This window comes from Dermacentor variabilis, chromosome 4 (assembly GCF_050947875.1).
Source record: "Dermacentor variabilis isolate Ectoservices chromosome 4, ASM5094787v1, whole genome shotgun sequence".
NCBI classification, from domain to species: domain Eukaryota; kingdom Metazoa; phylum Arthropoda; class Arachnida; order Ixodida; family Ixodidae; genus Dermacentor; species Dermacentor variabilis.
The window spans coordinates 33,966,327-34,105,878 of NC_134571.1; the positions used below are offsets into that span (position 1 = coordinate 33,966,327).

Sequence of the window (139,552 nt, forward strand, 5' to 3'; positions counted from 1 at the left end):
ATTCAAATAATAATAATAATAATAATAATAATAATAATAATAATAATAGCAAAGAAGGCTTAGAAGCACACTGCCTTTCATTTCTTCAAACAGAAAGCTGCAAAAAAAAGCCCGATCAAGTTACAAGCCACGGCGAAGAGGTTCACAGAAAGCAGAATGTTTGACAGAGAGCGATGAAGATGATCAAGGTGACCTCTATACCACCCCACTTCCTGGCTTCAGGTCCAAGAGGCATAACAGAAGGGCTGCAGAGAATCGTTACATGCCTCTGGATATTCAAGTCACTAGACATGCTCAAGCTCTTCCAGAGGAAAACAAAAAACCAACATCATCTGAGAACAATGGCGAGGAACAAGAACATGCAGAAAAGCTGGAAGAGGAATCTTCGTTAACAGGTTACGAAACAACCGAAACGAACAAAAGTGGTGCACCAGAACACTGCACATCTGATGATACCACAGGCTACCATGAGGAGGTAGGCAACCAGAGGGTCCTGTCCACATCTAAGCATCTTACAACAACACATGAACCTTCATTCTACACAGCCAACACAACTGAGGACAAACAGAACAGCGTGACCTGTAAGAATGCACAGAAGACTGCAGCTGCCACTAAGTTCAAAGGGCCAGATATGGCTGGCATAGCAACAGTGGCGCACTCAGGCCTATCAACAACACATGATGTCACAGTTGGTGTAAAGACAATTGTTAGTGGCCTGGAATGTTCAAGGCGACAAATGGGTAATGCTGAGCAACTGCAACTTGACACAATCATCAAGGAGAAAAAAATTGATACAGACTTGGTGGCATATGTGGACAAAGGGGCTGCCCAACTGCACTTCCACTTGCACAAAGACAAAGGAGATGACAGTGATGTTCCTGACCACTTTGCTACACAGACAACGGTGACAATCTCCAGAAGTGTGAGTCATGAGGAAGGGAGTGCTGGTGCTGCATTTGAGGACAGTGATGGCAGTAAGGAAGGAACTCCGACACAGTCAAACAAACTGAGACAACTTGAGACAACTTTGCCAGAAAATGCTGTGCAAAGTAAACCCATAACCAGCCACTCAGAAGAAGGCTGCAGATACTTGACAAGTCACATTAATGAAGGTGTCACCGCTGAACTGTCCTGTACTCAATGGTTCAAGTTACAAGAATGTGAGAAGTTTGAAGGAAAGCAGCTACAAGATGCGAAAAGCAAACCAATACAGGATATGATCAAACAGCTCAAAGAAAGTGGCATTCCAGTACTCATAACAAGACCACATGATGCTGTCACACCAAAAAGGCCAGTAACAACTACGCCAGAACACGACAACTATGAGGCAACTGGATTTAGCAGGTTACAGAAAACAAGAAAATCATCAGCAGAGGTCATCAATGAAAAACCACAGAATGAGTGCGTAAGCATAAGTCACGACAGATGCAAAACTGCTTCAAAATCACCACCACTCAAGTCGACAGAAAATATAAAACCTGGAAAGTCACATCACAACATCACTAAGACCAAGAAGCAAGAGGAGCCCAAGTCGTTCTCTAATGATGCACCTACAGGGCACAAACAAGGCAGACATACTGGAGGCAGAGTTGTTAAGAAGACAAAGTTGTCACTCAGCTATCTAACTCGGTCAGCTAAAAACAAGGAAAAACATCCAGCAGATGTTAAACATAAGGGCAAAAAATTGGAGAGTAAGCAAGGACATGTTTCAGTTTTGCAACATACTGCAATGTCAACCGCAAACAAAAGCGACGACAAAAGTGGGAATGATGTTCAGAGGAATCATGTAGTGGTCTCCAGTGCTGATGAAGGGTGCAAGATATGCAAAAAGCCCCTCAATGACAAATTCCCTGCAGGTGCTGGCACCAAGAGTGACAAACTAGACATTAGGCCTGCTTCAGTTTTGCAAACTACCACAATGCCAGTGTCACACAAAAGTAAAGATGAAAGTGGGAATGATGCTGCAGTGACCTCCAGACTTTATGAAGGGCACAAGAAATGCAAAAAGCCGCTCACTGACGAATGCCCTGCAGATGTTGGCAACAAGAGTGGCAAACTAGACAATAGGCAACAACCTGCTTCGGTTCTGCGACATACTGCAGCATCAACAGCAAACAAAAGTGACGACAGTCAGAATGATGGGACTGATTCTCAGAAGAATGTCACAGTGGTCTCCAGTGATCCCGAAGGACACAAGATGTGCAAAAAGCCACTCACTGACAAATGCCCTGCAGATGTTGGCAACAAGAGTGATGTACCAGACAACAGCCAGAGACCTGCTTCAGTTTTGCAACATACCGCAACATCAGTGTTAAATAAAAGTGATGACAAAAGCGGGAATGAAGTTCAAAGAAATGCTGCAGTTGTCTCCAGACCTCACGAAGGACACAAGATAAGCAAAAAGCTACTCACTGACAAATGCCCAACAGATGTTGACAACAGGAGTCAAAAACTGAAAAATGGGCAAAGAAATGCTTCGGTGTTACAACAAACCACAATGTCAACATCAAGGAAAGGGTATGACAAAAGTGGGAATGACGTTCAGGAGAATGCCACAACACTCCCTGAAGCTCACAAAGGCCACAACCTACATAAAAAGCCACCAAAGCAGTCTGCAGACGTTAACAAGAAAGATAGCAATACAAAATTAACAGAAGTGGTGACTAAAAGGATTATTCAAAGAGATAATACACAAAATGCTGCCATGACAAGACACGAAATGCAAAAAGAACAAAAGGGAATACGTGAAAAGACATGTGGTATGCCAATTGACAGCAAGAAGGAATCAGGACGAGTTATAACAAGCAAAAGATGCATGGAAAGCATGAGCAATGCAAAAATGGACATCACGGCTGATTCCACAGCATGTGAACAGCAGCAAGAGAACAATGAAACAGCAGCAAAGGAAAAAGTAGGCCACAATACGAAGCTGGTACCGGTGGCTGACAATGTTCACATGGAAACAAAAGCTGCAAAGGATAGGGGCATGGCAGACCACAGGGCTATTGTATACGCTAGACAACATACCAGAAAGGGTGCAGTGGCCAATCCAGTAGCGCTTGAAAAGTTCAGCAACACTTGTAAAGAGTTACAAGAGGACAAGACAAGCAGTGATACCAATGCGAAGATCGTGGTGAGCAAGAATTTTGCTAAAGGTAGCAAGGTAACTACAAAAAATGCTACAGCCACTTCCTTGGAAAGACAATGCCAAACGAAACAATGTGATAGGACAGTGACAAGCTGTCTAATGCCCAAGACAAAAGTCTCATCTGCAAAGGCCACACAAGAGGCAGCAGCTATGATGTGCTGTGATGATGCTGATGCCATTCCTAATGAAGAAAATAGCAAGCATCCTAGTAGTCCTGCCAGAGAAGCTGTAACATCTACAGAGTCGAGGGATAATGTGCTGGCTAAATATAGCTTCAAAACTCCAAAGTCTGTAAAATCAGTTGAACTCCCATGCCCACAAACACCGCTCAAGCGCAGAAGTCTCAGGCAAAAGAATCTGAGGACGCCAGCTCTTGAAAATGGAGAAACTGGAGCTGCTCTTGTGGATGACATACAGGGTGATCCAGAAACTCCCTTAGGTTCCAGAGCCAAGTACACAAAACATGAGGCAGAAAAGGCCAATGAGAAAAGGCTTGAGAGCTGGGCACAAGGTATGTACAATGAACATAACCAACAAATTCAAGAAACGAGTAAGGCATGGACAGAAAATGAAGGACAACAGAGTGACCCAAGAAGCATGAAACAGCGGGAACTCACTTGGAGCTCCAACCCCTGCTCTGACCATCCTAGCACCGAAGAGCCTGTAATATCTACATGCACTCGTGACAATGATGTGTGGGATAAATGTCAACAACCTGCAGTAAAATTATTCAGCCAAGACAAAGGCAACAGTGTGTACCTAGCACATCTTTCACAGTCAATGAAAGGAGATGTCGCAAATGATAAGCAGCAGCAAAGTGACACAAATGGGGACATCGAAATGTCTCAGGTGAGAAGCTCGGAGGATCTTCGCGGCTTGACACAGTACCCTACCCAAAATTTAGAAAGACTTAAGGCAGCTCAGAATCTGTCCCCGACCACAGATATGCAAGAGGACAGTACAAATGAAATGGAACTAGACGAGGATGATGATCTACCTTGCTTGACACGAACATTACATAAAATGCAAGCCTGCAGTCTTTACTCACGAAATGAAGCCAGAGCAGCTATCATTACAACAAATGCTACAGGAGATGCCCTTGGGAGAGAACCAAATGCTGAATCAGCTCTAAAAGGTGAAAAACAAGTAGAAAAAAGATCAAATCGGGAGATAGCTGAAGATGGAGAACAGATAAGGAAACATGATATGACAAAGGAAGTAAGGAACACAGGAAAAATATTAAATGACCCGAACGTAGGAACAGACCTTGAAGCCAGCGATGACGAAGATGACTCGTCCATTTTGTTCAGTATTGACGATGACGATGAAGCAGCTGCATGTGATAGATCGCACAGCTTTTTCCAAATGAAGGTCACTCCAACTCCACTTAACTTTCTAAAGAGCTCTCAGGACAGAAATGATTCAGAGTCTGAAGAAGAACTTTTCCCCTGGCTCACAGACAAGGTGGAGCCCGAAACAAACAAGAGAAAAGGCAAACCATTGTCTCAGAACGCCTCTCATGAAAGTGGCATGAACAGACCAGATTTTAAACGGCTGCGTTTTCAGGAGGATTCTGGGAGACAGCCCAGCAATGCCACGCAGATAAGGCCTGCCAAAAGAGTGACAATAGTTGATGCAGCTAAACAGCAAACTCACAAGATGTATGGGAAACGACAGCACACTTTTCCCATTCCCTCCTACAAACGAGAGCACGTAAGGTCTTTCTAGTCTATTGCACTGGCATGCTCACCAGGCTGTGCAAGCATGCCTGTTTGCCAGCTCAATCTTTGGTCGCAAATTGAACAAAAGCTTGCACGACCTCATTCGTCTTTCTTACTGGCACGATCATCACTCTATGCACGTGAGTTTGCATGCCAACATTTTGGTAGCAATATTTGTGAGCGCAAGCATGGCCTCTCTCATTCTTTACATCAGCATGCCCTTTTAGATGGCATACATAAAGAAAGTACCAGCAGGCATTATGCAGCAGTTCAATCAACAGACAAGATAATGAAGCATTTCTTGTACATATTCCAACTGAAATAGTGAGGCATGGAGTTGTTTTTCACAATGTGACTATGCTTCAGAGTCACTAAACAACATCAGTGACATAAGCAGTCTGTCGTAAAAGCTTGGCACAAAGCTAGCACAGCATGGTCTACTCTTAAGGGCAACAGCCAATCAGTATTTTGTCATCAATAATAATCGAGATGCCTGCAGACAATTATTTATGCAAAAATTACAACCTAATACATCACACAGCAGGCATTTTTCCAATGAGGTCAAATAATTTTTTTAGTTATATTGGGTTTATTAACAGTTACATGTTCTACTAGGAGTGGACCATACTATGCTCAAAGCAGCATCAGCAAAGCAGCCCTTATAAGTGACAAACTCTGTCATGGTGAACAATTCAGGGAACTTTATTCAGTTCCTACAAATTCAGGGCAGTTCTGTGAAGTGGGACTTATAAGGCACAGACAGTAATGGTACTTTTATATGTTGTTATCTTAAAAACAAAGCAGTTACAACTGCTGAAAGGTAACGGTAACAGCCACTGTTAACTGCCTAAATACCACTACAGGCTTTCCTAATAGCCATACATGCTATTCACTCTTCACGTCAATTCAACACATCGCTGTCAACACTGCCTGTGAGACTTGTTATAACTAAGAGTGGCCCAACGAGACAGTTCGAAAGGAAATGGTTTTAGTGTGAAGCAGCAATGAGATAGTAAAGAAATGGCAGCTACAGTGAATTGCATGATCAATTGCTTATTTCAGGATGGCTGTGACCACTCATCGGTCTGCACTGACCCCCCCCCACTCCTGTCTCGTCAAGAAGCTGAGTTCTTCGAGCCTGACAATGATGAAGACTTGTGCCATGATGCCGACGACTACGAAGTTTAATAGTATTAACAGCTGGTTGCTCCACGGATTTGCCTTTGTTGTGCCAATGCTGACACAAGATTTCTTAGTGTTCTCGAGAATGAAGAACAAGAAGCCAGGGAAGTTAGCACATGTATAAAAGCCGATGGGACTACCGCTCCTTTATTGTTAGAGTCTTCTTGGGGTAAAGCTTGAGTTGTTCCAGAGTCTGTTTTGGGTTTACGGTTGCAAGCTGCAAAGTGAAATAAAGTTCCGTTAAGGTTTCAGCCTATGTAAGCACATTTTTCTTACTGAAGTATCGTATAGACTCGTGCAAGGGCCGCACCCCAGCTTGGCAGCCCAAAATTTGGAAAAAAATTTCCAACGAAGAAGCAATCCTGCTTCGTGCGCTGATGTCCCGTGCGGGCATCGGTGAATTTTCGCGTGCTGTGTACTTCCGCCTGCTACAACCAGATGGCGAGAGTTGCGCATTGACCTCTGATGCAATAGTACATCTGGGAATCTGGGGTGCGCACAAGGAAGACTGCACCGGCATCATTTTGACCAAAAGGTTCAGTCCCGTGTAAGAGCTGCACCTCGTCAAAATTGAGGGAAAAAAAAATGCAGCCCTGACACAAGTCTATATGATAATAGACATCAAATACAAGCAACATCATACAGCCCTTTTAAAGCAGCCAAGTTGAACCACATTTTCTACAAACTATACAAGCCTTTATGCTGAGATGCTTATGCATTATGCATTTCATAGGGAGGGATCTTGGAGAAGCGACAACCTGCTATGGAAGCTACATAAATATAGCTGACAACTCAGATGAAGTCATAGCAACACAGGTTCATCTTGGACCTCAGTCAAATAAACATTCTGTGTTGTGATAATAAAAGGTAACTTGAACAAAGTTACACACCTCACAGTTGTCAGTTCTGGTATACGCACATTCTGGGTGTTCAAATAAATTAAAAATTGTGACACTCTTTGTTAAATGATTAGCTGAGGGTTAATAATGCTCATGTTACGACAAAATAAGATAGCTTAATAGCAAGGGAAATGAAGACAATCTAAATTGTGCACCCATATTGCGCACCTACAGGTGTGTCATATGTTGTGACAAAAGGAACTAACACATCTGCCACACTATAGAAATTGAGGAGCATTGGAACATAAGGGTGCAGAAAGGAGGATGTACACATCTACTCGGGTGCCTGGCCCATGGATTCCTGGAACCCCCATGTAGGGAGACATGACAGTGACGTCAGAACTTCTCTTCAAGTTGCACAGATTTTAATGACAACAACAAATTCCCTACAGAAATTAAGTACTTACTTCTTGCCTACGCCAGTTCTTGAGTATCTTGAACCTGGTGAGTGGGTAGCCCAGAGAATCCAGATAGACTAGCAGTACACCAAGCTCTGCTGATGCTAGGAAGCGTCGAGTCAGCGTTCGACTGTTTGGCAACTTTAGACGAATTTGGACAACACGGTCAGAGGAGTCGGCTGGAGGCTCAGGAGGAACTGTAGGCTGCAGAGGAGGCTGTGGATATCACAACATGTTAAGTTCTCTGGTTATGAATGGAAAGTTCAGGTGGGGAACAATGGCTGACATAGACACCTGTACATATATGTACAGCCTTTGTAAAAAATATATGGGCTACTCCACGTCTTCACCATATATGTCGTTTAGCTGTGTTGTATGATTGCTGTGGTGTGCATGAAACTCTAGAACTCTGGATGATGATTGCAAAAATTCTTTTAATTCTGCAGGGCATTGGAACTTGTGGCATACCACAGCAACTCTCTTAATCTGTAGTCATCCTGGTGTTTTTTGACAAAGACTGTCAATGCATAAAGTGCACTGCACCAACTGTTGAGGGTGATGTAAAGAGGAAGCTTTATGTCGAAGCCAACTCAAGTTTTGCCAGAAATGCTTTCCTTTAGGCAGACACTGAGCCAATTTGAATGAAATTTGTTTCACTTAAATGAGAAAGACACATTCTACTGACAGATGGAAGCTGAATTTTCATTTACACTATTAGTGATGTTTCATAGAAGTGTGTAGGTAATATTTTGTTTTTGTAATATATTATTCCTTGCTTTGCACATTCCAATCAATGCAGTTCGCAGTAATGTGTCAGTTTTCCTTGCAGAGTTATGAACTTGATGCTATTTATCGTTTCTTTTTTGCAATTTTTGGCAGCTCTGGAGAAATCATTCAAAGGCTTAACTCAAATGTTTGCTTTTAAACAAAACAAAGCACATCAAAATCAGTTCAGTAGATGCCAATCAAAATGATTTTTTTTTTCATTTTTGTATATTTAGATAGAAGCTCCCCCTTAAACATAGTTACAACAGCCTTACTTTTCAACAGCCTTACACTGCTCCACTTTTCAATATATATTTATTTGACACAGCAACTATTTGGTCTTGTGCCATCAGGGAAATGGTTGAAATTGAAAGGGTCATATTATGACATTTTCTTGCTATTTGATATCACAGATGATACTAGAATATCACAATGTTACTTTGGGTTTGTGGTAGTGAAGTTTGTGAAGTGCAGTGTAAAGCGATTACATCTAGCTAAGATTTCTGGTACATTTACACTATTGATTGTGCATGGAATAAAAACAATGCAGTTTGAGAACATCTCAAAGTCCCAGGCTTTCTCTGATTACACAATTCTGAAAGACGAAACAGCCACTACACCACAAAAGCAATAGTTCAAAATGAATCCATTAAGTAAATACAGCAACCTACAATTAAAGAGTGCCAGCATGAAACATGCAAAGTAATCATCTCATAAGTCAAGCTGAAATGGTTATATAAAGGAAACATCTTGCTAACATTTGAGAGAACTCGGGACATTGCAGAGCAAAATTTTTAAACTGCAATCTTCAAATATGATTGCCAGGGTGTATATGGGCACATAAATATGCAACTACAAGTGCACTTGCAGGCGAAAGCTTACCATAAAGCACAAGACATTGTTAAAAACTTACATTGATGTGCACAATGGATGGTATTGCTGAACAGCAGTAGCCATGGGAAACTATGACCAAATAACAATTCTTGCACCATAACAAAATGGAATAATGCTAACTACAGCTGTTAGTGAATAGGATTCAGGAGGTACAGGAACACCATAACAATAAAAAAAAAGGGCTCCTTCTCACTATCCTCTGAGAACATGAACAAAGGTGCACTGCTACCAACCCTCTCTCTGACAGTGTAATGTGCGTGCAAGTCACGCGGGTCCAACAAAAAGTCCAGCACCTTTTTTGTTATCCTCATAGCAACCACCCATTGATCTCACTCATACCACATCTACAGGCTTAATGTCTATGAAGGCAGTTAGGCAAGGAATGCTACTTGAGCTCCCATTGCAATTCATAATTGATGGGGACGCCACAGACGGAGGCTGAAATAACTAAAACACAATTCTTTGCTCTGTTACAAGTACTGCTCACAGCAAAGAAAAAAAATCAAGTCACCTTGTCTTTCTGTTCTCCCTCCCTGTTGCAAGTATCTTTATGCACACTATCACAAACAGGTCCTTTCGCAGGTTCAGGAGGACTGTCTTCAACAGCATTAATTTGTGCATCATTGCCAGCACATGACATTGCAAAGGCTGGCATCTCCTTCTCAGGCACCATCATCGGCTGCTTGCCAAGATGTGGCTGTGGCAAATTTAAAGCTATGCTTTGCACACTTGAAAGGCCAAGCATGATTACTTCCTTTAGCAACTTGCCATCATCATCATCATCATCATTATCATCGTCGTCGTGGATTAAACAATTGCTAACATCTGGCATTGCACAAGGAGATGTCAGGTATTGACCAGGAGGTGGCATTTCATTGGCAGCAGGCTGTACTGTCACACATGCAGTGCCTGCTACAAGCACTGGAGAACTTTTGTTTTGATTTTCAGAGACATTGTCCCGGAGACATTTAGTGTCAGGGTCCGTGCTATTGCCTCCAGAGTGTTGCTGTTTGCCCACAGCGGCACGACCAAGACTGATCACTTCAAGCAATATCTTGCTGTCCTGCTCCTCATCACTGCTTTCAGACAGATGCTCATTTTCACTCTGAAGAGTACTACTTTCAGGTTTGGAGCAAATATGACTAGAGGACAACAGTGGCAGTTCTGCTGGGTTTTCTGTGATGCTTGTGGAACTCGAAACAGCATCATGCCTGCTGCTTTGAGCATACTGGTGTGGTCTCAAAGGGCTTGCCACTGAAACAGAAGATGTGCTTGAAGGCAGGGACTGCAAATACAATTCCGGCTGAGAAGGCACCTTCAGTGCTGGAGTGGAGTGTACCTTGGATGTGCTTGGAGATGTCACGCTTGCAGACAATTCTGGGTTTCCAGCCAGTGCCCTGCCCATCATCACAACTTCCTGCAACAAGCGGACATCATCCTCTTCATCACTACTATCTTGACATACTGTTTCCATTTGATCCATGCTGCCACGCATGCTACTGCTCTTGTTTGTGCAAATGGTTGAACTAAAGTTTTGTGTGCATGAGGGCTGGCTGATATCTGAAAAGCTCTGCCCAGCCACTGAACAGCCTCTCGGGCAATTGTTTAGTTCACTTACATTCCCAAAGCTATTGCTCTTCCAGGTGAGCTCTGGAGAGGTTCTTTCAACAAGACTGCTGACACTTGAGCTCTGCCTGGTGCTTACCACACTGAATTTGTGTGATGGAATTTTGTTTGGCAATGTATTATCCTCACTGGTATGCTGTTGACTTTGACAGGTTGTGTGACTAGATGGCAAAGGTGAGGATGAGCTGCTCTGAAGTGTGACAGATGCAGTTTTCCCCGGCGTTTCTGATGATCCACTCCAGCTCCTGGTCTTTGGATTACAGTTTGATGACTGTGATACCTGCCAACCCAGTTGGATGCACTGCACTATGAGATCGGCACTGCCTTCCTCCTCATCGGAAACATCAATAAGGGCTTCCGATTTAGCGAAAGACGGTTTTGGAGAATGCTCAGTCAGCTCCCAATTCTTCCCGTCATCATGACTTATGCTGAGATCAGTGAATGATGCAGAATGGGAGAGTAATGATGGCGTGTCCTCTGTGCAGTACACGCGCAAACAGTCTTCTTCAAAAGATGGTGATGCTGTTTCGTGTGGAGAGTGAAGATGACAGTCATCACTGATTGACACATGTTTATGGCACCGTGGTGACTTGGGATTAGCCTGGTTACTTTGGGATGAAGGTCTTTGACAACCATTAGGTGAAGCTTCAAGCATATGTTCACCTGAACCCTGTGGATTAGGCCAGGCTTTGGCACTGCCCAGGTCATTCAGGGAAGGTGCATGGGAAAGAACAGATGGTGTACCTTCCGTGCAGTACACACGAACACAATCCTCAGCAAAGTAAGGCACAGCAGCATCTTCATGAGATGTGCGCATGACGCAGTTATCATTAAATGAGACATGCTTGTGTGTGGCATGAGATTTCTGAACTCGTTCACCACTCCATCTATGACTGCGACTATTATCAAAGGGCACAGGCTGCTTCTTTTGGTGGGGCCTCATTTGGTAGTCATCATCCCAGTCAGGGACAATGCCGCTTTGTGGACAGGTGTTCTCATTAGCTAATGAATAAGGGCTCTCAGGCCTTGAGTAGCCTCGTGGTGTGCCTTCTTGGGCATATCGCCGTGTTGTGTCTGCAAACACTTCAACTGCACCTTCATCAATGCCAGTGATGCTGTGAGGTGGCAGATGCGACTGGCCTTGCATGTGCTTCCGCCCATAATATGTGCCATCTACATAACGTGCCTGTCCGTTACGCTCTTCTTCAAAACTGTTCTCCTGAAAGGCCCCATGCTCATCATCATGCCTCAGCAGTTTTTCAATGTTGCTAGTGTCGTCATCTTGAGTGAGAGAACTGAGGCTGGTAGCCTGTGACATGCGACAAGGAGTTCCTTCTTCTGCAAAACTTCGTGGGCAGTCTTGGAACACACCGCCAATTGGCTGTGGAATGGGCTTTCTGCAGGGGGGAAGTCGGAAAGCAGGTTCAGGAGATCTATGGCGTGGGCTTGGTGGCATTGTTTGGCTTGGAGAGTCTGGCAGATCACTGGGAGAGACAGCCCCACTTGTATGCTGGCTGCGAAAAAAAAAAGAGAAGAAAGAAAAGCTGCCTAAAGTTTAATATACAATATTATAGGCATAATCCAAAGTCTATCAAGTGAACTTACTAATGAGCGTCAACAACCAAAATGTCAAATGGTCACTCTGAATTTGAGGCTTACTGAAAGTGTGCTCCGTCAGAAATCTAGAGACTGAAACAACAACAAAGGGCTGCCACGACACAGGCTTACAAATACCTTAAACTCAGACCGCACATATATACAGCTATAAATTACGAGATGGCGTGAAACAAGATACACTTACTGCCTCAAGCAAAAGTGTTTACATCTAATAATAGCAAGGATTTTCCTGTTCTTTGCAAAATTTGTATGAAGATGAAGACTATGTAAGCAACTAGTTGGTCCCTTACGCTACCACTGAGAAGTTGCTTCAGATAGCAGGAACAGTTTTCTTTCACACTTACACTTCAATCAAATTACCACATATAAATTTTACACCACTTCAATGAACAAAATTGTAAAACTTATTCAGTATTCATGTCATCAACCCCTCAGGTGCTACGGACACGCCTAATTCTTCAACGTGATATTGGTAACGTTTGCTTGGGATGAGCTATGCCGACGTCCCTCGTCCATGGCAATATTCCCGTTTTCAAAGCAATTTGGATGATTGAAGCGCGTCCACTTAGTTTTTCTTCTACCACACAGATGGCTGCGCAGTGTCAGTGTGTAAAAGTTGCTTTTAATCTATCTTTGTGTTCTCCTACATAGATGGCAGCACTTTGTCAGCGCTCAAATAATGCGTTTTAGAAACCGCACTCTTTGGGCGCCTTTTCGCAGCAGGTCCTGAAAGAAAACCAGGACCTGGTGTGAGCCCTGTGGCATAGTTCCGTGCAATGTTCCATACTTCATGAAATTTCACGCACTTCGTGACCTGCCTCAGCAGTGGAAGAATGGGTGAAAAACTTTCTTTGGTGCTGAACTTTGCTTTGCAGAATAGTTGAGTTTAAAGCACCATAATATAAAGCATTTTCCTTGTTTATGACCGTGTTCTTTGTGGCAATGACAAATAAATATATATATTGTTTAGCAAAGAGGTGAAATTTGGCTTGAACACGTAAAGTATGAAGTATATTGGTTGAAAATGCGTTAAATCGTTTTGGGAAGTTTGAAGATGTGTCATAGAATTAAAAGCAAAATAAGGTCACCAATGGTCTGAATAATAAAATGCATAAGAGGTTAACATTGAATTATCTAGCATTAACAGAATCGCACTGTCATTTATGAAAGGACGTTGGTGACAGACATTCGCCATCACTCTTTAGCAGGAGAAGTTTCTAACGTAGCACTGGCTTCACAAAACACGTAAGTTCTCTGCTGGAAGTTTAGGAATATCAAAGAGCCAACGTACACCGCATCTTACGAGCTCGAAGTAGCGAAAAACACAAACGCAGTTGTAAATCTTCAGAGGAAACACGGGGAATACGGGAGATGGAAATTCAAGACGATGAGCAAAACGAGAACAAGGTTCTCATTTTCCTCACTGTAAATCTTCAGTAGCACCAAACAATATGCAGTGGTCTGCTCCAAGGTGTCAGGCGATAATCCGCTGCAATTAAGCAATCTTTAACAAAGCATCAAGAATATAATCACGACTTCTAATTAGGACAGATGAAGAAGAAAGCGACTTCAAATAATATAACGAAAAACACGTCCAATAACAGTCAAGTTCTAAACAAACAAACCAGTGCTAGCAGGACAAAATGGAAGTGAACGGAGGCATACCTCTGATTGACAGCGAGGTTGTGGGCATTGAGTGCGGCTTGCCGATCCAGACTGCTGAGTGAACCGAGGGAGCTACTTCGCGAGAACATCAGCGGTGTCTCGTTCGCAACGTTGACCTCATTGAAAGCCGTTGCCATCGTGACGGCTGCAAAAAAAGTCGGTAGGTTTGTGCTTTAACACTCATTAAAGTTCAAGTGTTGCGTGCTCGAGTCACGTATGTACTAAACAGTGAGGAACGAGTTAACGACAGGGGCGCAGCACTAGAGTATGCACAGCTCACAGATCACAAACATTATATTTACCGGTAAAGGAACCACTTGGTCAGCGAAACCTGATCACGAAGTCACCCCACTTCTCCATCGCTCACGAAGCATTTCGCCGCTTTCAGTTGGCACTGGTTCGTAAAACCTGATCGCTTCTACCAGTCGGTTACTCATAAAGTAGCGTACAAACAAGAAAAACTTCTATCAAAACAACGATAAAAACAACAAAAAGTGACAACACGATGCCCATGGCGACAGCGCTGAAGTGTTGATAGCAACAAATTTCATGCAAAAATTAACACTGTATAAATAACCTCCATAAAATAAAACATTCATTAATGCATTTGAGGTAAGTGAGTTAAATGTTGGTAAGCTTTGATAATGTTAACAAATTGTTGAACATTTTGGGACTACACTAGTCCATGCTAGTCTAGTCAGGCCAACGAAAGCCAAGAACCGTTCACGATTTTGTTGACAGCCGCTGGATACGACACGTGTTTCGTGTAGTTGGAACGACTGAAACTAAGTTTTGTGAAAGCCATGAAGCAACGAGCGGGAAATAAGCTCCCCAACAATCTGCCGCAGTTGCAAAATTTGATAAAACGTGACCCCTTATCCTACAAAGATGAGGTAGGTTTGCTTACGTTCGTGTCGGTCAGATGTGTGTCGGTGCTCCCTTGTCATGCCGTGGCAGTTGTTTTTCTTGTTTCTTCATTGTGTATTGCCGCTTTCTGTTCTAGTTCAATTTGCAACGCCACTACTATGAATCGTTGCTTCAAGCTTTCCGACTCCGTCCAGCGGAGCACAATAAGGAGTTGGACGATCTGGTGATGTTTTTGGCACAAGTCAGCCACTGTTATGAAGAAGAGATGAAACAGTTCCCACAGGAGATGATCGATCTTCTCAAAAATTACAATACCCAGCTCGATCCGGAAATGCGGATGGTACGTAAGCTTCAACACTTTCACATAGTTTGCTCTTACATTATCTACAAGACCAATAATCGAGATGCCGTCGTTTTGTTTCTGAAGTTTTAGTTTTCGTGCAAGGCATTTGCTAATACTTTCGACTCTGCTCAGTCTGGTGACATATTTAAGTTGCATCAGGCTTTGGAACGCTGCTGGTTTAGATTATAAGAACTTTCAGCATTTGGAACAAGTACAGGAAGTGTATGAGCCTGGAGAACAGTCTATTGAAATTGATTTATTCATTATATATTACAGGCTATAAAAAAGAATAATATACAGAAGGAGGACCCATAGTGAAAGACTGTATCAGGACCTCGTGTTATTTATAAATATGCGTTTTCTAAAGCAACGAGGAGAACTACATTAAAATTCGTAAGATGTGAAAAACTCAGTCGCAAATTAAAGGTGGAAGGCGATGAAGTGAAAGACAATGCTGGCGTTAACATTAACATGTTTGGAGGCTGTTCTGGAGCCCTTTGGACGAGCCGGGCACTGGAAAGTAAAATATGTTCGAGCAGTACTCGACTCAAGTCTCACTTAAGCCCGGCTCAACGGAGTGCGCCTTATGCTGTCTCGTAATTTGTTGCCATTAGCCAGACGCAACTGCAAATTTAATGTGAAGTAAGGTATAGTTGAGACAGAGGAAAGTATAAGATGCACCAAGAACAAGCAGCAGTAGCCTGTATGAACCTGTGCTGCCACTTGCTATGGACTCGGATAAAATGACACACATGACTGCACTAGTTCATAGTTCAGGCCAGAATACGTCACCAAGTCAAAGATTTGCACCATCAGTGTAGCAGGCAGTGTGTCTCACTTTCCTTTCTTGTTGGCTTATTGGTGACAGGTTGTTGTTGGCGAGAGCATTTCGGAAACTGGGTATAATATATTTAAAACAAACACCTCTGACTACAGTAGCTAATACAAATGCAACATAGAGTCAATGGTGCTTGTGAGCCAACATAGTAGAGTCTATGGTACTTAACTGGCTCCTTGTTACTTGGAATTTGATGCTGCCGGAGCCTATGGTGCATTACGAAAGTTTCATTTCTGTATCTAGAAGCAGGTGTTGTGGACTGGCTTGTTTCTCACTGCTTCAGCTAAATTCAGCTGCAAAAGTTATTTTGTTTCTTATCCTTGGCTCTTGTGCACAAGGAATGCTCAGCTTGAACATTGTTCTAGTGTGCTGTGCTTGCTTTGTTGTTTTTATTTTTGTTTGCTGTAGGTCAAGACACTTGTAACCCAAAAATCTTCCCATAACATTATCCTTCACAATATTATCTCAGCATTGCCCATCTGATGTTGCTTGTGCCTTTTCATCATTGCCTTTTGCCACCTCTGTGTCCATATGTGGACAAATGCTCATAACATTAGTGCTCTTCATTTTGAAGACAGAGACTACTGGGTAATATTGTGACATTTATAACCAATATGCTCCAGTTAACTTGTGCTGCATTACCCTTACTATTACCACAATTGCTTTTGTGCAGACATTCTGCAAAGCCCTAATCCTGCTTCGCAACAAGGGTTTGCTGCAACCAACAGATCTGCTGGAACTCTTCTTCAGCCTGCTGAGGTGCCAGGACAAGTCCTTGAGGATCTTCCTCAAGAACCACATTATCCAGGATATCAAAAATACCAATGCCAAACGAAAAGATGCCAAGCTAAACTCGGTATTTTTTTTTCATATTTTTGAAATAGTTATCAAAAGCACCCTGTGTGTGAGAAAGGTTCTCAGCCAGTATATTCAACCAACAATATTGGGTGCTTATATATTTTTTTTCCCAACTGTTTGATGCATTTAGTCTCATGTCAAATGTAGTAAGTGCAGTGTGTAGAAGTAATCGGAAATTGTTTCTTCAGTTAGTTCCTTACTAGGTCATAAATATGGAGAGAACTATTAAGCATCGCCATAAAATGAGCGTTCCACACTGTCTCAGGAACCTATTTTTTTTTATTCATTTATTCCTAAAACTACCAATGAATGGAATCATCTGCCGGCCTCAATTGTTAACATAACCGATACATCTGCTTTTAGAATTACTATTGAAGAATACTTTTGTTAATCTACACTTTCTAATTCTTTTTTTATTGTTATTATACCCTGTTATCTGCACATGCTCTGTATTTCGTTCCACTCCCCTCTGTAATGCCTTCGGGCCTTTAAGGTACTATAAATAAATAACTAAATTGTAATGGGTGCACTGAACAGTTCCGAGGGTAACGTCTCTTCGTAACCGAGGAGGCAGGTGACGCAGAGCAGGAACAGCTGGTTGCCCGAACGGCTCACACTCGTGCCAAGCACTGGCGATCCGGCTGGCCCACTGGTTCCACAGCAGGCATGGAAGAGACGATCTGGCTGGCCTTGTTCTTGTGCTCTTCTTCTTCATTACAATTACCCCCGGAGCAAAAGCGGAGCCATCCTGGCAACTTACGACGTGGAGACGAGCGGGTCATAGAATTGTTTCAGGCGGTGCACGTGAACATCCCGTCCACGGCGGTGCTTGTCGGATGTCGATGTAAGCGGCTCTATGACATAGTTGACCGGAGAGGTCCGTTCGACGATGCGGTATGGTCCATCATACTGCGAGAGAAGTTTTGTCGAAAGTCCAGGCGTGGTAGAAGGCACGGACAACAAGACAAGGGTGCCGGGAGCGAAGTTCGGATTCGTAGCGTCGCCATCACGATTGGGTTTTTGTCGTTGTTGGTCAGCGGAGGTGAACTTTCGGTCTAATTGACGGCATTCCTCGGCGTATTGGGCGACGGCTGAAATGGGAGCACATTCTGACGCGTCTGGTGTATAAGGCAAAACCGTATCGATGGTATGGGAAGGATCGCAACCGTAGAGAAGAAAGTATGGAGAAAATCCTGTGGTACTTTGTGTAGCCGTATTATATGCGTACGTGACAAATGGGAGGATGATGTCCCAGTTTGTATGCTCCGATGAAATGTACATGGCGAGAATATCACCAAGGGTGCAATTGAAACGCTCTGTAAGTCCGTTAGTTTGAGGATGGTACGCCATGGTGGTCCGGTGAACTATGCGGCATTGAGCAAGCAGAGCTTTAACCACCTGCGACAGAAACACACGGCCTCTATCACTCAGCAGCTCCCGAGGTGGGCCATGACGGAAGAATGAAATGATGGAGCAGAAAGGATGCAACATCACTGGCGGTCACTGCAGGTAGAGCAGCGGTTTCGGCATAGCGTGTAAGGTGATCAACTGCGACAATAATCCATCGTTTTCCAGCGGGTGTTAGTGGTAGCGGCCCGTACAGGTCAATTCCCACACGGTCGAAGGCACGAGCAGGGCACGGAAGTGGCTGTAATAATCCGTGGGCCGGATGAGGCGGAGATTTGCGGCGTTGGCATTGCGGGCATAAGCGGACAAACTTTTAGACAAAAGTAAACATTCCTCGCCAGTAGTAATGTTGCCGCAGGCACTCATACGTCTTCAAAACGCCTGCGTATGCACATTGTGGGTCAGTATGGAATGACGCGCACATGTCGGAACGCAAAGTCCTAGGGATAACCAGGAGCCGCTTGCGACCATCGGGCTGGTAGTTCTGTCGATACAAGAGTTTATCCTGGACAGCAAAATGGACAGCCTGGCGACGCAAGTAGCGGGAGATGGGAGATGCAGGCGAGCCAGAAAGGAGATCCAAAAGAGAGGTCACCCAAGAATCCTTGCGCTGTTCTGATGCGAAGGTGTTGATGTCGACCGAGAATACCGCCTTAATGGTGGAGAGGGAGGCCGTGTTGGCTGGCAGCGGAGAGTGGGACAGAGCGTCAGCGTCAGTGTGCTTGCGACCTGAGCGGTATATGACGTGTATGTCGTATTCTTGAATGCGCAGAGCCCAGCGGGCAAGGTGTCCAGACGGGTCTTTTAAAGAGGATAACCAACAAAGGGCGTGATGGTCAGTAACCACATTGAAAGGCCTGCCGTATAAATAGGGGCGAAACTTCCCGAGTGCCCAAACGATGGCCGGGCATTCTTTTTCTGTGACGCTGTAATTGCGTTCCGCTTTGGTCAGCGCACGACTGGCGTAAGCAACGACGTACTCGGAGTAGCCAGACTTGCGCTGCGCAAGGACAGCGCCAAGGCCAATACCACTGGCATCGGTATGCACTTCAGTTGGGGCGGTGGGGTCGTAGTGTCGCAGTATAGGCGGAGACGTCAGGAGACGGCGTAAGGTCACGAACGCGGTGTCGCATGCAGGAGACCAGGAGGACAGGTTGTTGGCGCCACTTAAGAGTTGTGTCAGAGGTGATATTATCGAGGCAAAATTGCGAACAAAGCGTCGGAAGTAAGAAAAAAGGCCGATAAAGGCGCGGAGTTCTTTGAGTGTCTTAGGTTTCGGAAATTCTGCCACGGCGCGAAGTTTTGATGGGTCGGGGCAAATGCCGTCTTGTGATATGATGTGACCTAGAATCATGAGCTTGCGCGCGGCGAACTGGCACTTTTTCAGGTTCAGTTGCACGCCGTGCGTTGGTCAGGGACGTCAACACTTGCCTAAGGCGAAGAAGATGCGTGCTGAAATCAGGGGCGAACACAACGATGTCGTCGAGATAGCACAAACACGTGCTCCATTTTAGGCGTTGCAAGATATTGTTCATCATTCATTAAAAGGTAGCAGGCGCATTGCATAGGCCAAATGGCATCACATTAAATTCCTATAAACCATCTGGCGTAATGAATGCAGTTTTAGGGCGATCAACTGCTGACATCGGGACCTACCAGTAGCCCGAGCGTAAATCCAACAAAGAGAAGAATTTAGCGCCTTGCAAGCTGTCCAGAGCGTCGTCAATCTGCGGTAGAGGGTAGACGTCTTTGCGCGTCATCTTATTGAGACGGTGATAATCGACGCAGAACCGAATGGAACCATCTTTTTTTGTGACGAGAACCACCGGTGATGCCCACGGGCTATTGGAAGGTCAAATGATGCCACGCTGAAGCATGTCGTCCACGTGCTCGCTGATCACCTGACGCTCCTTGGCGGATACGCTGTACGGGTGCTGCCACAATGGCGCGTTGGAGCCAGTGTCGATGTGGTGGCTAACGGTTGACGAGCGACCCAGAGTAGGCTGAGCGACATCAAAAGAAGAGCGGAACTGGGCAAGCAGGTGAAGAAGCTGGGAGTGCTGCTCGGAAGTAAGGTCATCGGCAATGAAAGGTGTGAATAAGTCAGGTGATGGCGGAGCAGAAGTGGAAAGTGCACAGAAGTTGGTGAGCTCTGCATACGAAGCATCCGGCACGTCGGTTATAAACATGTCATCAATAGGCTGAACATGGCCAAGTGCTTCGCCTCGAAGAGCCATCAGGGCTGTAGGAAGCGGATTGCAGACAACGATGGTGCTGAAACCGGCTGAAATGTCAAGCGCAGCGAAAGGCAGGGGAACGTCTTTGCGGGTCATGAAGAGTTCTGAAGGAGTGAAGAGGACAGCGCCTTCAGAGACAGTGCCACAGAAGACGGGAACAACGGCAGACGAGTACGGCGGCATGGCGATGTCTTCTCAAAGAACCAGCTTAGCGGGAAGAGAAGTGGCGCCGACGAGGGGCACGTCACACAGAGGCGATAATTCGACTTCAGCATGGGCACAATTGATGACGGCGTTACTTCGCGAAAGAAAGTCCCACCCAAGTATCACGTCGTGAGAACAGGACTGGAGAACCACAAGCTCCACAATATAGAGAACGCCCTGAATAACAACTCTAGCTGTGCATGCTGCTGAAGGCTGAACTGGCTGGGTGCTTGCTGTGTGAAGAGAAAACCCAGAAAGTGGCGTCGTAACTTTTCGTAAAGCGCGAGAGAGGCGTTCGTTTAGGACAGACACGGCTGCTCCAGTATCAATTAGCGCAAAGGTAGGGATGCCGTCAACAGTAAGATCGACAACGTTCGAAGGCGACAATGGAGGATTTGTACAGATCGAAGGTGATGCAGTTCTTGCCTCCTGAACTGCGGCGCTTAGTTTTCCTCTTGCGTGGGTGAAGGGCGCCGATGCATGGGGGACAATGAGCGGCGACGCGGGGAAGGTGAACGACGTGTAAGGACCGGGCGCTCGGCTGGTGGCCTGTTCGACTGCCAACTAAAATAAGTGTCATGGAAAGGCTGCACGTTGGCATCGGGAGGCGACTGCACAAACAAACAAATAAATAAATATGTCATATATGTCATATTTCAGCATTAAAATTGGCTATGACACTGCCAATCCGCTGCACATGTACCATGAAAGGTGACTTTAACGATGGATGCAAGTCTTTCACAGACTAGACAGGCAAGCTCACGATGAGATTAGTGGGAAAGTTTGTTTTTCTTTCTTGGAAACTCCTTTCAAGCCTGTGGCATGTATGCAAACAAGCTGTTTCTTTCTCCTTTGCTTTCAGACATTGCAGAACTTCATGTTTACCATGTTGAAGGACAGCAACCTAGTTGCTGCTAAGACATCTCTTGTAAGTAGCAATGATTTTGTGAAGTAGTTTAGAGGCAAACCACCACTGACTGACTCAGTACTTCTCGGCACTTTTGTAGAGTGATAAAAGCAGCACAGCTGTATTTCATATGGCCAGGGATTGCTCACACCCCTGCTCATGTTGCTCCAAACAACACAGTTTCGGCACGCCACAGTCATTTAACAAAGATGTCTCCCTTAGTTTACTGTGGCTCAGAGGGTAGGATCTCTGGTTCCCCCAATTTTTTTTTCTTCCTTTCACACCAAGGCTTTCAAAATATCAGGTACACTTGCTATGTTGTGTGCCTCACTTTCTTCTGCATTTCTGTTATGGTGGTCAGCAATCCAGCAAAATTTGATTTCTCTTTCCCTTTACGCAGTAGCAAAGATTTGCTTGAATGTTGGCCGCACCATTTCAGCTCTTGATGTAAATCTCACCCACACTTGATGAGAGGCCTCTTGCAGAAGTGCTTCCATCATGCACACTCGGTGTCTTGTGACAGCTCAGAGCTGCTGATCTGCTCACAATGGTGGCGAGGTACAAAACAAGTTGCTCAAGTGTAGGAGTTTAAGATGTTGGTTGCAAGCTAGTAACATGTGCAGCAGCAGCGTCAACTTATTTGAAGTCTAGTGCAACACCTCTCCCATAGGTCTCTAGCTACCCTTCTTTCATGTCAGTTGGACCCATCCTTTGCCAACATATTTCCTAATCTCCTTGCTTCATCTAATCTGGCTTTCAGCGGCGCTTTACTTCCCTCAGTGCCCATTCATCAGCTGTAACAGGCTACCAGTCATCTGTTTGTTCGCAAGGCTCCTTAGCTTAAAGGGACACTAAAGGTTACTATTAAGTCAACGTGGACTGTTGAAATACCATCCCAGAAACCTCGAAACGCTTGTTTCGTGCCAAGGAGAGACTTATTTTAAGAGAAAATGCGTTCTGAAGCGTCCGCGTACCTCTAGCGCAGTTCAAATCGCCCGCCCTCCGATCGAGGAGAACTGACATCATGGTCTCATAGTGACGTTGCGCCATCGGTGAGTAGAACGGCGTCCGCAGACGGCGCTACGGCTTTTCTGCGCAAAACGCGAACGCGCGGCCAGAAACAGAGCCAAGACAGAGCCGACAGCAGAGCGAAAGCGGGAGTATGGTGGCTAGCGGAAGGAGAAACGAATTACGTCCCACGTTACGTCCCACGGCACACGGAGAGTCCGTTTTCGTTAAACTATAGGCTGCAGCGAGCTCGCAGCGTGGTCGGCGTGGTCTATGAGAAGCGACGAGCCTTTTCGCACTCGCAACAGGGCATAAAAATGTGCGAATCGACGCAAAACTCGGCCTAGAAACGTGCTTCGCCACAGCCAGGGCTCAATACGACCCAAGCTGGCACGACCCAGATGTCGTTTCCCGCACCGCCACCAGGCGCCGCTACTATACCTCACACTCCAGCGCAAGACGCCCATAAGCTGGTACTTCATTCTATGACGCTAACTTCGACGCTCGTCGCAATGGACCCTGACACCGACAGATTGGCTCGCGATGGTGGGCTCAACTTCAGCGATTTGAGCACCGACGAGCGCGACCTGCTTCTGAGGGCTCGCACTGCCGGCGTCGTTGCGTACTACGACGGCGGCCTCGACACCGGCTCTCCGGAGCGGGAAAGCAACGAGGGCTTCCCACGACATCACATGGACGTGGCATTCTCGCTGCTTGTTCCAAATGAAAGTTTCGCGAGCAGAACCCTCACAGCACGACGCGATAACGAAACTACTGAAACTCCAAAGCGTGCGCGGCGCAGAGTCGAGCGAAAACGAAACCTTTCGAACACCCATATTACTGAAGGGTAACGTCAAAATGTTATTTTTTCCTAGAATCGAATAGACGTAGACAAGTAGCATTTTTTCCGGCTTATAATCGAATGAAATGATATTTTTAATACGAGTAGTTGAGTATTAGTAACACAAATTATGAGGAGACCTTTCGTCATCGGGCTAGTACCGGAATGTCGCTGGGGGGTCTCAAATCGTGTCATGCATTTACCTCAATTTCTCGGTTACTAAAGCTCTGTTCGCGATTATATTGACGCCTTAGACGTTCTAGAACATTGCTCTACCACTTTAACTTGAGTTTCTGGTAACCTTTAGTGTCCCTTTAAACTAACTCCAGTAAACTTTCCAGTGAACTGGAAAGAGAAATAAGCGAAGCTTCCACACCAAAAAGTTGGATGCACATATATGTGTGAGTGGACATTCAGTCCATCTCACTGATAAAGAACTTCAATTTAAATATTTTTCACATTAGTCCAAGTGTTGTTGCCCTTGTCTGGAGAGGGTGTGGCTAGGCTTCTTTCTTTATAATTTTTTTTTATAAATTTTGTTATTGTTCTTGGTTTTCTACGCATGCGTGGCGGAGATTTATGGAATGTATTCGCAATAAACTTAATTTGCAAGTCCAGCATTGTCCTGTCTATTCCTTTTACTTGTGCTTGTGTCTATACTTGCTGGAAGCCCCTATACATTTTAAAGCTAACTACATGAGCTTATTATGAAACTGTTAGTGAGGGAGCTGGCACTGTTTCTTGATGTAGAGCAGAAGGCTTTTACTAAGGCATATATTTTTTTTTTTTGCAGTTCTGTTTGGTTTAGACAACTGTAATCAGGTGCCCTGTGCTTAAATATGTCGTAACATCTTTAGAAATTCTTTAATGTGTGTCAACATGGGGTTCTCTTGTTTTTCCTCTTTTCTGTTCAATCTGTTCACAGGATGTCATGGTGACTCTATACAAAAAGAACGTATGGAATGATGCCAAAACAGTCAATGCCATAGCCACAGCTTGCTTCCACAAGGCAACGAAGGTGAGTGAAGAAGCATAGGCTTTTGCCAGTTTTATATTGACTTACGTTTTTCGTAGGTGCTGGCAACTGCTCTCACCTTTTTCCTCGGTAGCGATGAAGAGGAAAAAAAGGAAGATTCAAGCAGTGAGTCTGAGGTAGGGTGTTTAGTGTCCTCTTTGCTAAGCCGTGCTTTAGAAAGGGTGCAGCTCGTAAATGCCCTTTTATTTGCATCGTGTGCAGCCTGAAGGACCAAGCATACAGGAAATCATCATGGCTCATCGTGTGAACAAGAAGTCGCGGAAGAGGAAGCGTATACTTGACAAGAGCAAGCAAGCCCGGAAGGTGAAAGGGCATATGTAATCAACCATGGTTTCAGTTTGTTTCAGTTTATTGAGCATTCTTTTTCACACAATGATAGTGGTTACGCATAAAAAAATAAAAATAAAATGAAACAGTGAAAATGATGCAAGGAAAGGAATTAAAAGCCACTGAATATAGCAGCTTCACGGTATTCCTGACCCCTTGCTCTTATCTGTCACTCTCAAGATGCCCGCGAAATGCAAAAAGATACCTTGTGACATGCTCGCTTGTGCACCATGATTGCAGCGCTCTTAAACATTCCGCACACAAACGAACATAGCACTTAGCTGGATTGACTGAACCGCCGCGAGGGAAGCACATCACTGGCGTAAATCGCATGGCCAATGCCTGCGTCACTGCCCTGTCGCCTTTTAAGCGGCAGCACACCTTGCTAGATGCTATGTTTGTTTGCATGTGGAATGTTTTGGAGCAGTGCAATCACAGCGTGCAAGCTGGCATGTCGCATGGTATTTCTTGTGTTTCCCGAGCATCTGCAGTAAACGGAAAAGCACTAATACATAATAGATAGAAAGTTAAAAACTGTTTAATCGGACGTTTCACAAACCGTTCTACAACTTTCTAATTGTAATTTTTTGCCTAACTTCATTGCTTCAGAAGTTGGTTAATTAATCTTGAATAATTATGCAATTAAGCAGAATATGAAAAATAGGGTGACTTACTTCATGCAGTAGTCATCAACATGCATTTGGTTGCATCGTCTTATAGACCTTTTCATCACACGAGGAGGAAAGGGTGTGCAGCGAGCCTTTCCTCCTCTCTGGCTTGTGTGATCTGGTGGCGGCGGTGCTTGAAAGTATTGCTGTTGCATGCTGCGGATCAATTTGGAGATGTTTTAGCTCGTACTTTCTGAAATTTACGCAATGTCCGTTCATACAAGGTCATCGGGGAACCAGTCTATAGCCTTTCGGTGCATTGGTAACTGCAATAAGCAGAAATATATCTCTTGAATGCGGGAACATGTGATGTGCATCATCAGCCGCGGCGTGTGTACATGTGAACTATTTTGGATGTATCGGTTTTAATTCAACAAAAAGAACCAGCATCTTTGTATTGCCAGGAAATGGAAAATCTGCTCAATATCTGATTGCTTGGTGTAGGAACTAAAACATAAGAGCGCATGCTTGTGTACGGCCAACCTAAGGCAACCCCAAAACGTCTAAGCGCCAGGCGCTATCAAATATTTGTGATACACCGGCATCATTCTCGCGCATTTCAAGTCTAGTAAACTTGAAATCACTATGACATGTCTGTCTACGCAAGCCTCCTGTATGAGGCCGATAAACTGCTCAATGCATCAATCACTACAGTTGGTGAACCAGCATGATACATATATAAGCTGTGTGCTTCGGCATTGCCTTTTTTGCCCTGTAAAGCCATAATATCCGAGAGTGTCACGGCTGGTCACCTGTTCGCCGTCGGCGCGAAGTCGTTGATGGGATATACAAGCCAGTTGGTCATTCTGTACTCAAGTGAACACAGCGAAGGAGTCAGGACCGGGAGAAAGAGAAAAAAAATATTTATAGACTGACAACGACACAGAATTTAAATGAAACACAAAAAAAACCACACACACAAGAACACCAACACACATGCACTTAATCAGTGATGAAGACAAAGGAAATACAACGAACAGTTAACAGTAAATATAGAAATTAACACTACACAAAACACTCTTAACGGTGGTCAACTAAACAGAGTTCAAAAGAAAACAAATGATGGCATACGCATGGCCGGGCAGCAGCAGCAAGTCCATAAAGCATGGAGTCGACGGCAAAGCTTTCCCAAAGAATGCTGGCAAGTCGATCTCATTGCGGTTGATGCGATTGCTGGGCTGGGTTTCCTGGGAGTCTAGGTCTGACATCTTCCCTCGAGCAGGTTGAGCTAGCTTGAGGGGAACTACCGTGAGCTTCATTGCAGACATTGGGTTGTCGTCTCTTATGTCAACTAGTAACTCGCCGTTCAAATGCGGCTAGGCGGCCCAGGCGATACTGGATGGCACTAGCTCATTGACACTTTTCAGCAGATTGTAGGCTCAGCTTCTACACTGCTTAGCTCGGTCTAAAACCTGCATTAAAAACTTCTCCTTTCCCTAGTTCCCTGTGTTGGGGAACGGCAGCTATTAGTGATGATCCAATCAAGTTCACCCAATTGTATCCCGGCTCCTCCCAAGGTCTTGGCCAAGCCCCTTTAGTTAGGGGCAAGGGAACGGGTGATTCCCCCCTGTTGTTGGAGGTCGCACACTTGTATTAAATCACACACACACACCCCCCCTTGAGTCCGTGGCAGGCCTCTATTGTTCATTCGCAAACACAGGAGAAACAACGGTAGCCGGCCATAAGGCACTGTTGGCACGCACATACACTGTCAGCAATTTGTGCACAAAGGATTGCACAGAGACACCACATATTTTGGAGTATTCGCATCCCTGCCTTCTGAGCAAGCTTCTCAATGCACGCGAGGGGCAGAGAATACACAGGGGTTCCTACAAAAAGCCATCAGGGCGCCACGGTCGCGCCGACGACAAAAAGACAATAATCTCTAAACCTGCCTTCCACTTCTTTCAGCCGCAGTCTAAGTGGCATGCAATAACTGTCTTCCTCGTCGGTTCGTATTCCTACAACCTTTTGGCACCCGTTGATCGGTGCTTCACTGAATCGAATAATGCCACACCGTGACAGAGAGGGATCACATAAAAAGAATGCGACTACTATTTGTGAGGACGAAATTTCTGTAATACCAATGAGTGCATCATAAAGAACGGGACGAACAAACTTGAAAAAGAAAAGGAAAAATTGTTATCTCATTTCTCGAAAAAAAAGAAAGGAAACGGGCCAGCGCCACAATAAGACCTCGCGTGGTTATGCCGCACAACATTTATATATCTATAAACATTGATGTTGCATGGTTGGACCATGCGCTATATAGAGCAAAGATATCTGTAATCCAGCATCTACCTCTGCTTCGAACGCTCCTACAGTTCGTAAATGGTTGCTTTGCTGGACCAGTGTAATTCACACTGTAAGGTAGGCTGTTCTTACTAACTGAAACTATTTTCTTCATGGGTGGAAACCATGTCCACTGAACCAAGTAGTCGCACAATGTAATCTACAGCTAACAGTTTGAGCGCTTCTCAAAGTATAACAGCGCAACTTCTACCGTAGCAGAATAGTACCCATGCTATTACAGTCGTCACATATGTTTCGCTGCTCCTGAACTGCAGCTTGGAACTAAAGGACAATACTGATATAAGGTCACATTAAGGAATAGAATGGAATTTTCAGAATCACGCACTTGATCTCCGAGGATGATTGTAGGCTCAAACACTCGCGCTCACATCGTGCTGCATGCCTCGTATGCCTCAACGCCAGCAGAAAGTCTAGCCATGCCGACTTAAGTCACTTCAGTACATCTCGCAGAACTGTTTTCCACGTAAAAGATGCGTCACACTAAGCAGGCCAAGCGAGTGCAAAAACAAATGCCAAATTCAAGCGCCAAGCATATGCCTGACGTACAAGACAGAGCGCACACCCAAGCCAGCATGCCGACTGCCTGTAGATGGCGCCACTGCATACACAATATGGTGGCACCCATGAAAAAACATTCTATAGTGCGTCAACATGTTTTTAACTCTGGCTAAAGTTAGCTGGGACACCCTGTAAATAGCTTAAGTTTGTAAGAGTAATGTTTCTATGAAACTATCTCTTGCCTTGTGGAGGTGGGCACCGTGCTTTATCGGTGCAGCTTCTGCATTCTTTATTCGTCATTGACTACAGGAAGAGAACCTCTGCAGCAGCAATTAGTGGATTAATTTTTTCACTGGCACAACATTCAATCTCAAGAAGAGTGAAGAGCATTAGAAAGATTGGGGTACTAACCACAGTTAGTGTATAAAATAATCTTCTCTAACATATTTTAGGCACAGACATCCCTGAGACTGTGACAGTAGTTTTATAGATATATAAAAGGTTGCACTGGTTTTGGCATTGTCTTATTTAAGTGCCATGAGCACCAGAAGCACTGAATGACTCATGATGAAAAGTGCAACTGAGGGAGCACTCTTGGCAAACATTTAGCTCAGCCACATGTGTTTTACTTAAGATCTAAAGCAGCATATTTAGCAATTCCACCACAGCAGATCTTTTACAAAGCTTTAGACAGTGGATCCAAGGTTAGCAGATGCTACCTCTCCCGTGTGTAGAAGAATTGAAGTAGAATTTTGGTATGCACATTGCTGCTTACCTGACTTCTTGTGTACGCCAAGTGACCTTCCCCCAATATTCCTACAATGTTTCATTAAATGTTCAGTGTTCTCCTAAGAGGTAACAATAAAATTCAAACAGCGCTAAACGAACGGGACCAGAATGAGGAGGAGACAAACACGGCGCTGAACTTACAACTGATTTATTTGAAGTAAGAAGTGTTTGTGTTTGTCTCCTCCTCATTCTGGTCCCGTTCGTTTAGCGCTGTTTGAATTTTATTGTTACCATGCAACACCAACTCGCCCAATCCGCTGCCCTTCTGCAGTTCTCCTAAGAGCCCTAATATGATAGGAAATGTTCATGAGAACATGTCAATTACTGTGCCTTTTCTTTTTCTCTCTATTTTCTTCATGCTTTTCTAATTTTTCCATCCTAGAAACAAAAGAAGGACAAGGCACAGGTTTTCAACTTTTCTGCACTTCACCTCATACACGACCCACAATGTAAGCAGTGGGCAATATTTTCATCACAATGTTGTTTCCATAGATGTCTCCTGTAGTAGTAATCAGTGCTGTGTGCTTACTTTATAATTAAATATCTTACAGCCATGGCTGAGAAGCTGCTGAAGTCTCTGCAAGACATGAACGAGAAGTTTGAAGTGAAGCTTCTTGTCATGAACCTGATTTCACGCCTTATTGGCATTCATGAGGTAATACTTTTTTCACAAAGTATTGTTGAAGATACACAGAAGGAAGATCAGTAGTGTACACTTCTGAATTTTCAATCACCTAAGTTTCACAGGGCACAGAGGTTTTATGCCACGAAGTGATGAAAATGTGAAAGATAAGTGTCTCTGCCACCATCAAGCTCTGGAAACAGCTCCTCCTAACATCAGATATTCTGAGGCTTGGTTGCCGGTGTTGGTCTATTGTTTAATAAGACTTACAGCATGTGAGAAAACAAAGATTGTCTAACCCAGCCCCTTCCATAGTTTTTTGTTCCTGCATAAAAAAAGGCCTCAGCTCACAAAACACAACAAAATCTAGGATGGCAAATAATGATGTCAGAGTGACACATATTCTGAAAGAAAAAAAAAAAAAAACTACCTGCCTAACTTTATATGTTGTTTCCTTTTATTGAGTCATTAAACTTGCCCATACCTTCAAAATGATAGGTAACTTCAACATATTTCTTTTTCTTATTGTTTTACCAGCTCTTTGTGTTCAACTTTTACCCCCTGGCCCAGCGATACCTCCAGCCTCATCAAAGAGGTGAGTCTAAGCATATGTGCTCTGGCCAAGCTCATGCTTGCCAATGTGCACAAGTGTTTTGAGTTTCTCGTGAAACATTCCCAAAATTTGCCTGTTTCATAACATCTTGTGTATGACTCATAATTTCAACACTCTTCCTCCAGAGGTCACAAAGATACTTCAGTATACTGCACAGGCTTCCCATGAGCTCGTTCCACCAGATGCAAGTCCCACATCTTTGTTCGTTTGGTCCAGCAGCACTCGATGCACAGTTTTGTTTTTCTTCTGTTCTATTTCTGTTTGTAACTGCATTTATTCCGCTCTTTCCAGGTTTTAGAGCCAGTGTTGATGGCGATCGTCAACAATTTTGTTACGGAGCGCAACTCAGCTGAAGCGATGACTGTTGGGTGTGTAGACCATAAAACCATGTTGAAGACACACAAACGTGTTTTCTCTGTTTCTCATTGTTTGTCTACATCAAGATTTTTGATACTGTACACCAGCTAGGCCTTAGCGGAACTTTTCAGATCTGTGTATCAGTCATGCATTTGTTTAAAAAACTTGCTTGAACTGAGCGCAGCTCATGCTGATGCTGTCCTTGCTTCATTCATCCTTTCAGGTTGAACGCAATTCGAGAAGTCTGTGCACGGTGTCCCTTGGTCATGAATGGAGATTTATTGCATGACTTGGCTCAATACAAGTCATACAGAGACAAAAGTGAACTTTTATTTTCCTTTTATCTTTTTGTTGTGTTTCACAGTTATTTAATTATTCAGCAATTCTCATACAGATTCATGCTGTTGTAGGAGTTGGTATTTTGTGTGTATTCGTCCTTTGCAGCACTGCGACCATGTGTGCCCTTCTTATCATGAAATACAGTCAAACATCTGTATGACGAAGTCGGTAAAATTGGCAGTTTGTGTCGTTATATTGAAATTTCGTTGTACTGAAATTCGCCCGTTTATGCAAATAAGTACAGTCACTGACCAATTTTTCTTCCATGGAAAGGGGCCGCAGAATTTTCCGAATTATCGGGCAATTGAAAAAAGCAAATTTGAATGACAAAACGATTCATTTTGTTAAATTTGAGAGTCAGTGACGAATGATACGGTTTCATGCCACATACATTGGTGTGATGCCCAAATATGGGGACAACGGTTCGTGTACTCAAAGGTTTTAACGGTTCTCGGAGGCTCTGCCTACGAGAACCCAATTGAGGACAAAGCCGTTGGTTTCGAACACACAAAGACTTTTAATCAAACTAGAAGCGTAAAATAAATTATAGAAAGAAATAGAAAGAATAAAATAAACACTCAAATAGACATCACGGCGGTAAGACACATTTGGGGCTAGTGTGAAGCTAACTAGTGCGCGAGTCGGGGCTCGCCACGACGGCAGGGACACATAGCAGTCTCAATGCGGAGACGCGGCGACTAGTTGGCACAAGGAGTTGCGCCGGTCTCACCAAAGGTCGTGGTGTAAGTTGACTGACCGGGCGACCGGAGCGCGCCAGCTCTGGTGTGGCGAGGTAAAGCAGGCGGCTTGGCGGCACGAGCAGACGGCGGCAGCGTTCTGGCCGGGCAGCTGGGTGCAGAGCTCGGGCTTGTAGCCCGACTGCTCTTGTACTGCCCACGTGCACAGAAGCTCGAACGCCAGCCTCGGGCAGCAGGCGGCACGACAGATGGGGGCGGCGTTCTGGCCGGGCAGCTGGCGTAGAACTCGCGCCCGTAGCCCCACTGGTCTCGTCCTGCCCACGGGCGCAGAAGCTCACCGGCCTTGAGGAGCTGACGGCACGCTCGGGTAGACGGGCGACGCACAGGAACGGGCTGGCAGGAGGCCTCGGTCGGGTGAAGTCCTGGTGGCTCGGGTCCGGAACCCGACCGCCTGTCTTCAACTCCCGGTGGTTGACCTCCTCCTGGCGTCGCTTCCTGGAACTCTCCCGGCGTCTCCCCGGCGTCTCCTTTGCGTCTCCTCTGCGTCTCTCCTGACCGTCCCGATCACCGCACCATGTTGCGCACCACACATCACAATTGGCTATATCATCTCGGCACTATGAATTAAGCGAAGCCAGCCACGCTTTTGCATGCACTTGGACGACGGTATTGGGAAAAGCGCCGGCAGTGGGGAGCGAATGCTTCGTCTGCCTCTCGCCCCAATGGGTCACCGAAACTCGAGATTACGCAACCTCCAATACCAAACTCGTGGAAAGACAGCCTACATGGTGCCATGCCGCCTCGGCACGCCGACTCTTTGCACACATGGCAGATTACCTCTAAAGCAGGGTGCACGGCTGTGTATGCGCTCAGCCGTGCTTACAGCCATGCACAACCACGGCCGAGATGCGCGCCAACTTACCCCCTACTCCCCCCACCCCTGACCCCTCGCGCGTGCTTGATCACATCTGCAAGCTCCTTCCTCTTTCCCTTTGCTCGCGTGGGAAGACAGCACTCGCGAAGCCACCATCTTTCTTGCCTCGCCTTTGCACACTTTCACTCGCACCTAAAGCACACACTGTGCGGGGCACGATAGGATCTTATCGCACTTGTACTCTGTATGAAGCATGATGCGGCTCCACTTCGGTGGTCGCTCTTGTCGCGTGGTGCGCGATTTGAACCGCGCAATTTGAGAGGTGCATTTTCAAGCAGCCGCTTGTGATGCAATCATTTGACCATCTGTGTCTGCAGAAGTTTCTATTTATTGCTTCGGCATTCCTTTGTGGTGGTAGTGAAATTTCGTGATATTGAAATCGCAGCAAACACACTTCGTAATATTGAGGTTCTAAATGCAAGGTGTTCTATGCACAAGAGGTTATGAAAAGTTAAATACTCTGTTATATCAAGAATTTCATTATATTGAAGTTCATCATATCGAAGTTCGTTACATCGAGGTTCAACTGTACATGCAGGGTGTTAAAACCAAACCGACTGGTTCTGTTTTCAAGTGGACTGTTTGTGTCATTTATTGTATACTTCTACTCCCAAGACTGCTAGTATACTGAGCTAATCCCAAGAAAACATGTCATGTATTTAATTTGCTGACCATACCCATAAAGTGCTTACTTTTGTCTGCTAAAATTTATGGAAATGTGTGAAGGGTTTTAAGATTTACAAGTGCAACTAAAGAACTATATTTCTGTATTGGTCCTGTGGTAACTAGCCCCTTGAGTATGGTCATTGCTTCTTTTAGTACTGCCTAGTAATTAACAATTGCATAAGTAAATTGGCATCTTGTATAGTTACCTTCAAATGCAATCTAATATCTTGTTATGCCTGTTTTATAGATGTCTCAACGGCCGCCAAATCACTGATCCATCTCTACAGGACCATCAACCCAGAGATGCTTGCAAGAAAGTTTAGAGTAAGCTGTAGCTCCTTTATGTTAGTAAAACTTATTATACTGCCCTGAAATAAGTGCAAAGCACAGACTGGCTGTCGCATTGCATTGTTTTGACGAAATGTTCTAGGTAAATGTTCTAGATAAAGGTAAACAACCAATGCTTGTTTCTTAAATGTAGATGAGTGGTAAAAGCGATAATCCCATCCTATAATGACTGTTTTCCTCTGAATATATTTTTTATCTTCCGTCAGCTAATGAACTAGTCGAAGCAAACACAAGGTTCATATTTCCAGTTCAGCTTCTGTGTGCTCTGAGCCATGTCCAGCTTTAATGTTAAAATGCTGTTTATTGATTATTTAAATCCACTTTAGTCTATTGCTTATTGAAACCTTTCTATTTTTTACCCTAAAATATTGTTCTATAGCAGTGGTTTTCAACCCTACATACCCATAACGCATGCAGCCATAATGCCTTGCTGCCATCAGGAGTCATTGAGGGATTCTTTTCATTATTTAGTTTTACTCGGCAACACAGAGCCAGCCAGCTGGAACGTCTTAAGCTGACTCAAACAGGCAGTGCAGTAGTACGCAAACTCGCATACAGCGAAAACTTCATAGCAGACTCAGACGCGAAAGCCCGATTGCTGCCATTTCTTCGTGACTCGTATCTCAGTCGCTCCAATACCTCGCAACATGCATGCAACATTCTACAAAGACAGAAGACAAGTAAGAGTTAGAGCGCTCAGCAAGAAATACTCAAAGAACCCCAACACGAGATATACAGATGCGGCAAAATACCCAGGTAGAAGAGCATACGCAATTACCGTGACCAACAACCAAGGGAAGGAGCTAATCGCTGCCACCATACCGGCCAGAAATCCAGAAATGGCGGAGGAAGTGGCCATCATCCTCGGCATTGCCACATACAAAGACACAGCAATCATCTTGAGCAACTCACAAACAGCATGTAGAAACTTACGAAAAGGCCGAATTTCTGCCGCAGCAGTGAAGATTCTAAAAGAAATAACAAGACGCCAAGAACTACCCAAAACCTACGTCGCATGGACCCCAGGCCACGAACACCTGGCAGGAAACGAAGCAGCACATGCTGTTGCCCGAGAGCATACCAGCCGGGATTTCCTGCCGCACGGTCTCTGGAAAGCGACAAGGGTGGAGGGCATTCCCATCAACTATGCCGTAATATTGCAACATTACCGACTGGAAAGAAGACAATATCCTCTACCTCATCCAAAATTAAGCAAGGAAGAAGCCACCGCCCTCCGCAGACTACAAACGAACACATATGTACATGGAATTATCATGCACCGAATGCACCCCACCAAATTCTCATACCTATGCCGGTATTGTGACGTACCAGACACGCTCCTACACATGGTGTTAGTGTGCCCACACCGCGAGAAAAACAGTCAAGGTGATGCCTGAGAACCGCTACAAGCAATCGAAGAAACGTGGGAGTGAATGTTAAAGGCACAGAGCCTGGAAGATCAGCGAAGTCTGGTGGACCGGGCCCGGGCTGCGGCATTAGCCAACGGCTTTCTGGACTAAGAGAGCCGCCCACCTAGGGCGAAGAAAGAACAATTTCTCGCTGTTTCTTACAATAAACGGTCATTCCTCTTCCTCCTCGGCAACACATGCACAAAATCATCTGCCAACCAAGAGCCACAATGACTAGAAGCTGCCATTTTTGCTGCTGATAGATTTATTTCAGGTGAACTTGCTCTTGGTCTAGTTGGTATACTAGTTGGCCTAGTTGCTTCATGGGTTTGAATCTGTGTTTTTGTGTGCATCCCTTTAGTGGCAGTGATGGATTTGTATTCTAGGTGCTTCATACATATCTCAGTAACAGCCTTTGAGTGGTCGGGAAAGTAACATTGCATCTGTACTCTCACATTCAGGCATCAGCCAGTCTGTCCCACATACCTTAGTCTACAGGAGAAGGAAGGGACTGTCTGCTCCGCGTAAAATTTCTCAGTTGTGCACCAGAATCTGTTCCATGGATAAGGAATCGTGCAAAGCAAAGCGCAGAAATAAGTTCATTGATTGCTTATTGTGCGTGATGTATGACATTCCCCTCTCCTATGAACTATGGTACGTGGGGCAGACTGGCAGATGCCGGAATGTGAGATTACAGGAACATAATCTCAAAGTGTCAAGAAAGAGAGAGGGGTTTTTGACTTTACAATGCAATCAATGTGGCTGCACTCCATTGTTTTAAATGACCTCAATAATAGCTAGACACAGAAGTGATAATACCAGGATGATCACTGTAGCCGTGGCTATTGCTAAAAGAAATTGCATCAGTAAACTTTTGGCCGCCTTGTCCAAAAATGAGCTTTCTTACCTAGAATGTGCAATTAGTGGTGCACCTTAATGTACGTTGTGGCTTCCCAAACATTTGAGATATCTTTTAGTTTTGGCATCATGCATCAGCAGTTTAGGTTATGTTCAAGTGTGCTAGGGTTATATACTATGTATGTTTATGATAAAAAAAGTTCATTTGGAAGTCAGAACTTGTCTCCGTCGTTCCTTTTCGTCCTTTGTTCGCTGTTGCACTGCATACACCATCAGCCTGTATTGCAGAAATCAGTGCATTCTTTTGCGTTTCAGGTGTCGTGTTAAATAATAATAATAATAATAATAAAAAGTATGTCAGTAATCTTTCAGTAGGTCATGCTTGTCAGTGGTTACAATAAGCACACATTCCAGTGGGACAAGGAAAAAGAAAGTTCTCTGTACCAAGGTTTTAGAGCATATTATAAAACTGCAGGTAGACAGAAAATCCATAGCCCTTGTCAAAACAACATTCATTTGGGCTAGATGGTGCCCACTTGAACAAGGAAAGAACAGCGCCAACTAAGAGGATCACGAGCGGGAGAACGACACAGGACAAGCTGTCATTCTCCCGCTCATGCTTGTCTTAGTTGGCGCTGTTCTTTCCTAGTGGTGCTTGTCCTGTGTTGTTCTCCCGCTAGTGATCGTCTTAGTTGGTGCTGTTCTTTCCTTGCCAAAACCTTCCTTTATCGCACCAGATATCGAGGCTTTGAAGCACTGTGTGTGTAACCGTATAGTTCAGTTGTAGCTTCAAGATGTTGAAACCATTTAGTCAATCAAGTTTTCAGTAACATGCATACAGGGCACTATTTCATGTATAGACAATAAGGGCCAACTTAATTCCATGAGAAAAATAGACACATCTAAGCTGCATTCTGGCTTTCTAGGGCAAGCCCACAGAGGAAACACAAGAACTGAAGGTTCTCAAGTATGGTGAGCTTAAAGCTCCAAGCTTCGTGCCTGGTGCTGAAGTGTTGGATGTGTATGATGGAGAGGAAAATAATGGTGAGTCTGTATGTTTCGTTGAATCACATTGCTGATGCATCAGGAACTAATTATTTAAAATTACAAGTGGATGTACAAAGCTCTGGCAAGTGAAGCCAGTCTACAGAGGAAACAACCCGCCGTGGTTGCTCAGTGGCTGTGGTGTTGGGCTGCTAAGCACGAGGTCGCGGGATAGAATCCCGGCCACGGCGGCCGTATTTCGATGGGGGCGAAATGCGAAAACACCCGTGTGCTTAGATTTATGTGCACATTAAAGAAGCCCAGGTGGTCAAAATTTCCGGAGTCCTCCACTACAGCGTGCCTCATAATCAGGAAGTGGTTTTGGCACGTAAAACCCCATAATTTCATTTTTTAATTTTTCAGAGGAAACACCCATGGGCTTATAAAAAAGAAAGGTGTGTTCTTGAAAGAAAAAAAAAAATTGTGGGCTTCTTGGACAAAGCATTCATCTTTCCATGGCAAGATGAATGCTTTGTCAGCCATGAGGGTTTATAAGACATTTCTTTTTCTCTTCTTTTTTTGCTTTATTTTTCAGCATTAAGCTGAAGTAAGATTGATGATAACTTTTACTATCTCAGTCAAATGCTCCTCTACTGGAAGCTCTCTGCACATCACTCTGTACCGAGTTGGATATGACTTGGATGGGATTAAAAAAATCCGGATACAGATTCCAACCTTTTGTTCAGCGCATTTTTTTATTGCTCATAAAATTGCAGGTTGTACTGCATAAGGTGAAAAAATCTAAGCAGTTAATAGAAGCAAGCTGTGAAATAATGTTGTAATGAATTCAAGTTGTCATTTTGTCTGCATTGTGTGCTTTGGTGCAAAGCAGCTTCATCACTTTGCTACTAAAAGCTGTTTTCTTTTGCTGTATAGATGAAGAAAGTGACAGCGATGATGAGGATGATGACTCGGACGGCTGGGTTGATGTCCACCATTCAGATGACGAAGCACCTGACCCTGAACATAGCCATGAGGGTAAAACAGAACAAGAGGCAGATGCTGCCAAGGTGTGTATTGTGGTGTTACATGTTCTTGTCAATGAAGATGCACAGCAGTGCAAACATACTAGAAGGGCGTTTATTGCTTCTTCCATGCAACAAGCCATCTAGCCAATTAACATACAAAGAATAGTTCCTTGATGAGACATGCGGAGGAATCAAGACGTTTGACTCACCATGCAGGGCTACATCATCAGGTGGTGCTCACGTCGGAACATTCGCGCCATCTCTCATCACAGCAGCATAAGTATGACACTTACTACCACCATTGCATATGTGTCATGCAGAGAAGCCCAACGTTGGAAGATTCGAGCGTGTCAAGCGTTCCCACAGTATCTTTCAGAATCTTGACCATAACTTGTTCTTTTACTTTGCCAGATCTAGTGATGGAAAAGAGCTTTAGAAGCTGTGTGGTGGTGGGCATCCACAAATAGCCAACAGCTTTGTGCTGACAGGGCCTCAGTATTGTTACGTGGAGTTTGTGCATGATTTGCTGACAATGCATTAGTATCTTGCAGTACTTGGAAGACAAGAGAGAAGTCAACAGTGCTCGAGCTGTTGGTTGACATATTGTTTTGACAACCTTGTATATATTATTATAAAATACACTCCCTTATTCTTTCGACATACATGTAACTTCCGTGTCATTTTGGTGGAAATGTGGGTTTACGATACACGCTGTGCAACAGAGCTCCGCAGCGGTCGTCACTTCAGTGTTTCCACATTGCCAGATGAGCCCACGACTACAACAGCAACATAAACAATTGTCCTTTTGTATCTGTGAGGCCCAGGGACGCCGTGCGGTATAGAATATAGATCATGTGCGCATTAAAGATTGGCTTGCCTATTTTGAACGTATGAGTTAGCACCATTGTTGGGATCCGACACTAATGCTGGCAGACATGCTGATTTACTTAAGGGGGTATGCGGCTTTCGTATAACGAAAAATGACGAAAAAATTGATTTCTTGAAAAGTACATATTCTGTTTCTATAACTCTTTTTTTTATATGATTCCGAAAGATGAACGTTGAAAACCGCGTAGAAGTGCTCAAATAATTTTTTGTAGCAGCCAACGTGACGAAAAAATTCCGCAGAAATCACAAAAAAACACTGTTTTTCAAGCCACGATATCTCTGCAACGGCGCAACCGAGTGCCACCATTTTGCCCGGGTTGGAAAACGCGTTTCTCCGGCGACCACTGAAGTACAAGACGGCTCATGCTTAAGGCACTCGTAAAAGACGGCTCATGCTTAAGGCACTCGTAAGCGAAAATCGCAAATGGTGAAAAAGACTGCTTCAAGGTCGTGTGGCAGTACTGTGCAGCATAGCCCAGAAGTCACAGATGCGCAGCCGAGGACTCCACATGTGGACAGGATGCGTACACATGCCGATGATGCCGTTCAGGAGCCGCCGCCGAGCAGTTCACTTGTGGGTGGAATACCTACTTGTTTCGACGATGTGAGGAGTCGCTCTCTGGCACTTCTTATGCGGGCGAAACATCTCGTGCAAGCAGCAGTGGCACCGTTAAGCTTGTTGTGCCACGTTCCACATCGTCGGATGCATCCAGCGATAGCATCTCGGATGTGTCCAATTATAATCTTGGCACTTCGCATGATGTTTCTATGCCATCTACAAGTACGGGCGGCACCACTCAGGCGCGCCTGGAGCTGCGTTTTGTATCGGCCGAAGCATCCCGGTAAGTCGCCGCGAAAGTGCAAGCAAAACTAAGTTCGGTGTTGGCAACTGTGCCGAAAATGGAACTTACGGGTGAAGGCGAGGTGCTTGCCAGTACGGAACAAGCGGAGGAGTTTCTCATCGTTCAAATGACTGCCCTGAATGCACTTCTCGGCAAATCAAAGTGCCAGCAGTGCTCCTGACCAGGACTTTCAGTTCATCTGGGAACAAGACATGGATTAGCAGCGCAAATGATACTGACATGCGCGTTTTGCGGCGCTGTCGCAAAGGGGTGGTCATCGCCACGCAAGGAAGGTCGCAGAATTTTTATGCGAATATGAGAGCTGTACAGGCTGTTAAAAGTATTGTCAAAGGGGCAACAGCTTTGACCAATTTCTGGTCAATAATGAATGTCTCCCATAGAGGGTTGCATCGTAAGACATTTCAGAAACATCTCAAGGCTGAGTTCAGACCTGCCAGTGAGACAGCTGCTGCCAATATTTTTTCTGATGCTGTGGTGGCAGTGCGCAATGTTTACAGGGAGATGGATCCTACCTTCAATAGCATAACAGTGGTTTATGATGGGACATGGTTAATACGTGGTCATACATCCCACATAAGTGTCGGCACTGTAATAGAATTTCTCACAGGACTGTTGCTTGACTGTGTGGTCCTATCAAACCGATGCCACGGTTGCACGCTTGGCCCTAAAGAAGGGGGTGAAGGCTGTGATGGTTGGAAAGCATCACACGGCTGCCAAAAAGCACAGATGTGAACTCTGGCAGAATGGAGGTTGAAGCAGCATTGACTCTTTTCAGGAGGTCCCTTAGCAAACATGGTTTGCGATATACAAACATTGTTTGTGATGGTGACAGTAGAACCTTTGTAGCACTCTGTCAGGACAAGACTTATGGATTTATTTCATTTACAAAGGAGGACTGCATTAATCATGTCAAGAAGAGGATGGGGACGACTCTGCATGCTCTGATCCCAAAAGGCAAGAAAGGGCAACCTCTTGGAGGGAAAGGTGGCCTCACTCAAGATTTAATCAAGAAACTGACAAATTACTGTGGCATGGCTCTGCATGACAACGACATTGTTCAAGACATGCAAAAGGCCGTGATGGCAACATATTATCATATAACATCTACCGATGAAGACCCCCATCATGACCTTTGCCCGCAGGGGCCCCAAAGTTGGTGCCAACATCAGAATGCAGAAGCAAAGAAGAAGCCTCCACCTCCTCACAAGTACCGGCTTGGAAAGCATGTTGCCGATGCATTGCTGCCCGTGTACCAACACCTTTCTGACATGCAGCTCCTCAGCCGTTGCCTAGGGAAAAAAACCCAAAACACTGCCGAAAGCCTTCATTCGGTCATATGGTTGCTGCTGCCAAAAGATAATAAAGCATCATTGGTTCCGACAGAGACAGCTGTCCATGAGGCAGTCTGCAAATACAATGCTGGGGCCCGCCGTGCGTATCCTGAGATTGTGCAACACTTAGACTGCAACCGGGACAACATGCTCTTCGCAGAGCAGCGGAAAAGGATGTCTTGTGGAAAAAAAAATCAAGCAAGGCACATGAAACTAAAGGCAAGGCACTCAAGGAGCCGCACACTGAAAAGGACACAAAAGACCCCGGTGTCTTTTGATGATGTAAAATCTAAGGTACAACTCTGAAAGCATTTTTCTCAAAATGACTTTTCTTGCTTCCTGCTTTGCTTGTACCATTGATTTCGTCGCGATTACTAGGTCTAGTTCAGTTCCGTTTTTTTCCCTGTATTCCTGGATGTACTGTCCAGTGCATGACACTCTTGCTTTTGCAGTTTGACTTTACTACAATTGACGATTCGGCTACTTGCTCACAGCCTAAATGCCTGTGGTACAGTCACCTCTTAAAAAATGAGAACTAAAAAAAATTGCATTGAAAATAAAAAAATTTAAGAATGTCACGACCTCAACCATTCATCTTAGAATGCACAGTGCTTTGCACAAGTGTTCTATCATATTTTTTAAGTGGTTCAGGCTTGGAACAAGGCCAGAAGGAGAAAAATATTATACATAAAAAAGTTATAAAGATATCTTTATTAAATTTATACAGTAGTATCACAGAAATGTTGTTGATAAGTCTGCCAATTTTCATAAAGATCCACAAAGAAATAATAAAGTTGTTATCGAATGCCACGTTCCCCCCTTAAAAGACATGGCAAAGGTTTGGTTCGAGACTCGCAAGGTGAAACCTGGAAGTTGAGGCACTGGCAATGAAAAACTGCCCGACTTGTTTAGGAAAGTCGTGGGTGGAAAGGTAGCGGCAAAGAAAGAGCTGGCCACTTGTGCTCATTTACGAAACCGTACAGGTCCTACATTCAGGATGTGTTGGCACCGTGTCAGAAAGTTAACCGGCCTCAGCGATTTTTCGATGTCTTTAGTTTGAATTGAATTGAGTTCAATTCAAACTGAACAGAAACTTGGCAATTTAGGTTTTGCTGTTCTCATTGTCGCTGATTTTTTCAGACAACTGAACTGTGCCAAAGATTTGCACCCCAGGACCAACGGTTCCTGGCTGAATGGAGGATTCGATATGAATAGCTAATTGTTTCAATTGTCGCCGTATCAGTTACGTCACCCACTGTTGTAACAGCTGTCGCTCTTCACCGTTGTAAACCCTGTACGCCACTTCTAGCCATACCGACCCCAGCTACTACAGCTTCCAGCCTTTCTTTTGAGGTGTACAACCTCAACACCACCACTATGCCATACTACAGTCCCTCACCATTGCCGCAAGGTTGCCAGTGTCGCTTGTCTCCATCCCCTGAATGACAATGCCCCACCTCGCCACCCATCCTTGGGAAGGAAGATGATGCAGCAGTATCAGCATAGGTGGTGCTGGAATAGCATCCCCAGCGACAACTCCCTCGAAGTGATGGAAGCCAATCTACAATGCTATCCTTTTTTGTACTGCTGGTGTTTTAATTGATTGCAGGAGCCGGAAACATGCTTTTCACATCACTTTTTTGCCTGTTGTGGTTGACATCGTGTCATCTGTACTTTCTCTTCCTTGGCACTTATTTGGAATGTTACGATGTGGAGTTTGTCTGTATTTGTTCATGCTTATATGTTTCTACTACCTTGTGGCCGAAAACATAGACACTGCAGATGGTTGCAGTACTTGCACTTGTGGCCAACGTATCCCGATGTGGCTGCACTTATTAGGCGATAAAAGTTTCACTAGATGCACAGCAGCCAGGCAGCTTTATTTGTGTTAAGGTGCACTTGCACATAAACATTTTCTGTTAGACTACCTAATGTTGCGTAAATAAAAAAGCCTGTCTAAATGTCCCTGCTGGCTGAACTGCTGGCTCATTAGTTCTGAAATTTCATGGTGAATTTTATAAAGTATTACCATGTTTGGATGCAGTACTTGCCTGCTTTGACCAGGAAAAATAAGTACAAGCAGGTACAGCATCCAGACATGGAATTAAACAAAATGCACTGTGAAATGCCACCTACATGTGAAATTTTTGTGTATAAGAGTCTGCTGTTTACATAGAGGAGGCATTTGTACATGTCTTCCTTGTTCACAGTACATGCTGTACATTTAGTGCATGCAGCCATGAGTGTGAACACCTTAAGCCCTGCGGTTGTACTCTCAGTCTCTCCCTCTCTCCCCTCCCTCTCCCCAACTTTGTTTTAGAAGAAAGGCAGGCCTTTGCTGAACCTCGAAGAACGTGCTCAAAAGGCAGCACTGGTTTCGGAGACTCGGATCCTGAGCCAGCAGGAGTTTGCCAAGGTTCGTGCTGCTCAGCTCTCAAAAAAGATGAAGGCTGCAATACCACAGAGGTTCACAAAGAAGGGTGCTGCTGCAGCCAAGGCTGCTGCTGCTGTTCCCACTACTGAAGTTACAGACACCACCATCGGCGAAAGGTGAGCAAGCTTCTATGTCACGGCAGCCTGTGTCATCCTAAACGTGACACAGCAAATAGTGTGTATGGCATTCGACATCAGTAACATGCCAATGCTCAGCAGGCACTTTGCTCTTGGAGTTTACGAGTTTGAGTCTCATACTGCTGTGTCCTGCTAGGGCTTGTCCCAAACACGTACATCAGAATGCCTCCACTCTGGCTCATCTCACCTCTGACATGGCACCGACCCCTTCTTCTGACCTGTTTTGAGGAATTTCCTCCCCAGCAGTTGACTCCTGCCTTCTGCGAAGAACAGAGAACTCGTTTTCCCTTCGTATGGCTGGTTTGGCTCCCACTTCTGATGGTGCCTGATGCACTAACAAAGCTTTTAACCCATTCTAGGCTGGTTATGTCTTTTAAACTACTGTGAGTTACATGTACATGTACAACTCACACGGACATTACATAAGCTTTAGAATTAGCCAGCAGCAGTCAGAATAGTTATCCATAAGAAGTGAAAAGATAGCCAACTTATGCCTGAAATGAGAGAAGTCGAAGACTGGTGAAGCTGTAGTCAAGGGACCCATTACTGCTTGAGCAACTGCAAGCAGGGAAAGTATGTATTGTGCAACATATTAGTGGCATGTTCTTGCCTGTATTTGTCATAGTGTCCCTGTTTCACTTGCATGTTTTCCTAAATGAATTTGTTGCTCTTTGCTAGACTTAATGTGTGCAAATAGTTATGCATACCTCCTTGGTACAGAGCAAAACATTGCTATTACAGGTTGTCTACTATCTGGGAAAACCGGGAATTCTCAGGGACATTGAATAGTCCAGAAATACTCGGGGAAAACTCGGGGAATTTTTGCTTCTATCAGCAAAATGAGCTGTAATTTTATTGAAAGGGAACAAAAGTCGCGCTAATGCTGGCTCGAGTAATAAGGAATCGTAACAAATCGTCTTTCGACACCGTGTCATCGGCTGGAGGAGTTGCCAGTGTAGTCAGCGACCGATTTTCCGGACGGCCGATTTTTCGGACATGCCTGATAATTCGGACGGCTTCGCGACACCACCACGTACCCCATATAGTAAATGTGTAAGATCGTCTGAAATTTCGGACGCAAGAACCCTTCGCCTTCTGATTTTCCAGACTTTTGCCGCGACCGCAGGTTTGAAACCGCAATAATCAAAGCCAACACCGCCGTTTTGATTACCTCGCCACCTCGAACCGGTGCTCTCGCAGGCAGATGCGCTGGCAGCCACTACTGCGGCTACACGAGGCCTAGCTGCTTCGATGTTCGATGTGAAGGTTCTTGCCGTTCGATGCCGTGTTTTTCATTGAAAGAATTTTCCACTGTCAGCAATGACATACCTGCATGATACCTTGTTGGTGCAGGCTGGGCATCCTCTTTAAGCCCTTCTCACATGTCAGAAATGGCACCGACTCCGCCTCTGTAATCCTCGCGATTGGCCTAGAAACTCGGAAAGCACGGCGCGTTGCATAACACTGGTTCCCGAAGGTCAGCTTCACCTTCACACAGCAATGTTAAGCGGTAAAGGATACGCAAAGTGTTGCGGTGAAGCTTAACAAGCGTAGGAAGGGACAATTGTCACGGGACACAGTATGTATTCCTTAATTATGCATGCATACACCCGCCGTCTATTGTAACAGTACTAGCACCAATACGCCTAATAAGTATACAGGCGGGCCTTCACAGCTTTTTCGGACGTGCCTGTGGCGATTTGAGCCCATAAAGGCACAAAACACTTGTATTCATTTTTTTTTTCGGACGCTTTCGCGGCCCCTAGGGAGTCCGAAAAATAGGTCGTTGACTTTTAAACTGACCAATAGGATTCTTCAAATGGTCCATGGGGCGAACATGCGGTGGGAGGAGGATGAGAGCAGAAAGCACAGACACATTGAGAAATTAATGGGAAAGGAAGCGTGCCACCGCTTCTTTGAAGGAGCTTGAGCTCAAAACGAGAAGTGTTGGCTGACGCAAGATGCAGGTGTCCCTCAGCCAAACCAAAATAAACTCTTTGAAGCAGTGAAACACTACACTGGGGTGTTGTGCGCAGAACAGTTGATGTTGACTTTCCATCTTCTATGAGAGAATCTCACTTGTGACAAAAGTTCGGGCCTCATACCAATGAGCTTGCTATCAGTTGATAGAAATAGCTCATATTTGAAAATATTTGCTTCTGTATGCATCTTCTTTTTATTTGTAATTGAAAATGTTCAACTCGATTTTCAATGGGTTTTACCATTTCTTTAGAAAGTATTTTATTCGCTGTGCATTTTACTAACCAGTCCTTTCTGTTCTCTTTTTGAATAACACAGACACTGCGTCTTACTATTCAAACTGGATTAAGTAGTTTTTTAAAATATTTTTTAACGTGCTTACTAGAGAGTGAAAGCATTGGATGACATCGTGTTAGCCTGTTCGAATATAAAACAAGGTTCTGTGTCACTCAGGAAATATTGCAAAGGCACTCAGGGAAAACCTGGAAAACTCAGGAAATTTGGAAACGTCAATTTGGTAGGCACCCTGTATTATAATTTTGTCACTTCCTCTTTCTTTATCGGAACCCTCTTATGAAGAGAAAAAAATTAATTTGACTCACTGCGGAGATCTTATAAGTAGTTAAATGCTGCATTTTGATGATATTGTGGTTCTGTTGATTTGTTGGTTGCAGTGTTATTGTACTCATCTGCTGTATTTGACCTTCTTTCTCAACAGGAAGGAGCTTGTCTCACTTAGGGATATTGAGAAACTGGTCAAAAACCCAAGAAGTACCAAGGAGTCTCGACTGGCTTCAATCAAGGCAATTTTTGGCATCCTTTAAAACATTTCTGTACTTTATTTTTTTTTTATCTTATGGGCACATTTGTATTTCTTCATTGTTGGCATTGCATGTCATTAGCTAACAGTGTAATTGAAGTGCCTTGGTCTGTTGATGTAGGGATACCGGCACAGAGGTGGCTATCAGTCTTCAGTACCTTTTCCAATGGCTCGTGTTGTGATAGACATTCATATAAGTATGTGCATTGCTGAAATTGCATTGCAACATTTAGGCCTCACTTCTTTTCCTTACTCCTTTTTGTTGTTGCCTGTATGTGCATGCGTGCAGGGGTCTAGCAAATTTTATTTAGAGCATATAGAGCACCCACTGCATTTTCAGTGTGCACATGGCAAGTTTTCAGCAAGCACATGGCACATACAATGCATTTCAGCTAATTTGTGCCATCCATTAGAAAGCGGGTGCATGCTATGCAGATGCAGCCCACTGTTCTCTTGAGCAAGTTGAAGTTGTCAAAAATTTTTTTTTACTATCAGAATAATTCATTTATCAACAATAAATAATAAGCAATTTTTAAAATATATACTTAAATGCAAAACCTCCAGTGTGAAACATTCAGTTGGCTTATTTGCGTGAAAATAGCTGTTGGGGGTTTACTTTATTATGAGGCTCCAAAGAAAGCTCATGAGATCTGAAAATGACCACTTGATTAAGTGCTCATATAGTGCAACATATGCACCCTCATACAAGTTTCAAATAATGTACAATCTGCATGTTTTGCATGCAGGTCATATGTATGAATGTGTCATGCTAAAAATGGTTCTGAGATGGCCTGCATAATGGTCATCTTGGATGCGCTGCCATAGCCTCCTTGTGCTTTATGCAGTCTGTCAGTAGCAGAAATGGTACTCTGCCCACAGATGGGTTTTAAGAGATGTCTGGATAGATCTTTGGGTATTCTGGGATGATTAAAAGTTGAGAGAGACGTAGAATTTTAGTGTGAGAAAGGCAGAGTGGTCAACTGTAGGAGAACTGCTGCTTGAAGTCCTTGTACTGATCTGATAAAGTTTTTGATGATACATGATGACCATTAGCCATAAACATTTCAGCTGATTTTTTGTTTCCTATATGAAGCAACCCAGCTTGTGTACTGCAATATGCTTTGTCATGCAGGGTGTCTACCAACCGGGAAAACCGGGAATTCTCAGGGATTTTGAATAGTCTGGAATTACTCAGGGAATTTGTGCTTCTGTCGGGGAAAATTGGGAGTAATTTTGTTGAAAGGGAACGAAAGTTGCAGTATGCTGGCTTGAGTAACATAGAGGAATCGTAACGAATCCTCTTTGATGCCATGTCCTCCGCTGGAGGAGCCTCCAGTGTACCATCACCGACTGACTTTCTGGATGCCTGATAATTCAAACGGTTTCATGGCGCCACCACGTCCACCATAGAGTCAATGTATAAGAACGTCTGAAATTTCAGACGTGAGAACCCTTCGCTGTCCGTGTTTTTGAACTTTTTGCCGTGACCGCTGATCTGAAACAGCATAAATCAAAGCCACCACCATCGCTGCCATTTTGATTACTTGCCGCCTCGAACCGGCACTCTCGCACGCATATCTGCTGGCAGCCGTGGCCACCGCTGTGGAAACACTAGGCCTAGCTGCTGCGACATTCGCTATTAAGCTTCTTGCCGATCTGTGCCATGTTCTTCATTGAAATAATTCGCTGCTGTCAGAAACAGCACCCACTCCGCCTTAGTGGTCCTTGCGATTTTGTTTAGAAGCTCGGAAAGCATGGTGCGTTGCACAATTCCGGTTCTCGAAAGTCAGCTTCGCCTCAGTATAGCAGTGTTACGTGGTGAACCATACGCGAACGTATTGCCTCGAGCATAACAAGCGTGGTAATGGGGCGATTGTCACGGGGCACAGTATGTATTACATAATTATACACGCATGCACCCGCCATTTCCTGTCACAGTACAAGCACCGATATACCTAATTCGTGTACTGGCAGGCCTTCCGAGCTTTTTCGTATGTGCCTGCAGCAATTTGAGCCCTTAAAGGGCCCCTCACCAGGTATGGCCATTTTGAGCTGACAAGCGCCGTGCATACTATGCGGGCTAACGATCGTGTCTGCTAAGCATTACACCGCTACGGGGCGTGGAAATAGCTGAAATTTCAGGCCGAATGCCGTCTGCCCTTCTCCTCATGGGCGCTGTGCTCCCATTCGGAGAGCAGATGTAATCGTACAAGTACGCCTATGTACATTGCACTGCTGCGACGTTGCTAGTAGTGACACGCGACTTCGAGAATTATTCAAGGCAACATCCATTTTTGTGTAATCTGTTGCTCCACTCTACGAATTAACGCTTAGAGAAATAATAAAACACACAAACCAAATGTCTATGTGTTCTTGTTTTACTTAGAACTGCTGCAAGAGAGATGTACATTCCCATATTGTGCAGTTGCGTGCGCAGACAACAAAAGTAGGTTATTTTCTGCAGTGCTCGAGTGCGCGATCATGCTCTATAATCCTCGTGTGTCTTCCTCCGCTAGTCAGGTGTTCTCGTGTGCTGCGCGAAAGGAGACAAGCGCAACAGCTCGCACGTGATGCCATCAGAAGTGCGCTGCACAGCAAAAAGGCGAGGGAAAAAAATGAAAGCGTGCCCATGATGTATGCATCACGCGATCCTCGAGCTCTGGTACGGGAGAATGCAGGGAAAGAATTTTGCTTGTGGAGGCTAGCCGGGGCAAGTAGAAAGAGTGTCTCACTTGGCACTGGCCCACGCCTCCTGCAAGGATGGGTTCGCGGCACTGAAATATCTCTATCTCGACTATTCATGAACCAATTCGAAAAATTCTTGCAGCAGAATACTCCCTAGAGGGCACGTAACAACTTTCAATGTATAACCGAAATTTGCCATGCGGCCTGGTGAGGGGCACTTTAAGGGCAGTAAAAAACATTCCTTCATTTTTTCTAACTCTCCGATTTTTCTGATGTTTGTGCAGCCTCTTGGGAGTCTGAAAAATCGGTCGTTGACTGTACAACAGACCAAAAGGATGCTTCAAATGCTCCATGGGGTGAATGCGTGGCGGAAGGAGGATGAGAACAGAAATGACCTATGCATTGAGGAATGAACAAGAAAGGAAGCATGCCACTGCTTTGCAAGGAGCTTGAGATCAAAAAACAGTGTTAGCTGACGCCGAGATGCAGGTGTAAACGAAAATAAACTCTTTCAAGGCAGTGAAACGCAACACTGAGGCGTTGTACACGGGCTGAGAGTATGTCAGGATAGTTGAGGTTTACTTGCCAACTGTTGAGAGAGAATCTCACTTGTGACAAAGTTGAGGCCTCATACCAATGGGCTTGTTGTCAGTTTATAGAAATTGCTCATATTCAAAAATATTTGCTTCTGTATGCATCTCCTTTTTATTCATATTTGAGAATGATTTTTTAACATGGTTACTAGAGAGGCAGCATCAGGTGACGTGGTGTCAACCCGTCTTGACATGAAACGAAGTTCTGTGTCACTCAGGGAATTTTACAAAGGCCCTCAGGGAAAACCTGGAAAACTCAGAGAATTTGGAAGTGTCAACTTGGTAGACACCCTGTCTGTGCTTTCAAGGTTACCATTCTTCAAGAGTGTACTGGCTAACTTGCGGCGCAATGTGCTGTGCTTGTAGGAAGGACGGGAGGATAGAGAGAAGTTTGGTGGCCGCAGAAAGAAGAAGGGCGAATTTGCAAGTCAGAGCAACAAGGAAAAACGCAAGACCAAGGTCTTCAGCATGGTCAAGCACAAACTGAAGCGCAAGCAAAAACGCTCATTTCGTGATAAACAGGCAAGTACTACATCTTCTGAAAAATTGGCCATCCTAACAAATTTAATGCATTGGTAATAGAGTTTTAGCATAGCAAAGACATGCCTGCCAAGATTTATAGTACTACTGGTATAAGTGTCAACATCTTGCAGCACTGTGATAATGCAAGTGTAGTGCAGTTGCTGTCAAGGCCTCACAAAGTCAGTTTCTGTGTACAGTTGAACTTCAATATAACAAACACTTGTATAACAAATTATTTGGCAAAGCAAAGTAAATACAAAATGTTCATCGCCAATATCAAAGTGTAACAAAATATGCCTATAACAAATATTGAATATAATGAAAGTATTTTCGTGCCGCACACGACTTCGTTATAACAAAGTTCGACCTTTATAAGACTAGACATGATAGTTTGTTTCAAAAACTAGCTCTCGAACATTCTCTACTGTACCAGTTCAGAGCGTACACTAGGGATGCTTGATTTCCATCATGATTGCACTGTCATAGCACATATTCATTGTCCAAATTTGTGGAGGTAGTTGTGCTGTTTAAAGCAGTAGCTCCCTTAGACACATTTGCATGGTGCAATATCGCTGAATAGGTGTATAGGTGAGGGTGCAGCTTCCTACTTGTTTGAGGGCGCATAATATATATTATTTAGTATGGTCTAACTACTGTACAATCTATAGCTTGATAGTCTGACAGTACCAGCTATAAGTGAGACTGCGAGCTGTCTTCTGTGCAGTTGGCCCATGAAAGCAGGACGTTTGTTTTGTGACATGTGGCTCTCCTGCCTTAGCGAAAAAAGCTCCGAACACAGAAATAATTTGTGCAACGGCATGAGGATGTTTAAATCAGAGGCACACCGACCTGCAACTGATAGTGTGCTGTATTGGCCCATTATTTTAAGAATGCACCTTTTAATGCTAAATGAAAGCAATGTTTGTTTGGACTTTAAAGTTGTCCTGCCTTGCTGACCCTTTGTGTGCCAGTGCAACAAATTCAATTTCTATCCGAGTAGCTGGCTTTAAATTCAAATGCTATTCATTTGTGATGTGTTAGTGAACATTGAACACATTGAAGTTTTTAAATCTGAAAATTCAAGACAATTACAAATTATTCTAATTACATTAGCTAAAATTTGTGTTTGTCATGCAACATGGTCTCTTTGTTGCTGTCATTGTCCCTTGAAGTCACCTTGTAATTGACACCAATGCCTTCTAATCAGAATTCATGAGTTCTTTAATTCCTAGATCATTCCAAAAATGCGTACACTTGAGCTAGTGCGCAATGTCAGAAAATGAAAGATGAAAGCAACATCAATAGTCAATAAGGTTTTCTAATAAGTAAAAAAAAAAACTCAGAATAATAAAAACTAATAAAAACAAGCCTATCATAAAATTTTAGTTTGACGAACTGGTTAAGGCATAACCAATCTACAGGTGTTTCACATTCGCGAATCTCAGATGTGGTGAGGAATGTGCATTGGTGGCCAGACAAGTATACTTGGGCGCAGCACTTGAGGGTTAAGAAGCACATTTCGTATTTCATTCATAGCAGTGAACTAACAAAGTTTATGCATTCTTTTGTTTTTGAACTATAACAGTTCTGCATGACCATACTAACATGTTTTCATTACCTATGAACAAAACATTTCATTTACACACTAGAATGTATGTACTAAATTGTTTCTCTTTTCTTTCCATTTCAGATTGCCTTAAGGGATGCATTGTTGAAGCAGAAGAGAAGAAAATAATAGGCACACAATTGTACTATTTGTTTTAATTTCTGTCCTTTTATTGAGAGCAACACCCAGCGCACAAGAAATGAACAGACATAATACGGGCAAAACATTTTGCAAGCACAAGTCCCATGAGGAAGCAGAACGAACTGTCTTGCTTTGCGACAAGGTTAAGCTTCACAAACTGTACTGGGGTACCTGCACTAAGGTGTCTCATAAAAATTCGGAAAGAAAATGGCCAGTGATGTGCCCCATTACAAGAGGCCTAATCTCAAAAGAGTGCATGCTCACAACTCTAGAGTGAAAGGCTCATTAAAACGTGAGGAGTGTTGAAGAACGTCAAGCCACAACAGCTTATATAACACTGTGCCATCGAGCGTTATATTACGACTGACCAACAGGCTGCTAGTGCAGCCATATGTATTAGTTTCTCTGAATGCAGCCCACATTCCAAAAAGAAAGAAAAAGGGGATAAGGCTTGTGTTGTAGACACACACGGTCGTACGTACAGCCGGCACACACCTCTTCTACGGGCTCCATGCATAGACACGTTAACATGAAAACTGTGCCTGCAAATATACTCGATAGGCAGTGCGAAGCCGACGATACTGTGCATTCTTGGTGCTACTGGAGGACACCAGAAAGGCTGTTTAAAAGGACACTAAAGAGAAAAATTACTTGAGCTGCGTTGGTAAACTACCCTTTCACAATACCTTACTATGACGCAATACCTCTTACTGTGACAAGACACTTGGTAATCCAGAAAAGACAAAAACGAAAGATGGGCAGTGATGCTGCCTTGAAACTGTCATACCAATTCTATGTGACGTCATGAATTTTGATGCCGTCTGGTAGGACCTAGTTAAATTATCAGTAAAAGTGTACTTGTATTCGATAAGAGCAAAGGACTGAACCACAATGTACGAAAAGCAAAAAAGACTTTGCGATCAGTCATGTCTGACCGACGTACTGGCACTTTGGTTCCAGCGCAAAATTCAAAAAGGAAACTTTGACCTTAATTGTCTCTCCTAATAATCAACCTATTACTACGAAATCAACAAAAGCTCAAGGATACTTTGTCAATCTAAATTGATTCAATATTTCTCTTTAGTGTCCGTTTGATGGTTGTGAAGTTGCTGTAGCAAATTCACTTGCAAGCAGCATGTATGTGTTTTAAACCACCTTTAACCCAGGTAAATTGGCTATCTTCCCTGCAAGCGGAATGCCGACACTTGCTTAATATGTCATAGTGGGGCTTACTACTGTGAATGATGACTTAAGCACTCGGAAATAGAAGCTGACCTAATACATCTGTCTGCATTTGCAAACATAGTTTTCATGTGCCATTATTTTGTTTGTAAACATGAAAACAGAAGGGGAAGAACAGGCTAGCAACTTCTATTGGAAGGTGCATGATGCCAACCTGCTCCTCCAGGAGAAGGGGATGAAAGTGGAAGATAGGAAGAAAAGAAAGAACAAGGTGGTACATCATGAAGGCTAAAGTAAAAGTGCCACAGAGAACAGAGCCTGGTGGTTGAGCCTTGCAAGAAAACTATTTATCAGTGTTCAAACTTTTTAGCCCTGAAGGATCATGCCACACTGAACCGGTCTTGAATGCAAGAGCTGTGCTCATCAACTTAGTGCACCGAATAAGCTGCCACTATGGTGGTTTCTGAGCATGACAGCATGTAGCTCACGAGTAGAAACTTCCCTGCATTTGGTAAGATATATTCTTTATACTAGTAGTAACGAATCGACTGCACATAAGCCACATGCCCAGGCGGAGAGTTTTAAAATATTAGTAGACTATTCCCAAAGCATCGTTGGGTACAACTCTTGAATATGCAGCAACGACAGAGCTTGGGAATAGTCAATCAGCGCATCTCATATCTGAGGCTTGCAACAATGGCAACATAATTAAAAAGGCACAAGAAAGAGAAAGCTGTTCTATTGCAGCTATTAAAGGACTGCTATAGTAGGGGATTTGTATAGCAGGGCACAATAAAATAGTTCCACCCATGTCCTTGTTTACTGGGAAATCTTGATAAACACAAACGGCATACATAAAAGCATCTGGACTGAAGGTCACTGGTACAGGTTCAAACAACATAAAACGTCCAGGTTTCAATATTTACTGTGGTTTTTACTTGTGTTGCCCTGGATAGCTTTACACAAAAGCTGTTTTACAACATTTATTTACACTGTGGTAGCACCAGTGCTGGTGATGACCAAAATCCCCTGAGCACTAGTGAGGAGAACAAAGACAGACAATCTCTGGTTTCTCTACCTTGTGCATTAGTAATTTTCACTACAACACACATAAGCACGCAGGTAGCTGGAGCTACTTCCAACAGATTCATATGTACATGCAGAAGCAATACATTCACAAGAAAGTGTTGATGTCATGGCCAACAAACACTTTAACACTCGTTAGAACTCTTTAACACATTTGGCACGCAGAAGTCCGATCAGCAACACTACCTCTGTGGAAGTGTTCACGCCAACAGTAGCTTTGACGTACCAACCAGCTATGCAAGCATTCAGTGAACAAAACCAGCAGCTTGAAATAGCCAGCACAAGTGTACTGTGCAGTATCTGTACTGGCTAACAGCAAGCAAGCATGTTGGCTAGGACACGGCATGACATGCCTTTCCATGATTATATATATATATATATATATATATATATATATTACTGCAAGATTAATGCTCCTTTTAGCCTCTCAAAACACACGTAGAAAGCTCACACCACCTCTGTTGCCATGCTTTTGAACATGTGTGTAGGCAGGCTCACAATAGATGGCTTTCCACCAACACGGAATTGCCACACTTGACACAGTGTACAGAAAGTAAAATTTGTGATGCTTGCAGTGCTATCAGCATAGCTTATTTTACATTTGAACATGCTAAACACACACAAAAAAAATAAACTCTTTAGTGCTAGATTGAGCTCAAGGTGGATGCAGTGAAAGTCTCGAGATACAGCTTGCTGCTTTGCCTGATACATTAGAAAAAGTGCACCTAAAAGCTTGCGCTAGCAATGCTCAGCATTATAAAGGCGTTTCTATAATGGTATGCATGATCTTAGCTGATGATTACAACAGGCTTTGAGCACCAAAGGTGCACCCCCAAGGCAGCAGACTGTAGCTCCAGACAGCAAGCTTGCCACAGGGTTACATGCATATGCAACTGCAGTGAAGCATCTGTGCTAACAGTTAACACAGGAGTTCAACAAGCATGGTAAAGGCAGGAAGCACAAGATTTGAAATACACTTTACTGCATGTCATTGTGGCTTTATGTAATAATTACTTAAAAGCTAACTTGGAATTGCAAATTCATTACATGCAATTGGATAGACTCTCAGTAGTACTACTTTCAAGGCATCGCGTTGAATAAATTTACAATTCCAAATATAGCTTGCCTGTGATATTCAAGTATTACTCACATGTAGTGATGCGAATGCACTAGGCAGTTGTCATTTACACGGCATAATATGTACTGCGACTTGATGGTGCGAAAGTTCCTGAAGTTAAAACATTTAGTTGTCATAATCAAACACGGTGATCTAAACTGGTAACATAGCTGTCAGTGGAAATTATTGAAGAAGTCTCTAAATTCTCAGTTTCCTTGACTAAGGCTGATGCATTTGCCATCAGTCTCATGGTGGTCAAACACTTCCAATGTCAGGCCACATTTGACATTTGTGTGACACTAGGAGTTTGATAGCAGTGCCAACACATTCAACAGCTGCATTCAACACATGCATTCAGAACCCTGTGCAGTGGTCTTTCAGGAGTCGCAGCTAAACCACTGGGTACAAGTTGGCATCAGAATTCTGAAGCAGCCACTCAGCCAAGTTTTTGCTGCACAGCAAGTAGTTGTAGTATGGGCACTAGGAGCTGGAAGCCATCTTGGATGTAGGTGTTGCTATTCGAGGCCTGCAACAGAATGATTTCTCATAAAGTTCACAGTGGTTGCTTACAATATATGGCCAAACAAGGAATGAGATTGTCCTTCTAAATTGTGAATTAGCGTACAATAGACTCCCTTTTGGATGGATTATCTGGTGAGTTGAACAAATCGGGTAACTTTGCTCCATTTTGCATACATTAAGTAGACTTCTGTTAAGAGGAATCCTTAGCTCGGGCCGAACTCCGATGCCGCCTATTAATACATGTAAAATGCAGAAACGCTTTTCTAAGAAAACCACAGGGCCTATTTTCAGGAAATCTGTTACATTTGAGAGAGAATGTTAAATTCTAGCGACTATTGGAAGCGGAATTTTCACTTAGGGCACAAATTTTTCAAAGGAAACTTTCAAAAAGTGATGAAACACTTTTAATGTCAGGCTACATTTAGGTGACATCTGTGTGACATTACGAGTTCGATAGCAGTGCCAACACATTCAACAGCTGCATGGAAGCGTGAAGTTTACAAATTCGTAGCTCTGCGCTGAGAACAAATATTGCAGTTCTGTAAACTGCACCGATTTGAGCATCCAAAGAGGACAAATTTGATTTATCAATTTGCATCTTACGTGAATTTGCTGCATTGTTTATGAGAGTTTCTCAAAAGTCCTACTCACATATTAATGGTTTATTTGAGTCATATATATCAATTTTATCCGCTTTAGATGTACTATTATATGCAATTGACAGAATTGTGATACCCTTTTTCCTTTCCCGAGTTAGAGTTGTTAACCTTGTGGGGATGCGCGACTCTCACGCGTCCCGATATGTTGTTTTACCGCACGGCGCGTCTCTTTTAATCCGGCTTCGCCGCTTGGCCTGGCGCCCGCGGCGGTCGGAGTGGTTGAGGCGCAGTACGAGAGAGGGCGCGAGTGTTGCGCTGCTAACGCCGCCGACAAGCGGGGTTACTTGGGCGCCCAAAGACATGGCGCTTCCTCTTTGGTTCGGGACAGCAAGCAGTGCGGACGTGCCGTGCCGCGCGTGCGCCCATCCATGCTTCTGCGAGACCGTCTCGCGTGGCCGCCTTGGAACGCGCCACCGTTCGCGTGACCGTACGCGCGAACGACCAGGCGTTGGGATCCAGCATGGGGCGAACATACTCGCTCGCTATCCGGTAGCGGTGAGTCGGACTTCTAGATTTGTCGCGCGCCCATCGGCATGTTTTGTCGATAGCAACTCGGCTAGCAGGCATTGATCTATGAAAGGTGCAATAAATGCCCTTGTGATTGTTTGCACTACTGTGTTGTCGTTCCTTTGGCCCAAGAGCATGGGTGCGAGAATCCCACAACCTCAGTTTCGTTTTCTGAAAATTTATTATTTTCAACAATTTTTATTTAACAATTCATGGCCTAAATAATAAATTTGCTGCTTATTGTCATTACATATTAACTTTTTTTAATGCAACAAACCATCAAATTTGGTACAGTGGTTGCAAAAAAAAAAAAAAGATTTTTCCTTTCCCATGTATTTTAGATAGGAGCCCCTAAGCTAAAGCTTCCTCAACAGATGAACAGACTTTTTAAGCAGTAGACACAGAGAACATGCATCTATTCATATTTTTGGTGAATTTCCCAGCTTCAATGCATCCATGTCCTCCCCCACAAAAATGGCAGTTTTCTCAGCTTAAATGCATACCATGGTGCATTTGCTTTTCATGGCAAATGCAAGGAACACATTTTAGCTGTAGTTATGATGAAGTCATTATGCAGAGTAAACTGGACACACAAGTTCCTAAGATGCTACATTGGAAATATGTTGGAAAGAAATCCCATGCAACTCCTCCTTAAGAGTCCTTTGTATTCATCTTTAGAGGATGTCCACATTATAGTATATGCTCAAATGGGAGTGAGCTTTCTAGCAGTCTTCCAATAAAAAAAAAAATCAAGTTGGAGAGATACACGAGAGAAAGTTTAATGGTAAGAAGGACAGGCAAGTTGGCAAGCCCCAAATTTCGTTAATGAGCTACACGAGAGAAAGTTTAATGGTAAGAAGGACAGGCAAGTTGGCAAGTCCCAAATTTCGTTAATGAGCTATTACACAAAAATTATGGCTTGGGCTCACAGATTGATTTTTTAAAACTTATTAACAAATTCTGCACATAAAATGCACTGATATGTCTTGTTTATGACAAAGAATGATGGTCCCTTGCAAACTGCAAGGTTAAGACTGGTGTTTCGCCATCCAGTGCTGCATACTACTGGAGCATTAGTCTTTTTAAGTAAAGAACACATATTGTGAAAATCAGGGTTACAGACCGCTTACATGGTTTCTAAAGAGTGCAGCGAAAGTTCTGCGTGAAAGTATGTCTTGGCAGCTGACCACCAGACTTGATAAACTTGGCGAAACCAAACTAAACCTTGGCAAAAAAGCAACATCTTGTCTTGCAGTTTAATGCTGTCTCTAGCCTCCCGTCTATGAAGCAATAAGCTGTGCGAATATTTATTTATGCATCCTCAGTCATCATGGTCATCCCTTTTGAAATAAAGATGGGCTTCACTACTCCTACATCTCACCTCCAAATAGATATTTGTAATCAATGGTGTAACTGAGTCCGGGTCTTCCGAGTCATCCTGCAAAGACAGAACATTTTTTATGTTTTTGTTGTGCGTACATTATTTTATTAGAGTAATGGCAAAGACACGCAGGTTGGCTTACGGCAGCTGTGTTGAGGCAGCGCCCGCACTGGGCGGACAGGATGGCCACTTCAGTACAAAGGACGGCAGTCAGGCTGAAAGAATAGAGAGAGAGATAAGTGTACTTTACGGAAGTGCAAGTAACTTAACACAACTCATTCTTGTTGTAATCACATGTTCTCACACACACTTCCGATTTAAAGTGGCTCTGTACATTTAATGAAAGAAGTGCAATAGTTGTGGGGCCGTGAAACATTCTTCTTGTTTGCTTGTTTGTGTGAACAGAAGATACTGTAGCCCCAAAATAAGCTCATGGGATGCAGGTTTCATGACGAACGTGAATTTCTGCTCCGTTTAGGCATGACGATTCTGCTTTAATGGATCCCTGTGTAGGTTGTAGGTACTGCTACAGAATGAAACAGAATTTGAGGCTATGTGTCCAGCCTTCGCCGAAATTCAGCTTATTCTCAAATCCAGTGTCCTGTAAACTTTTGTGGCAGCCTGTACATCTGCTGCTCATGTGGCTGACCTTAAAGCACAGATCTGCCTCTCATTTTTATACATGTGCAAAAGATTACTTTTGTGCGAGAACACAGCAACATTTGTTTAATTGCTCAGTCATTGGCAATGCCTATTACTTGGTGCTGTTGGGACCTATCATCCTGTAGTGCAAAGGACTCCAAAGAATGCAGTAAGTGCGTATGATGTCAGGGGACAAACCCTGTCAGTTGAGTAGCATAGTGCATAGGCGTCCTGTCAGGTGAAGTCTTCACAAGTAGAAGTTCGGCAACCTTGTGGTACAGCTCCATGGTTTTGGCTGTCATTTCGGCCATGGTCTCAATGCCTCGCCTGTAAACCTCCTATAAAGAAATGAAACGAAGCCAAGTCAGATCCCTGATTACGGTGGCTATAATGTGTCCAGCAAGCAAGCAAACTCGGTTATGGAAACGAGTTCTGTGTATATTGCAGACAAAAATTTAAGCAAGCGACACATCAACATCAACCAATATTTATGCTTGGCAAATGCGTTTTGTTGTCTTCCCTCTAAATTACAAGGGGGGAAAAATTACCCCAAAACATCCACGCTTATACAGTCAACACACAATAATTCAACGTTGACAGGACTGGTGAAATTGATAAATTATCTGGCGGGTCAAATTAAACAATATGCAGAAAAAAATGTCAAATTGGACACTTCAGTTAGCTGGACCACACACGCAAATGACCCAAGACTCTGAGCCCAGCATCGGCAAACATTCATTTGGGTATCCTTGCATGGTAAGTCGAACTTCCTCAATCTCTCAGCTTGTCTCCAGTGAAGAAAACCTTTCCTTGCATTTCTACTAGCTCGCATTGTTGTACAAAAGGAGCAATAAATGCCCCTATTTCACACTCTCCTTTTGTACATTTGTGCTACAGTGTCGTCATTTCCTTTGCTGCAAGAAGCTGCTCAATGCCACAATGTAAATTAGATGTGCCCTTACCTTAGCATCCACCTTTTCTCCTTTTTCTTGGCGTGCCATGCAGTCTTGAAGCCATTCTCTGACTTCAAGGTCAGTCTGCACAAAAGTGAGCAATGTTTATGGCACTGAAATATATATATATATATATATATATGCGAAGGTTGTGGGATCGGTTCCCACCTGCAAGCCAAGTTGTTTTTTCATCCACTTTAATTTCCATTAATTTATCGTTTCTTTATTTCATTTATTAAGCACAAGTAATTTCCCCTGTCCTTGGTGTCAGTGTTTGTTGGCTGCTCATGATATCACTAATAAAAATCGGTCCCTCCGTTAACCCCCTTTCTTCTCGTTCATTACATAACGAGGGTCTCGAATCCGGCTACATTGATGCCTTCAGGTAGCATATGTGGGTTTATTGACCAGTTGCCTTCACCCAAAAAGATCACGTTCTCGTGACGCCGGCGGCCAAGAGGACGTTCCACGTCCGCCGCCAAGGTCTGTGAGTGGTGGCGCTGGCTAACACTCCCGGGTTCTACTAGGACACAAATACCCAAGAAAATGGATGGGGAAACAGCGCCGCGGTAGCTCAATTGGTAGAGCATCGCACGCGAAATGCGAAGGTTGTGGGTTCGGTTCCCACCTGCGGCAAGTTGTTTTTTCATCCACCTTAATTTTCATTAATTTATCGTTTCTTTATTTCATTTATTAAGCACAAGTAATTTCCCCTATGTTGTCCTTGGTGTCAGTGTTTGTTGGCTTCTCATGATATTATATATATATATATATATATATATATATATATATATATATATATATATATATATATATATATATTTTTTTTTTTTTTTTTTTCCATGTTGTTTGCTTTCACTTAATTTGCACATGTGCCAACAGCTTCACGAAAATCACTTCCAGGCCTTTGGTATGTGGCTGTATGTGCAAGCCGCAGGGAAATTTAGCTTTTTTTTCACATGTTCTTGTGATATCCAGGCTTCTGCTTGTGACTACATGTTTGCTTGTCGTTTACAGACATTGTGCTGCTGTGCAATGACTGGAAACTTAAGTGGCACAAGACCACAGATGGCACAAGACCAAGCTAAACAGCGTTGCCTACCTCTTTCAGCTTCTCCCCTCTAAGGTTGAGGCCAATTTCGAAAAGGTGCCCTGTCAGCAACTTTTCAAACTCTTGTTCAAGCTCATCATCTGCAACGAGGGATAGAGAAAGAGGCAGTTGTACAAGACTGCAGTTTTTACCAAAGTGGTGTAAGTGATGTTGGAGCATGAAGCAACAGGCTTGTAGGTGCTCAAAGTTCCTGTTCAAATAACTGAACACAACGTGATTCCAAGGTAAGAACAAACATGTCTCGAGAATTATAGCAGCCAAGTTGTTGCTCTTGAATTTTCTGCACTTTCTGAAACAGCTGGAGAACCGAACATTCTCTCACATGGTTTAGCAGGTGAAGTTTACACCACCTGCACTGTGGCATGGAATTTCAAACAAATGTGAGCTAGTTCCAAGCATGCTTTTGTTTTTCTTCTGACTGACACAGCTTGTGTTTATGCAACAGAACACAACTGGGAATATTTAAATAAACAGAGTGACCAGGAATCTAATTGCCTATGTAATGTGAAACATGTATTTCTGAAACTTGCAGTGTACAAACTGTTTATTGCACCCAATAAAGCCAAGTTCCTTAAGGGGGGACACTGTACTTCAAATAATGTCCATGACGTCTTCTATCAATATTCATGAAACTTTCTATTCTTGTTAAGACTTTTGTGCTGATTTCAAATATGTAATTATTTTTCCAATAGGCCATTTAGTTCTGAAGGTAAATGAAATTCATTGTTCATAATCTGCACAAACAATAGGGGAAAAAAATGCGCTACAAAATTCATATTGGCACATGCCTGGGTACTAGAAAACATAAGGAACACAATGGTAGGAATACTATTTTGATACAACAAATATTAGTAATTTTATAGCAATTCAATCTTTACTGTTCGAATTGTGGCTACCCCACTATCTGATCTAAAGCAGAATTGAAAATTTTTAAAGCATAAATTCCAAAATCTGACCCTACCACTGTGTACCTTGCACACTCAGCTACAAGCCAAAACAAAAATTATGGCTCTATCTGCTTTGAAGGCAGAGATATCGCCGCGGCAAATCAGCAACAAGTCAAAAGTCGGTGTTTTGAGAAAACGAGAAAAAAGGAATACATTCACTTTTAATCAAAAGTACAGAAATAATTTTGCATTATTTTGCAGTGAAAGTGGCAAAAAGCCACCAGGAATATAGTCGCTCTGACCACGGCCACCCAAATGCGGCAAAAACATCGTTATTTAGCGCCGTTCGCCGATTCCCGGTGGCTTGCATCGCGCGCGCGGCAAGGTTGTCGTTCACGCGGGTCGAGCTCCGCGCCGACGCGATATCGCCGCAACACGCGCAAGTGATAACGATCTTTATGGCGAGGCCAGATTACCGTTCGCTTTTGCCTCCTGCGACGCTGCCGCCGCACACCTTGCACTTGACAAACGACATCAGTGCGTTCACGGAGTCCTACTGAGGATAGCGAAGCCTGCCTCGGCGTCGACTGGCGCGGCTGCAACGCCGTCGGCGCGAGTGAGCAAATACGACACCCGCTTTGTTGCTGGCGTTGACGCAAGAACTCGAAGTTTTTTTGAGCATTCATCTCCCTCTGCAACAAATCCGCACGCTGCAACATTGCAGTGTCACGCCGAACGCGGCCGCTGTCTGTAATGATTTCACTCATTTGTGAGCTGGCTAAGCTTACTTCGGCATCATTTGCGGTTGGCGGCGAGCTACTCTCGATGCTTTCAGAAGGAACGGAGCGCTTTTGAAAGTTGTAAGCTGATCGCTTCTTCTTTTTGCCGAACTTGTGCCTCGTGGCGAACTTTCCCGGTGGATCGGACATCGTTGGGCATGTGCCAACAAACCTACGAGACGCGCGGTCGCGTCGCCTCCGGAGTGGAGCAGACGATGGGAACCTCGCGCAGCCAACCACAGCACGCGTTTTTGGTCACGTGCGCTAGTCAACGAATTGGATCGCGCGTTCGGGCTTTTTTTCCTCCCCGGATTTCAACGTCACTGGCGTACCGACGGAGTCACTTTTGGCGGGAAATTAAAGAAGGAAGGCTCCTCTTTCCAACGAGACCAAGATGGCCGAGATCGCGCGCATAGAAAAAGAGCTACGCGCCGCGATAAAAAGGGCTGTTTTTGCGCGGAATTCAGCTCCCAGTGATGTTATAAATTGATATTGCGGACGAAATACTCTTCCCTGAGATTCGAGACTTGGTGAATTAAAGGAATATTAGCTGTAGATATCGAAAATTTCATTTTCAAAAAATCGATTTTTTCGTGATTTTTTCGCCGCAAAGACCCGTGTCCCCCCTTAAAAAGAAAAGGATGGTCATTATATCTAAATGCTTCGTCAAGGTTACATGACTGTCAAGCATCACAAAACTCTCTACATTTGCCAGTCTGTCAGAATCCTATATTACAACTAGCAACGTGTCACAGCATGACTAAAAACTTATATGTTGGTATATACTGGGTGTTTCTGCAAAGACTGCCAAAATTTTTAATGATCACCTGTGGCAGGTAGTGCAATTCTAGTCATTGAACTAGATTACTTATGAACTAATTACTTTCTGGCACTCGCTGCAATTTACAAATTGTAGCTGGTGAAACTGAAAGGAATATCCAATGGAAAGAACTCTGGACACCATTTTTGAGATATGAGCCATAATACTTGGGCTTAAAAATGGACTGTGGTATCACTTACTTTATCTAACAAAATGCAGTTTTATGCATTGGAGCACGAAAGTAACTGGACTGCCAATGTATCTTTTTGCAAAGTTTGGGAATTAACATCTCATAACTGGCGTCATCTTGACGATTAGTACTAAGCGGATCTGCCTTTTGAACCCCCCAGCAACAGTTTGTAAACTGCAATATGTGCCAGAAGTTAATTAGTAAAAACTTAATTAGTATTTTTAGTAATTATTAAATATGCATTTCAATTTTTCATGCAAATGTCTGCCTTATGGAGTAACCCAGTTCAACGACTAGAATTGTGCTATCTTCCGCAGGTGATCTTTAGAAATTCTTGGCAGTCTTGAATTGAATTATGGGGTTTAACGTGCCAAAACCACTTTCTGATTATGAGGCACGCCGTAGTGGAGGACTCCGGAAATTTCGACCACCTGGGGATCTTTAACGTGCACCTAAATCTAAGTACACGGGTGTTTTCGCATTACGCCTCCATCGAAATGCGGCCGCCATGGCCGGGATTCGATCCCGCAGCCTCGTGCTCAGCAGCCTAACATCATAGCCACTGAGCAACCACGGCGGGTTGGCAGTCTTCACAGAAACACCCAGTATACACATGAAGAACAAGATGACAAGTGAAAAAAAACAAGATGGCAAAGAAGTGAGAAAGAAACAGCACAAGCATCAAAGCAATGACCACACGCGGACGACAGTTTGATGCCACCATAAAGTGTTATGGCAACCAAATTTGCAGTAAAAGTAAAAAAAAAAAAGAAAAAAAGAAAGAAACCCGCCTTTATATGTCAAGGGTATGTTTGCCATAAAGACATAGTTACCCTTGGACAGACAACAAGACTTATGTTTAGACAATGCGCATTCGTTCACCTTTGGAACATTAAAAGAAACGATTGTTATGTTGGATGTAGCTTAACAAATGTGTTGTGCTATATATGCTCTACTGTACCGGCTTTTGCCAACAGCAGCTACACACAAAGCATGCAAGACAGACGCAGGTCTCCAACACAGTGATGCATTTCAGTCACACTTGCAATGTCACCTGGAGTGTCATCAGTCGCAGGCAGGCTCTCACAAGTCCTCTTGATTTTTTCTAACAGAGCATTCAGTTCGGCCTTGTCTTCTTCTCCGGCTTCCATCAGCTTCTGCTGCACAGCTGTCTTCCGTTCCCCACAAAGCATCTCTAGGGCCTCCAGATGCACAAGACCTGTAAACGAATAGGGCATATACAAGCTGTTATTTCTTTCCTTATTTATTTACATTACAAGCCTTTCTCTGGATATTATAGATTGGGAGTTGTCAACAACTATGCAATGCACACAATGGAAAGAAAAAACGCAGATGGTTCTTGCAACTGCTTTTCATAACTGATGATAGAACCAGTGTTTTCAGATATTCAAATCTAAGTTTATGCTTTGTAGACTGAGAAGGCACAGGCTTATGAACAGATATGGTACCTAGGTAGTTTTAAAGACTACCTAACTACTATATTTTGCTTTTTACATTGTCTTAACTAGTGAAAATTTCTTTGTTGCACAATTTATAAACAAAGTATATAAACAAAGTGAGCTCAACTTGTCTTTAGTGCTGCATTGCAATGCAAGTCGGCATGGATGAACAGTACAAACATTTATGTGCCCACCTAGCACATAAGATGGAGTAGGTTAAAATACAGCAGCTGATGCAACATGTGAGGCCTAGTCTACCAAGCTCAGAATCTTAACTTGCAGCGCTTTTAATGCGAGAGCATGACTTGGTTCATTGTACCGCTCCACCGTCATCAGAAAGCCGTGACAGAAAAACAGCACATAAATTATATCATCTTCATCTAACTCAAAATAGAAAAAATTTCGCAGTCCCACCCGAAAGGCGAAGCACCAATTGTGACTGCAAATTAGTAGATAACTGTATGAAGTAAGGATCGCAGTTTTATCGGCTGTATAAACTTGTGAACATTTGCTTACTGACTAAATTAACAATGATAGAATATGTAAGCCTAACTCAACGAGGACGTAGGGAAGAAACAGACACATAGAGACAATGCTGTCATTGTGTGTCTACTTTTTTCTGCGTCCTTGTTCAGTCACGCTTACACATTCTATCATGGATTCAAACCAACTAGCCTGTCAACGTGTTTTAACTAAATTAACCAGCATGGAGTCACATGCGCACACGTAAACATCAACACATCTTGCTTGATGACAGCGGAAACTGTCTGCTGGAGTTATGAATCGCGGCAGTGGCCGCGAGACAATTGACCTTTATGCGTCTGTCGCTTCAATGCGAATGAAACGTCGAAAGCACAGCGTTTACGAAGCTACTGGCACTATACGCACTCTGCAAACATCGCAGATTGCTTTGAAGATGAAGCCCGTGCGGGCACACACTTTGGCCACGTTGCAGATTGTATTTAATACACATGAGCGCCGGCAACGCGTCCTTATGACGTCCGCCAAAAGCGTCTGCTACTGCATCTGCAATTCGCGTGGCCAATGCTGTAGTAGACGCTGCGGTTGTCTCCACTCTGTACGGAGCGGCGAGTGAGGAGGACATTGAGGCGCCCTAGCAGCCGCCGGAGAAGAAAGCCCCTCCTCCCTGGCCTGACCCCTCTGCCTCTCGCGCCACAGGAGAGGGCACGAATCTGGGCGGCATTACTCGATTGTGCACGTGAGATTGAACTGCGTTTGCCGGCTCACTCTCATAAGCTTTCACTCATACGGAACCTCACGGCAATGGTGACGGCAGAAATGTGCCTGGAGAGTCCATATATTTGCTATCACAATAAAATAAAAGTGGTCACAGTGAGGATTCAATCCTCTGCCCCACAGCCACAGCTACCGCTCCGTAGCTGAGCACGCGAACCACTGCGCCACCGTTATATTGCACCACCATTGCAACAGGTGACAGTGATGAATACCTTCGAGGCTGTGCACGTGGCTGGCTCTGCCTAGCAGGCGATTCAATAGATGGCAGAGCGAGCACGGCGAGTTGCAGCTGTTTGCTCAGGGACATTGTCAGGGACTCGCCGTTGCTGGAGCCCATGGCCGATGAAAACAAACAAGGGGCAATGCGCACCAGGTACCCGTTGAATGACAATTACAAGGTCCCCCCAGAGTACTGTATGAGATGGAGTTTGCCTAAGAACCCGATGAAGAAAGGTAGTGTCAACACCATGGTGCCACTCAGAAAAGTACTGTCATTGATCGGTAAAGTGGCGTCACTGTGCTGAAAAATGTGGTGTCATTGAGAAAGAACACTCAACGCAATGTGCGTGAGACACTACTTTTAAGAGAACTTCACAAATATATAACTCAGCCGAGAGATCGCAATATGACTGGCTCGTGTCTTGCGTTGCGGCGACCTCATAAGCAGCAACATTACACTTAGAAACATAACGCAGCAGCACTAAACTCAGCAACATTTTGCTGCAACACTAAACTCAGCGACACATGCAGCAACAAGTAATGCTCTTGCATTTACACATCATAAGAATTGCTTAGGTGCCCCCATAGTTCTTTTGTGCACTAGCTATGTGAAAGCTGCTCTCACCTTGATGCTCATCAAAAAGCTTGCTGTAGTTGATCACTTCTTCAGCTTCCTCAGCCTTTCTCTCCTCGGCTTCTTTTTCTGCCTTCATCTTTGCCTCACGCAGAACCTTCGTACAAAGAGGTCAACAACACATTCAAAGATAGTCACAAAAGCACATGAAAGTAGTCTAAAATAGCCTTGTCAATAATTTCTACTGCGCCATGCAGAGCTCTTGTTAAGTGATGGCCATATAAGCAGCTTCTGTTACAATACTCGACCAACTAAGTGAAATTCAAGTTTCACTAAGTTTCGCTTAGTCCTTGCATTCAGCAGAAAATCCCTTGAAGCCACTGAGTTACAGTAACGGGGTAGTGGCAAATGGAGCTAAAATTTTGAACACACAGTTCAAGTGGTTTCACATTTCCTAGGTTTGGCTATAGTTGCTCCTTTGCTGCACAAGATCGATTGCAGAGCAATCCTACCTCGGAGAGACTCGTCTTGCCCTCGAACATGCCCCTTTTCTTGCGCAGACCAGGGTCTCCTTCCGTCAGAATGTCCATGGTCTTCTTGCCAATCATTTCCAGTGTGTCAAGACCACCGCTCAACACTTTGGAGCCCTGGTGCACACACAAAGAAGGAGGAAGAGAGAGAAGAAAGGTAAGGAGAACAGAATGCACCACAATTCAGATCGAAACAGTTTGATTTTTTAGCCAGCTTTGTACTGCATGTAAATGACCTACGTATGAAAGTGGGCTAAAGAAGTAAGGAAGCACTTTTCTCTTTATATGCAATTACCTATCAAATACTGATGGGCTGATTGGTTATTCATGACTTCATAAAGCACCACACTTGAAAAACATGGAGATGCACCAATAAAGAATGAAGCACTAAGCAGAAGATATCAGTTTCTTACTCAAGGATGCATTAAAGAAAAGAAGTTCTGCGGTTTTATGTACAAAAACCATGACATAGTCACGAAAAGTAGCGAAGACACAAAGGCGTTGTAGTGGGGCTGGGTCAGAGTCTCTCCTGTCACTGTGCACAGCCCGCGTTACTGTTGCCAGCCACCACACTTCAGTTCTCTTCACTGTTCTCAACGCTTGCCCACATGATGTCATTCTTGGTATTGACTTCTTGACTGCCCACTCTGCCCTCATCAATTGTTCTACTGGCATTCTGCGGCTCAAACTGCCGTTGTTTCCTGATGACGCTGCATCACGTAACACTCGCCTACATTCTGTGGAGTTTCTACGACTACCTGCTCAGGTTGCTACCTATGTCCTTCAGTCAGCGCTTCTTCCATTCCCTGATGGTGGCTATGTGGTCGCTCCCCTCACAGATCTGATCCTCTCGTGCAACATTGCATTTCCTCACACTATAGTCGTTGTTGCAAACAACAGAACAATGCTTCCAGTCGTCAATTTTTCTACTTCAACCCATATTCTTCCACAAGGAATTTCACTAGCCGAAATGTCACTGCTGGAACAATGTATAGCTGTGCATTCGCTGTTGATGATGAGACCGTGCCCCAATCTGTCATACCGGCACCAACCAAGGCACTTCTGAACAAAATGATATCCCCCGACCTCTTACCTTTCCAACGTGAAGCACTCTGTGCTGTCCTATTTTCTTACCTTGACGTTTTTGATGTTGAGAACAGTCCACTAGACTATACACATGTCATGGTCCACCGCATCGACACTGGAGATGCCAGCCCCCTTCACATGCACTCTTACCAAGTGTCTCAATCTGAGCACCAATTCATCCAAAAGGAGGTAGAGAAAATGCTTGACAAAGCTGTGATAGAGCCTTCCTCAAGCCCTTGGGCAACCCTTGTGGTGCTTGTGAAAAAGAAGGACAACAGCTGGCGGTTTTGCGTCGATTATCGCCATTTCAATCGGGTAACGAAGAAAGATGTGTATCCTCTCCCTCGAATTGATGATGCACTCGACTGCCTCCATGGTGCCAGATATTTCTCAGCGCTAGATCTCCGCTCGGGATACTGACAAATTACCATCAATGACCACAACCGTGAAAAGATTACTTTCATCACACCCGACGGCTTCTACCAATTTAAGGTCATGCCTTTTGGGTTGTGTAACGCACCTGAAACTTTCAAACGCATGATGGACACTCTTCTACACAGTCTTAAGTGGTTGACCTGTCTTTGTTATCTGGTCAACGTCATCATTTTCTCGCCCAGCTTTAAAAGCCGCCTCCCTTGTCTGTCAGCAATTCTCAACATATTTCGCCGGGCTGGCCTCCAGCTCAATACCTCTAAGTGCACCTTTGGGCGCTGCCAGATCAAATTACTAGGACACCTAGTTGATGCTACTGGTGTCCAACCAGACCCTGACAAAGTCCTGCCATCCGCGCGTTCACTGTTCCGCGGTCTTTGCATGAAGTACGCAGCTTTCTTGGGTTCTGCTCTCACTTTCACTGCTTTCTTCTCAACTTTGCGGACATTGCTCGACCCCTCATGGACCTCCTCAAAAAGGATGCGACCTTTTCTTGGGTCACGGACCAAGTGACTTCCTTTGCATCGCTGATTTCTGACCTCACATCACCACCTATGCTGGCTTATTTTGACCCAGCTGCACCAATGCAAGCGGCCATGGCATAGGTGCTATCCTCGCCCAAACCCAGAATAAAGCTAACCGTGTGACAGCGTATGCTAGTCGCCTCCTGTCACAGTCGGAAAAGAATTACACTATTACTGAGCGGGAGTGCCTAGCTCTCGTCTGGGCTGTCGCGAAATTTCGTCCATACCTATATGGACGACCGTTCGTGGTCATAACAGGCGATCATGCGCTCTGGTGGTTCTCAACACTTAAAATACCCCACAGGGAGGCTCGGCCATGGGGCATTACGATTACAGGAGCACACATTCTCCGGTAGTGTACAAATCTGGCAAGTTACACACTGACGCTGACTGCCTATCCCGTTACCCCGTTGAACCATCTGACTCCGACACCTACGTCTGAGCAATCACAGACTTCATCTATGTGGCCGACGAACAACATAGAGATCCATCATTGTTCTCTCTTATTAGCCATCTGCAATCTGCCACCCTCGACTCCTCACTCAACATGCTTTTGCTTCAGGATAATGTTCTTTACTGCTGCAGCATGCACCATGACGGCGCAGAACTCCTGCTAGTTGTCCTGCAACATCTACGTAGAGATGCCCTCGTCCAGTTTCATGACGCCCCAACTTCCGGGAATTTAGGCGTCTCCAGAACTTATGACCACTTACAACGATGTTTCTTCTGGAAGGGCATTTATCGTTCCGTTTGCTGCCACGTAACATCTTGTGACTTCTGTCAGCTCCACACGAAACCTGCGATTCAACCTGCTGGTCTCCTTAAGCCAAACTGACCTTCAGACCGAGCCGTTTTATCGAGTGGGCCTGGATTTGCTGAGCCCCTTTCCAATTTCCACAAAAGGCAACAAATAGATTGCAGTCGCTACAAATTATACTACGCGATATGCACTTACTCAAGTGTTGCCAACCAGCTGCGCCACGGATGTAGCCGACATCCTACTGTACGACGTCATCCTCCAATACGGTGCTCCATGTCACCTACTCACAGATCGCAGTCGGTACTTCATCTCGTGTGGCTGACTATCTACTTTGATCATGTGCTACTCATCACAACTTCACCACCTCATCACCCTCAAACCAATGGATTCCCCGAATGCCTCAACCACACATTTATCGACATGCTTTCCATGTACGTTTCTGATGATCACCACAAGTGGAACGTTGCCCTTCCATTCGCCACATTTGCATAATACTCATCGCAATCATCTCTTTAGCCACCATCCCTTATTACCGTTTCACTCCTTGCTCCCTTCTGATCCGGTGTCCTCGTCCACGACTTCCTATGCGCAAGATGCTATCACCATGCGCTCGTCGCGCGCACAGTAAACCGCGCTCAGCTCTCGTCATTGCAGACCACACAAAAGTCTATTTACGATCGTCGACACCGGAATACTGCTTTTCCACCAGGCTCTCTCATCGTTCTCTGGCTCCTATCTCGTCGTGTCGGCCTCTGTGAAAAGTTAATGTCGTGGTACGCTGGGCCATACTGCATGCTGCGCCAGGTGACTCCTGTCAACGGTAAGATAACTCCCATGGCAGCGACTTCATCGATGGCCACACCATGAAGTGACATTGTACATGTTTCCCGCTGCAAGCGTTACAACTGTGATGACCCATTTTGACCACAACCAGCACCGGGATGGTGCTTCACCGGCTGGGAATAATATCACGAACAGTGGCAAAGACACAGACGTTGTAGTGGGGCTGAGTCAGAGTCTCTCCTGCCAGACTGAAGGAGCTGCTAAAGCCTGGGTACCCTGTGCAGTCTTGACTAACCAAGTGCTAGCCGTTTACTGTTGAGTGAATACTCCCTGTAACAATATGATTATGAGGCATGCCATGGTGGTGCACTCTGGATTAATTTTGACCATCTGGGGTTCCTTAATGTGTACCTAAATGTAAGTGCACAAGCGTTTCTGCATTTCACCCCCACTGAAATGAGGCCGTCACAGCCATAATTCAACGCGCAACCTCGAGCCCAGCAGCGCAGTACCATAGCTGCAGTGGGTAAAAGCATGCATTATGTGAGTGCTCGAAAACACGTGCTGCAAAGGCTGCTTTGAAATCAAACATCTAGGAGGTGTCTCAATTTTTCCCACAAATGAAATCAGTACAATAAATCTCAATTAACTAGAAGCTGTAAAAGCTGGAAAAAACTGCAAGATAGTGAAGTTTCGAGATAAGCAAAACCATGAAAATAGAAGCACGCTGGCCGCACATAGACTACATGGAGCATTTTCGAAGCGCTACCAGTAATATTCTTGATCACATTCACGAGCATGAGGCTATGGCATTACTGGCACTAGGCCAACACAGCATGCTTTGAACAAAGAATCAACCACACTGCTCCCACTGTAAATAAATATGGACTGCCAAATGACTACAGCAGTGGTGATTGTTGCAGCCAGGATAATTACAGACTATGATAAAATGCAATGTGTTGCAATGCATTTAGCAAATTTACACATGCGAGCCCCTCGTGTTGTCTTAACATACTTCACACATGTATGCAAATTGCAGCTGCCTTATGTGGTAGCGTATGGTGTAAAAATGGTAATTAGTACAATATACAAAGGATAGCTAAGCAAATCAAGCTCCCATAGATTGCACACCAAGCCATAGTAACACCTTTAACCCAACTAGCAGCATCTTAGCATGTAAGGCCAACAGTAATAAACAGTATTTAATAATGGGTGCTTTAAGTGTAGGGCGTAGGATTCACTTACAGTGGCTTCAATGGCTTTGGTGATTGCTGTGACACCACTGAAGATACCACCAACTCCTGGGCTGTCGTGCCTCTCCTCAGTTTGACCAGCCTTGGACTGATCTGCATTGCAAATTTCATAAGTGCCTTATTTCCAATTTTATTTCAATAAAGCCAAACCTCAATATAAAAAACACGAATATAATGAATCATTAAATATAATGAGGAAAAATTAAAATTTTTAATTTTTTTCCCCGCTGATGTTACCATGTATGTTTATAGCAAATATTGGATATAAGACAGGCATTTTCGTCTCAAGGTGCAGCCGTAATGAAAGCACTGGAATAAAGCGTCGAATCTGTGAGACACTATGCCAAGTTCAAGCACTTTCATTTTTGCATAAAAATAAATCCTCCCTACCTATGTACTGTCTCAATAATGACATATTTGAAATATTCAAACAGGATGGGTGTCCAAAATGAAAATAAATGTAATGTTACCAACTAAATGACTGGTGGCACTACATTACTCATGAAGTACGAAACATTTTTTTATATCAATGATCAATTGCAGCTGACTACATACCTGTATCACAAGTGGCTTGGCCTAAGGTAGCATCTGGCTGTGTTTCGATTTTCGCAGTTTCCAGTTCCTGAGCGAGTTCTTCTGGATTTGGAGCACCGAGTGTTGACTCTACCGTCTCAATGACAGTGCCAATACCCTGCGCTAGATTGACAGTCCACAAGAAAACATATTTAAAGATATCTTTTTAATCTTGCAAATACTTAGAAACACGTTTTATGTGATTTCATTACCAGACTTAACTTTCCTACTTAAGTAAGCAAGAAGTGCAGAAACAAACAGTAAGATCGGAAGCAGCTATATTTGCTCATTTTTACAGCATTAGCTGCTATAGAGTTTTAGCTTGAACATGTGTGGAGTTGCAGGCAGCAGCAACATCAGTCATTAGCATATTAATTCTATTGTGGAACTGTGGCAGTTCCACAAGAGGATCAAGCTAGCACATATATGTTAACACTGGTATGTATAGTGTCTACTCAGCTATAAATGTTGGTAAGCAACATACCTTTATGCATGCGTTACACATCAAAATCTAATCACCCCAGATTCATCAGGATGCATGCTTAAGGTTAGTGTTCTACATGTACTCTTTAGTGAACTAATGTGCTTTACGACATGTACGCACAGTAACTACTGAATACTGATAATATCAGGGTCCTGCCAACATGTACTATCACTCTGCATAATGTGTTTGCTATGCCTGCTCCTGGAGAACACTAATTCTGCACAATGCTAGTTGCATGTGTCCTGGACAGCAATCAATATCAACACATTAATGGTTCTCAAATATAGTTATGTCTGTTCTGTAAAGTATGCACACAAGACTCCCTAGTCCCTTTTCTTTACCTCTGTTCTCAGTGCCTAAACTCATGTTAAGAGAACGGACAGCTTTTTCACAGCTTTATCAAAGGATAGATGTGTACAAGTCATGCCATCTTTTGTTCACTTACAGACTTGGTTGGTGAAGGTGCTTACTGATGTTGCAGCTGTTGACAGAATGGACGATCCCCACTTTCCAAAACCCCAGTTGATTGGTGAGCTCTACAAAGCAAGTTCATTATAAAATACCAATAAGTTCATTACACTTTGCTATAGTACCAGTAAGAAAAAAGAAGCCTGCAGATATTATACTCTACTAAATGAATCTTTGACTTGGAATGATCATGCAGAGCTTATTGCCACCCCTATAGCTAAGGCTTACAGAATGTTCTGTAGACTTCAATATGTCATAGCACATAATGTCAAACAAATTATTTACAAAACCCTATGTTCCTCTCACTTAACATATTGCCACCAGATGTAGTGTACTACTACAAAAGCAAACTTACAAAAGTTGACTTACAAAAGTTAAAATCAGTACTCTGAAACAACTGTATAATCTTAACCTTGCTATAGGATGTCAAAAATATTTCCGATGCAACCATAGTTTTTACCACTTAGGTGACCTGTACCCAGGCTGGTTTCACATGACATTAGAAAGCAAGAAAAATGGCCGTTACCTTTCCCATGTACCAAATGTGAATTCAGCAGATTATCATTTCGTGCACCAAGCTCGCTCAACAAAATTGCAAAAGATGGCACTAGTACAGAAACAAATTTCTAAGAGCACACTAAAACGATATGTAATCAAACACTTTCATTTTGCCTTTGCAATTGTAAGTTGATTTGCAGGTGCATTTGCAAATGCTTTATTGTATGCACTTAAGTAGATTTAAATGTTTTTTTTTGTATATGTAAATTACCTTGTATTTAGAAGGTAACACTGATTATGAAAGTAAAAGATATGGTTTGTTATTCACATTAGGACACTGGTGTATTTTTAGTATATGTAATTGTATACTATTAGTCTCATTTTTGGTACATAATGATGCGAAACTGCCTTATGAAACTTTTACAGCGAAGCTGTATAAGGCTAGCCGATTCGTCTGTCCATCCGTCTGTCGTCCGTATGCCGAGAACTCCTTCGGTGCAACGCCATGCATATGCGCGGAAAAAAGAGAGAGACGCGTGATTGGCTATGCCAGCAGCGACGTCATTGCTCTCCATCGCAGCCAAGCGCGCGCAGCAGTTTCTGCAGCAGCAGCTCTGAAATGGGTAGGCCACACGTCATGAGCAGGCCGCTTTCGATCAGCAATGCTACGATTAGAACCGGGAACTAGCTCGTATACTTTTTGCCGATGCTGCAGCCCAGGGGCAAGAACAGGCTTGTGCAGCCTAGTGCAAGCAGCAACTGCTTACTGAGGATCCAGCAGCCTATCAAGCCGTCGTGTAATGAACCGTCGGGATTAACCCAGTGATAAACACTGGGGCTGCACATCTCAGCTTCGCTGGTTAACCATCTGTACGAAGTGCTTGATCAATGTGTGTGTGTGTTTATTTTTTTTTTGCAGTACACTTATATTCTTTAACTGTGAGGCTTTTTTTTCGAGGAAACCATATGGGTTTCCTTTGTAGCAATTGCTATGAACGGGTTGATGCCTAATTTTCCCTTTATTAATATACTTATAACAGACTGCATTATTGGAGATACCTCTTGGGCCGCTGACTTTTGGCAAACTGAAGACACAGACAGAAATAACGACAGTAACGAGGATGAATTGCCAAATCAGGTATAACAGCAGCACCAACAACATCACCACAAGAGTTATTTCTTTTTTTCTCTGTGCGGGGGGGGGGGGGGGGGGGTATAAATTTATCGCATTTTTTTATATCTGTATGTGAGGTAATGCTGTTTACAACAAAATATGTATTTTGTATGCCACAGTAGCATTCATATTTTAAAATTTTTTTTTCTCCATGTTTCCCCCCCCCTTTCTTATGTAAAGTTATGCAAAAGTGGTATCTACACAAAATAACTGTGTATTTATGCAATGTACCTGCATGTGTGTTTCGATACCAAGGATAGGTGCAAAAGAACCTCTGTCTAGTTCTTGTCCTCCTCTGTTAGATTCTGATGCTGTAATGAATGCCAGATAAAAGGATTTGATTTGTATTCTACTTGATTCAGTAATACACTAAGCTTAAGTTGCAGATCCATGTTCAAGGTGAAACTGATAAAATGGCACAACAGACAAGATGGTAAAGTCTCACAATGGTGGTGGTGCTCTTGTGGCCTGTTAAGGAATATTCTTATCTGCCTATGTGCATACTCTGCAAAATGTCAGCAGTAAGTGGAAACTTACTTCCATTTGGAAACCAAGCTACACATTGTGAGTTAGGAACCACTCTTTTTGTGATTAAGATAATTAAAGTTAAAGCTGTTCTTCCAAATATTCAACAATAATGTTGGAATTACTAAGGAAACATACCCAAAAACCATTTCACATTTCTCCCTAATTGCTTTTCGTCCAAAGAGCATCGCAGAATGGAGCAAGCTGCCTGCTGTCCAAGTATGCTGTCAAAATAAATGTAGACTTGTTTCTATCCAAGCTACAAATTCTCCCTGCTGCAATGGCCACAAGCAATGCAGGGTAATTCTTGAATAAAGAAATAAATAACATTTTTTAAAATCTGAAACATCATAAAGTTGGGCAATGTACCACAACAGATGCATTCTTCATAGCAGAAGAGGAAGGTGTGTCTGCTAGCATGCCTTCACTAGTCCTGAACAACTAAGAATTGTGTTTGATGTATTTAATGAAAAATGAGAAACAAGACAAACTGACACTATTGCATGAGTTACACATACTATGGACACTGTAGCCAGAATTTGTGATAGTTGCTCAATGTACCAAAGTTGAGAGTTTGCATTTTGTGTGTGCAGCTGATGTGCCTGGGTTTTTGTGACTTCCCTGTGTATGTCCCTTTTTTTAGAGTAGCAACAGTAAATGTGTACAGTCATGAGCAAATATCTGCAGACCACGAATGCTGCATACATTTATTTTTTCTTAGCACTCTATAGACATGCAGGTTGAAATCAAGTGGTTCAGCCCACGTCCCAACCAACGCAATGTATTGAGACAACTTCACATTGTACAGCTGTACTAATAGAAATTTATATTTTTGGCTGGTGCCATGGTTGACTTTTGCTCCTGAATATACATATAACTAATCTATTATTACAACTAGGGTCTACCTTGAAGTCCTAATAAATTACTGCCACGTCAAAAAATACCAGCTCACATTTCAAAACCATTCAGTTGCTGGTTATATACTTCGAAAAAAAAATGTCAGATAAACTTCAGCACAGTATGTACAAATTAATTTTTAGGCATGCATGTGCAAGGCAAACGTCTGAGACCTAGGATAAGCAAGTAATCGTTCTGATCCTCTAATTGACCGGCTAACCACAAGTCAAAGAATTGTGCGCTGGCATCAAGGTGACACGGAGTCATCATTACAGACAAAGTAGCCAAAATGCTCCATTATGTGAATGGAGTGAAGACTGCCAATTTATAATGGATGTGAAAAAATATATCAGACACCTTCTTTTTTGTTCTTGTATGAACCATCGAAATCCTGTTAAGTGGGGTTCCCTTTCCTTCTTTCGCTATAACTGTAGTGATCCCGTGTTTTGACGATTATGCACACAAGTTTGCCTTCAAACCCTGTCCACAACAAGCTAGATTTGTTCAGCTTTATTTTTTCTTCCTTCTGGTGGTTTCGACAAAGAAGCAGGTGGTGAAATATGGTATTTGTTTTGTCAAAGCATATCTGTCTTTAAAACTACATAAAGAGCCCACTGGTCTAGCTGCTATGGTGCGTAATTAAGGCGTATACTTGGACGAGTTGGCTGAAGCTCATTATGAAGGCAGCGCACAGGAAACGGCGACATAGAAAAAAACGAGGCGCTATCCCACTGCTTATGCTATATGCTTCTCCGTGTTAATTGCCTTCTCCTCTGGGCTGTCGTTGCTAACTTAGAATGCCTACAGCTGCAATGGTGTCGAAAGGTGCACTTCATTTTCATGCTCCGACATTGAGAGGTGAAGCGAGCATACCTTGTCATCTCTTGAAGCGACCTGCGCAAGGCGCTCCAGGACGCCCATCTCCTTCTCCTTTGCCGGTGGTGTCTCTCCCGCATCGTCTCTCTTAGGCTCGGAGCCCGCTTTGACGATGCTGTCAGCTGTCGCAGTGGCCTGCTTCTCACGCGCAAGATTGTTTGGCGTGATTTGCGCGGCGTCGGCTGCACCGACTTCGGGAGGCGGTCCGTCCCCCTTGCCTTTGCAGTCGCGCACGGGCGACTCGCTCTCTTTGATGTCACTCAGCTTCTCGGACGTAGTTCGGCTACGCCTCTTCGGCTTCGATTCATCCACGTCCTCGTCAGCGCTTTCGAAAGCCTCCTCAGACTCGGACATCTGAAACGAAGCAGTCAGAAACACAATTAAGCGGCCGCTCCGATCGACTCGGACAACGACGCTTGTGCGAAACTCAACAAGTGATGCTGAGCATCACTAATTCGTCTTCTTCTTGTGTGTATGCGCTAAGCGCTGAATTTTCGTAACGCGTACGAGCTGCTCAAGATAAATTTAATACTTGCAGAAAAGAAACGCGCTGCATAGCTAGTCACATCCTCATGGCGACACGTCAATTCAACGAGGAGCAGCATCCGCACTTTAGGTACTAAGCATACGGGCGGCGATTGCAAACGCTCTGGAAAAGAAGCGGTAACGATGATCCTACCTTTCCTTTTTTTGTTAGTGAGGGCTTCTGTCAAAAATAAAAGATGATTAAAACAGCAGCTTGGTCTGCGTAACACACGTCCGTTAATTTTTACGCCAACGGTACTTTCCTATGCTCTTGCTCTTCTGCTGCACCAAATGGCGCAGTGCTGCCCCATCACGGATGAAAAGAAAAACAGGCTTGGGGCTCAGAGGCGCTGGCCATGCGCTGGCCATAGATATATGCGCTGGTCGCGCCGTCACAGAACACCTGGCCACCTGGCGCCGTCCCCGCCCCAGTGCCTTGCAAGCTGAGCTATATGCTGCGTAGCCTCCAAACACATAAAAAAAAAACTCTAGGCTTTGATGCGAGCTTGAACTTTCACGAATGAATTTTATGAAAGAGGTCCAGGATGGCTGTGCGGCGCAAGACATGGCACAAGCATTCATGTCGTGTCGAGTCGAGTCCTGGGGGTTGGATTGGAGCAGGCTGTGGGCCCAACTCCGATGCGGCCTATTCAAATACATGTGAAACGCAGTAACGCTTTTCTGAGATAACCCTTGGGCTGATTTTAATGAAATTTGTTGCATTTGAGAGAGAAAGTTAAATTCTAGTGACTGTTGGAAGCGGAATTTCGATTTCGGGCCAGAATTCTGTTAAAACGATATTCAAATATTCGAAAGTTCGAAATAAATATAGAAGCACGAAGTTTACAAATTACTAGCTCTGCATGAAGAACAGGTATCGCGGTTCCGTAAACGGCATCCATTAGATCATTCAAAGCGGACAAATTCGTTGTGTACTATGGGTTCTGCAAAAGCTGTATTTCCATATTAGTAAACTTTTTTTTAGATTCATGTGAAATATATCAATTTTGTACGCTTTAGATGCAATTCACAGAATCATGATATCACTTTTCATTGCTGAGTTGAGCTGTAAACTTGATAGTTTCCTGAAACTTTGTGATTTTTGACAACTTTTAATAAAAAATTGACGACCGAAATGAAACATTCGAAATGAACAGTCACTAGATTTAAAGTTTTCTTTTAAATGCAAAAAACCTCGTCAAATTTGGTGAAGTAGTGGCCGAGAAATACGAATTCTCCTTTTACATGTATTTAGATAGGAGCACCCGAGCTAAAGCTTCCTCTTAAACCTGCAGCTAGTGTGAAAAGGAAGGAGGGTAGCGGCGGCTCTGGGGGCGAGGAGGTGTGTGTGAACACATCACCAAATGCCTACTGCCCTCAGCTTCCCCAAATTTCCTGCCTGCCATCACCTGGCGTCGTGCACTTCTTCAGTCGATTCAGATAGGCCGAGCCTGGCATTATGGGAAGCACATGTGCTTTGAAATGCGCAGTTAGCTGTGACATCTTTGGATGGTGCCCTTTTAACTGTCATGCACAATATTTCGCTCACTGCAATAAATTTTGTATATGAAAATAATGCTTATTAAAAGCTGGTGCAACCATAAGATAGTGCACTTGCCTCTATATATATGCAGTGGATGCAGTTTCAGATCTTGAGAGATACGTTTTCTTTTCTTTTTTTCTCTGCTCCTTCTTCCCACCTGTGGTAGATTTCATTGCAGAGGAACAAGAATTTCAAGATAGGAAATCAAATGAAATATACCTGTACCAATGACTCCACAAAGACTGTACTTGGGTCCAATTCAGTGCTCGCATCCTGCCCTTCAAGGGCAGCACTAAGTATATTTTTGTTGGATAAAGGGCCATTCCATAATTCTCCATTTTCAAAAGGGCTGAACATGCACTATGCTAACTCTCGGGAACGAAGGATCAGCACGTACCAAGAATTGAAGAAAGCAAGGTTAAGTGGTTCAAGCAAAATAGTGAGAATATAAGTGAAAATTGGGCTTTTGCAGTTTGGTGGTCGTTGACACATTACAAGCAGAAGTGCCCAGAAATTAATATAAATTTCATGGTGCCTGTGCTAAACCAGGAATGTGTACCACCAGTGGAGCTTGCTTGAGTTGTTTGTATGCTTGCATTCTGAATAGTGTCATTTGCCTCCTTCAAGGGGAATTTGAACTCCTGAACATTCATATTTGCAGCTACACACATTTAAACCAATTCACTTATTGCAAAGAGATTCTGGAAAGGCATAACCATGAGCAATACAATGACATATCCTATATTTACTTTTCCTCAGCCCTTTTGAAAATGGAGAATTACGGAATGGCCCTTTATCCAACAAAAAAACTTAGCGCTGCCCATGAAGGGCAGGGTGCGAGTAGTGAATTGTGCCCAAGTACAATCTTCCTGAAGTCAATAGTACAGGTATAATTCATTTGATTTCATATCCCGAAATTCTTGTTTCTCTGCAATAAAACCTACCACAGGCAGGAAAAAGGAGCATACTGCATACTTGACTGGCTGGCCCTATGCATGTGTGTCTTGCTTCGAGTTCCTTAGCAGGCATGGTATGCTGCACACGTCTCATATAAGAGTGTACAAGAATATGGCATAGTCTGTTTTGCGGGGACGTTACGACTCTTGCACGTCCTCAGATGTCTTGCCCGCATGGCTCATGTCTCCTGGAATCTGGTTTCTCTACATTACACGTGCAGCAGAAGGAGTTGGTGTTAGCCACACAGTACGATGAGAGACGGCAAAAATGTTCTGATGCGAGTGCCACCTGATGGCATAGATACTCAGGTGCAAGGGGAATTTGTTTCCTTCTTCGGCTTGGAGACGGCGCCAACCATGCAACTGACCGTGCACTTGCTGTACTCCCCGGGACTGTCCCATGGAGGCCTTCCCGATTGCTTGAACACACCAGTGTCCAACAAGCAAATGACTTGGGCGTTGGTGTCTGGTATGGACAAACAGTATTTGCTTGGTAACCTTGTGCAGAGAGTCAAACCTTGGTGCCTCAGCGTGTTCCGTTTCTTGATTGCAGTTCTGCTAGCTGGCATTGTATAGAGGCTTTTGTTTCTTACTGTGTGTTGTTGTTCCTTTGTTGCCAAGAGTGCTTTCGAGAGCCCACATTTTTAACACTGTTCTCACTAGAAACTGCCTGCAGCGTTCCACCACTGTCTTAGCCTGCTTTGGTCTAAGACAAGTGGGAGCACTTATGTGAACTGTGTTCTATGGGATGTCCCCACCTGTGCATCATGCCTACTGCTTGGCAGGCAGCAGATAACGATGCACAGAAGTAAACAGCCGTTTTCAACCCCTCTGTTGGCTGTACTGTCATCTTTAGTGCTGTGGGCACTGTGTCAAATTAATCAAAGGAACTGGAACTGACATCCTATCACTTTCTATTTGACAAGAACAGAATGAAGGAGTGGCAACAGATAATGGCAGCTCGCACGTATGCAGTTTTTTTTAATATAGATTTCAATGACTGACACTGGGCATGACTCATTGCATACACAAACACTTTCATACAAATGAAAAAACAAGAGCGATGACACAGCAAAAAGCTAGTTTTAAGTCATACAGGCTGGACAGCCTGAATTCCATGTCACCACGCAGGTAAAGTACGAGCTTTGATAACACTTCGAGTGTTCTTATGCAGCATAAGCAAAAATTTAATTGGAATGTTGCGAAAGCCTTTTCTTTTTCTTCGTAGAAGAAGCACTTTTGTAACACCAATGATATATGAAAGCCACTGCATGCAAAAGCTACACACGAACCAAGCCTATAGGCAGTGCAGTGAAAAACATCACTGTCATTGCTAAAGAAATAAGGTTTCCACATGGATCTTCTACATGGGTGATGAAAACGGCACTACCTTGAAATGAACACACTCTGCACATATTTCAATATTGTGTTCCTTTGCTTGCGAAAGCAAAAAACACAGACTGCACGAGACATGCTCGGTGACTGTTGTCACATGCAGCAAGTAAATCTTAAAAACTCTGCTTTCGACTGAGTATACAAATGCTGAAACTTATTTACAGATTGCAAGTCGGAGTCAATAAGTTGAGTAGCAGCTCTAAGTTGTATCACAAAACGTTTGCACACCATTGACAAACTGCACCTGTTGAAAATCCAGTGGCGCAAGTGGTTATATTTCTACAAACGTTCAATCATGTTACATGACACAGATCACTGGCACATGTTTCACTATAGTGGCTTCACGAAGGTCATTTGTGCCTATCACTGGTAACTAGGCTCCCCAAACACGTCCATATGTTTTTGTTCCTGACGATGCAGGGCTTTGTTTATAAACAGGAAACAACCCAGGCTTATAATAAATATTGTAAAATACATAAGATCATGAACATGAAGTAAGCTCAAACACCTTTGCCAGCAAAGAACAGCTGAGAAGAAATTCACAATATACAAAGATTCTGAACGCTAGTTTGAGAAAATTCCTCAAAGAATTACAATAGGCGATAAAAATTCCACAATATACCTCTCATGAAGCCACTTTCCGAAAGAAGCCCGTGTGTACACAGAAATCATTTTAAGTGTGCACTTGTTTTCTAAGCCAAAGCTTGTACCAAAACATTGTCCAACAAAGTAATCTTGCCACAGCCAAGTGTGTGATAGCTGACACAGTTGAGCAATTTGCATTACAGTCAAAGCATCCTAGAAGTAATTGTGTATAGTAGAACCTATTGAACTGTGGCATAATATTTTCGTTTCAATTCTGCTACTGCAACACGTGCCCTGATGCAATTAAAAAGTTTATTAGTGAACATATTTTAATCAGTAACTGATCATTGTGATCAACTGAGCAAGTAATGTTAATCTGCTCAAGTAATTTAGTTGGACTGGTGGAGCTCTGGAAATAATGTGTTTCCACAAGTAATCATTTAAAAATGTGTGTAACCTAAAAACCATACACACAGGCAGTAAAATTTGTCTCCCCTAATAGTTTCCGGCTGTTAAAATAAAATGCACAGGATGTTCGCAATGCACAACTAACAGTCCAGAGGCAGACTTCTGTGTCATGTTAATTCCTATGCTAAACAAATATAAGACTATCAATTTTAAATTTAAATTAGTTAAAGGACATGGCTTTGTTGCCTGCACTGTAGCTGCCTGCTATGCATATTTGCAATAGAACTGCTGTAATGCAGTCAGCCATGCATGCCAGCGTTAATATTTATGCCTACATGTAAAACATCACAACAATCTAGTAAGAAGTTACTTTTATTTCAATATTATAATGTGGAATAAGTGGCAGCAAACTAAAAGCTATCATGTGCTCACACGAGAGAGATAGAGAGCACAGTTTTCTTGTAAATGAGTTTCATGTTTTCACAACACTTTGAGGTATCGGAGCATGAGATACAAACATAGGTAGGAAAATCTGCAACAGCCACATTTTGCAGCAATTCAATCTGCTGTGAAAAGAAACTGAGATCATCTCGCACACAGACAAGCGCCATTTGATGTTTTCTCCAAAATGGTTTGACCAAGGACATTTCTGATGGTTTTGAAAACCAGCTGTCAGTTGCTAATTTATTATTATGGCAGAATTTTGCCACCAAACACTTTGTCAGAGTGAAAACAATATACATATCATATTGACCGCAAATAAACACAAGGACAGCAGAAGAGAATGCAAAAACGACACGGCGGTGTCATTTTTGTATTCTTTTCTGCTGTCCCCATCTTTATTTGCGGTCAATATGATATGCTGTGAACACCAACTAGGCCAAACTGAAGTTCTTATGAAAATAATATATCTATATTGAGAGCCAAAACAAATAAATGACTTCACTTAATTCTATACCAAACTAATTACTTTCACTCTTTATCACCGACTCTAGTGATGCTTTTCCTACGCCGATCATCACGGAACTTGTCCCCATTCCCGTCCTTGTTAAGACAATCTTGGTGGATTATAGTCTGATTAGTTCAACCAGTGGAAAAGTACAAACTGGTTCAATTATAACAAGAAGCATCCACTGCACTAGTGATCGATGGTGGTTCTGCAGCCATACATTAAATGACCTCAGCGATCGGTCAACAGAACAATGTCTTAAATGCCATGCATCTACAATTTCTGTGTGGGCTTCTTTAATGAAATACAACATCAGAAAGTTGTCTCCTTGGAGACATGTGGAGCAGCCAGAGTTGTAACTGTCTTGCTTATTTGCAAGCAAAAACTGTTAGGGAAGCAACACATTACTACTTACATAGTTTATTAGACTGAGAAGTGTTTCTTGGCCTGGTATATGGTATGGTAGCATCAGAAAAATATGGTAGGATCAGAAAGGAACCAAACGAAAACAAATATTGTAGCATACTTTTCGACGTTTGCTTTGGAACTGGCGTAAGCAAAGAGACTAGATCAGCTTGTAGTTTTTATACACTGCTATGAACTAGAATTTTCCTGCACGAAATGCAGCTTAAAGCTTAAAGGGACACTAAATACAAGTACTGAATCACTTTACACTGATAAATTATTGTTTATAATAATATTTTCGTTAATATTGCAGTAACAGGTTGACTATTAGAAAATAAAATGACTGACTATGTAATGAAGCTCAAGAAAGCTACACACTTGTTCAAAAAAAAAAAAAAAAAAGAAGTGGTTACTATAAACAAAGCATGTTTAAATCTGGCCTCTGCCTTTGAGAGTAATGACACGATACATTTCACATTGTTCAACATGATACACGTGAAAATTGAGTAACCAGGTGGGCCAGTTCATTAGCCACTTCAGTTGGCTCTTGTTGATTGCTCACTTCTGATGAGTAGCAAACAGAAATAGGCCTGTGATCCACTTGAACCAGTAGGTTATGTTTGAACAATTTCTCCTGGGCAAAGTAACGAACACATAAAAATAATTTTGTCACAGTTTTTAACTCTAAAAAAGAAATAATAATGATAAGAAAGGAAGAAAGAAAGAACACATTATTGACTAATCTTTGGATCTCGCAGCAACAAAAAGCAAAATCGCACTCAAAATATAATTATTGCACTAACAACCTGTCCATGTTTACATGGCCTCAAGGCCATAAAACCTACGAAGCAATTAACCAGAACAGACTTGTGTTTTGTTTACAGGAACACTGAAACATGTTCACAGAACAATTAATTACACAAGTGACTGAAGTAATACTGTGGGTTTAGGTGATAGCATCACATACCTTAAAAGCGAGTTCTAGTTAGCAGATTACTAATTAGTTCAAAGCAAAAATGAGATTAAATGTGGCATGAAGATATGCTTGCATCACCACTATTTCTAATTCTCTCTCTTATTTCTTTTTTTTTTTTAATGAGGAAAGCCAGCACGAAATCTTTCAATCAGTTCTGTTGGCAGACCTAATGGCTTTTCTTACTAGGCAGCGTCCCTGCAATAACAGCATGAGAATGAGGGCACAAAGCACATTCACATTGTGTTGCATTAGTTTAGGACATCCATTACAATGAAAATAGTAGCGCGGATCAAACATATAGAATACGTATACTCTTAAATACCTGAAACGAAATTCAACAAATATATATAATACCTAAAAAGCATGCCGTGACTTGAGCAGTGAGTATTCTTTAAAACTGAACTAGAATGGTAAGTAGTAACATCTACACCAAATAAAATCTGAGAAATACCCCTAATAACTTTGCCTTGTTGCGTTTTCTGTCCACAACAAACATAAATATTAGAGAGAGAGAGAGAGAGAGAGAGAGAGATGCAGAACAATGACTTCATGATGCTTTCTTTTCCTAATCGAAGGGCAGGATATCGAAATTTGATAAGTTTTTAAATGTCCACGCGTCTGACATGCGTTTGTGCATGTAAACAGTTTAGTGCACTAAATTATGCAAATGCTTCTGCAGAGTGTGGAATGTTGCTTCACACAATTCAGTAAAGAAGAAAAAGGGGAGAGAGGTAATAAGTTAACAACATATAAAGCATAAATATAAATTACAATGTAACTAGAAAAAATATAACACCTTGTAGATGAAGGGGTTGCACTGTTACAGAAAACGTGAGGCAGCATACTGACAGAAGCCTAAACCCTTGTTCTAGCCTCTCTTCCGAAAGCAAAGAGAGAGCTTTAGCATAGCAGAGACATGCTAGTGTAGATGTGTACCAGAATACTGGAAGACATATATAAGAGCAGCAGTGCTAATGGTAAGATCTTCTTGCATCGCAATCAACGATGATGCATTAGCAACATTTTGCATTCCACGACTCTTCTCTTTTAAAGAAGTATGTCAGAGTACCACACCTGCCAACCAATGAACATTAAATTTGTAAAAGTTGACACGACACATAGAAGAAGGGGGGGGGGGGGGGGTAAGGACAGAATAGGACACTTTTTTTTAAAGTTTGCAGTAAGCACACAATTTATGTCGAACATATAGATACTTTAACAATGATTTAGCTTTAGATGCAGTGCACAAGCAGCAGCAGCAATGTTAGAACAGCAGCAATTGAGAAGTAACACATTTTGTCTTTAGATCACAGTGGTGTGATTAAGTGGCTTTGCTGTTGGCAATTTCCCTTGCTTCAGGATAAATTTGCACCTGTATAAAATTGCTCAAAGCAAGTAGTATCCATCTCGCATTCTTTAATTCTCAGAAGACTTCTAACAGTAGGGTCAGAGACCAACGAGCGAAACTTTTTCTTTAACAAAATTTATTTTTCATAAACCTTGATGCGACAGTAAAATTGTAAAGCGTACCCAAATTTGTAAACTTTGCAGGGAAGTCGGGAATGTTGGCAGTCACAATGATTACATCAGAGCACTTATGCCACAAGATTAGTAGAGACAACTGGTAATTTCAATCAAAGGCTCTGTGCACTTCAGTTAAACGGCATGTTACAAGATGATACCACGGGCACTGCTGTTTGCTTCTATGCCTATCAGTATTCTGATACATGTCAACACTGGTCTGACCTTCGCTACACTAATACACCCTAAAGACCAGTAAAGAAACTTTCACTTTGGATGCAATGCACACAAATTCACCTGAACGTTTAGAGCTCAGAGTGGCACAGTCAATTTCAGTGCCCTACACTATGTGACTACACATAGACCCTATGGCATTGTTAAAGCTAGCCTTTCCAACATAAGCAAGTCAATGATACAGCTTGCAAACCAGACTTGCCACAAAAATAGAGCATGAATGCGGGCATGGTTGACAAACAATCGCACTCCTTTCTCACACCCATTAAAGCTAGAAAACTCCCACACCACACTATAAGAAACAACTGTCCACTAATGGAAAGAAACATTTTTCCATTCTAGATGTACCAGCTGTTTTTGCGCAAGATCCTCAACACATGCGTGTCTAACTCGAAGCCATTCAGAGGTGGCTGCACCAGGGTTAGGACAATCCCTCCACTATGAAAGTGAAATGTGCAGTAGGAGAAGAGCCGAATACCAATTGAAGCTCACGTGTTCTATAATAACCTCGGAATAACAGGCTAAACAATTGTGCCCGAGTCTATAGATTTTAGTGGCACTGGGACAAACACCACTGAATTGCCTCTGACTTCGGTAATTAAAGGGCAGTGGGTTTGTGCTTCACGAGTGTGGGCAATGACTTCTCCTGCACCATAAAAAAATGTTGCTCCCTTTACAGTTTGATTTTTTTTCCACCAATGACAATCATCATGGTGCTTGTGGGCACTTTCTTTCTCTAATGACATGCACTAATTACTGTACTGTTGGGAATGTTATGTGTGTCCACTGTGTTCCCAACAGAAAACACCAGACATGAGGCATTGGAGGAAAGAAGTAACCGAATGGATGACTTCAGCTATTGTTGCGAGTAGAAATTACGCCATAAAAGGTGCAACATCTTTAAGTGTACGCCATACTAACCTGCAAGCCATGAAGGCTGCCACAAGCCTTCTTTCTTCCAGGCTCCTAACCTTCAAAACGAAGGTAGAATGGGTGTCAGACTAGACTAGATACATTCTGGCTGACACTTTTACAAATGTTATCTATACCTGTTGTTCATTTTTACTTTTCTAAATGCGTACCATGAAAACACAAACATTTACATGTTCTCTGCAGTGATCTGGGATGTGACTGTGTGTTTTTCATTACTGCTAAAGAAATGCTATCCTGTGTGTGCGTGCTTTTCCTTATAGAAGAGGCGCTAAGATAGATTTCATTGTTGAAGGTGCGCCTTTTGAAATCAAGCGCATAAAGTGATCTCTGCGGCTACATGTTTTACCTTTAAAGAAGTAAAAAAGGCATGCTTATGAATGCACTGCACATCTGCAGTCTCACACAGTCCCTAGCATCCCGCCTTGCGAGAATGCGACTACGTGCTTTTTCCATCCAAAAGCAATAGGCAGTTTGCACAAATTGTAGAGACCTCTCGAGGCTGTAGCCAACCGCAGCATCTGCACATGCTTCAAATGCATGCAAGAACTTTTAAATGTACAACACCAGTGAAAGTCTCCCAAATTTAAGGCGGCCCTCTTCAGATTAGACAATCAGAGAGGCCTTGGAGTGTGCAGCCCATACACCTTGCGGTCGATTGGCGGCACATGATTGGTCGCCGAGGGTCCCCAGTCGTGCAGGCCGCCCGTGAAGGACACCCGATGAGTCAGGCGATGAGCAATAGAGAAGCCGCCACTGCCTTCGAGTTGAGTGAGGACGATAATAACTTGCCTGCACATAGAGTAGACAGTGTATCACTGCGGTGTAATAACTTAAGCTATGTGCAAATATTCGAAATCTTGAATGCAAGTAGAATATCTTGTTAAGCTTCCAATTTGAAAAATTGCTATACAGTATACATTTATAGTGTATGCAAATAGTTAAAACTTGCAAGGTTGAGAATGTTACCACATGATAGAAAAGACACATTGACTGCATGTTTATGATACCTGCTGCAAATGATGGGCTAATTAGCTTATATAACACAACTAGTTGGGTGAGTTATTGAGCCTTACAAGTGCGTGAATGTGATTATAACAGATGTGGACAACACAAAAGTCTAGACACACGTTCCTTTCTATTGTCTACATCTCTTAAGCACATTTACACATTCGTAAAGCCCATATAAGGCTCACCTATGTAGCGGTGGAATGCTGTCGACAGTCCTGAGGGTTGCTCTGGTGGAAACCACATTGACACTCTCAGAGCAGTCGCAGATAACTTGGACAAAGCGGTCAGGTAACCGGTTCTCCACAACCACCACGAGGCCAGCCCAGCCTTTCGTCAGGTAGTACGCAGTCATGCCCTCACGCCCCTGGAAGTACATATGCACACATACATAAACACAAAATGAAACAAGTCATCAAACAACCATTCGCAAAACCACACATGGCAGTCCTCAAGCAAATTGGATGCCACATACAGCTTGCACACAAAATAGAGAGTATTAGTGCGTCCAGTATTCTGGCGAATTTTTAGCAGTGGTGTAATCGTGTTGCTGCCGAAAATCGAGACCAGCAGAAAGGTAAAATACACTTGGTTAGAGCAATATTAGCTCCGTGTTTGTCTGGTCGAGCTCTGCACCACCAAGTGGGCACACACAGTGCAGGCCTTTCACGATTGCGCCCCCGCTCATTTGGTAAAACACCCAGTTCATTTGTGTTTACCGGAAAGCCGGGCACACTAAATCTTTCGAAGTATTGGTGCAATCATAATTTATTTGCACAAAGTGCCATCTCATAGTCAAAATTTTAACAAGGAATAATTGTTGACTAGTTTGTTCACCCATTTTTTCACAGCGCGGTCTTCTTGAGCAGAGGAACTTGCATGTAAATATATTTCATCCATTGGAACTTACTGCACAGTAGAGTGATTTCATGGGACCTTCAGCAGAAAAGAACTGTGAAGTTGTGTTTATGCTATTTTGTATAAAGACATAAAAGGTGTCTTCGGCTTACAGCACTCTGTGCAAATGCTGGCCAAAATGCCTATTCACATAGACTGGCCTGTTCAATGTGAACATCACATAATTCTAGGCACATTTTGTTAGTAACTAAGAAGCACTAAAGAAAATAATCTGTAAGGTTCATTTTTATTTGAAGTTTGGAACAGGCATCCTTGGTTTATGGCATTAATTTTTCTGCGCCACAAAAGAACACTGAACAGGTGACATAACCGTGCCTAACTAACAGGGACCTAAACAGACATTATGACATGAACAAGCGCTGTTCCCAAGCAGCACTTGTCTGTGTCAGCACAGAGAGCACATATTTAGTTTTGTCCCACTTAGTTTCATGTCCCACTTAGCTTCATAGGTCTGTGAGTGGTGGCGCTGGCTAACACTCCCAGGGTTCTACTAGGAAACATAAATACCCAAGAAAGTGGATGGCGAAACAGCGCCGCGGTAGTTCAATTGGTAGAGCATCGCACGCAGAATGCGAAGGTTGTGGGATTGTTCCCCACCTGCGGCAAGTTGTTTTCTCCTCCACTTTCATTTCCATTATTTATTGTTTCTTCATTTCATTTATTAGGCACAAGTAATTTCCCCTTTGTTGTCCTTGGTGTCAGTGTCTGTTGGCTTCTTATGATATGACTAATAAAAATCAGGCCCCTCAGTTAATCCCCTTTCTTCTCGTTTATTAGTTTCATGTTGTCATACTACTAAACATGGTCAAGTTGACCAAACCTCACCTTGCCAAAAGAAAAGCAGTACGAATGTAGCTTGCTTAGGAGCTGGTATGTACAAGGCTAGGGGTACAACGAATACAACGAACTCATGGAAGCATTATTGCGAGCATCCTCTGCATGAAACACAGCTTCTCTTAAGGCAAAGGGCTATGTTTATGAATGCTACTGCATTTAAAATGAAAAGGAATGGCAGCCTATGCACCTCGTGTCTCCTTCCCTTGGCTACAGTCAGATTGATTATGGCATCGGCCAGCACGTTGGCATGCGGAATGACCGTCTCGACCAGCAGCCGCTTGGAGCTGTGAATGGCTAGCAGGAACTTTGGGTACTGGTCGATCTTCGTGAGGCTTGTGTGCCAGTGGTTGAAGGCAAGACAGACGACCATGTAGGAACCTGGGTCAAGCACTGCGTTGCAGCCGACAAAGCTGCGAACCTGTCGTTTGGAGTGCTTCACCAGCGGGCCTACGAGACCCGCAGCAGGGTCCTGTGCCCGGAACACAACTACGCACAAGTCCAACTGGCAGCGCCGAGAACGTTCAGCACTCCTGCATGGGATATTACGACAAACATACAACACTTGCACTCACTGCACGCACAATCCATGTAAATACTGGCTCTACAGCCTCCAATCTGCAGTGCCAAGCCTGACACCAAGACTTATAATTTAATGCATTGCCCTGACTTGTCCTTCTTTTAGCTTTTTACTCTTAATTCTCTTAACAAATAATTAAACAACAATAATGGTGGCAAGTGTCAGTACAGCCAACTTCTGCTAAGCCAATCAGAGTGAAGCACACAAATTTGGTACAAATTATGTCATGCTTGAATTAAGCACATACATGTTGGCTTTGACTAATGCTCTGTGCTTTGTCTCACCAGCTCTGTGCAGTGAAGCAAAAGCTACATGTTGTATCAGCCTCTCAGGGTTAAGAACCAGAAGAAAGGCTCATTAACTGTCTGTTGCTAATTCTCCTATCTGCAACACCAGTTGAACGGAATGTTCAGAGATGAATCAGCGCCATACAATGATGGGCAAGTCCCCCTTCCACAAGACATGTAGCCAGTTATTGTGTATAGCTCAGCCAGTTGCAGCTTAGCTTCCTTGCTTAGCCAGTTCTTCTGTAAGGGCCCTGTAGCTTTTGGCGCACTGCACATAACTGCTCAAGAAACGTTTTACATGGAAAGGTGATGTTTGCTGGAATATTGCATGGGTACTTTGTATTAAAAATTTATATTCTGAAATTTTTTCAGATTTTTCTGTGCAAAGAAAAAATGACGTTCTTATAAAACCTTTTCTTTTTTGTACTAAATCTTTAATTGGATATTATTTTTCAAATTCTTTTTAATAAACATGTTGTTTGGGACTAATACCATTGGAAAGAGGATTTCTTCCTTTTCAATTTGGTACTATACACTTTAGTATCAAGCATGCTCTGTGATAGGAAAAAGAAGTATTTACGAGACTACCCAAAAACTGCTGCTTTTTCCGTGGGCAGGAAAGTGTCAAGCCAGAAGCCCTTGAGCATGTCACAAAACTCCTTCCAATTACGTATGACAATTTCTGCTGAGATATAGCATAAAATATTATGTCTTTCCTCTAGCAGATTTGATAGTGAAATTCGAGCAATGATAACTTGCTCACATATGATTCCAGGAAGCTTCTCCAAGACAAGCAGTGAACTTTGCCACAGGGCTCAGTCTAGTGGGTTAATTTCAAAGGTGGCAGTACTTGTTATGCAAGCATGGAGAGCCTGAAAACTATGTAATAAACCCTCAACAGCTATTCACTGCAATAAGAAGCACCTCACCTCTGGCCTTCCTGAAAAAGGCCAAACTCTACTTCAGTGCCTTCGAGAACTGTGAGCAGGGTGACAGCTTGGCTGTCCTTGTCTGTCTGCGGTGGAAGCACGCCTTGCAGGCGAACCTCGTTCCAGTCGACCCGAACTTTGCAGATGTCGATGCAATCAAAGAACCTGTTGAAAATAATATATTTGCTGTGGCTAAGCATGGCCTGTAATGCCCACAAGGGCAGCTTTTACACCCGACAGCACTGAAAATGCAAACAGTTCGGCTATCTGCCACTCCTGAGTAACACCTGAGAGTAACATAAGAAACTACTACTGCTACAGCATGCTGCAACTGCTGCCATCCCGCCCATCATGAAAGAGGCCCCACCACGACCATCAAAGCATGACTAACAAGGTTGGCTTTCTTGCTAGAAAACATAAATGGATAATATTTCAGGATACTCTTGAGTGACCCATGCGCAAACCTGCAGTGCTCATGTATCCTTTACTTAGCAGCCACAACATGAAAAGTGACTCTCCTGTTAACCTACAAACTTTGCTTAATGACCTCCAGAGCAAAGGTTACTGACCAGCGCATTAATACCGTATCATGCGCAGTTCTTTTTTTAATTATGAAACCGCATAAACATAAAGAGAGACTTCCTGTACTCACTTTAGGACGTCGCTGAATGACATCCAGAATACACCATCATCAGCCCCATGAGGCATCAGTGCTTCCCGCATTTCAGGTGTCCAGAGAGGAGAGTTGTCAGACCAGTCACCTCTCCAAGAATAGTGGCCCCATGGATTTCGAAGGCGCACCAGCCTGGAATTGGAAAAGCCACTTTGAAAATCACATCAAAATATACCATGAGGCAGAACAGCCACTCAACACACATTGCTTTAATGGTCTGGAGGAGAATTAACAGTCTTAAGAAGTGCCCCTCTGTTCCTTCCTTCTCCAAACTGCCTGGACGAAGTACTCTCGTAGCTTTATTTGAACCCACCATGCAGTTGCAGCAATAGCTATTCTATTTTAGTATACCCTTTTTCACTCTCACGCTTGATAACTTTGCGATTAACAAGTGTGAACCTTGAGATAGCACAGTACCTGTGTAAAGCTACGGTCAATGCCTACAGCACCATTTCAAGTCAATGTGCACCAATACATGCAAGTGATTTCAATTATGACCATCACCATACATCAAGCTAAGTCATTTTGTAAGAGTTGACTGGGCAAGATTTGTTTCACTGTATGAATGCTCCCAGTAAGCTGACTGCAGCTATAGGCACTGACCTAGCCACAAACAGAATGATGTTACAACTAAAAAAAATTTAGACATTTAGAACAATAATCTTATCTCATGTCAGCTTTGTGATCCTAGTGTGTGAATAATTATTTAATTGCTTTGTTTTACTTTAATTGTCTCATACGATTGTCAATATGAGTTCTTTTTAACATTTGAACATAATATAACAAAAAACACAGAAGACATTAATATTTTGCTTATTACCTGTGCAAGGAAGAGAAAGCTGAAAAGCTTGTACATTTAGTATGTTCTTGTTTGGTAATTGGCAGAGATATGCAGCAACAAAAATATTCGAAAGCCTTTTTGTGTAACATCCCTTCTATTGTACAATGGGGCACATGGTGCAGAAAAAGAAAGCGATGTATATTTTGTGTACCATAATTATAATGAGCAACATGTACAAAATTCAACAACTTATATATACAGTAGAACCTCGTCTATACATTTTGGAAAAAAAAAATGCAAAAAGGACGTAGTAACTGGGAAAACTTACAAACCGAAGTAACTAAAAAAATTTTAAAGATTCAACTATTGTTGACATCTACGAAACGCGAAGCGTCGCGCTGATCGTTGCGGCACGAGACATTGACGCATGTCGAGCTGGTAGTGCTCAGGCAGCCTGAGATGTGTTTTGTTGTTTTCCTATTGTGTGGTGTTTTAAGAGGGCGACGGGAGACCAAAATGAAATCGAGCTGGTGGGTGACGTGGGATGCTCCTGAAGGAAAACGTGACAAAACATGACGCCCACATTGCGCCGCCTGCAGCAAGGAACGGCAGCGCGTTTTGATCGTCGTCTACTAAAAGCGTGCAGTACGCTACCAATGGCACTACGTACCACATGCTCTAAGACGGATAGGTGAAAATGCTTATTGCAGTAGGTTTGGCAGAGATAGCTGTGAATGTGGCGTGCACTGACCTGGGCGGTGATTTTTTGGTACCAGAATAAGAAACTGTGCCCGCCGCTGTTTTCACGTGAGACGGGCGGCTATATACTGTTCTCGATCACACGCACCTCGCATCTTTTCTTGTTCACATAGGATCTAGTGGTCGGAAAACGTACATGATCGCAGTCTGCAGCACGGCGACACGTTTTGGTTATTGCCGATTAAAAGCGTGCGCTACGCTTCCTACGGCACCATACACTGTGAAACAGATAGGCGAAGATGCTTATCGCAATAGAATTGGTGGTGATAGCTGTGAATTCAGCACGCAATGACCCCGGAGACGATTTGCCGCTACAGAAATGAGAAACTGAGTGCACACCAGCATTTTCATGTGAGACGGGCAGGCAAGTCTTGCGGTGAAGCTGTCACGGCGGACAGTTATAAACTGTTCTCAATCGCGCATGCCTTGCGTGTTTTTTTTGTTTACGTGGGACCTAGCGGCCGGGAAACATATTATACGGTCACAGTTTGGCGACGTACCGAATGTTGGTGCCGAAAAATCGTGTTTCCTGGGAACGTATAAATCGGTAAAAAATTAGTGTAACTCTATTGGTTCATTTCCTGTGTTCTCGATTGCGAACATTAGCATGGGAAAACATACGTAGCAGGAACATATTACCGGGGTTCTACTGCATAAACAACATGCCTAAGAGGAACTAAATTGAGACACAGCTATTAATACGTAGACTTCACAGTATTGCCAAAGGGTCACTTTGAGGGCTATAAGCTATGGCAAGAATCTTAATGAGAATGTTTACAGACAGCATGTACGGTCATGAGCAACCCACCTAACTCCCTCAACGTCTTGGACGTCGAGCACTGAGTAGGCGTGTCGTGGGCGCAGTCCCACTGCATGGTAATCCTGGTCATTCACTTGCATGTTGCCGGAACCACACGAGGCACCCATCAGAAACCTTTGTCCAAGGCAAAATAGACAAGAATTAGTACAAAGCCACCTTTTCAGCACTGTATTCACCATCTCTCAATTCTTCTCAACACCTTTAGGAGACAAGCCACTAGTTGCAAGCTGACAATGACACCAAAGACCCTTTCAAGTGTTTGTTATTTTAGAAACCAACCATTGAGAAAGGCTTTACATGCACCCTGCATGTGATAAATAAACACATGCACGTACACAAACAAGCACATGCACCGAGTGGTAATTGCAGGCTTAACATCGTCATTGCACTCACCCAGCAGCCCTTGAGCTTAGCAGCTGTGCCCAAATCAGATCCTCATCAATGCCTTCTTCATTTGGAGAAGACGAGTCTAAACCAAAAGTTGAACAAGCAGCTTCTACATCAACCTCACATCAGGAACAGTAGAACTAATGACACACAAACCATTTTTCATTCCAGCCTTTATTTATTTATTTATTTATTGGATCTACACAAGCAAAAACTGTGTTTTTGAAACAGGGACATTAAAATCAGTCCCTGAAAACTCAATTGAGCCTGAAGAAACATGCAAGCATTTCGCTGTCTACTTACGGAATGAAATTGGAGGAGAGTTACTACAACAAAGTGAAAGAAGAATGGCAGGCCAAATTTAAACATGCGGAAGGCAATAAAGAATAGAAATGGCCCATGATAACTGCAAGAGTTCAGATTACTGGGTGAGTTGGTGATGCATACTGCTAGTGTAAATGCTAAAAGACATTGTGAAGACAATGTTCCTGTGTTACCCTTTGCTGTCTACCTGTTTAGCAATTACACACCACAACAGCCATAAAGTTCTGATACACAGTAGGCCCTTCAATAATACATTTTCCTGGATACAACATTTCTGAAGCCCAGTTTCCGTCATGCTAAAAACGTGTTCAGAAAGTTTTCATAACGCATCTTTCCAGCAACTACATTTTATTCCCGCTGTCCCTTAAAAAAATTTGTGGGGCCGCAGCATTCATATGGGGGCGGATTACCAGTGAAGCTGTTTAATACATTATGAAACCATAAATTTTTTTAATACAGCACCACACTACACTGACACTGACCTTCCGTGCCTCTGCCACAACCGCTGTTGCAGCCCCACTGGCACCTCTGACGCACATGGTGTTATAATCACAGATGATCAGGCCACAAGCACAGGCGCTGTCGCCACACTCTTTCCCCTCTCCCCCTACCCTTCTCAATTGCTACAGAGCTGTTGCCACACTCTTTCGCCCTCTTCTTTACCCATCTCCATTCCTGTCTATGCGCTGTGTCCCCGATACGGACTTAAGCCACCCAGGGAACGCATGCGGTGGATGCATACAGGAGCTAGAGCTAAACAGATTTGCTGTAAACCATATTACAGGGGCACCAGAAAAGTGAATATCATCAAGCAGGCATGTTAAGTTCCACAAGCTTTAAGTGCAATGTCCCAACTCTGACGTCAGTGCATGCAATACAAATAAACTTCACTTTTAAAATTTTACTTTATGTGCAAATCAGTTCACTTCCACAATCTGCAACTAGGCATTTTCCACAGCCAGAAAATGGAACAAGTGGCTGGTTGGCAGCAGCACAGTGAATTTCATTCAGTCTTTTTCCCATGTACAATACACATCATTTACTCATGATTCACGAAAGCTGCCACACATAAAATGTAAAGAGCGACAAATTAAGAGCAATCTGTTACGAATGCGTAAGGGCCCCTACTCTCAGTGCAGAAATGTGCCAGCTCCTATATGGTGGAGATGCAGTTTCCAGCCTTTATTGGCTGGCAGGACTTTAAAGCTCGCTTTCACTGCAGACAAGTGCCAATGGATGCAGTGAGAATGCAAGGGAACAAGCACAATCTGATAAAAAAGCAATGAGCTTTACACTTTTGCAACAGACAGTACATCGGTATGACAGATAAAGCTAGTGCATTGTTTAATAAACTCACATTGAAGAGGTACGCTTTCACACGGTGCTCCGGTGAATGTTGACAGCCCCTCGATGCACCGGCCAGATACGAGTGCCTCATAGCAGCCGTGAAGCTTGGCCACAGCCTTTTCAATCAATGGCACCCACAGCTGTTTTCGTTTAGCCTGGATTATGGCAGAGCAAAAAAAAAACCAAAAAGTTGTTACATGCAGGATGTCACATAAATATGCTCAGGAAAAATTTGTAAGCCCTTTCTTGGACCTGTGTTTTAGGCTCGTGCCAGCACAGCATTCAGAAATGTGGTTGGGCTAACATGCAACAGCACACTCTAATATACTGGTGGCTGAAGAAGATAACTAGCCGTCTTCAGTCAAGAGTGATAAGATCATGCTAACCAAAATCTGCTTATCAGTCAAAATTCACAACATAAGCGGTACATACCAACAGTTATTTGGATAGTATGCGTTTACTACAACAGTAGTTCCTTTAAGTTTGTGTGATCTAGCTGTACACAGAAATCAGCAGGGTCATTTGCTTTGGGAAAGATATAGCATTCTCGTGGTTTCTACTATGGGTAAGAAAATGTTGCCCTTCAACTTCCAATTCAATAATGCATACTGAGCAAGACAAGAGAGACCATTAAAATTCTACTTATCGATGACTTCTGAGCATTGTCAGTGAGCAAAGCAGCTTAGATGACAAATTTTTAAAAGATGTTACAGGGATTACTTTTTCCTAGCACAGTGGTCTTTATACGTAGATTTAACAAGAACAAAGGCTCAATTAGGCCATTCTTAAGGAGTCTGCACAGCTTTTTCAGCGCTCATTGTGTTATTATGATATTGTGTAAGTGTTACAGCATGCACTGCATAAAAGTGCACACCTAGCAAGTGTGTATAGATGCAGTTTGCATAGTGCTAACATAAATTGCTTCAGCAGCCTGAACATAAGAAGCTGCGATGGTTGCAATGAGCCATTCCACGGTGTTAAATTGTGCCTTAGTGGTGCCCTGAAACACCTATCTAAGTAATCATCGAATGGTCTCCCTATTGAAATACATTGCTTCATAAATCTGCTGAAAAATTTTTTCGAATCCTGAGCGACAACCATGACAGGCAGAGTTAGAGGTTGTTATAGCACCTTTACGCAGCTTTCTATCTCCTTTCATCTCCACTAGTGCACTGGAAGCTACGTGAGGAGGAACGGCAAGGAGGCAAGGCACTGCCCAAAAGTTATGTTGCTGTGTGTCATAGGCTTGAACATTTTCTCTTGTTTTTGTTCTTCAATATGTGTTTTGGCCCCTACTTCAGGTTCAGGCATGTGCAGCGCTCGTCAACTCAAATGCACAATAAGTGCTTGTCTAGGCATGGTCTGGGCTGCAGCTGCTGTTTTTTTCCCCCTTTTTCTGGCGGAGCTGGCCCTTTATGCATGCCTCTCGGAACGTTTGACACGCCATGCTATGCCATGTACGCTGCCTTGACCACTGTGGGACCGTGCGCCATGTTGTTAGTGCTCCACCACCGATGGACCTTGACTTGTATGTGCGTGCATTTCAGACAACAGCTGAGATACATTTTCATTCCTGCGCGCACACATCGGCTCGCAAAACTTAGCGGGAGGGAGTCATCCCCGTATTGCTACCATCAACAGACTAAAGGGATGACGCATTGGTAACTATACTGCTGTAGCGACTCAAGACTGAGTACAAAGCAAAATTAACACAACTACGGAAACCTTCACCACTATTAGTGTACTGAGTGATATTAGAGGATAGAGAGAATGCTGCTTGCAGTGGAGAAGAAAATGCAATTTTGAGCAGACAGTGGTCGCTTGAGACAGGAAGTGCAAATATGAAATACTTTTTCACTCTTTTTGAGATCAGACATATATATTATTTATTTATTCAACCCCAAGGTAACAGTAATGATAATATTAGGAATGTTCTCGTAGTCGTGAAATCTGCCAATGACAGACTATATTGTTGAGTCCACTTACACCCGCTTATGACACTGCTACTTATGACATTACGAAGAAAGGGCAAGCAATTTTCGATACGAGATTATAAATTCCCTGCTGCATTGAGTGCAATAACATTTGGCACCCATGTTCACAGGAACATTGTCTACAGATCGGCAACATTTTCTTACCATGTTCAAAATGTGCTTTTTTAACTGTTTGTTTCAAAGCACAGCTTCATTTTTGAAGCTCCCTTAAGCATTCGTTCACCTTGATGACCAATGGTAGCTGACAAAGTTCAGAGCAGTTAGGCTAGGGGCAAAGAGTACCTGGGAGTAAACGAGGCAGCCCTTGGCATCACATGGCAGCAGGTCATCAAGCAGCACCGTCGTCCACTGACCGTCCTTACAAAGCCGCACCTGGTACACACCCTGGTGGCAGATGGCGCGAGTCACCATGACACGCTCCACCAACTCTGGCTGCTCGGCCAGTACAGCAAGAGCCGACAGCAGCCAGCAGTTGCCTAGGATGCCTACGGTTCAATATTGCAGATAGTCATCACAAAGGGGGCAAAGAATCCTGCAATAGTACTTTAAAGTACTTTTGTTTTCTTGATATGAGTGAAATTTCACAAATACTTAGACAATCAGCCTGTTCAGCTATGTTCCAGTACACATATCTCAAGCTACATGATGGAGCAAAGTTTCTCTTGGGAGAAAAAAGGAAAACAATGAAAGCAGTAAATAGCTTCAGCTAATAATTACGCACGAATATAAAACACCAGAAAATTTAACTACAGAATCGACCATATTCACCCTCCTCTGGTTCAGCTGGCGGCGGTGGCGGCACTCGTCCTGCAGTGGACATAACATAGGCGGCAGCGGCGGCGGCGCTGCCGTTGTTTATGTCATATTTACTGCAGGACAAAGGCCTCTCCCTGCGATCTCCAATTACCCCTGTCCTGCGCCAACCGATTACGACTACCACCCGCAAATTTCCTAATTTCGTCACACCACCTAGTCTACTGCAGTCCTCTACTGCACATCCCTTCTCTTGGTACCTATTCTGTCACCCTAATGGTCCAACGGTTATCTAATCTACGCATTACATGACCTGTCTAGCACCACTTCTTTCTCTTAATGTCAATTAGAATATTGTCTATACCTGTTTGCTCTCTGATCCAAACCGCTCTCTTTCTGTCTCTTAAAGTTATGCCTAACATTCTTCGTTCTTCGCTCTTTACGCGGTCCTTAACTTTTTCTCAAGCTTCTCTGTCAGTCTCCAAGTCTCCGCCCCCTATGTCAGCACAGGTAAAATGCACTGATTGTGTACGTTCCTTTTCAATGATAATGGTAAGCTTCCAGTCAGGAGCTCACAATGTCTGCCGTACATGATCCAACCCATTTTAATTCTTCTGTGAATTTCTTTCTCATGGTCAGGGTTCCCTGTGATTAGCTGACCTAGGTAAACATACTCCTTCACAGTGTCTAGAGGCTGACCTGCAATCCTGAACTCTTGTTCCCTTGCCCGGTTGTTCATCATTATCTTTTGCATATTAATCTTCAACCCCACTCTTACACCCCCCCTGTTGAGGTCTGCAACCATTTGCTGTAACTCGTCTACAGTGTTGCTGAATAGAACAATGTCATCGGCAAACAGAAGCTTGCTGAGGTATTCGCCGTTGATCCTTACTCCTAAACCTTCCCAGTTTAATAGCTTGAATGCTTCTTCCAAGCACACAGTGAATAGCATTGGAGAGATTGTATCTCCTTGTCTGAGCCCTTTCTTTATAGGCATCTTCCTACTTTATTTGTGTAGAATTAAGGTGGCTGTGGAATCTCTGTAGATATTTTCCAGGGTATTTACGTAAACAGTCTGTTGTACTCCTTGATTACGCAATGCCTCTATGACTGCTGGGATCTCTACTGAATCAAATGCTTTTTCGTAATCTAAGAAAGCCATACAGAGAGGCCTATTGTACTCTGCGGATTTCTCGATAACCTGATTAATGACATGGATGTGATCCATTGTAGAGTATTCCTTCCTAAAGCCAGCCTGTTCCCTTGGTTGACTAAAGTTCAGTGTTGCCCTTATTCTACTGGCGGTTATTTTGGTAAATATTTTATATAATACAGGGAGTAAACTAATGGTTCTATAATATTTCAGTTCTGTAACGTCTCCCTCTTTGTGGATTAACATAATGTTTGCATTATTCCAGTTTTCTGGGACCCTTGCAGTCTATAGACACTTCGTATAGATAGCCGCCAGTTTTTCTAACATTATATTTTTTCCATCTTTGATTGAAGCGACTGTTATTCTATCTTCTCCTGCCGCTTTTCCCTGTTTCATGTCTTGCAAGGCCCTTCTGACCTCATCTCTAGTTGTAGGAGGAGTTTCTGTATCCTTTTCATTATTGTTTCGAATCGAGCACTCCTGAGTCCTCCGAGTACTGTACAGGTCAGTACAGAATCCTTCCACTGCTTTTATTATACCTTTGAGATTGCTGATGTTATTACCCTGCTTATCTTTCAGTGCATACATCTTGGTTTGTCCTATGTCAAGTTTCTTTCTCACTGATTTCAGGCTGTGTCTATTTCTTATGGCTTCTTCAGTCTTTCTCACCTTATAATTTCGAATATCACTTATTTTCGCCTTGTTGACCAGTTTTGACAGTTCCGCGAATTCTATCTTATCTCTTGAGTTGGACACTTTCATTCTTTGTCGTTTCATTATTAGGTCCTTTGTTACTTGGGAGAGCTTGCCTACTGGTTGCCTTGGTGCTTTGCCTCACACTTCAATTGCTGCCTCTGAAGCCAGCCTCGTTACAGTTTCATTCATTACCTCTATGTCATCATCATCATCATCTCTCTGTTCTAAGGCTGCATATTTGTTTGCAAGTACCAGCCTAAATTTGTCTCCTTTTACCCTTGCTGCCTCTAAGTTGACCTGTTTCTTCTTGACCAATTTTACTCTTTTTCTGTTCAATTTGAGGTGAATTCTAGCCCTCACTAACCTATGATCACTGCACTTTACCCTACTTATCACTTCTACATCCTGCACTATGCTGGTATCGGCAGAAAGTATGAAATCAATTTCATTTCTTGTTTCCCCATTGAGGCTTTTCCAGGTCCACTTTCTGTTGCTACGCTTCCTCAAAAAGGTGTTCATTATTCTCAGCTTATTCCCTTCTGCGAATTCTACCAGCATCTCTCCTCTAGTGTTTCTAGAATTGACGCCGTAGTTGCCAACTGCCTGTTCACCCACCTTCTTTTCCCCTACTTTTGCATTCAAGTCGCCCATTACTACTGTATACCGAGTTTGCACTTTTTTCATTGCTAATGCAACATCTTCATAAAACTGATCTACTTCCTCATCGTCATGACTGGATGCTGGAGCGTAGGCTTGTACTACCTTTAATCTGTACCTCTCATTACGTTTGATTACTACTACTGTGACCCTCTCATTAATGCTGTAGAATTCATCAATGTTGCCCGCTATGCCCTTATGAATTAGGAATCCTGCCCTATATTGCTGCTTATCAGGGAGGCCTCTATAGCAGAGGACATGACCATTATTTAGCAATGTATAAGCCTCACCAGTTCTTCTAATCTCACTAAGGCCGATAATATCCCAAACAATGTCTGATAATTCCTCAAAGAGTCCTGCTAAGCTAGCCTCACATGTTCAGTAAGTTCAACCTATCTACCAACACTAAGCTGCGACAAGCTGTTTCACAGGGCAGGTGAATGCGAATTGCTGATTTAGAATTATCAAGTTGAATATTCAATGAGACATCACCTGATAAAATTATTAAACCAACAAAAGTCCGCAAGTATTTGTTACAATTCATCATTAAAACTGACATCATATGCCACAACTTTGTGCAGTATTTTGCATCTTCGTAAAGCAACAGAGCCCCAAGAAACTGCTTATACCAAAGTTAAGTATGTACCGAGTGTAAAATAAATATATAAATGCAATGATGTCTTATGTGCAAGAAACAAAAACATTGCTGGTCATGCTGTTTACTGTAACTTTTTCACAAATAACCAATTGGAAGTTCACTTCAGTTACAAAATTATTTTTAAAAGGCGTAATAACAAATGCTTTTCTTTCTTTCTGGTATAAATAAATGACTACATAAACCTGATGACTGAGTGAAGAGTGCTTTGATGACAACTGCTTTGTCTAGCTGACTCAATGACAGCCGACTAATCAAAGAATTGCATTTCAATGGGGTCAGTGTGTCTTGAAGAAAGTGAAGATGCAGATGCGACAATTCCAGTCCTTGAAAAAGCTTTCAGGGTTTGAGCACCAACCTTCACATTTCTTGGTACAGGTTCTATATAGACAATAAATGCAAGCAGATAACACAGAAGTACAAATTAAGAAGAGGAAAATGCTTTTTCTTGGCCACAGAGTCCTAAGGTTGCAACAGTTCCCGAGAAAGTGCCATATTCTCGATATATTGCTTTTGGCAACACCTTTCACTTCAGGTAACTTACAGTTCAATAATTGAGACTTATATTTACGCAGCGCGTGGCATAGCATTCAATGTGATGCTTCTATTTAGTTGCAGGCATTCAGCGAAGTAAAGACATTTCCACTGCTGATGCCAGCAATGTGTTCAACTATGTAACATGAACATAATTTTGATGGGAAGATTTAATTTTATTTAATTTTGTTCACCATACTGCAAGAAAAAAAATTGAAAACACAAGCCAGACCTGAAGCCAGAAACCAGCTGAAAGTTGAAAAATTAGAATGCAGGAAAGATAAGTGCTAACAAACCTCTGGTGTGTACAATTGCTAAAAAGTTCGCTCACAAGTTTCTTTCATCGCACTTGTTTAGCCAATTAACATATAGGGAGAGTCATGCCACTGAATGATGATTGAGAAAACAGCTTCCAGGAGCACAAACTGAATGTCAAAACCACATTCACTTAACAACAGGATGTCTGCGTTCTTAGAAATAGCATACAGTTGAACCTCGCAATAACGAAATCAGTGGGGAACGCGAAAAAATTCACTTTCACAAGAATCTCATTGTCGCGAAAAGAGACGGCACAGATACGTAATGCATCGCAGAACAAGACTTCACGGTCAACATTCCATTAGCCTACTTTGGCAAGCTTTGCTTGAGGATATAGAACCGCACTGCCGACAGTACAAAGTGCACCGTGTGCGTCGACCAGCAGTGGCAGTACTGCCAATGAGCAGTATTCTCGGTTAATTGCTTTCAGAGATACAATCACTTTTGCGAGATTTTGCATAACTTGGCACCGGATGCAGAGCGACAGTGCATGCAGCAGCATTTCTCCAGCGCATGCTGTGCAGTGCTGAGCGCTGAATTTATTGTATCTCGTGTACCCTAAAGCAAACGATCGAGATTATGGGCCCTTTGCGCAAATCTACGTCCAGTGCCAAATTTGCATGTGATGCCTGTTGGGTGGCACCAAAACCAGCGTTTTTGAAGCAAAGGTACACATATTCCCATATGATCGCTCAATCATGGCTCAATGCATGGCACGTGCTCCATGCTGCAACCGGAATCTCAAGTGCCACAAACAATCCCATGTTGGTGGGAAGTGGATTTCCTTGTTTTTGCCATATTTTTATCACCAAGGCTCACATTATACAGTGCACTGCCACGATAGGCAATTGTTCTTCGAAATGCACATTCAGTTTGCATTCAGTTTTGCCTCACGTGATTGGCCTGGGCTGCGCCGTGTCATCAGTCGCGGGGAACGCAATTCAATGTGCATTTTGAACAACGATCTACGATCTCCCCTAGTAGGTATGCAAAAACCGCTGTCACATGTCGGTAGCAACATGCATGCCACTTCAAATGGGCGATCAACAAACAAGATGGTGGCCATGACGTGTTTCCAGTACATGTGATCGCTTCTGATGCTTGGTTGTTTTTGTAAACAAAAATGGCGGAGCCCACAAAAGTGTAATGAGGTGGTACTTTACACAATTTTAGTGCATAACAATTACATTTGAGGACATTTTGGAGCCTGCTAGCCCTATGCGAGTAGGTAATATGCGGGTTTGTGCACCGGCAAATTTCGTTGTTGCGGGATTGTAGTACAGCGACATTTTGTTGCAGAGAGGTACAAAATACATTGAATCCTATGGCATTTTGCTGGACATACGAAAATATTTTGCTGTCGCGAAAATTTCGTTGTTGCAGGATTCGACTGTATTGTCAGTCATGCTGACCTTGTGAAAGAGACAGAGCAGTTTAATGATAAGAAATGTGGAGAGGTCAGCCAGAGGAGTACATCTCTGGCTTGCTACTCCACAACTGGGGCAAAGGTGTGGGGAAAGAGAAGTTTAGGTGACAGGGCTGACCTTGGGATATGTCAGATGGCATTGGGGTTCGGAATACGGTCCACGATATCTTGGATTCCTTGGGGTCACAGGTTATTTCAAATGGGCGAAGCCATTTGACTGCAATTTCTTCCCTTGGCTCATCAGGATTGTAGTACAGTGACTTCAGCAGAGGTGGAAATGAGTCGTCCACAAAGGGCTCCCGATTCTGCAAAGTAACACATTTATAGCAAAATAAATTTACTAGCACAAGTTGTTACACCAGAGTTGTGAACACCAATGAGTTAACAGGAAGCACTCTTCATAAATGTGCTTTGGTTAGAGCAAGTCAGATTGATTTCAGTTTGTACTAGTAGGTGATAAAGTACAACAAATCAAGCTAGTCTCTACTTTGCCATGAAAAAGTGCGGAATCTGCTAATTTAAAGCGATGTTCTAGCAAAAACTGAGATAAAGGCACACATAACACATATCTACAATGCTGAGGGTAGCGTACAGATATCTAAGTCTCTACTTCTAGTATCATGTTTACCTCAGCAGTTAACCTCAGCAGTTGCTTGAACTAATGTTTCCCAGCCATCTTATCATTTAATTCGTGTTGTCCTTCAGAGACATTATTTTAAGATGTGCTTGACTAAGAAACTGAAACAACAAAAGCTGGATGCCCATGTTGTACTCACCGCTTTACAGAATGAGACTATGTGGTCCCACCGCTCTCGTGCCTCGCTTTCTTCAATGCGGCGTAGCTCTTCCATGAGTTCACTTTCGCCACGCCCTGTGGCACCTCGCGGCCGTGCAGCCTCCGGTCGAAGGGACACAAGGCTACGTGATGTGCAGCACATTTCGCAAGCTGCGTGGGGGCCAGAGTTGAGAAATGTACACGACGGGCATTCCCAAGCATCTTCACCGGGCTCCCCGAGCAATTTTGTCATGCGTCGGTTGCGAGTGCTGGCTCGTGCTGTGCCAACATTAATTAGTGGTGGCCGCTGGGTGCTGCATGCACAGCATTCAGCAAGGTGGTTTGGGTTACGCAAGGTGCAGTGAGGACACACCCAACTCTCATGAGGCTTGAGTGTCTGGTAACGTTTTGCTGCCACACTATTTAGCTTGGAGCCACCACAGGCACTGCAAAATCGGTCCTGGCCCGGATTGATTAATGTGCACTTCACACAGACCCAGCGCGAAATGGTACCACGACCATCAGATGTCCCACACACTTCACAGTTCGAGGCCGAAGATGGGTTGTGAGCGAATGAGCATCCTGAACACATCCACATGTCCTCCTTGGGAGCAGCCAGGCCATTACCGGTAGCAGGGCTTGATGGAGAGCTTTTGCGTCCATCTAATGTCTGAGTTCCTTTTACTTCAGAAAGTGAGCGGCTTCGTCGCGCTGTAAAATGGCGCTTCTGAGAACCCAAAACTTCAGCGAGAAAGCCAAGGCTGAACGCATTGCGTGGTAGCAACAGTGGAAAGGTTGCTGCTGGCATGCGGGACAGCCCACAGCCAGGGCACTTTGCACATGATGCCTCATTATGCCGTGAGCATCGCTTGCACACCCATGGGGAATCCAGAAGTGTTACGTCATCTGCGGAATGGGCATTGGCTATAGCCGACACGAGTGCACCACCTTCTGCACTCAGCCTGAACAGACGGTTCAAAGCTCGTCGAATGAGTGGCTGTTGCCTATGTCGTGGTGGCTCCTCAATCGTTGGGATGAGAGAAGATGGGCTTTCTGGCGGTGTCGCATAATCTGCTGAACTGATTGTTGTGTCACGACCTAGTGTTTTCCCATTTAAAGTTCCCGTGGCAACAATGTCATCGCAGAATGGCTCTCCACAAGCCACACAAACCTTATTAGACAAGGAATTCCATTCTTGGCACTGGAAGCAGTACCACTTTTCGCTGAGCCGTGGTGGTGTACCTGGATCAGCAGGTTCATCTTTTTTTGGCTTCTTCTTCTTGATGCACTTGACAAATGTGTGGTCTAGATAGTTTGCTGGAGAGTTCTTGTTGATAACAACTTCACCTGCTACAACACCATTGCTATTAAGACCACTAGCATCCTCAGACAGGCACTGGGAAAGCTCTACATACAAGGGCTCATCGTCTTTAGCAGATTCTCCTGAAGAATCCGTTGTGTCATCTGCATCTTCTGGAGGTGGGGGTAGGGGCAGGTCATCGGGAATATCATCTATGACGGAGTCATCTTCATCTGGCAATCCATGCCAACTTATGCACCGGGGCTTTTTCTCCTGTTTTTCAGAAGTTTCAGTGTTATCATCACAGGGTAAGTCATAGATGTGCTGTTCAGAGTTCTCGCTCAGGTTCCTGATATGTTTTGTACAGGGGAACAAGGGAAGAAGAGAGAGAGAGAAGGTTTAAGATGTGTGGAGGACCTCTGCTAACAGTAAATAAATTTGCATGTTCATGCCTAATATGGAAGAATGTGGAGCAAAGAATTAATATTGCCCACAGTTGCTCCACACTATATTAACTTCACTGCAAACTACATTTAAAGAAGCAGTTGCAATCAAGTTTCTGGCACACATTCAGTAGTAGCCATGAAAATAAGCATCAATTTACATATATTATTGAAACAATGTGTGTAAATATACTAGCGATATAAGAACAATATCACGATATGAACAAATGAGAAGTTCTGATTTTTAACCTGAAGGGATAAGTTCTATATATTTTTTAATACTGAGAACTTTTTCAACATGCACGGTGATAATATGCATGCATAATGAACTGATAAAGATGTACAGTATGTGAAGCAATGAAAACCTGTATTATGCTCTAAGTCACACCACATTGCTGCAACGAGGAAAATTTTCCTTTTATTATCACAGTAATTATTTAATTATTCATTTTTTGCAGTGATGTACTCATGACACCATGCGTCAAAGAGTAGGACTCTGTCGCTGGCAATCTTTGAATGTGTCGGTACAGCCTCTATTTTAGGGAGCATAGCTTTGCCGCCTGCACTGTCAAAATGGTCGAAATGGTGATTAGAGATGTCAGACTCGACACCAGAAAATATTGGCAGACCACAGTCAACGAGTGCCCCAAGCGTACTGCATTGCTATGTGTTTTTCAACAGGCTAAGTGTTAGAGACATTGGAAAAGTTTCTTCTATAAAACACGCTGCTGTCGTCAAAATAAGGGGTCATCAACCGAATTTGGAAGTGCAGGTAAAAGCTCTTTCGTCCAAACTACGGTTTGATATGCGGTTCAATTGACAGTAGATTTAGCGTAGGCGCTTGTTTCTACGTTTGCGTGAAGCGCAGCGCTCTGAAGTGGGCGTGGGCGGCGTTGCCGTCCTGTTACAACCCGCCCGTCGTCGGTTGACGCATGCATCGCGTCCTTCGGTCGCGCCGACGCGGCGACGATACCGCTCGTACCGGCGTCGGGAAAAGCCGAAAACAGATACACGCAGTGTCGCGGTTGGTGGATACGACGTGGGTGAGGATAGCCGCCTTTTATCACGGAACTCGTCGGTGTGAACTACGCAAAGTTAGTTAAGCCCGTTCTCTGGTGTGCATTCCTGAAGAGAGTGCCGAAAGAAAGGCACGCAGCACCAAAACGCTTCGCAGCACGGCGCCAAGCATTCGGGAGGCAACAAAACAGAGGCGACTCGAAACCCTCGTAAGTTGATCAGCTGTGACGCACAATCGATCCGCTCCGCGTCTCGCGCGTGCTTCTTGCCGAACACTTTTCGTTTATGTGCCTTGTTCGACGGGCTATACTACATGCGCCTGAGTGCTGTTTCCCCAAGTTTAAATGCTGCGATTCACGGTGCACGATCAATAAGCCGACTACGGCAAGCGCATGCTACTGCGGGCGCCTTTGACAAATTGTTCGCTGTTAAAAAAAATTATATAAAAATAAAAGTAACGTTCGTGTTGACTGTGCGTGCGCACTCTGCTTCGCTAGAATACACAAAGTGCAATATGTAAATAGCCTTGGCGATGTGCTTAGAGATGCTAGGACATAGGCGATTTGGACCGCTAACCCAGCAGCTGCTCAACAGTGTATGTACTGTACCTGTGCCCATCGCAAACGTAGTGCGTGCTTAATCTGCCATTCAGCAGACCGATTAACTGCAACAGAAATAACATGCACTGGTTTTCTCATACAACGTTTATTGAATGTGCAATTTGTTTGCTGTATTTTTTATTTATTTCTCTTGAAAACACAGTCATGCTGGATCGCATGCAGGTTCGAAGCACTACATTACGGATTACCTTTCAGGAGCAACAGAAAACGCTCCAGGGTCCACTCGGCTCTCCACGCGACGTGATGTTAGAGTGAATTTCGAAGACCCGTCCTTGGAGTTTTGGGGCAATGGTTCCCTGGATGCATCGTCGTCTTCGGGCACCGTTCGACTTGCGCCGCAGCGTATGCAGGATCCGCTGTCTGTCGGGTTTATGGAGGTACAGTTTTTGCAGTGCCATTGCAATACGGAAGCGTTGGAGCCCATCGCGCATTTACGACCCGACTGCGCGTCGTGTAGCGAGTACGAAATTAAGAAAGTGGCTTCAGTTTCCGACGACCGCGGATACAGTAACTGAACGGGGCCCACATTCTCCGGATCATTGCGATCTTAGGGCTACTCGACAACAGTCAAGGATTACACAGCAGATCCTTGTTGATTTGGTTCTGTTCTGTGCGCGTCGCTAGCACATCACAGCAATCACAGCACATCGCTAGCTCGTTAGTTCACCCAGTGCACGATAGGCGGCTTCGCGCCCGCTGTTCCTAGTTTCTTCTCGTACTTTGACTCAGTGTACAAAATATCGCCCAAAATTTGCGTTAATGACTACAGAAATGATTGCTCGAACATTGATTTTCAGAGATGTGAAAAACTGTCGAGAGCAAACGGGTGTGCGTGCGTAATGACTTCCGGCATGATGCATCAGAGGGGGCGAGGCGGGCTAGGGGTAGGTTTACGGGTCCGTACGGACGGATCGAGTCGCAATTAAACTCGTAGTAACGTGGCCTCACGGAGCCAATAAGACGCGTGACAGTGCTTCGATGATGAATTTCATGCGTACTTCGATCCTTTTCACTTACACGAACGATCGATCTTAGGAAGCTCAAGAGGAACAAGTGTCTTCGCACCCAAAACGGTGCCATGGAGGTTGTCTACGAAGGATGGCTTGTGAAATCGCCGCCCGAGCGCAGGATCCGACGTGCGGTAAGCTAACCGCGGTAGCAGGATGTGTTTTTGCCCGTACCAGCCATTGTCTGCGCTTTGCTTTTTCAAGTGCTGTCTTCATGGTGTGTTGGAACCATTGACACCTCTTCAGTCTCATCGGTCTGTTGGGGGAGAGCGGTACATCAACACGTCTGGGTTTCGGTCGGCGCGTTCTGTTTCGTTCGCGTCCTTTCGTCGTCTACGCCTTGTATTGTTTGACGAGCACCTCGTTTACCTTGAAGTTACAGTCACATACATGTACATCTCTGACTCATCGCGGTAGGGAGCACGCGCAGTTCTGTGGCGGGCGCGTCAGCTGTTCGACGTACTTCTACATGTGGTTGTAGCCGAGCTGCCGATCGTTAGCTACTTATGCCAGTTATCTTGTGTATGTTGTAAACAGAACAACGCGCTAATAAGGGAGTCTGCAACAAAATGTTCAGTGCGCGCGCCACTCTGTTATTACGTGACAACAAATGACAGACTGGTTGTCATCGGCTGATCGAGCAAGAAAAAGAAAATCCATGTAGCTGCATATATTTTCCTTTATTGCGTGAGATTTAGAATTGTAAGGAATAACTTGTGAGGAATAACTGGAAAAGAGAGCATGTGAGCGAGTTCGGCGCACGGAAACGTCGGCAAAGGGCCGAGACGGAACAATGAGTGCCTTCCTGATAAGACTGTATCAAAGCGGAACTGTGTGGTGGCAGTCTGTCGATGCGCCGTGGGCGCAACGGCCTATTTGCGGCTACTGATAAAGCCTCCAAAAGCATTTCACCAGCACTCCGTGCCCGTGTAAGTGCTACCATTTACACATTTGCTCACACAGATTTTCACAACCGGAGAAAAAGGAAGCATAATTATAAAGGCGTTGTGTACTGCGTTGTTCCATTTCATGCTTTTACCCTTTCCAATAATTGCTTTCAGGTGTTTCCTTTTGTCTTTAGTAGCAGGTTTTGTTACAGAATATTGTGCGTACAAGCATGAAGTAACATCGAACCATACAATGTAACATGTTGTTTTAAATTTAAAGATATTCCAAAGTTTAAAATCCTTAGGTAGACTTCCAGATCAGGTACATCTTATTTCATTAAACATTCAGTAGCTTCTACTCGACAATTAGGCAGCATGAATGGTGAACTGGCAGATGCACAAGATGAGCGAGACATTTGTTGCTAAACGTTTGACGAGGTGGTCAACAGTACTGTAGCGTGCTAAACAGTATGAGAGACTGTATAAATAGTGAGGGGTGTATGCGCTATGTTGCTTCTTCCAATTTCTTGTACTGTCCATTACTTTTTGCCTTGTGCGTTATTGCTGTAACTATTCATTAACATGTGCTACAGTAAATTATTTTTTCATTATACTATAAAGAATTAGCAAAGTGCATAAAATTAAAATGCTGATTGCAGCTTTGTGCATAGCCCTGCTAAGTCACATCACACGTTTTGTTCCTTTTTCAAACAGTAGCTGTCACGCTATGAACATGACATATATATTGCGTCAATTACATAATGAAAGTTTTTACTGTAAAACCAAAAAAAAAAAAAACTGATAGAGACAGAACACAACTGCTTCTCATCTCAAATTTTTATTCTTGGCTTGCATTGTAATGCTATGCGACATGGTTTCGTCGCAGGAAATATGAGAAGTTTATACGTGAGCATACGAAAAGAAAAATACTTATAGGTTTTTCACTTCAGGTTCAGTCCTCTGCACTACAAAATAAATCTAAGTGTGAACAAGTTAAAGACAACCAAAACTTGTTGTACTTCCAGGTTCGCCTCTCTTTGTAATGGTTGATTGGTTCAAACTAAAAAATGTACATTTGAGACTACACCATGCTCGAAATCAGCAGCAGAGTGATTGAATATCGCACTCCCATGTACTTATGCTTTGTTTGCATTCTCATTGGCTTTTTTCTGTCCATGCTTCTATTCATGCAGACGGAAGATGTAGCAGGTTGGTTGCAATGAAAAAGCATGTTTAGAGCAACAGTGTCTGTAAGAAAAGGGACCAGCTGCGTCTGCTCAATTACCCTTGTTTAACAACTTAATGTTGGTCTTTATGTGACCACCCTTCTTACAGAAGTGGAGGCGACGTTGGTTCGTCCTGCGACCATCCGGCCAAGTTCCGCAGCAGTATGTTCTAGAGTACTACACAGACCAGACCTACAGGAAGCTAAAAGGCACCATTGATCTTGACCAGTGTGACCAGGTGGGCTAACCTCTTGTACTACTAAATCGACTGCAATCATTTGAGGAATGTCGCATCTGTAGCAAAATGTATAAAATAATTTGGCAGCCAACGCATGTGCATTGTGCAATTGAAAAAAAAAAAAAAGAACTGTGTGCTTGTTTCAGAACTGTTGGCAAGCTCGTATCTGTGCATTTGAAAGTTTTGGCCTTTATGTACTGTTTTTTTTTTTCTGTTCATGTACGTGACTTATGCCTGAGTGCAGAATGGTTAAGTATCAAGCAGCATATCTCAAAGAAAGCAGTGCACAGTGCTTAAAACAGCCAGCAGCAACGTACTTGCGTATTTCGCTTTGCACTTTTGAATGCTGTACTTGTGTGCAACCACCATAATTTGAGACTTATCAAAGTCGTGAAGATAACTTTTTTACTTGCCTCCTGTGTTTTGGACACATTTGCAGTCAGGTACAGTGCTTTCTTTTAGTGAAGTGGTTCAAAACTGTACTGCCATAGATGTCCACTGACTCTAAAACATTTTGCAAGGGCTGTGCATCAGTGTCCAAGAGAACATTTTGCATATCCTGAGGTTCTTGGTGCAGTTACTGCCTAACACTTATCCTCATGTAGACAAGTGTGCTAATATTGCCATGTTTAACATGTGCACTGCTGTTTGCATGTGTACCATTATGACAGACATGCTACAATGCTGCAGCATGGCTCATAGATGATAAGAATAGTAAGCTAAATGGCATTTGTTGCTTGTTCTCATAAATTACAAGGCTATCAAGAGCTAATATTTGTTAAAGATTGTGTACTAGAAGGGTTTCCGAAGTTTTATTAAAAAACATCTTGCAAACCTCATATGTGTGTTTTTTGGAGACTGAAGGTTTTACTAAAATGTCAAAGTATTTAATCCGAGAATGTGACATTCAGGGTCGTGATAACATAAATCTATTCCATTTTGAACTCATTCCACATCCATAATTAGCCCTCTGTGATTGGTTAAAATTTTTAAGGCAGTGCCCATTTTGCCTGACAGACAAGCAAAGTGCACATTTCCCAGAAAATTTTGACCAATCATAGAGGGCTAATGGCAGCTGTGGAATAAATTCAAAGTAGAATAGATTGCTTGGAAAGTAAGAGTGCTAAAAAGACAAGGACTTATGCAAAGAAGAAAATTTTTCTTCTTTGCCTATGTTCTTGTCTGTTTAGTGCTGTTATATTCCAAAACATGAGTTATGCTACCAACTCGCCCAAGTTTCCCTTCTAGTATCAAAGTGGAATAGTTTTACATTATTGCGACCCAGTATTGTAAGCATTAGCCTTAGTGGAATATAGAATGTGTTTAGGTGAATATGCTGTTAAAGATAGCACATTGTATTCATTTTTTCTTTTCTTTTTGATAAATTTTTACTGTATTTGGCATTATAAATTGTGCTAATAATTGCTATTAAGCTTCTCAAAATTTGCTTTTGGATATGTATACCTAAAACCTGGCATGAGTGCATTGGTGTTTGGGCTTCTGTTTGCTGCTTTCCTGCAGAGCCTTTCTGACACATTATGGGACATAGCTTTGTGTAGCACTAATTGGCACTTTCCTTCGCAATAAAACTGAGTACCTGCCTGGTTTGGTTTTTGTTAAGCTGATGCAGTCTATGTGCTCCAAGTGTTTGCCCAAAAACACTTGTGAAAGTTGTTAATGCGTGTGCCCTTCAGGTGGATGCTGAGCTGGAGGTGGTGACAAAGTCCAAGTACATGTTTGACATAAAGACATCGAAGCGAACATACTATCTTGTGGCTGATTCAGAAGCGATCATGAATAACTGGGTGGACTGCATCTGTAAGGTCTGCGGCCTACGCATGCAGGTTGAAACAGGTGAGGCAGTGAGAATAGAGGTTTGGCCTTGTTGATGTGACGGTTAAGTTTGTTAAGAAATGTTAAGTTTGGAAAATAACCTTATTTGAAACAGGGCACAAATACACATGTACAGTTGCATGCAATATGACTTGCGTCACCCTTGTTCGTAGTCAAAGGGGCTCCAGGGCTGCGCGACGACCCTGACATGGGAAATAGAGGTTTAATAAATACCGCTAATTGAAGCTGTGTTTAGGTCTGGAACTTACCCTGTGTCTGTGTAGCCGTACAGCCTTGGAGCCCCTTTGACCACGGGCACCGGTGTTGCAGTTCATATTGCATATGTCTGTAGATGTACATGTCAACATAGGTAATCTTCATGAAGGATCAAATGTGCTGTGCATACATTAAAATAATATTGTTTCCTACTCCTGTGCATACACGAAATGGCATTAAAAGATGGTTATTCTCTTTCTATACATGTATAGTGATTGCTTTCTCATGCACACAGGACCCAATCTAGCTATTGTCTTAAATAATCACCCTCGTATTATTATTTCTGTGTTGTGACACAACATAGAACTTTGGTAATGGGGGCTTACACCCATATATGCTGCAATGGAAAGCCAGCCAAGGGTCACATCTTATTTAAGATTGTCGTTGTCTTCTCTAATTTCGTCTTCATTATTATCCTCGTTTGGAAAATAATTAGTATAATTTTTATGTGGTTTAGTGTGCACTAGCCACCATTTTTTTTTTTCCTGAGTGTTATCTATGTACAAATAGTGTAATCGAGCCCCATTTGAAAAAAAAGCCATGCATTGAAGTTAGCAGTTTTGGTGCGGTATTCTTGGGCAACCACTTTCGTAGGCGGTTTCAATTTTGTGAGACCCGGCACTGGACGTGTTGAAGTAAATGGCTTGCGGCACTCCTGGTACTGTGTTAGAAACGCTGTCGGCCGTATATGTGGATGCACCTGGTACCAAGTCATGTGAAAATATGAAACTATCTCCCGAAAGTGATCACTTGAGAATACCACTCTTGTATGTCTGCTCTGAATGCCTCCACTTTCTTGTAGCCCGTCAACATTTAAACAGGTGAGAAAACTATGTGACATACCATGTCATATGCTGTCATGGACAAACAGAATTTCTTGCAGCTTAGCTTAACCTTTGTGCTGACGAAAAATCCCAAAATGTGTCCAGAAGATGAATTTTTTTTATTGCACATCTGGATGGCAAATTTTTTGCAGGTTCAAAGTATATATATATGGATGGATGTAGTAAATTCACAACTTTTGTCTGCAAATAGTACACGAAATGTAAAATGAGGAGGCGCTGGCAGAAGTTTCCATCCTCCTAACTTTGTTCACTGCAATGCCATATCAAAACTATCATCGTAGTTGGTGACATCAGAGTGTTCGGATGTGTCTACAGAACTAAGAATACTTCCATCACTGTCAGTGCTTTCATGCAGAAGCAAATGAACTTTGGGGCTTGACAACTCAACTAAATGTAAGCCGCACTTTCACGACGGGCACAGCAGCACGTGACTGGCATGTTTTTAACATCTCTACTGAACGAACCTAATGAAAGGAGTCTAAGCCCCTTGGTGGCCAAAGAGGGAACTCCCAGAAGGTAAAAATAGATTGAACCAGCCTGGCCCATTACTGGAACTTAAAAAGAGCGGTTAAACACGTGGATGAGACAGACTCGTCCTCGAAACTTTATTGAAGAAATTGTAATTGAGTGAGACTCGTCCATGGCTTAAATAATTAAACAAGGACACACAATGAAAATTTCGTGGACTGGTTTTGCTTAAGGGTGCCATTAATTTTCCCCAAAATTGTACAGTGTACTGCACGTTAAAGCTGTCATACGTGCTAATATGTCCTTTACTTCAAACACAATCCTTTAATATTGTGATATTCCATTCTGATTTGAATTTTCCTGTTCGAGCCTCATTTGTTAACAGCAGCACTGTGTTAGTATTTGCACAGGTTTGCAGGTCATGTACCCCAGTTTTGCTGTTTGGGAGTGCATGGTCTTGTTTCATCTTAAGGTCAAGAAAGAACTCTTGCTTCTGGTTCTCACTGCAGCTGTATACTTGGTATACTTCTGCTGTATGGTTATGCTGTATTATGCTTGTTATGCTGTATTTATGGTTATGGAAACCCAATTGCATCCCCGGCACAGAAATGGAGACGCAATTTTTGACTAGCCATTCATATGCTCAACTACTATCTAAGGCTATTTAAGTACCTTTAATTAGATATGTTACATAGCTTGCTGTATTTTTTTCCTCTTCTACTGTATGCCAACATCAAGCCAACATGCCTATATTGTGGAACTTGGAATGACAACTTGGCTTTCTTGTCCTTGCGCAATTTTTTAAACCACAGAGGGCGCCTCGGAAGAAGCAAAAGCTGAGCCATCGTCAGAGCCTCCCAAACAGTCTTTGCCAAGTGATGAAAGCCCAACTCCTGCAGAGCCTGCACCACCCCCACTCTCTGCAGCTGCTGACCATCCAAGTAGCCTTTCAAACGATGACTCCAATCCATATATTCCTATCAGTGAATGCATTACTGGAAAGCCTGTCGGTAATGGGCTTCCACAGTCATGTCCCGAGACCCAACTGGTCGATTTTTATGACACCCCTCGATGCAGCACAGGCAGAACATCTCCAGATCCTGTTATGGATGCTATGTGCCGAATGCCACGGCCTCCGGAGAAGCCCATGCGTGAACTGAGAGGTGCCAGTCTTCTCGACTCCACTGTACCAGCCCCTAAGGTCAACTGGAACACGTATCCAAAAGACTCTTCACTGCCAGGAATGGCTACCAGTAGCCAAGCAATGAGCTATGACCCTGTGCCTCCACTGCGACCTACGAGCAGTCGGGAAGATGTCGTTGAGCCGGCTGCTTCTCAGAGCAGTAATGTGTACAATGGGGATACCCTTGGCAGGGCTGGCCTCACTCTGCGTAAAGCGGGACGTGCTGGAATGGCAGTGCCTCCTGCACCACTTACCAGGCAGGATGCTACCGAAGAGTCCTATGACCGGCCATCTGCCACACGGCCTTCCTCTGCCTCCCAAAATGCAGGCAGTGCAGCAGACATCACAGGCGATGAAGTCATACCTCCACGGCCACCAAAACCACCCAACATCCGGATCCGGCCAGTGGCCAGTTGTTACGACGTGCCTCCACCTCCCTCACAGCCACCACGAATGTTGCAGCAGGACTCGTACGATGTGCCACGTTCGGCTGGTGGAATGCGTGATGGTTACAGTGTTCCTCCGTGTCCACAGCATGTGCTGCGACACGAGGCTTACGACGTTCCTGCAGCACCATCCAGGGGACCGTATGAGCTGTACGACCTGCCGAGGTCAGCAGAGCCGGTGCCTAGAACGACATCCAGTGGCATCCCGCTTCCTCCACGCCTCTCGCTGGACGAGACATATGATTTTCCAAAGTCCTCACTGAGTCCTGATGGCTTAAGCTTATCAGTCCCTGCCCCAGCAGCACCAGGTTCGAGGAAACATGCTTACTGCAATGCTCCTGTAGGGACATTCAGTAGCAGGGAAAATGTCTTCAACTATGAGTACAAGCCATCATTCACAGAGTTTGTGGCAAAGGACGATGCAGAGGTGCAACAGCTGCCCCCTGGTGCCTATGCCAATGTCTCCTCTACTAGTCCCGGTACACCCAACCTCACTGCTGTGCCACCTGCCATAAACCGTGGCCTGAAGCCAAGAAAAGCTTCAACTGAAGGTACCTCACCAGGTGGGCCCATCTTGCCTCTTACTGATGTATTAAACAGGTGGCAATTGGGGCTAATTCGTTTACATTGTTGGATGGTTGTAACATTGAAGATCAACAACAACTCAGTAAATTGGGCAGTGCATGCTTTCTGGTGTTTCTGCACTGCGTAGTTTGAAGGAACCACTATTATCAGGCATGTAGATGACAGGCTGGAAAGTGGTACATATTGTTAAGGCATATGCGAGGGGAGAGAGAAATATGTTTATGAGGGCATCTGTACCATTGAAGTGACTTGTACGTCTGTTGTACTACTATGCATTTGCACTATTGTGCTGTCACTGAAGGAAATAGACCTTACATAGAGAATGCTGGAAAGTGATATATGATAATATTTATATCTGTTTTTTGAAGAGAAAGATATTAGACAGAAAGGAGGAGAGAAAGAGGGGATTGACAAGGTGCCATGTGTTTACGGTTGAAATTATTTTTTGTCTTCGACCACATGCAGCTATAGATGCGGCAGTGTTTGTTCTGATTTAAAATGATTGTTAGTTCATGCCACTGTTCCAAGTTTTTCTTGTCGAGCTTTGTACTCTAAAACTGATGTTAAAAAAGAAATGCTGTCTTGTTGTTTTCTTAGGTTCCAACATAGTAAACATAAGAGTTCATTGTCTCAAGCCAGTTCAGAATTGCTGTTGATCATTCAAAATATTTTGAAATCCTCTTCAAAATATTTTTTTACATACAGTGCAGTATGCAAGATATTCCACGCAACTTGGGTCCATTGTGAGCTGTGTGCCCAATTTGGCTTGGGAAACCTGAAGCTACCTGGGGAACTGGAGTGGGAACGATTTTTATTGCACACATGAAGTTTTATGTAATTCTCCATAGATATTAATGCAAATGCTGTTAGCATGGTAAGTAGCACTCCAGATAAAACTTGTCACTAAGAAGTTGTTACTGTGATGCGGCTCTTAGTGCAGTGCTTGTCCTTAAAATCTATGCATTAAATTTATAATAAGACATTGATGCCTTAAGAGTGGCAGCCAGCATGCTGGTGCCATGAAGAAGCACTGAATCGCTAAGGATAAACAGATATAATAAACGTGGTGCGATTGTTGTCCACCCACATAGCTATTTTCTTGACTGTGATAGCTCCTGCCACTATTTTATGCACTCAGTTGTTGCTCGAGGTCACTAGTCACGTTTGCAAGATTTTATATGCATATGAAGCAACACTGTGTGTAGTATACATTGTTTTCGCAATGTTGACTGCACTTGCCTGTTTGATTAGCATAGTTGACGTGGCATTCAGTTATGTAGTCGAGCTATCGCAATTTTTTGCTGAACTTTGGTGATTATGCAGTAAGCGAGTGTAGTACTTGACTTCCTTTAACATTAGGTGTCACAAATATCACGCACTGAATTTTCAGTATTATTTTCTATCTGCCTATAAACATTCTTGATTTGGTTATTTTTGTCAAATAATTATAAATTCCTTATATCAAGGTTCGAATATTTAATGTTCTGTCTCCTGCCAGTATTGGCCGTTCTATAGGTGGTGTCCAAATCCACACCCAAGCAACGTTTCCTCTGAGGCTGTACTCTTGTGGGCCGCATGGTCTGTAGGCGATTGCAGGAGCCGGAAAAATGTCATAGCTGCCATGTTTCGGCGACGTTACCTATAGTACATGTATTGTGTTCAATCATTGTTATGCTTGTTTGAAGAGCCTGAAAGTCCGGTTAGTAGTGTGTGCACACTGGTAGTAGACCAATCTGCTTGTTCCAGGTGGCCATGTGTTTCCTCTAGCTCCTCCTCCTGCGAACAGAAGCCGCAGCCACACCACTCCCAGCAGGCCAAGGTGCAGGGAACATCTGCTTTAATTTGCATACATAGTACAGTTTTATTTATATACTTTCTCTGTTTCCTTCAACTGACTCTTTTTTCTTTATTTTTTTCCTTTCTTATTCTCCTTATGTGCAGGCAGAGAAGTAAAGGTGACTTGCTGGCACCTGATGAAGATAGCTGGTCAAATGCCAGCAGTAGCCGACGAAACTCCACAAACGATGACCCGGTATGTGTTTTCAGCACTTCTGGTACATTTTCTCGGTGATGTTGGTCGCCTTGGGTTGTATGCTGTGTTGTTCATCACAAATTCTAGCACCTTGTGAAGTAGCTAAGAAGTAATAAAATAAAATAAAAATAGCCAGGGTTTCTTAACCTACAACTTTAGATTTTTTTTTTCGTTTGTATTTACTAATGTGCCAATTAGAAATATGTCTTGCATACTATGTGGTTTACTATTAAAGGGTCCCTGAAATGATTTTGATGAACTTGTAGAAACATGCAGAGTCATTAGGGTAGGTCCTGGTCATTAAGTGTCACACTCATGCGCTCTGCATACAGCATGTAATTTAATATAAGGTTCTAAAAATTTACTTTGCTACCAATGGCAGCTGCACCGCTCCCCCGAGTTTTCAGCCGCCCCGTCATCTGCTGTGCAGCAGGGGCGCACGACGTCATTTGAGCGAGCCATCCGATTGGCTACTGACATTGCATCATCAGTAATTTTTCCAAATGGTGAACAAATGCTTTTCATAATATTTGGAATATTGGTTCAATTGTTTTGCTAAAAAACTACACAAAAAAGTACATGATGACAATTTATCACTACACTCAAGCTTTCCCTCCACACAGCAAGCGTCTGCTTTGTGTTACATGTTTTGTGCTGATGCAAGCTGTGCACTCAGTGCTGGTCTGTAGGTTTCTTTTTGCGAGCACCATGACTCGCTCTTGTTGTATTGTGGGCTGCAAATCTAGCGATAGGCGACATGCCAAGCTGCTACATCATGTCCCTCTGTAAAGCAACAGGCGAGCGGAGTGGCAGCAATGCATCAGGCTGACGCTTTCTCTCTTTTCTCTCTCTCCCTCACCCGCCTTGGTTGCTCAGTGGCTATGGTGTTGGGCTGCTGAGCACGAGGTCGCGGAATCGAATCCCGGCCACGGCGGCCGCATTTACATGGGGGCCAAATGCGAAAACACCCGGGTACTTAGATTTAGGTGCATGTTAAAGAACCCCAGGTGGTCGAAATTTCCGGAGTCCTCCACTACGGCGTGCCTCCTAATCAGAAAGTGGTTTTGGCACGTAAAACCCCATAATTTAAATTTTTGTCTCTCTCCCTCCTATCTCCCTCTTTTTCTTCTTTCTTTTTTTTAATGGCGGGGGTCTGATCAACAACTCATTGCATGATGACAGGCTTTTTATGCTCCTTTTCGATGTTTTAGTTGCTGAAGATTCGACACCTCAGGTCCATATCATTTGTAAATCTGCGCCTTGAGCTTGAAGTGACTTGTACATCAAAAGTGTTTGATCTTCCAAGAGGATCTGCTGGCGAGCGCAGTTGCGTTGCTTCTCCCAGCGTAATCCGGCTTATATATTTATCTGTAATACTTAATTAGAAGCCCGTCATACAAGCATTGTTTTCTTTACTTTTAATGTATCATGTGTTGGCGTGCATAAGCTAAATTATAAAGAAAAGAAAGAACGAAATGTGCACTTACTGTGTGTGTGTGTTTAAACGTGGCTTTGCGTTGTCCCGATATCATGAGGCCACAGGCTTGCAGGACTATGCGTCGTCTGCCTCGCAAGAATAAGCGAAAAGAGGTTGTTGTATTGGAAATAGTGACATCCACTTTTAAATATGGTTGCACCCTTTGGGGTGTATACTATTACTATTTTAAGGGTGTTGAACATCTTTGACGCAGAAAGGGGAACATTAGTGGGCATTTAGTGGTAAATGCGAGAGATATGTGTTAACATTATGTCACACCTCTAGGTTCTGGAAATGTCATATTCTTCATAGAAAAAGCTGCTCTTGCAGTTCAGTGCGACTAGTGTGCAAGAATAAGGATGACAATGCTAAACCATGCGATAAGGGTGTAAGTGACTACACTTGCATGATTGGCGTGGCATTTTCCCATTCTAATATTTTCCGAAAGCGGCCCTTTCTCTTCCTGGTTACACAGGGGGGATAAATAGTTGGAATATTGGTTCAATTTTCTTGCTAAAAAAAGGACAAAAAAGTACACAATGACAATTTATCATTACACTCAAGCTTTTCCGGCAGACAGCAAGTGTCTGCTTTGTGTTACAAGTTTCATGCTGATGCAAGCTGCGCAGTCAGTGCTGGTCTGTAGGTTTCTTTTTGCGAGCACCATGAATCAATCTTATTGCATTGTGGGCTGCAAATATAGGGATAGGCAACATGTCAAGTCGTATCATCATGTCCCTCCGCAAGGCAACAGGCGAGCGAAGTGACAGCAGCGCATCGAGCTGACAGTATCTGATTGTCCCCAGGATCTCTGCGTTTGTGACTATCACTTCACGTAGGAGGAATACTACCACATTACCTTGCTTGTGCAGCGATTGGACGCTGCGACAAAACGCTCGCAACGCTAGCTGCTTGGAGAGCTCTTGCTGGGGATTGATAGCCAGGTCTGAGAGGCTTGGTGTGCTGGCTCCAAGACACCGAAAGTAGATGACATGATGTCACATCATGATGCAGAGCCAGTGAAGGTGCACCTTAGCCCCTATTGCTCGCAAATGAGTTGTGGAGGCAAAGCATGGTTAGGGAGGAGGGTAACTTGTAATCGCCCATAGCTCTCCTAATATGAGACTCTTCATTTACACTGTGGTATGAATGTTCTACTGTAGCTGTGTCCTACACACCAACGAAATTTGTCCAAACCATTTCAGGGAGCATTTAATGTTACTGTGGAATATTGCGGCTTAAAGCGTGAAACCTTCATTGTCTGATTTTATAACAGGGAGAAGGTAAACGACCAAATAATAGAATACATTGGTGCCCAATCTCATCTGCATAATCTGAAATTAGTTGACAAACACAATTTTGTTATCCAACAAGCAAAAGAAAAATCGTAGCATAGCGTGGACAAGTAATACTTGTTCGTAGAAATATTGATACAAATTTCTAAGATAGGTAAAGTGACGATTAAATGAGTGGCGACATGAAATCTGTGAGTGCTTACGTTTTGCTTATGTAAAAAAGAATTTGATAAAAGCATTGCTACAAGTACAGGCGGTTTTCATGCAGGGCATAAGGCAACTCAGTGCAGGAGCAAAGAAGAAAGCAGAGATCCAGTACCTTGACTTGGACTTAGACTCCGATCCAGGGCCAACACAAAGCCCAAGATCACCAGAGCAGCGCACCGGTGGTGGAACTGGCACTGTTTACAGAACAGTAGATTTTGTCAAGACCAAGGCCTTCAACACAACACGGCAGGACGTTGAAGAGTCCTATCGCAGTCACAAGGACGGTGAACCGTGCAAGTGAAACGTTACCTTGAAGTGCATTTGTTAGGGTGAATTAGAGGCCAGCTGCAGTGCACATTGACGCTTCTCATCAAAGGTTGTAAATACCGAAAGGAGCAGGCTGAAAATGTGCGATGATATCCACAGAACAAACACTCAAGTCAACTGAACAAACGTGTCTGTGTGCCTGAAAGTTGCACCCTTTGGAGCATAATAGCTGACCACATGACAGACATTGCAGGTAATGGGGTGTGCCATAAGTAAACCTAGGTATAGCTTGTTATAAGTGTAGTGATGGTTTGGTACCCTGTCCCAAACATTTCTTGTTCATGCTTTCCTGTTTAGGTTGTATATTTTAGTGTCATCAAAGCAGGGGCTATTTTGATATGAAGCATGTTTAGCCGACACGATCCTTGCTTGCCTACTTGGTTGGCTGCATTTTTCCCATGCTTGCACATTGGAGTGCATTGATCCCGCATAATAGTTATGTGCATATCTGATCAAGCACTCGATCTCTTATTTTAGCAATAGTGTGTTGTGACTCAATTTACTTGGCACTGTATTTGCATTTGCTGTTGAGGTTGTGTTATCGTGAAGTTGTCAACTTGCTATGAGAGACATGCAGAAAGAAAAAAAAAAAAACATCTGTCATGTTTTGGTTGCTGCATTTTTGTTTCTGAGGAGAAGTTGAGTAGCCATTTTACAGCAGAGCCTTTGTGAGTACGACGAACACCAATAAATCTATAGAGTTTATATTTATTTGAAAGTTTCCCATTAGTTGCATTTTTATACATATATTGCAGATGCCATTGCCTGCTGTAAAGCAACTTGTATATAGTATGACATCTGTTAGGGCAATTGTACAGCCATTTTTTCTTTAGCAAATCCGCATGGTTGGTTTGTCAGTTGCATATCTTTTACTTGTGACTGTGTTGCCATTGCCAGTAATAACACATTCAGCATTGTCATTCTTGTGCCGGCTCTATGTGATACTTGTTACCGTGTTCATTGTGAGCTGCATGGCATCAGCCACCAATTTGATGCTCGTGGTGTTTGTGAATATACTCGAATGTGCCTTGATACGAATGGACGACATCGCCATAATTATATGGTTGCTTGAACATGGTGTAGCACTTGTTGACAGCACTGTAAGAAATCTTTATATCGATGCAAGGAGTGGTCTAAATGTACCTGGGCACATGCTGGCCTAGCCTTAAGAGAGGTATACTGTTCCGCCACTGGAGGGTGCCTTTGGTATGTGTTATGAGCTAATGAAGAAATTTTAGTTGTCGAGAATAACAACATTCACTCTCATTGTGTGCTTTTTAAATAGCGTGTTGATGCTGTTTCACATTCGCTGTGGCAATTTAGTTGAAGGAATAAAGAATTTGCATGAGGATTTGTTTATATCTGGGAGAGACCATGCGGAAACATGTTGAAACAAGCATTTAGAGAGGAAGCCATGGGCCATAGCTGAACTTATGAATGGTTAACTGATTAAGGGCAAGGAGGACGTCTGTAGAGGAAGACAAACACTTCAGATGCCTTTCTGCAGGTACAGCTGATGCATGCAGGCATGGAAATACACCCACAAATTCTCATGCAGTGCATCACAGGTTAAAGTGAAACAGTATCGGCATATCATTGCAAGAGAACATGATGTAAATATATGCTGTTGCCCTTGCCGACACACATACACACACGTACACAAAAAAAAGTGCTTTCAGATTAGCTCATTACTCATGCCGTAAAGATGAAGTAGCGTGCCAGTCTCCGTCAACACAGGGCTGCATGTTTCCAGGTGCTTTTTGATCGCTCCTTGCACATTTTTAATTAAAGTGGAGATTTGCTTTATACGTAAATATCTTATTTCTGACCAAAATGCACTGGAATTTGTGCATGCAATGCTTGTGTTTCGAACAAAGTTCATTTGGCTCGGGGTGTTATTACCTATAGTGTACAAAAGTTCTGACTGCATTTTCAATGGCTCTGCAGTTAGTATATTTACTTACAGCCTTTACAATATAATGTTGCTGTTACACTCATGACTGTATGGAGCCCTCTCTTGTGGGAATGCTATATACATTACTGCCGCATGCTCAGATGTTTGTACATACAATGAACAAGTGTTATTATTCAGGTTAAAGTAATAAAGGTTTGGTTATTATCACAATGTGCACAAGATCCATTTCTTGCATTGCAGCTACCGCTGCTTTCTTTTGCTACCCTTAACTTGGTGCCCCCAAGGTGGAACGCAACAGCTATAGCTGGCCAAGTCTGCTTGGCTTGACCTGGCTTGAACTATTTGTGTCAACATTTACAGGGCACACTATCTGTGAAGAATCTGAATTTATATGGAGCTCTGGCACAGGGACTCGAGCAGCAGTCTTCAGTGGCAAGCTTGAGCTCGAGAGCTTCTATCTAAATACATAGGAATGGAGAAATCGTTTTTCTGGACAGCGCTGCACCAATTTTGATCAGGTTTCCTGCATTTAAAAGAAAAGGTTAAAGGTCTAGTGACTGTAGAAGCAGCTTTCTTTGTTTAGGCTGTCATATTTTCAACAAAAATTGTTAACTGTAAAAAAAGGCTATTGTGAATTTTTTAACTTATCAATTAAATAATATGTCATAGTTTAGTAATCTGCTCTTCATATTATATCTAAAGCAGACAGGATTAATGTATTATACACAGCTCTGAAATATAGCAGTAATTTGTGAGTAGGACTTTTGCAAATCCGTCATCAATATTGTCACAATTTTACGTCAGCTGCAAATTGAGATATCACATTTGCCTGCTTTAGATGCTCTAACACGTGCAGTTTACGGTGCTGTAATATCTGTTTCTGGTGTAGAATTATGGATTTGTGAACCTTGTAAAAAAGAAAAGCTTCATATTTTCTTGAAACTTTTTCAATGTTCTGGAGTTTTTATTTACAGGCTCTAAATCAAAATTGTGCTTCCTATAGTAGCTAGCAGCTTGCTCTCTCAAGTGCAACAAATTTCTTTCAAATCTGCCCACTGGTTGTCTCGTAAAGACATTTTTGCGTTTTACATGTATTTAACTCCCCTTCCCTCTTCCCCAGTGCAGACTAGAGTGCTCTAGCTCAGGTCGATCTCTGTCTTTCCTGTTGTTGCGTTTCGCCTGCGACACGTGGTTTTGCCGGCGCGACGGCGGCGGGGCGGCGGACATTTTGGCCCGATCGTCGTCACCACAACACTCATCGCCAGGTGTTTCCAGGCGCGTCTGCGGCGATGCGACCGCCTAGGGATTTCGTTCCAGTCATTGTGCCCGAAACAGGCGATGCCAAAGCAGGGATCTCATTCCAGTTATTGGGCCCGAAACAGGCGATGCCAAAGCAGGGATCTCGTTCCAGTCATTGTGCCCGAAACAGGCGAAGCCAAAGCAGGGACCATCTTCTCGTTACAGTCATTGTGTCCGACCGGCAGCGCCACGACCAGTTGCTACGAGATCTTGCGCAGCGCCACGACATGGTGCTACGGCATCGCTACGACAGTGTGCGTCACCATTAGCCCATTGTACATTCACGTGCTCGTCTTTTTAGGGGTTCCTTCTTGCCCTCAACTGCGAGAGTATAAAAACAGCTGCCCCCGGACGCCAGAGGAGGGCTCCGATTTCTTCCGTTGAGTGAAGTGCTCTCCCGTCTCTCTACTTCGGTCAAACCTGACCGCCAACTCTTTGCGATGTTAAAATAAACAAGTTGTTTCGTTGTTACCTGTCGACTCATGCTTTGCCGGGACCTTCGGATGCTTGCAGTTGTACCCCAGGCCGCCAGGCCAACGCTACCCTTGGGGCTTGCGACCCAGGTACAACCACGGGCGTCAGCGCCGAGTTCCCAACAGATCGTACCAGCAGTCGGATCCAAACATCTGGTGGCAGCGGTGGGATCGCCTACGACTTCAAACAACTGTCTGCCAGCGGCGAGATCACGACAACGGAGGCCAGCAGCGAAGAGATGCAGTTGACGGTATGCTGAGCAGCTCAACGACGATCCGGGAGCAGTGCAACGAGCCCTGTGTGATGACTGGTTGCCTGCAGCGGAACGACTGCGCGGAATTCCTGCCTGCGAGGTTAGGTGAGTGCGGGACTTTCTTCTTCTGAGCTTTGCCAGGCTTTTGTTAGTGTCAGAAACAGAGCTGGTAATTGTGGTTGTCGTTGCTGCCGGGTTAGTTTGCGGCAAGACAATAGTAAGCAGTAGAGAAAGCAGCATTCAGAGCAGCCATGGATTTGAAGTCGTTGCGCAAACCGAAATTGTTGGAGCTTGCAAGAGAGTTGGGTCTGGATGTCTCAGACAAACTAAGAAAACCTGAACTGCTAAAGGCTATTCTTGAGTTAGAGGCTGAGGATGACGAGCTGTCGGAATGCCTTGAGACTATTGAGGAGAGGTCAAAAAGACAGGAGCGCGAACTTAAAGAGCAAAAAGAGAAATATGAGCGCGAACTTAAAGAGCAAAAAGAGAAACAGGAGCGCGAACTTAAAGAGCAGAAAGAGAAACAGGAGCGCGAACTTAAAGAGCAGAAAGAAAAAGAAGAGCGCGAACACGCTTTGGCAATGAAGCGTCTCGAGGTAGAGATGGAACGCGCTCGTAATGGAAGTCAGGCACACGGTGCAGGAGAACGCGTATTGTTCAAAATGACTGACCTAATGCGGCCGTTTAAGCTTGGAGAGGACATTGGTTTGTTCCTGGTTAACTTTGAGCGAACGTGCGAGAAGCAGGGGTTCTCTCGGGAAACGTGGCCACAGCGCTTGCTCACTTTGTTACCCGGCGAGGCGGCCGACGTAGTCGCTCGCTTGGATAGAGAGGAAGCAGAGGATTTCGACAAAGTAAAATCGAGTCTGCTAAAAAAGTACCGGCTGTCTGCGGAAGCGTTCCGTCGGAAGTTTCGGGAAAATGAGAAAGGCAGAAGTGAGTCATATACAGAGTTTGCGTATAGGCTTATGTCGAACATGCAGGAGTGGCTCAAAGAAGAGAAAGCGTTTGGTGACCACGATAAAGTTCTGCAGTGCTTCGGGCTAGAACAGTTTTATAGTCGGTTACCGGAGAACGTGCGATACTGGGTCTTGGATAGGCCAGACGTGAGTACGGTGGCTAGAGCCGCTGAGCTAGCCGAGGAGTTTGTGACGCGTCGAGCTCGCGGAGCTAAGGACGGTCAAAAGGGTGAATTTGGCTCCAAGTCTGAGAGGCCAAGGTTCACGCCCATGAGATTTAAGGGGGACACGCGTAGTGAGGATGCGAGTGAAAGCAGTCCGACCAAACGTAAAGAGACGGCGGCAGCCAAACGCAGAAAGCGGTTCGAGATGAGGCGAGCGCGCTTGTGTTATACGTGCCAGAAGCCGGGTCACTTTTCGGCGCAGTGTCCGGAAACAACACCAAAAGTTGTGTTTTTTTCAATAGGCAGCACTGACGAGAACATGAAGCTTCTTGAGCCTTACATGCGAGACCTCCTCGTAAACGGGAAAGAGTGCCGAGTGCTTCGCGATTCCGCAGCTACGATGGATGTAGTTCACCCATCTTACGTAGAACCCCATATGTTCACGGGCGAGTGCGCATGGATCAAGCAAGCCGTGGAAGCTCATAGCGTGTGTCTGCCGGTAGCAAAAGTGCTTATTGAAGGACCTTTCGGAGCGCTTGAGACGGAGGCGGCAGTGTCATCTATGCTGCCAACCCAGTACCCGTACCTATTTTCAAACAGGTCCGATCACCTCCTGCGCGAGAAGGGGCTTTTGTTTGGTGAAGCTGGTGTTCAGGCCTTAACCAGATCGAAGGTTCGGGAGCTCGCTGCAAAGGCGGTAGTTGCGGGGCCGACGTTATCAAACAACGAAAAAGGGTCAGAGGCGCAGCAAGCTGATATTCCGAGCACGCCCGAACTGAATAAACTTGAGTCTGTAACGTTAAAGGCGCCAGATACTGGAGAGGAAAATCCCGACGCGGGAAAGTTAGAAGAGCTATCTACTGATTTGCTCATCGCGCCTACGTCAGACGGACTTGATAGGTTGCTAAAAGTCAGCCGGACGGCTTTGATAGCCGAACAAAAAAAGGATGGCAGCCTGGAAAACGTGCGCTGCAATGTCAAAGAAGGTATCGCCAGGAAAACTGCGCGTTTTGTGGAAAGAGGTGGAGTCCTGTACCGGAAGTATCTAGACCGCCGAGGAGTGGAGTTCGATCAGCTGGTCGTGCCTCAATGCTATCGTCAGGATCTGTTGCGCTTGTCACATGGGGGTTCGTGGTCCGGACACCTAGGAGTTAAGAAAACTAAGGACCGTCTCTTGCAAGAGTACTATTGGCCAGGGTGTTTTCGGGACGCAGACCATTTCGTGAGGACATGTGACACTTGTCAGCGGGTGGGCAAACCAGGGGACAAATCGAGGGCGCCGTTGAAATTAGTACCTATCATTACGGAGCCTTTTAGACGGCTCGTTATTGATACAGTGGGACCTCTGCCGGTAACAGCCACGGGGTACAGACACATTTTGACTGTGATCTGCCCAGCGACAAAGTTCCCTGAAGCAGTGCCGCTTAAAGAACTCAGCTCAGTTGAGATAGTCAATGCACTACTGTCCATATTTGCGCGAGTTGGTTTTCCTGCAGAAATTCAATCAGATCAGGGCACAGTGTTTACTAGCGCTTTGACGACAACTTTTCTCGAAAGGTGTGGGGTAAAGCTGTTACACAGCTCAGTGTACCACCCACAGTCGAATTCCGTTGAGAAGCTCCACTCCGTCATGAAGCGCGTGTTGAGAGCGTTGTGTTTTGAACATCAAACTGACTGGGAGCTGTGTCTGCCTGGGGTGATGTTTGCTTTAAGGACCGCGCCGCATGCGGCTACGGGGTTTTCGCCAGCTGAACTGGTGTACGGTCGCTCGCTTCGATCTCCGCTTCGCATGCTTCGAGAATCATGGGAAGGTAGGCGCGACGACCCAGTCGTGGTGGAGTACGTGCTTAAGCTCCTCGAACGCTTAAGAAGGGCACAGGAGTTGTCAGGTGAAGCAATGACAAAGGCCCAGCAGAGGGCCAAGGTTTATTATGATCGGACAGCCAGGGCCCGTCGTTTTGAGGTTGGCGATGAGGTCATGATATTGCGCACATCGCTAAACAACAAACTAGACGTGCAGTGGGAGGGCCCAGCACGAACTGTTCAGAAACTGTCGGACGTTAACTACGTGGTAAGTCTGCCAGGAAAGCGGAAAGCACAGCAAGTTTACCACTGTAATCTGCTCAAACCTTATAGAAAAAGGGAAGCAGTGGGGTGCATGATGGTAAACGTTCCTGAAGAGCTTCCGGTCGAGCTTCCAGGACTAGGCTCAGTGACGAACAGGGAAGACACCGGTCAAGTCATTAGTGACCTTATCAGTAAAGCACCGCTGTCGCCTGAGCAGAAAACCGAACTACACCAGCTATTACAAGAGTTTCAAGGTCTGTTCTCTGAGAGGCCGGGTAGGACTTCTGTACTTACTCATGATATAGAACTTACCTCCACAGAGCCAGTACGATCCAAGGCGTATCGGGTGTCACCCCGCCAGAGCGATATTATGGAGGCTGAGGTAAAGAAAATGCTACAGCTCGGTGTTATTGAGGCAGGTGAGAGTGATTATACCTCCCCTTTGATTTTAGTTGAGGTACCGGGCAAGGAACCTCGTCCTTGCGTCGACTACCGCAGGCTTAATTCCATCACTAAGGATCAAATTTATCCGATCCCTAACATCGAGGAGCGCCTTGAGAAAGTTAGTAGCGCTCAGTTTATTTCCACCCTAGATCTTGTCAGGGGTTATTGGCAGGTTCCACTTACAGAAGAGGCTAGTAGGTATGCGGCGTTCATTTCACCAATGGGAACATTCCGTCCTAAAGTGTTGAGTTTTGGTTTGAAGAACGCGCCATACTGTTTTTCAAGTCTCATGGATAAAGTGTTGCGGGGACAGCAAGAATTCGCTTTACCGTATCTAGACGACGTAGCGATATTCTCCGCATCCTGGTCTGAGCATATGACACACTTGCGGGCAGTGCTAACCCGCCTGCGCGAAGCAGGCTTGACAGTAAAGGCTCCTAAGTGCCAGTTAGCACAGGCCGAGGTTGTCTACCTCGGTCACGTGATTGGTCAGGGTCGTCGCCGCCCCTCTGAAATAAAAGTGGCCGCTGTGCGAGACTTTCCGCAACCGCGCACAAAGACCGATATTCGGTCGTTCTTAGGTGTCGCCGGCTACTATCAGAGGAACATCCCTAGGTACTCTGATATCGCGGCTCCCCTGACGGATGCTCTAAGAAAGACAGAGCCTCAAACAGTCGTCTGGGACGAGACAAAGGAAAGAGCTTTTAGCGCCCTAAAGAGTGCCCTAACAAGCCAGCCTGTGCTACGATCGCCAGACTATACAAAAGGGTTCATTGTTCAGTGCGATGCTAGTGAGCGAGGCATGGGCGTTGTACTGTGCCAACGGGAAAATGGAGAAGTAGAACACCCCGTCCTGTATGCTAGTCGTAAGCTGACCAGTCGTGAGCAGGCGTATAGCGCCACCGAGAAAGAGTGTGCATGTCTCGTGTGGGCCGTTCAGAAATTGTCATGCTATCTAGCCGGCTCGAGGTTTATCATTGAGACAGATCACTGCCCTCTCCAATGGCTGCAGACCATCTCTCCCAAAAATGGCCGCCTCCTGCGCTGGAGCCTCGCTTTACAACAATATTCCTTTGAGGTGCGTTACAAAAAGGGGAGTCTCAACGGTAACGCCGATGGCTTAAGTCGAAGCCCCTAACGTAGGAATCAGCCTCAAAATTGTTTGTTACTGATGTTTTTCTTCCTGAGGCAGGATTTTTTTTAACATATTGCTTTTGTTTAGTGTTTCAAAGTGATGATATGCTTTCTAGTGCAATTTTTCAATTTGTGGACGCGTTCTGAGTGATGCTAGACTACTGTAAGGAACTAGGCAGTGGTATAAAAAGGGGAAAGAGCCTGGCAGGGCTTAGTGAGGGTTGTGCCGTGCTTGCTGACTGAGCGGTTGAGTTTTCAGCGTAGTTCTAACGCTTGCCGGGAACGAGAACAAAAATGTGAACTCTCCCGAAGTCACTTTGCAGTGTCCCGTGCGAACCTGAACGAGAGAACGAGGCCTTCTCTGTGCGCTGCGCTCAAGAAACGTCAAGGGACGCCCGACTTCGGTTATGAGCATCATCGAGCGACATCCCTCCGGACAGCGGATGCAGTCCCCTGTCCATCGGGATCTCCTTTCCCCGGCGGGGCGGTCTGTTGCGTTTCGCCTGCGACACGTGGTTTTGCCGGCGCGACGGCGGCGGGGCGGCGGACATTTTGGCCCGATCGTCGTCACCACAACACTCATCGCCAGGTGTTTCCAGGCGCGTCTGCGGCGATGCGACCGCCTAGGGATTTCGTTCCAGTCATTGTGCCCGAAACAGGCGATGCCAAAGCAGGGATCTCATTCCAGTTATTGGGCCCGAAACAGGCGATGCCAAAGCAGGGATCTCGTTCCAGTCATTGTGCCCGAAACAGGCGAAGCCAAAGCAGGGACCATCTTCTCGTTACAGTCATTGTGTCCGACCGGCAGCGCCACGACCAGTTGCTACGAGATCTTGCGCAGCGCCACGACATGGTGCTACGGCATCGCTACGACAGTGTGCGTCACCATTAGCCCATTGTACATTCACGTGCTCGTCTTTTTAGGGGTTCCTTCTTGCCCTCAACTGCGAGAGTATAAAAACAGCTGCCCCCGGACGCCAGAGGAGGGCTCCGATTTCTTCCGTTGAGTGAAGTGCTCTCCCGTCTCTCTACTTCGGTCAAACCTGACCGCCAACTCTTTGCGATGTTAAAATAAACAAGTTGTTTCGTTGTTACCTGTCGACTCATGCTTTGCCGGGACCTTCGGATGCTTGCAGTTGTACCCCAGGCCGCCAGGCCAACGCTACCCTTGGGGCTTGCGACCCAGGTACAACCACGGGCGTCAGCGCCGAGTTCCCAACAGATCGTACCAGCAGTCGGATCCAAACACTGTCAATAAATTATATCTATATTCTACATGTATTTCAAAAGGTAAACCGTAGTTGGCCCTGAGCTAAAGCTTCCTCAGTGGAAAAAAATAAAGAAAAAGCCAAAATGCTTTGTCAGTACTCCTTCAATTTGAGAGGTGCTTGTGAATTGTTAAAGTGTTTTCGACACCCAACTAGGGACGAGAGAGACACGCCACGCAGAACAACTTGAACACTCTGAACCCACCGTGCCAGTTCTTTCCACTTGAGATTTTTCACCACTGCAGCCTTTGTCTGAAAGTAATCCTAAAATGGTGATGCAGACAAAGCATCATGACAATTAAATGTTTTCCACTTCTCCGCATGGCCAAATGAAAATGTTACTTCTTCTTTCGCGAACAGGAACTAGGTGGCAACAACTACTAAAAGTAGATGAGGTAGTGCTGCCAGTTGCAGTGTGCAGCACATTATTACCTTTTATTTGTGCTGCAACCTACACTGGACAAGGAGGTGATAATCAGGCTCACAGGATTTTAATTCTTAATCTCGGGGTCACTATGAAAAAATTGTTTGTTAAACTTAACACTGAAGTAGATAATTTGATGACCCTTGTTTTGCCTGGCCGACTTGCATCACTGTAAACTTTGTAATATTATATTGCCATAAAAAAGTGGCATGCCACTGTTAAAGCATCCTAGGTGTGAAAGTTGTCTTTTTGTTCGCTGTGAATTTCAGGATTAATAGTGTAGCTGATCTATGGAAATGTCATATGAGAGAGAAGTCACTGCCTGGGAAAAAAAATGGCGGTGACAAAGCTAGCAAGTGGGAAAGGATGTATGCATTATATGGAGAGAGAGAGATATGAATGTGCAAGCTGCATGATTGCATGTGCTGATAACAGTTGGATTGGTCCTACACAAGGAGCGAGGTATATAGAGGAATACTTGCCAACGTTCCAGAATTTTAGTACAATGCCTGATTTTTAATTCCTGTTTACAATAGTTATATTGACAATATGATTTTTCATTTGCCCCTAGCATTGATTTCAAAGAACTACAAATATAGTTGTGGGCTGATCTTTCAGAGCCAGATTTTTTAGGACTGCTCGACTACCGATTGCAGCACCACCAACTTACAGAACCAAAGCATATTGGCAACCAAGGCTGCTATTACATGGATATTTGATGACTAAACATTGTAAACATTTCTATTTGTCTGTAGTGCAGGTACTTCCTGCAAAGTACCTGCCCATGGCATCCATACAAAACAATGTCAGCGAAGCTTTAATAAACAATCAACATGTTGAGCAACCAAACAATGTTTAGTAATATCACCAAATTTCAGTATTTTTCAGCTTTGACTGTAGCCAACTGTCTTATTTCTCATATTCTAATATTGGCAGGTGGGAAGAGGAGTGCAGTTAGGGCATGGCTTCCCCAAAACATATTGGTATTTCAGCATTGTGCAAGGCAGAGGAGCATGTCATCTCATGGCATTTTGCACCCCAGTGTTGCGCAGGGGGTTTGTCTGGCTTGCAAACTTTGCAGCTAGGGCACTTCAGATGAATGGGACACTGGAGTACTCTGCAAAATTTTTGATCAGCACCACGTCTACAAATGTACATTCAGCCACAAAAGCTTACAGGACGTGAGATTTGTCAACAAACTGTGTTCTTGCAAAGCCTTGGCATGTAGCTTCAAATTCAGTTTCAGTCTGGAGTAATTTTTATGACCCACACAGTGATCTATTAAACGAGAAGCGCCCTGCTGTAAGAAAAAACGGAAATTCACATCTGTTGCGTAACTTGTGTCTCGTGAACGTTTCGACTGACTGTACACGCTAAGTTTGTCCCGGAACCAGATAAACTAAAAGAATCGAGCCTAAGATGTTGCATGCACCTGAAGACTTCGCTGAATCTGTATTGCAGAACCCAAATGTAAGTATTGGTACAAAGTGTGTGAAGATTAATGCTGCATTAGTTGACAAGTAAATTTGGCTTTCCTTTCTTTTTTCTTTGTGCAGCAGTCCACAAGACATCATGCACCAAGACGAATGCTAGTGACTGGCACCACTAGTGTACGTTGAATTAAGCTATGGTTGCACAATCTTGCAAGCAGATGGGTTATTTCAGAGTTACAACTGTTTGGAAAAGGCAGTTTTGTTGCCTCGCATCAACTGTTTTTCTTGATTGAAATGTGGAGTCTACATAAAGTTTGCATAACTGAAATCTACACTTGTAGACGGCACTGGAACTTGCTGACAAATTTAGCTTTTCTACAACCTGGAGGGGTTAGTTAAGGTGAATTCATGCATAAGACTGAATCACTGATTCATTCTGTAAATAAGCAGGACGTGGAATGGTGGCACTAAATTGCACTGCCAGCAGGGTAATCTGTCTCGTCACGGTTTGTTGCTGAGCCATGCCGTGGTTGTCTGCAGAATGAACCGGTGGTCAAGTCTATCGTGTGTGTCCGGCTTAAAAAGTTGCAGGTGGACAAGATTAAAGGAGTAGTGACACGACACATTCATCTTTTCATTTGCGGTAAATGAAGGGCTTGGACATCTACAATCCTAGGAAAAATAGTGACAAGCATTAGGGTGCCCCATAGTAATTTATTATATTAACTTTCCCACAAACAAGTTACAGCATTATTTCTAAGCTGGCGAGAGAGAGAGATTTTATTGACAGGAAAGGCAGAGAGGTCGAGCTGAGCTGGTGCGCTTTAGTCTGCTATATTCTGTACTGGGGAAGAAGGAAGTGAAAGTACTGGGATAACCGATGATGAGGCGAAGAGAAGAATCCAGAGTCTGGTGGGCGAGTTGGTTATACATGATTACAACGAAGGCGCCAAATAAAACAACGGACGACACGGGACACAGTTGTCCCGTGTCGCCTTCCTTCGTCCATTGTTTTATTTGGCGCCTTCGTTGTAATCATGAAGAGGAGGAGTTAATGGAGGAGGAAGAGTACATTGGACAGTGGGCCTACTAAAGCTGCTCCTCTAGTTTCATGCCGTGCAGGAACTTCAACAGCACTTTCATTGTCTGCCCTGCAGTTGTAATATAATGCCATGGGTCAAGAATAGCATCCTCTGGCAATGGTCTGCCAATGCTGGTAATAGTTTTTTTTGTTCCTGCACAGGCTGTGAAGGGCCTGCAGTATATTAAAAAAGATATAAATAAAGAAAGCTGTCCAGTGTCCCATGTAACTTGGACCAAGATGTGAAAAACAACAACAGCAGCAGCAATAACAACAACAAGAATAACAAGAAAAAAGAAAAACGAGCATAAATAAATTGTACGAACTGCCTATTAAAAGTGGTCATGTGTACTTAAACCAGTATTTTTGTCATCAGTAAATATTGATTCATTGTTTTTATTTTATCAACTTTTTATAATAAAAAAATAAACAATTATAAAGTTTTATAAAGCCTCACATAACCTCAGATTAAAGAATTTTTTATTGTGCTAGAATGCAGTTGGTTCCATCGTTTCAGGCATTTGTATGCGTCACAATGTTGTATGCAGAAGCAATGTATGTGTGATGCTTGACCATTTCTTTTTTGCTAAAAAATTAGGTAACGTTAGTTTTCTACTTTAGGCACACAGAAGGTGGGCAAGCGTTTGATTCAGGTGCGTGTTAGACTTGGGCAAATGCTGCCAAATGAACCGGCGAGGTGTTTTGGTGTTTTTTATTATCTTGTTTATTGACCTGCTGGATAATTCAATCAATTTAGTTGGTCCAGTCAGGGTCGAATTAATGAAAGTCAAATGAAGTACCCAAATTGCTTAGGGCACTCCAAGAGATTTTCTAGTGTTATTTTCTGGGGTTTCTACGTACATGGGCCTCAATGACTGATTGTAGTCCTGCTGTATGTCCTACTGTGTACACTCCGAGCTCACTCTCTCCCTCTTTCTATCAGGGTTCGTCTGCTTATTTCAAATTCTTGAAAACCCTTGAATTTGGAAAAAGAGATTCAAAGGCCCTTAAAACTCCTAAAGAATAAGTGTGCTTCTTGAATTCCTAGCTAACTGGGATTGGGGGTTACCTTTGAACTATTCAAAGCAACAAAATCTGCATAGGGGCTATGCCATAAACACTATACGTATCTGGAAACAATCCTAGACATGTGTTTTCTTTCTAGTGTGTCATTAAATGATTGCAATGTGGCGTGTCCAAAGCCACCAACGACAGGCTTGTTTAAATCGCAGAGCTGGACAAAGCCATATCAAGTGAGCAAATCGTGCCACCATTTTGTTGTGTTGCTAGTCGGCTCACACAGCAGATATCATGCCTCCAATTTTCGAGCCCTAGGCTCCAGAAATGCCTAGTGGAAGGTATGCTTCAGCCATCTGGCAGTAACACGAGTATCTTTGTCTCAAGTTGGACACTACTAACCATCATACCAGAATGTAAATGGCATCATTACAATGGAAAAGTCCACTTAGAAATGTGATCTGAAGAGCTTGAAGCACGAGTCCAAATCAGCAGCCGCTTAGCTGCAAGAAATTGCAACCAAGGAGAGTTTATTATTTCTTAGTGTATGTGTACAAATAAGTTTGGTTTCCCCTTCTCAAATTTCGACCTTTGGTATCCTTGAAATACTTGGATTGCCCTTTAATTTTGAGTTGCATGTTCTGTACGAACCCTGCTCTATTTCCCCTTTCCCTTCCCCCCTGTGTAGGGTAGCAAACCAAACACTCGTCTGTTTGACCACTCTACCTCTCCTCTCCTCGCTTTCTCTCTCT

General features: G+C 43.7%; 6 protein-coding genes and 1 non-coding gene across 12 annotated transcripts; 4 read left to right on the forward strand and 3 right to left on the reverse strand.

Moving 5' to 3' along the window:
- Positions 1–262: 262 nt before the first annotated feature.
- On the forward strand, positions 263–6,307 carry LOC142578177 (uncharacterized). Its single transcript, XM_075687579.1, has 2 exons — positions 263–4,861; positions 5,932–6,307. Exons 1-2 carry the CDS (start codon positions 263–265, stop codon positions 6,055–6,057), a joined length of 4,725 nt encoding a protein of 1,574 aa, XP_075543694.1. The 3' UTR covers positions 6,058–6,307.
- On the reverse strand, positions 6,157–14,414 carry LOC142578912 (uncharacterized). Of its 2 annotated transcripts, none has more exons than XM_075688600.1 (5): positions 14,218–14,414; positions 13,916–14,060; positions 9,519–12,147; positions 7,358–7,552; positions 6,157–6,268 (listed from the first exon to the last, which is right to left on the reverse strand). In XM_075688600.1, exons 2-5 carry the CDS (start codon positions 14,050–14,052, stop codon positions 6,188–6,190), a joined length of 3,042 nt encoding a protein of 1,013 aa, XP_075544715.1. In that variant the 5' UTR covers positions 14,053–14,060; positions 14,218–14,414; the 3' UTR covers positions 6,157–6,187. The 2 variants fall into 2 exon arrangements, with proteins under 2 accessions (XP_075544715.1, XP_075544714.1); XM_075688599.1 differs by having other exon boundaries at positions 7,358–7,564; positions 14,218–14,412.
- Positions 14,415–14,610: 196 nt separating this feature from the next.
- Positions 14,611–51,919, forward strand: Mys45A (SDA1 domain containing protein Mys45A). Of its 2 annotated transcripts, none has more exons than XM_075688615.1 (20): positions 14,611–14,808; positions 14,919–15,122; positions 16,637–16,819; positions 21,532–21,597; positions 24,351–24,443; positions 24,500–24,577; positions 24,663–24,764; positions 29,439–29,505; positions 29,608–29,711; positions 30,216–30,273; positions 30,417–30,475; positions 30,583–30,659; positions 30,872–30,969; positions 33,533–33,609; positions 36,827–36,944; positions 37,821–37,954; positions 43,318–43,544; positions 46,264–46,348; positions 50,010–50,165; positions 51,856–51,919. In XM_075688615.1, exons 1-20 carry the CDS (start codon positions 14,719–14,721, stop codon positions 51,898–51,900), a joined length of 2,121 nt encoding a protein of 706 aa, XP_075544730.1. In that variant the 5' UTR covers positions 14,611–14,718; the 3' UTR covers positions 51,901–51,919. The 2 variants fall into 2 exon arrangements, with proteins under 2 accessions (XP_075544730.1, XP_075544729.1); XM_075688614.1 differs by having other exon boundaries at positions 14,612–14,808; positions 43,315–43,544.
- Positions 51,918–78,986, reverse strand: LOC142578917 (protein FAM114A2). Of its 2 annotated transcripts, none has more exons than XM_075688617.1 (14): positions 78,801–78,986; positions 78,119–78,475; positions 74,129–74,219; positions 73,182–73,322; positions 72,619–72,719; positions 67,771–67,905; positions 67,310–67,415; positions 64,803–64,967; positions 61,064–61,152; positions 59,971–60,045; positions 59,207–59,346; positions 58,509–58,581; positions 58,367–58,423; positions 51,918–55,823 (listed from the first exon to the last, which is right to left on the reverse strand). In XM_075688617.1, exons 2-14 carry the CDS (start codon positions 78,473–78,475, stop codon positions 55,734–55,736), a joined length of 1,620 nt encoding a protein of 539 aa, XP_075544732.1. In that variant the 5' UTR covers positions 78,801–78,986; the 3' UTR covers positions 51,918–55,733. The 2 variants fall into 2 exon arrangements, with proteins under 2 accessions (XP_075544732.1, XP_075544731.1); XM_075688616.1 differs by lacking the exon at positions 78,801–78,986 and adding an exon at positions 78,658–78,741.
- Positions 78,987–82,042: 3,056 nt separating this feature from the next.
- LOC142578918 (calpain-D-like) lies at positions 82,043–111,324 on the reverse strand. Of its 2 annotated transcripts, XM_075688618.1 has the most exons (13): positions 110,725–111,324; positions 107,158–108,805; positions 106,500–106,686; positions 100,472–100,674; positions 98,206–98,350; positions 96,531–96,606; positions 96,126–96,251; positions 93,757–93,909; positions 93,105–93,269; positions 91,499–91,841; positions 89,745–89,923; positions 89,194–89,340; positions 82,043–85,521 (listed from the first exon to the last, which is right to left on the reverse strand). In XM_075688618.1, the coding sequence occupies exons 1-13, from the start codon at positions 110,958–110,960 to the stop codon at positions 85,446–85,448; spliced, it is 3,684 nt and encodes a 1,227-aa protein (XP_075544733.1). In that variant the 5' UTR covers positions 110,961–111,324; the 3' UTR covers positions 82,043–85,445. The 2 variants fall into 2 exon arrangements, with proteins under 2 accessions (XP_075544733.1, XP_075544734.1); XM_075688619.1 differs by having other exon boundaries at positions 82,043–89,340.
- On the forward strand, positions 91,007–91,079 carry TRNAL-CAG (transfer RNA leucine (anticodon CAG)). Its single transcript has one exon. It is a non-coding gene; the product is annotated as a tRNA-Leu (tRNA).
- A 39-nt stretch (positions 111,325–111,363) lies between the features above and the next one.
- On the forward strand, positions 111,364–126,993 carry dos (daughter of sevenless). Of its 2 annotated transcripts, none has more exons than XM_075688622.1 (7): positions 111,364–111,677; positions 113,766–113,894; positions 115,589–115,748; positions 118,129–119,508; positions 121,277–121,349; positions 121,472–121,562; positions 124,603–126,993. In XM_075688622.1, the coding sequence occupies exons 1-7, from the start codon at positions 111,615–111,617 to the stop codon at positions 124,840–124,842; spliced, it is 2,136 nt and encodes a 711-aa protein (XP_075544737.1). In that variant the 5' UTR covers positions 111,364–111,614; the 3' UTR covers positions 124,843–126,993. The 2 variants fall into 2 exon arrangements, with proteins under 2 accessions (XP_075544737.1, XP_075544736.1); XM_075688621.1 differs by lacking the exon at positions 111,364–111,677 and adding an exon at positions 111,740–112,472.
- Positions 126,994–139,552: the final 12,559 nt, after the last annotated feature.

Bases quoted from the DNA above. Each gene is read 5' to 3' on its own strand.
- LOC142578177 (XM_075687579.1), top strand. From the start codon at position 263: ATGCCTCTGGATATTCAAGTCACTAGACATGCTCAAGCTCTTCCAGAG. The intron at 4,862-5,931 runs GTAAGGTCTTTC...TGCTTATTTCAG, and splicing joins CCTCCTACAAACGAGAGCAC to GATGGCTGTGACCACTCATC.
- LOC142578912 (XM_075688599.1), bottom strand. From the start codon at position 14,052: ATGGCAACGGCTTTCAATGAGGTCAACGTTGCGAACGAGACACCGCTG. The intron at 12,148-13,915 runs GTATGCCTCCGT...TTTTTTTCGCAG, and splicing joins AACCTCGCTGTCAATCAGAG to CCAGCATACAAGTGGGGCTG. The intron at 7,565-9,518 runs GTGACTTGATTT...TGATATCCACAG, and splicing joins AGGGAGAACAGAAAGACAAG to CCTCCTCTGCAGCCTACAGT.
- Mys45A (XM_075688614.1), top strand. From the start codon at position 14,719: ATGAAGCAACGAGCGGGAAATAAGCTCCCCAACAATCTGCCGCAGTTG. The intron at 15,123-16,636 runs GTACGTAAGCTT...GCTTTTGTGCAG, and splicing joins TCGATCCGGAAATGCGGATG to ACATTCTGCAAAGCCCTAAT. The intron at 36,945-37,820 runs GTGAGTCTGTAT...TTTGCTGTATAG, and splicing joins TGATGGAGAGGAAAATAATG to ATGAAGAAAGTGACAGCGAT.
- LOC142578917 (XM_075688616.1), bottom strand. From the start codon at position 78,726: ATGCTGCTCCTCGTTGAATTGACGTGTCGCCATGAGGATGTGACTAGC. The intron at 67,906-72,618 runs GTAAGTGAATCC...TGTGTGCACCAG, and splicing joins CCAAAGCCATTGAAGCCACT to GGCTCCAAAGTGTTGAGCGG. The intron at 67,416-67,770 runs GTAGGATTGCTC...CTTTGTACGAAG, and splicing joins GCAAGACGAGTCTCTCCGAG to GTTCTGCGTGAGGCAAAGAT.
- LOC142578918 (XM_075688618.1), bottom strand. From the start codon at position 110,960: ATGGGCTCCAACGCTTCCGTATTGCAATGGCACTGCAAAAACTGTACC. The intron at 98,351-100,471 runs GTACTCTTTGCC...GCCATAATCCAG, and splicing joins GCTGCCTCGTTTACTCCCAG to GCTAAACGAAAACAGCTGTG. The intron at 89,341-89,744 runs GTGAGCCTTATA...CTCTATGTGCAG, and splicing joins AGCATTCCACCGCTACATAG to GCAAGTTATTATCGTCCTCA.
- dos (XM_075688621.1), top strand. From the start codon at position 112,395: ATGCGCCGTGGGCGCAACGGCCTATTTGCGGCTACTGATAAAGCCTCC. The intron at 112,473-113,765 runs GTAAGTGCTACC...CCCTTCTTACAG, and splicing joins CACCAGCACTCCGTGCCCGT to AAGTGGAGGCGACGTTGGTT. The intron at 121,350-121,471 runs GTGCAGGGAACA...CCTTATGTGCAG, and splicing joins ACCACTCCCAGCAGGCCAAG to GCAGAGAAGTAAAGGTGACT.